Below are 144,179 nucleotides of genomic sequence, written 5' to 3' on the forward strand. Positions count from 1 at the left end.
TTGCATATGTGTAATTTCATAGTTTTGATGTCTTCACTATAATTCTGCTATGTAGAAAATAGTAAAAAATAAAGAGAAACCTTTGAATGAGTAGGTGTGTCCAATCTTTTGACTGGTACTGTATACCAAATTAGATCACATTCACATTGTCGCTTAACACAAATAAATAGGCCTATTTTAGGATATGAATAGATAGCTTAACCTATAAATGCATGACGTTACTGCCTCGTTTCCTCTGGCCAGAGGGGATCAGAGTGCATAGGCTTCTTTAGGCTACCTGCAGCTGTGGTTGTAATCAGTAGGCTACACAAGTTGACAAGTCATGACAAAAGTCAGTCTAAAGAACTATACTTTGAGCCTCTTCTCAACGCTTTTGTGTCAATATTTTTATTACACCGAATCAAAGGTGTTGAGACAAATGCAAGCTCCCCACACGTTTGCCGAAGGCCCTGCTGTGCTAATCTCAACGTGGATAGATGGAAATCACAACATAATGCTACAAATGAAGAAACATATCATATATGTACGGTGCATTCAGAAAGTATGCAGACCCCTTGACTTTTTACACATTTTGTTACGTTACATCCTTATTCTAAAATTGATTAAATTGTTTTGTTTCCTCATCAATCTACACACAATACATAATGACAAAGTAAAAACTGTTTTTTAGAAATATCACATTTACATAAGTATTCAGACCCTTTACGCAGTACTTTATTGAGGCACCTTCATGTAGCGATTACAGCCTCGAGTCTTCTTGGGTATGACGCTACAAGCTTGGCACACCTGTACTTGAGGAGTTTATCCTATTCTTCTCTGCAGATCCTCTCAAGCTCTGTCAGGTTGGATGGGGAGCATTGCTGCACTGTGGGGACCAACTCCATATTAATGCCCTTGATTTTGGAATGAGATGTCCGTCAAGCAAGTGTCCACATACTAATATATATATTAGTACTAATAGTACATACTATATATATATATATATATATTAGTATGTGGACACTTGCTCTGTGCAGGCCAGTCAAGTTCTTTCACACCGATCTCGACAAACCATTATCAAGCTGAAACAGAATAGGGCCTTCCCCAAACTATTGCCTCAAAGTTGGAAGAACAGAATCATCCTAGAATGTCATTCATTGTATGCTATAGCATTAAGATTTCCCTTCAGTGGAACTAAGGGGCCAAACTCTGAAAAATTGCCCCAGACCATCATTCATCCTCTAACAAACTTTACAGTTGGCACTATGCATTCTGGCAGGTAACGTTCTTCCGGCATCCGCCAAACCCAGATTCCTCTGTCAGACTGCCAGATGGTGAAGCGTGATTCATCACTCCAGAGAACGAGTTTCCACTGCCCCAGAGTCCAATGACGGCGAGCTTTACACCATTCCAGCCGACACTTGGCAATGCAACGGATTTGTAAATGTGATCTTAGGCTTGTGTGTGGCTGCTCAGCCATGGAAACCCAAATACGTTGAGTGTTGCAACTGAGGACAGATGATCTTCAGCACTCAGCGGTCCCATTCTGTGAGCTTGTTTGGCATATCACTTCACGGCGAGCCATTGTTGCTCCTAGACGTTTCCACTTCACAATAACAGCACTTACAGTTGACCAGGGCAGCTCGAACAGGGCATACATTTGACGAACTGACTTGTTGGAAAGGTGGCATCCTATGATGGTGCCACGTTGAAAGTCCCTTAGTCCCTTGTATTTTTTTTTTCAGGGGGTGCTGCACAACCCTCAGCACCTCTACTTCCCACAGCTATGCCAGTAGCTATTTGAAACAGCAACACTATTAAAGTCATTCTAACCACTTTCAGTCCTAAGCCTATTGTGGTTGGAGATATGCACAGCTTCATTCAACTTGTTTCGGTCGTAGCCTAGACCTTAGACAACTTTCAGACAAGCATTCGGTTTAAGAAACATTGTCAGCACTTAGTGTACATGGTCCGCTAATTATTATAAATTTTGCGGTAATTAAAAGTATTATATTACTCACTTTACCAACGTATCTACCAGTTGTTACAATGTTTCCAGCAGGGGTTTAATATCTCCCTGTTTGTTATTCTGAGAATATAAATGTATGAGCTCTTCATTATTTCTGCTTTGAGGTATGCACAATTTGTTCTATGCTGATTCAGCTAGGAATGTCATGCCATGGCTATGAGTGTAATAGGTCTACTGTGATGTCTTTCGTGTCACGATTTCAAAATTGTATTTTCTTTTTTTTTAATATTACCTTTACAGTGGGCAAAAAAGTATTTAGTCAGCCACCAATTGTGCAAGTTCTCCCACTTAAAAAGATGAGAGAGGCCTGTAATTTTCATTATAGGTATACTTCAACTATGACAGACAAAATGAGGAAAACAAATCCAGAAAATCACATTGTAGGATTTTTAATGAATTTATTTGCGAATTATGATGGAAAATAAGTATTTGGTCACCTACAAACAAGCAAGATTTCTAGCTCTCACAGACCTGTAACTTCTTCTTTAAGAGGCTCCTCTGTCCTCCACTCGTTACCTGTATTAATGGCACCTGTTTGAACTTGTTATCAGTATAAAAGACACCTGCCCACAACCTCAAACAGTCACACTCCAAACTCCACTATGCCCAAGACCAAAGAGCTGTCAAAGGACACCAGAAACAAAATTGTAGACCTGCACCAGACTGGGAAGACTGAATCTGCAATAGGTAAGCAGCTTGGTTTGAAGAAATCAACTGTGGGAGCAATTATTAGGAAATGGAAGACATATAAGACCACTGATAATCTCCCTCGATCTGGGGCTCCACGCAAGATCTCACCCCGTGGTGTCAAAATGATCACAAGAACGGTGTGCAAAAATCCCAGAACCACACGGGGGGACCTAGTGAATGACCTGCAGAGAGCTGGGACCAAAGTAACAAAGCCTACCATCAGTAACACACTACGCCGCCAGGGACTCAAATCCTGCATTGCCAGACGTGTCCCCCTGCTTAAGCCAGTACATGTCCAGGCCAGTCTGAAGTTTGCTAGAGAGCATTTGGATGATCCAGAAGAAGATTGGGAGAATGTCATATGGTCAGATGAAACCAAACCAACGAAGGAGTGGCTTCGTAAGAAGCATTTCAAGGTCCTGGAGTGGCCTAGCCAGTCTCCAGATCTCAACCACATAGAAAATCTTTGGAGGGAGTTGAAAGTCCGTGTCGCCCAGCAACAGCCGCAAAACATCACTGCTCTAGAGGAGATCTGTATGGAGGAATGGGCCAAAATAACAGCAACAGTGTGTAAAAACATTGTGAAGACTTACAAAAAACGTTTGACCTCTGTCATTGCCAAAAAGGGGTATATAACAAAGTATTGAGATAAACTTTTGTTATTGACCAAATACTTATTTTCCACCATAATTTGTAAATAAATTCATTAAAAATCCTACAATGTGTCACGTTCTGACCATCGTTCTTGTGTATTTTCCTTGTTTTAGTGTTGGTCAGGACGTGAGCTAGTTGGGCATTCTATGTTGTGTGTCTGGTTTGTCTATTTCTATGTTTGGCCTGATATGGTTCTCAATCAGAGGCAGGTGTTAGTCATTGTCTCTGATTGGGAACCATATTTAAGTAGCCTGTTTTGTGTTGGGTTTTGTGGGTGATTGTCTCCTGTGTCAGTGTTTGTACCACACGGGACTGTTTCGGGTTTTCATGTTTCTTGTTTTGTAGTCTATTTCATGTATAGTTTCGTTATTAAAAGAACCATGAATTATAACCACGCTGCGTCTTGGTCCGATCCCTGCTACACCTCTTCTTCAGAGGAAGAGGAGGAAGAGAACCGTTACAGAACCACCCACCACAACAGGACCAAGCGGCGTGGTAATGGGCAACAGCAAAAGCAGCAGCAGGAGAAGCAACAGAGGCAGCAGCAGCAGGAGCAGCAGCAGCAGCAGTGGGAGAGGCTGCACTGTTTGGAGAAATGGACTTGGGAGGAGATTCTAGATGGGAAAGCAGGGGAATATTGCCGCCCCAAAGCAGAGCTGGAGGCAGAAAAAGCAGAGAGGCGGCATTATGAGGAGCTAGCACGGCAGAGGGGATGGAAGCCCGAGAGTCAGCCCCAAAAATGTATTGGGGTGGCACACAGGAAGTGTGGCAAAGCCAGGTAGGAGACCTGCGGCAACTTCCTGTGCTTACCGGGAGGCGAGAGAGACCTGGCAGGCACTGTGTTATGCTGTGGAGCGCACGGTGTCCCCAGTGCGGGTGCATAGCCCGGTGAGGTACATACCAGCTCCGCGTATCGGCCGGGCTAGAGTGGGCATCGAGCCAAGTGCCATGAAGCCGGCTCTACGCATCTGGTCTCCAGTGCGTCTCCTTGTGCTGGCTTACATGGCACCAGCCTTGCGCATGGTGTCCCCGGTTCGCCTGCATAGCCCAGTGCGGGCTATTCCACCTCGCCGCACTAGCAGGGCGACCGGGAGCATTCAACCAGGTAAGGTTGGGCAGGCTCGGTGCTCAAGAGCTCCAGTGCGCCTGCACGGTCCGGTCTATCCGGTACCACCTCCACGCACCATCCCTCCTGTGGCAGCCCCCCGCACCAGGCTGTCTCTCCGTCTCATCCCTACAGTGCTGCCAGAGCCTTCCTCCTCTCCAGCGCAGCCGGATTCTCCCGCCTGTCCGGCGCTGCCAGAGCTCCCCCCCCCTCAGTCCAGAGGCGCCAGAGCTCCTCAGTCCAGCGCTGCCAGAGCCTTCCTCTCCAGCGTTGCCGGAGCTTCCCGTCTGCCCAGCGCCATCAGTCGCCAGTCTGCCCAGCGCCGCCTGAGCCACCCGTCTGCCCAGCGCCGCCTGAGCTGCCGTCTGCCCGGAGCCGCCAGTGCCGCCAGACTGCCCGGAGCCGCCAGTGCCGCCAGACTGCCCGGAGCCGCCAGTGCCGCCAGTCTGCCCGGAGCCGCCAGTGCCGCCAGTCTGCCCGGAGCCGCCAGTGCCGCCAGTCTGCCCGGAGCCGCCAGTGCCGCCAGTCTGCCCGGAGGCGCCAGTGCCGCCAGTCTGCCCGGAGCCGCCAGTGCCCCAGTCTGCCCGGAGCCGCCAGTGCCGCCAGTCAGCCAGGAGCCGCCAGTGTCGCCAGTCAGCCAGAGCCGCCAGTCTGCCAGGATCCGTCAGATCCGCCATTCAGCCAGGATCCGCCAGTCAGGCAGGATCTGCCAGAACTGCCAGTCTGCCAGAACTGCCAGTCAGCCAGGATCTGCCAGAGCCGCCAGTCAGCCAGGATCCGCCAGTCAGCCAGGATCTGCCAGAGCTGCCAGTCAGCCAGGATCTGCCGGAACCACCAGTCATCCAGGATATGCCGGAACCACCAGTCAGCCAGGATCTGCCGGAGCCATCAACCTGCCTGAGCTTCCTCTCAGTCCCAAGCTCCTATTCAGTCCCGAGCTCCCCCTCAGTCCCGAGCTCCCCCTCAGTCCCGAGCTCCCCCTCAGTCCCGAGCTCCCCCTCAGTCCCGAGCTGCCCCTCAGTCCGGAGCTGCCCCTCAGTCCGGAGCTGCTCCTCAGTCCAGTGGGGCCCGTTGTTAGGGTTCCTAGGCCAAGGTCAGCGGCGAGGGTCGCCACTCAAAGGACGCTAAGGAGGTGGACTAAGACAATTATGGAGTGGGGTCCACGTCCAGCGCCAGAGCCGCCACCGCGGACAGATGCCCACCCAGACCCTCCCCTATAGGTTTAGTGTGTGCGGTCGGAGTCCATCGTTCTTGTGTGTTTTCCTTGTTTTAGTGTTGGTCAGGACGTGAGCTGGGTGGGCATTCTATGTTGTGTGTCTGGTTTGTCTATTTCTATGTTTGGCCTGATATGGTTCTCAATCAGAGGCAGGTGTTAGTCATTGTCTCTGATTGGGAACCATATTTAGGTAGCCTGTTTTGTGTTGGGTTTTGTGGGTGGTTGTCTCCTGTGTCAGTGTTTGTACCACACGGGACTGTTTCGGGTTTTCATGTTTCTTGTTTTGTAGTCTATTTCATGTATAGTTTCGTTATTAAAAGAACCATGAATTATAACCACGCTGCGTCTTGGTCCGATCCCTGCTACACCTCTTCTTCAGAGGTAGAAGAGAACCGTTACACAATGTGGTTTTCTGGAGAAAAAATAATCTAATTTTGCCTGTCATAGTTGAAGTGTACCTATGATGAAAATTACAGGCCTCTCTCATCTTTTTAAGTGGGAGAACTTGCACAATTGGTGGCTGACTAAATACTTTTTTTGCCCCACTGTAACTCTGCATTGTTGTAAAAGTACCCAGCATTTCACTGTTAGTCGACACCTGTTGTCTCTGAAGCATGTGTCAAACACAATTTGATTTCATTGGATTTTTGAGCGATGCACGTAACATCACCCCTCTTGAGAAGTGAGTCAGTATGACCGAATCCAGGTACAAGGGTTGACAACCGGTAAGCCTATTTATGACCGCCTGTTTCAGACCTTAGGGTGAGAGTTAGGAGGTAGACAGCAAGTTTTGTACAAATATTTTCTGGATCCATTTGTGTATATTCAATTTGACTGCTAAACACAGATCAACTGGCTTTAAATAAAACACCTGACTTCTCCTGAAAGACTTGTCCAGCGCCTACATGCCACCTCCCTTGGCCGTAAGACACCCATGTCAGCTACTTTACCACAGCTCCCAACATTTCTATGCCGTTAAAAAGCTAATACTAAAATGGTATCCGCTTACAGTTTTATTAACTAATCGCAACGTTATGTACTACCATAAGCTACAGCTGTAGGTTTTCCTTTCATTTGGTTGTATTTCCCTACAGCCTGATTAAACAATGGCTCAACCATTGCAGCATAGGCCGTAGTACAGTGGGCTGTTAAGGTTAGTAAGGGTAATAATGAAGGGAAGCTAACCTGTAATTGGAAGCAAAACTGTTTCGCATTGTAACTATTTCACTTTATTCACCCTGAAAGTTTTTATTTTCATTTGATGTACATTTATTTTGAAGATGAGTTTAGTCTCCATCTCCCTTGATTGTCCTCGGTTCCCAGGGAGGGCTTTACTTCCATCCGCCTCTTTTGATTGGACGAAGATTTCTAAACCTAGTGTAACCATTCGTGCTGTTCTCTTGCACTGTTTGGGTCTGGAAACGTGCGACAGATGCGAAACTGCTTCCATCTGGTATCGCAAGGAAGTGGAAAAGGGGGGTGATTCTACTTAGGCGCCCTCGGCAAGACATCCTGCTTGCATTGCTACTAAGATCTGCGAGCTTCATTTCGTTTCACTAGAAAGCTGGAGAGGACGTGCGTTCCTAAACGGCTGCACCGGATTGTTCGTTGGGGATGCTACGGGTTTATTCCTTTTCTCTTGATACTATACTCGCCCTAGGCGTCTAGTTCCACTGTCTTCACAAACGGTCCACGGTATTTCTCTTATCCAGCGGAACTCACTGGAGGAGAGGCGCTTGGACCAGGAGTGATAACGCAAAGACGGGTCGAGTTGGATGTTCATAGCCATAAAGAAGTGGTCATAGTCTGGAGCTGCTAATGGGACAAGCAGTGGACTGACAACATTGAGTCTGGTTTCACTCCAAGCAAGGTAAGGGATTTAGCCCATAGTTTTCGTCCTATCCATGTATTTTAGTACAGTTGTGTTGTGCAATTTCTGGAGTGATTTCAACTGGAAATTGTGATAGTCCTGCGATTGGACCGGAATTGCTTTTCCAAATTATAAAACCTACCCCTCAGATGCGACATGTTTTATACATTTAATACGTAATCTGAGTGGACTGTGTCCATTATATGTCCAGCACTTTAAATGCAGTAAATTAGGGTTATTTTGGGGGGTATTTTGATTCTCATCAGGACTGTAAACAAAGCCTATATCGAATTATCTCATGTCGTTCACTTTTTCATACATCCTCCGTTTCTAATCGGTAACCTGTCGGTCCAATGACACATGGACTATTCACGGCTAGTTTGACACGGGTAGGCTGTACTACATATTTGCGCCCCACCAATCCATTTTCAAGTTTTTGTGACGAATAGCGTACACGGTAACTTTCTCTGGAAGTGTAGGGTATACGGGCATACATTTCCTATCAAGAGTTTGTAGTTAAATAGCTAATTGACCTGAATTGGATGGATGGCCAAATATAATTTATATTCTATTTATTTTAATGCGGGACGATATTACACTTTCTCTCCTGCCTTCATTCATAATACGGTTTTTGTTTTTCGTAATTTATTATATTATATTTTAGAGTCAGTTTAATTTCTTAAATTGTGTATTTTTTGTATTTATTGGCATTTGATAGCAGTCGTTTGAATCTTTAGTTTAGCCTACTTCTGAGTAACAGTTTTAGTGATAACAGGTTGGTGTATCATTTACAGCTGAATACAAACTGAATGGGGCAAAAACAATTTTCCCCTTGTTGCGTCTCTAACCAAGGCGATGTAGCCTAGTGCACATTTTGGGCTAAACTACTCAGCAATTCATGTGAAATGTGAATTTCAGAATTCACAGGCATTGTAAAATGTTTTCAATATGTTTTATTCATAGGTAGAAGGTAGTCTAAAGAAATCAGCGTTTGTAGCTGGTCCATTGCATCGACTGTATGTATTCACAGAACCCTCAGTATTCATGTCCACAGCTCAAGATTGCTGCTTTCAAGATGAAAATAATCTCCCCTCCACCCGCTACCCCTCTATATCCCCACCGCACTGTTGCTCAGCGAAATGTATGCTCTGCTTCCCTTCATGTGCTCCTGTAGGAACCATACTCATTTAACGTTCTCCTTATTGAACATGCTTTTACTGATATTATTGATCTGTGTTATGCCCTAACAAGGCATTGAAAAGAAAGAATGCACATCATAGGGTTTATAATTGAATTAATTGTACTTAATGGTGGTTTTAACCCTCAAATAAATTCCCAAAGCTTAATTTGTTGAAACAATAATGAATTAATTTAAAAAGAAAGTGTAATAATGCTTGATGGTGAAATCTTTTGAGTAGCACAACCAGAAGTGAATGAGTCACATCAGAGGAGGCTTAGCTCCAATCACAACTCTGAGGCATTGGTGTGTGACTTGACTGCTGAAAATAGTTGACACATACATAGATCAAAGAATCGCATTGATTGCTTCATCGCTTATTCTATAGCCTATTTCAAATTCACTAAAACATTTTAAAATCAGTTTAAGATTTTTATTTAAAAAAAAAAATCAGAATCATAGTTAGCCTACCTGTTAACTGTACAATTCTCTGAATGATCGATTTAGTTTCTGACTGACCAGACTTAAATAGTTGAATGACAAAACCGAATGGACCTCGATAACTACAGGTACAGGCAACAGTCTTGAAACCTCCAGAGGAAGAAAATAAATGTTTTCAAGGAATCAATAGAGGGTGCTGTTGTTCTGTGGACAGCTGGCCCGGTTTGCTTACAGTACCTCGGCACGAGTCTCTGAGGGCCACTCAAAAAGATGGAGCGCCACCACCGGTGTTGCCCATGGTCCCAGGGGACGGTGAATTCAATCTAACAGAGGCTCTGGCTAATGCTGTGGCACTTTGTCAGGATTAACATCTTTCAGTGGCTTCTGTTACCTTCGGTGTCACGTTACCACCTTGGAGTTCTGGGGAGGGGAGAAAAATGGGGCACCGGTTTCCTGCTCTGCTCCACGCTGTGCTATTCCAATTCCACATTACTGTGGGTCGATAGAGGAGGAAACTCCATCATTTTCAACGAATAAAGGCATTTGTTATTTTGACTGCCAACTGGAGCTTTTCAATGAGTTATTTTTCTACTTCGGAAAAAAAAAGGAAAGACTCAAAAGTTTGCCCTTTTTAAAATGTAGACTCCATGCACAGCCATCAGCTAAATGGAAATAAACAGCTCTCAGTTTGCTGACCTTGAGCTGAAAGAAATATTTGAATATTGTCATATATTTTGGCAGTAAAGCACAAAGTCTTGTTTGGCCTTGTGTCTTTTAGTATGGATTCTAATCATAAGGTAGTCTACAAATTACTTTACTTGACAATATGGCAATTTTTAAACACATAGTACCTGGATAATTATTAGTGGATGTCACCTAGACCTTGGACCTCCTGGGGGTGCATGGCAGCCTAATTAAGACGTCAAGTTATCTGAATATGCGACCCCTTTTCTTACCCCTGCTTCCCTGTTACTGTCCAATAGTATGCTGATATGGGACGTCTGTGTCCCTCCATCAGAAGCTAGTAGGGTGACAGATTGGATTGAATCATATTCCTCATGCCGTGGGACCTAGATTAGGGTACCCCACCATTTCACAATCCAAGACAGAAGATATTTGGTGTCTACTGCTTGGTCACTACTGGGCTTCTTTTCATTCCCTGTGCGTTTATGTCGTTTACATGTCGTTCAGGTCATGTGACAGACATTAAGGTCAGGCGACGTGGCTTTTAGGCAGTCATGATATGCCCACGCCATCTATCGCACAGGCAATGGGACATGAAAGCAAGGTATTACAGCATTGCTGGTTGAACATTATCCTTGGCCTTTTTTTAGATGGACATTTACGGTGACTTTGAGGGTGAATTAAGATAGTAATACAATAACCACCAGGTCTCATTTAACGAAGCATTCTGGACAAAGAATAATCTTGAATAGTGTTTATATCTATTTTCATAAACTAATTACAGCATCGATAGTGGGTGGACATATTAGAGATTTAATAAACAGTTACAGAATTATGCAGTACTAATATTGCTTGACACTGATGAAAGTAGGACCGTGGCTAAGTTTATTCAAAGCTGTCCTTGTTGTTGCACTCCGCATATTGCTGGGTAAATCGCTATGTGGGCGCACAGAACACTGTCACTTACCCTCAAGAGCATCATTGATAATGATTTCATGTTCAAGCGATATTAGCATGACTTATTTCTACTTATGTACATACTTGTTGTGTTGCTGAATAAGACAATCATAACACATGTAGGAATGTCCAAGTAAATTACATAAATAAGTAAATTACATAAATAAGAAAAACAGGAGCACTTGGGCTGGTAAACTTGACCCTGAGTGTGCAAAGATACTTACTACAAGACCAGAACACCATGTTCCTTCCATGCCACCTTTAGTGTACAACATTGTAACCTGAAAGGACTCTTCGTAAGGCCATATCAAGTATTTAGTTTCTATCTTCACCCTTAAGTGCAAGGCTATGTGTGAGTCAATGTCTATTTCAAGGATGTCAACATGGAGGCCACCTTCTCCTTGGGGTGCCTTGTCATGACAGTAACTTGTGTAGAAATATGTTTTGCTTTCTAACATTGTATTTTAATGCAATGCTTCTGATTAACATACCAGAGGAGTCCTAATTAAGCAATAAGGCCCGAGGAGGTGTGGTATATGGCCAATATATCACGGCTAAGCGCTGTTCTTACCCACGACACAACGCAGAGTACCTGGACACAGCCCTTAGCCGTGGTATATTGGCCATATATCACAAGCCCCGAGGAGCCTTATTGCTATTATAAACTGGTTACCAAATCAAATCACATTTTATTGGTCACATACACATGGTTAGCAGATGTTAATGCGAGTGTAGCGAAATGCTTGTGCTTCTAGATCCGACTACGCAGTAAAATCTAACATGTAATCTAACAAATTCACAACAACTACCTTATATACACAAGTACACACACGTAAAGGGATGAATAATAATATGTACAAATAAATATATGGATGAGCGATGGCGTGCGGCATAGGCAAGATGCAGTAGATAGTGTAGAATACAGTATATACATATGAGATGAGTCATGTAGGATATGTACACATTATCACATAAACAAGTGATACCTCTATGTAAACATTATTACAGTGACGTCATTTAAAGTGACCACTGATACCTTTATTAAGTCCGTAATTAGATCATTTACTGCTCTAACGTAATTAGAGCAGTACAACTAAACTTTTTTTGTCATACCAGCCAATCAGAATTCAGGGCTCAAACCACCCAGTTTATAATACTCTCTGGAGCTTGTGTATAGAAGGGTAGCTTTGAAAGTGCACAGGGATATGTCACGCCTTATTGCTGGTGATCAACTCTGAAGCTGTGCACAAGCTGTGTGTATGATATGAGCATCAGCATCTATGTGAGTGTGGATATGTGGACACATGCTCAAACTGTGTCCATATGCGTGTCAAAAGCACAAGCTTTAACATACTGAAGGCCAACATGCCAAATGCTGCATGTAAGCTTAACTGATTATGGGGTTGATTTAGGTAGGGCCTCATTTACAGTACCAGTGTTGCAGTCTGAATTATCCACTCATTAAAACAGGCCTCTCAGGAACATTCTAATGCCTTTATTAACCTTCCTGTTTCCTGGAGGGGACATGTTGGCTGAACTGGATTGGATGTCTGGCAGCAGCATGCACAGTCTTTCTCTGATGTACCATTCACACTTTGATCAAATGGCGTGTTATCACATTGCTTTTCTTTAAGCTTGATGCTTGTCATATGATGTTATAACAAATTTCCCCTCATAACTTCTGTGTCTATACATTTTTGGATCACGTGCACTTGGGAAAAGGGGGTAAAAGTCACACAAAATGATACAATTCCATAATTGTTTGAGAATGGCAAGTGTTGTACTGTACATTTGCTCTGAGTATCTTTTGTCAACTGGAAGGCTTTTTGTCACGAGAGGGTTTGGCTGAATTTCACCCTGACTTTCGAAAACCGAATGACAGACTTTCCTATTACATTTACATTCTAGTCATTTAGAAGACTCTTTTATCCAGAGCGACTTACGGTTAGTGCATTCATCTTAATAGACAATGGTGGAGACAGTATCTATCTTTAACATCCTTGGCAGGCTAAGGCTACTAATGTATAACTCTGTAATCAGCTTGTGCTGCACAATATATCTGCATTCTTTCAACATTCTTTGACACTTCGTCTATCTTCCCTCTTTCATGTAAGGACACAATTCATGTGGATTCAGGGCAGGCTCTTTGTTGTGTAAGAATGCGCCTGCTCATGGAGAAACTGTCATGGGATATACAGTGCATTCGGAAAGTATTCAGACCCCTTGACTTTTTCCAAGATTTGTTACGTTACAGCCTTATTCTAAAATGGATTCAATTGTTGTTTCCCTCATGAATCTACTACACACAATACCCCCATAAAGACGAAGGAAAAACAGGTTTTAAGAAATGTTTGAATTATTATAAAAATAATTTAATAAATGAAATATCACATTTACATAAGTATTCAGACCCTTAACTCAGCACTTTGTTGAAACACCTTTGGCAGTGATTACAGCCTCGAGTCTTAGGTATGACGCTACAAGGTTGGCACACCTGTGTTTGAGGAGTTTCTCCCATTCTTCTCCGCAGATCCTTTCAAGCTCTGTCAGGTTTGATGGGTAGCGTCGCTGCACAGCAGGCAACATCCACACTGAGCTAAAGGGTAGAGCTGCCGCTTTCAAGGAGCGGGACTCTAACCCAGAAGCTTATAAGAAATCCCACTATGCCCTCCGACGAACCATCAAACAGGCAAAGCATCAATACAGGACTAAGATCGAATTGTACTACACCGGCTCGGTTGCACGTCGGATGTGGCAGGGCTTTCAAACTATTACAGACTACAAAGGGTAGTACAGCCGAGAGCTGCCCAGTGACACGAGCCTACCAGACGAGCAAAATTACTTCTATGCTCGCTTCGAGGCAAGTAACACTGAAACATGCATGACAGCATCAGCTGTTCCGGACGACTGCGTGTTCACGCTCTCCACAGCCGATGTGAGTAAGACCTATACACAGGTCAACATTCACAAGGCTGCAGGGCCAGATGGATTACCAGGACGTGTACTGTGAGTGTGCGCTGACCAATGTCTTCACTGACATTTTCAACTTCTCCCTGTCTCAGTCTGTAATACCAACATGTTTCAAGCATACCACCATAGTCCCTCTGCCCAAGAACACTAAGGTAACCTGCCTAAATGACTACCGACCCGTAGCACTCACGTCTGTAGACATGAAGTGCTTTGAAAAGCTGGTCATGGCTCACATTATCCCAGAAACCCTAGACCCACTCCAATTTTCATACAGCCCCAACAGATCCACAGATGATGCAATCTCTATTGCACTCCACTCCTGGACAAAAGGAACACCTACGTATGTGAGAATACTATTCATTGACTACAGCTCAGTGTTCCACACCATAGTGCCCTCAAAGCTCATCACTAAGCTAAGGACCCTGGGACTAAACACCTCCCTCTGCAACTGGATGCTGGACTTCCTGACGGGCCGCCCCCAGGTGGTAAGGGTAGGTAACAACACATCCGCCATGCTGATCCTCAACATGGGGTCCCTTTGCAGATGACACAACAGTGGTGGGCCTGATCACCGACCACGATGAGACCGCCTATAGGGAGGAGGTCAGAGACCTGACCATGTGGTGCAAGTACCACAACCTCTCCCTCAATGTGATCAAGATAAAGGAGATGATTGTGGACTACAGAAAAATAAGGAACAAGCACACCTCCATTCTCATCGACGGAGCTATAGTAGGGCAGGTTGAGAGCTTCAAGTTCCTTGGTGTTCACATCACCATCAAACTAACATGGTCCAAACACACCAAGACAGTCATGAAGAGGGCATGAAAAAACCTATTCCCCCTCAGGAGACTGAAAATATTTGGCATGGGTCCTCAGATCCTCAAAAGGTTCTACAGCTGCACCATTGAGAGCATCCTGACAGGTTTGATAATTGCCTGATATGGAAACTGCTTGGCCTCCGACCGCAAGGCTCTACAGAGGATAGTGCGTATGGCCAAGTACATCACCGGGGCCAAGCTTCCATGACCTCTATACCAGGCGTTGTCAAAGACTCCAGCCACCCTAGTCATAGACTGTTCTCTCTGCTACCACGTGGCAAGTGGTACCGGAGCGCCAAGTCTAGATCCAAGAGGTTTCTAAACAGCTTCTACCCCCAAGCCATAAGACTCCTGAACATCTAATCAAATGGCTACCCCAGACTATTTGCATTGCCCCCCCCTTTATTAATAACTCTGTTATTATCTATGCATAGTCACCTTAATAACTCGACCTACATGTACATATTACCTCAATTGCCTCGTCTAACCGGTTCCCCTGTACCGGTACCCCCTTTAAATATACCCTCACTATTGTTATTTTACTGCTGCTCTTTAATGATTTGTTACTTTTATTTCTTCGTTTTTTCTGGTATTTCTCTTAAAAATGCATTGTTGGTTAAGAGCTTTTAAGTAAGCATTTTAACTGTACGTTCCACACATGTTGTATTCCCTTGCATTGGTCATGTGACAAACACATTTTGATTTGATTGATGTTCAGGTCTATCCAGAGATGTTTGATTGGATTCAAGTCTGTGCTCTGGCTGGGCTGCTCAAGGACTTTCAGAGACTTGTCACGAAGCCACTCTTGCATTGTCTTGGCTGTGTGTTTGGCATTCAGGCCAAGGAGATCAATCTTGGTTTCATCAGACCAGAGATTCTTGTTTCTCTAAAAGTCCTTTAAGTGCCATTTAGCAAACTCCAAGCGGGCTGTCATGTAAGTTTGCACAATTTGGGGAATATTCAGAGGTGGAAACTTTCTGTGGGAATTAACGGGAACATACTGGAATTAATGGGAATGTATGGGAATTAACGGAAATATATGCAAATTAATATTAATACCATTTAAATGTAGACGTTTTTTGCATTGGATATATTTACCATATCATATGGAGACAGAAACCTAAACCTTATCAAAAGTAGACATAAAATAGACATAAAAGTAGACATAATTGCAAATTATTAAATACTTCCAATGGAAAAATATATATTTTTAGTTGAACTTTAATGAAATTAGTTGACTCTTCACATGGGATGATTTCACTGAACAACAAAAGAAAGGGAATATTGAATGATCCCCAACAATCCTTCGCATCTCCCAAAAACATTTTCTGTAAAATGATAGTGTAGAAACTAAAGCTTCCTCTCAGGCTTCCATGTCTTCTCCCTGGACCTCCTCAATGTCCACCTCTTGAACATCAGACTCTGAGGCCTCATCACTGTCACTTCCAACTTTGTTGAGGATGGCTCGTTGTCAGGCTCAATTAGCCTCAAATTTGCCATGGATGGCAACCAATTTTTCAACCCTTGTATTGGTCAGCCTGTTGCGTGCTTTGGTGTGCTGTGTGTTCCCAAACAAGGACCAGTTGCACTCTGAGGCGGCTGATGTTGGTGGGAGTTGGAGGTTGATGGAGGTAAAAGGGGAAAGAGCCTCAGATCCACAAAGTCCCTTCCACCAGGTGGCTGATGAGATATGTTGGCATGACTGCCATATCCCATCTCCATCTCAAAGCCCTTGCTTGGAAGTGTATTTCGCCAGACTGCCAAGAACCTTGGCCTCATCCAGGCCAAGGTGGCGAGACACGGTAGTGATGACAACATAGGCCTTGTTGATCTCTGCACCAGACAGGATGCCCTTGTCAGCATACTTGGGGTCCAACATGCACACTGCGGCGTGTATGGGCTTCAGGCAGAAGTCTTCACACTTTTTGATGTATTTCAGAACTGCGGTTTCCTCTGCTTGGCGCAACAGTGAAGTCGGCAAGGCAGTACAGATTTATTCTCTTACATCTGCAAGCAGAGTCTGAACATCAGACAGGATGGCATTGTCTCCCTCAATCCGTGCAATGGCTACTGCTATAGGTTTCAGTAGTTTCAGGCGGCTTACCACTCTCTCCCAAAATACATCATCCAGGAGGATCCTCTTGATGGGGCTGTCCATATTGGCAGACTGTGATATGGCCATTTCTTGGAGAGACTACTTCCCCTCCAGAAGACTGTCAAACATGATGACAACACCACCCCAACGGGTGTGGTGCTCTTATTCTTCTCATTTTGCTTGGTGAGGTAGATTGCTGCTATTACTTGATGACCCTTCACATACGTAACCATTTCCTTGGCTCTCTTGTAGAGTGTATACATTGTTTTCAGTGCCATGATGTCCTTGAGGAGCAGATTCAATGCATGAGCAGCACAGTCAATGGGTGTGATGTGAGGGTAGGACTCCTCCACTTTAGACCAAGCAGCCTTCATGTTCACAGCATTGTCTGTCACCAGTGCAAATACCTTCAGTAGTCCAAGGTCATTGATGACTGCCTTCAGATCATCTGCAATGTAGAGACTGGTGTGTCTGTTGCCCATTGTGTCTCTGCTCTTGTAGAATATTGGTTGAGGGGTGGAGATGTAGTTAAGTGTTCCTTGCCCACAAACATTTGACCACCCATCAGAGATGATTGCAATACAGTCTGCTTTCTCTATGATTTGCTTGACCTTTACTTGAACTCTGTTGAACTATGCATCCAGCAAATGAGTAGATAAAGCATGTCTGGTTGGAGGGGTGTATGTTGGGTGAAGAACATTCAGAAATCTCTTCCAATACACATTGCCTGTGTGCATCAGAGGTAAACCAGTTGCATGCACAGCTCAAGCAAGACATTCATCAGCATTTCTCTGACTACATTCCCCCATTGAGTCAAAAAAAACTTCTGATTCCAGGAGGAACATGAGCTGTTGCTATCGATTAGGTGTCTGATTCATGATTTTCACATCTAATAGAAGTAGAGGGACTTTTGTCAGATGTTGCTTCTTGTGAGCACTGAGGAACTTTATTTACTTGGCCAGATGATTCTGCATCTTTTTTGCATTCTTCACATATGATTTGGCACAGTATTTGGAAATGTACACAGCTTTTCCTTCTACATTAGCTGCAGTGAAATGTCTCCACAGATCATATAGTGCCTGTGGCATTTTCCAGTAAAGATTAGAAAAAAATGAGTAAAAAAATAAATAATCCATGTACAGATAAATAGTTAAGCAGTTAGATTAAACAAGTCCTTTGTAAGATAAATGTTTTAAAATGAAACACGAATGGAAACAGGTGAATTAACACTCCTCAGTTAGCAGGCTCAAGCAAGCTAAAACCCACATGGAAGCAAAAACTAATTTGCAGAAATTGTTATCAAGTTAGAAATGATTTAAATGCACTTTGCTGTAGGACTACTATTTACTAGTTAAGAAAAAAATAATGTATGTCCTATAAAATATATTCACCCCACCCAGTATTGTAATCTAAACTTACCAGAAAGCATGTAGTCCTTGGCTCAGACAGTGTAGTAGTGTGGGCTCAATAGCATCTCATTAGTGTGCAAGATCTCGAGAATCAGCTGGAAGAGTGCACTGCACATGTGATGGAAGAATGCGCTGTGTATGCAGAGGGTTGCAATTCCATTGAATTGGGGATAGTTTAACCAAAATATGCCACAAGACCAGAATTGCCTTATGTGTATCCCACAAAAAAGGTTCACTGTTATAAGCTAACTTTTTTGATGAATGTAAGTAAAATTCCCCAAATTCCCAGGCTTAACTTTGTAACTCCACTGTCATGTGTGTTTACTGAGGAATTGCTTCCATCTGGCCACTCTACCTTATAGGCCTGATTGGTGTAGTGCTGCAGAGATGGTTGTATTTCTGGAAGGTTCTCCCATCTCTGAAACTCTGGAGCTCTATCAGTGTCCATCCCCCAATTACTCAGTTTGGGAGGGTGGCCAGCTCTAGTCTTGGTGGTTCCAAACTTCTTACATTTAAGAATGATGGAGGCCACTGTGTTCTCTGGGACCTTCAATACTGCAGAAATGTTTTGGTACCCTTCCATAGATCTGTGCCTTGACACAATCTTGTCTCGGAGCTCGATGGACAATTCCTTCGACATCATGGCTTGGTTTTTGCTCTTACAGTGGGGCAAAAAAAGTATTTAGTCAGCCACCAATTGTGCAAGTTCTCCCATTTAAAAAGATAAGAGGGCTGTAATTTTCATCATAGGTACACTTCAACTATGACAGACAAAATGAGAAAAAAAATCCAGAAAATCACATTGTAGGATTTTTAATGAATTTATTTGCAAATTATGGTGGAAAATAAGTATTTGGTCACCTACAAACAAGCAAGATTTCTGGCTCTCACAGACCTGTAACTTCTTCTTTAAGAGGCTCCTCTGTCCTCCACTCGTTACCTGTATTAATGGCACCTGTTTGAACTTGTTATCAGTATAAAAGACACCTGTCCACAACCAAACAGTCACACTCCAAACTCCACTATGGCCAAGACCAAAGAGCTGTCAATGGACACCAGAAACTAAATTGTAGACCTGCACCAGGCTGGGAAGACTGAATCTGCAATAGGTAAGCAGCTTGGTTTGAAGAAATCAACTGTGGGAGCAATTATTAGGAAATGGAAGACATACAAGACCTCTAATCTCCCTCGATCTGGGGCTCCACGCAAGATCTCACCCCGTGGGGTCAAAATGATCACAAGAACGGTGATCAAAAATCCCAGAACCACACGGGGGGACCTAGTGAATGACCTGCAGAGAGCTGGGACCAAATTAACAAAGCCTACCATCAGTAACACACTACGCCGCCAGGGACTCAAATCCTGCAGTGCCAGACGTGTCCCCCTGCTTAAGCCAGTACATGTCCAGGCCCGTCTGAAGTTTGCTAGAGAGCATTTGGATGATCCAGAAGAAGACTGGGAGAATGTCATATGGTCAGATGAAACCAAAATATAACTTTTTGGTAAAAATTCAACTTGTCGTGTTTGGAGGACAAAGAATGCTGAGTTGCATCCAAAGAACACCATACCTACTGTGAAGCATGGCGGTGGAAACATCATGCTTTGGGGCTGTTTTTCTGCAAAGGTACCAGGACGACTGATCCGTGTAAAGGAAAGAATGAATTGGGCCATGTATCGTGAGATTTTGAGTGAAAACCTCCTTCCATCAGCAAGGGCATTGAAGATGAAACGTGGCTGGGTCTTTCAGCATGACAATGATCCCAAACACACTGCCCGGGCAACGAAGGAGTGGCTTCGTAAGAAGCATTTCAAGGTCCTGGAGTGGTCTAGCCAGTCTCCAGATCTCAACCCCATAGAAAATCTTTGGAGGGAGTTGAAAGTCTGTGTTGCCCAGCAACAGCCCCAAAACATCACTGCTCTAGAGGAGATCTGCATGGAGGAATGGGCCAAAGTACCAGCAACAGTGTGTGAAAACCTTGTGAAGACTTACAGAAAACGTTTGACCTCTGTCATTGCCAACAAATGTTATATAACAAAGTACTGAGATAAACTTTTGTTATTGACCAAATACTTATTTTCCACCATAATTTGCAAATAAATTCATAAAAAATCCTACAATGTGATTTTCTGGATTTTTTTTCCCTCATTTTGTCTGTCATAGTTGAAGTTTACCTACTAAATTAGGGCCTCTCTCATCTTTTTAAGTGGGAGAACTTGCACAATTGGTGGCTGACTAAATACTTTTTTGCCCCACTGTACATCCACTGTCACCTGTGGGACCCTATATAAACATGTGTGTGCCTTTCCAAATCATCTCCAGTCAATTTAAATTACAGTAGGTGGACTCAAATCAAGTTGTAGAAACATCTCAAGGATTATCAATGGAAACAGGTTGCACCTGAGCTCAATTTTGAGTCTCATAGCAAAGGGGTTGAATACTTCTGTATATAAGGAATTTCTGTTTTTGGTTTTTTCATGTGCAATAAAATCTAAAAGCCTTTTTCATTATGGGGTATTGTGTGCAGATTGATGAGGATTTTTTTATTGAATCAATTTTAGAATAGGCTGTAACGTAACAAAATGTGGAAAAGGGGAAGCAGTCTGAATACTTTCCGAATGCACTGTATGTACATATCTGTACCACAGCTGAAGTCACTACCACTATTTTTTGTCTTCCAAGAAAAAGACAATAGGCATTGACAATATTCTCTGATATATTATGCTTGCATCCCACCACTAGTCCATGAATAAAAAATGTAAGGTATGAATGTACGCAATATGTCCTGTATTTTCAGTTCAAACTTGATTCCTAAATCGATTTTCTCATGGCATAATCGAAAGACACTGCTTTGATAAGACCCATGGACAAGCTGACCTTTTAAAATAAAAAAACAGTCCATAAGGGATTTAGCTTCAATATACTGTATGGTAATATGGCTGAGTTCTCTCCCAGGCCTTAGGATACCTTCTTAGCCCTACTTTCCTGAGAGCAGAGGTGACTAGCATAGCTTTTCCATTTCAAAGATTATAAAAGTGTATATGCTGTTTGTTGGGTATAGTCGGTTTGTTTTTCACTGACAACTGACAGTCACTGCATGGTGCTTTTCTGCACTGTTGCTCCAATTCATCAGCAGACGTGTCGTGCATAATTGTGCTAGGACTTTGCACTTGACATCTAATGCCATTGTACTGTAGGTTAAATAAGTAAGGGCGCTGAGGGGAGCGAGGGAAGGGCCAAATAAAGGAGGTAGCTGAACAATGGCACTTTTGACATTTTTAATAAGATACTATTGCACAGAGCATTCCATTCATTCAGCACAGCTATGCAGTATGTCATTACGATGTTGGTTTACTATGGAAAGGCTGACAGCTAAAACTCTACAGAAAGTACTGTTGCATTGACCTAAGACCGAAGTATAAATGCAGACCCCTGGTTGAAAACAATAATCTTAAGGATCTCAGAGGTGCACCTTGTAATCAACCTCAACACTTACTTTCCTTTTTAGCCTTGTAAGGGGTGGAGGAGGAATTGATTAGCAATGACAGGCTCCATTACACCCACTCTACATCTGCAATAACCCTAATTGTTGGTTGCCCCTACACCAGCCCAGTCAACTACAGAAAGCACCTAAACAAAAAGAGCTCAAAGGGGAAAGTGGTTCTGTTTAAAAGGAACCACTAAGATGGAACACACAGTCACTAACTGTGCAGCCCATCCTCCCCCGTGCTCTAATGCTAAGATAACATCTTTTTGATTTATAAATCACCCGTAGTCTGCAATCAGAGTGCTAAGTGCACCGGGTTCATTCAGTATTTGCTGGCATATGGTGACACATTTGCATAATCAGCTAATGCATACTCTAGCTTTCTTCCTTTTATCCTTTGCTGTGCCTATTGGCAGTGTGAGATTCAGGGCAATTAAACTTTGCAGAGATGTGCACTCATCGTTATATGGTCTAATTATAAATCTTGGAGGATTATGAAAGAATGAATGAAACCGAACTGAGAATCACAACCTGCTTGTTGTTCAAATTTTTGTTGATGTGTAGCTATTCGAAAGTTGTGTCTGTAGATATGAAAAGAGACCATGTTAATCATGGATGCATATTGCATCTTTGAATGTGTATCAGTTGCTTCAGCAGCCTGTGAAATTAGCTGAATTTAGCAAAGTAACAGAGAATGGCAGGTGGAAATAACTGTTTCACAGTGTCTGTTTTTTTTGCATTCGTATGTAATTTTGAATGAGATGCTGGCTTATATTTGGAAAAGTCCTCCCATACTGTCTGAAAACATTTTGAAAAGGGTCTTATTTTCACCAACTTTCTGGGCTACTCCATGGGAGGTACTGTAGCTAGGATTAATAATGTGTTTCTCTGGGGAAAGCAGGGTTTTGAGAGTAACATTGGAAATGCAATACAACGTATGAAATTGGATTGGAAGCTTGATAGATTGAGACTGTAAGAGGCAACACATATTTCAATAGGCCTTTTCATTTTCACTGTCCTTATTTTCTTCATTGTGTCTGTTTATTAGGTACACCCATTGTACAGGGTCGGACCCCCCTTTGCCTCCAGAACTGGCATTCCACAAGGTGTCCCAATGTTCCGCAGGGATGTTGGTCCATGCTGACGTGATGGCATCACGCAGTGGCTGCAGATTTAATGGCGGTACATTCATGCTGCAAACAGCCCGTTCCATCTCATCCCAAAGATGCTCTATGGGGTTGAGGTCTGTGTCCTGCGCAGGCCACTCAAGTAAACTGAACTCACTGTCATGTTCCAGGCAATGTTTTTCCACTCCTCAATTGCCCAGTGTTGGTGATTGCGTGCCCACTGGAGCCTCTTCTTCTTGTTTTAAAGCTGATAGGAGTGGAACGTGGTGTGGTCGTCAGCTGCAGTAGTTCATCCGTGACAAGGACCGACGAGTTGTGCTTTTCGAGATGCCCTTCTGCACACCACTGTGCTGTTATTTGTCTGTTTGTAGCCCGCTTGCACGATTCTTGCCATTCTACTACTACCTCTCATCAACGAGCTGTTTTCGCCCACTGGATTGCCTCTAATTGGACGTTTTTAATTTGTCGCACCATTCTCTGTAAATCCTAGACACTGTCTTGCATGAAAAACCCAGGAGGGCGGTTGTTTCTGAGATACTGGATCCTTGCACGCCTGGCACCGACGATCATACCACTCTCAAAGACATTTAGGTCACTCGTTTTGCCCATTCTAATTTTCAATCGAAGAGTAACTGAATGCCTCGATGCCTGTCTGCTTGCTCTATACTGTATAGCAAGCCACAGCCACGTGACTCACTGTCTGTAGGGGAGATCCATTTTTGTGAATGGGTTGGTGTACCTAATAAACTCTCAGATGAGTGTATATTGTGGAGGTGCTGCTTGTAATAAAGTGAAGGCCAAAAGCTGTGTCCGTCGTGTTCTCCCCTCAGAGTAGGGACTGTAAATGTCACACTATCTGTAATAAAGGATTGTGAAACTTCTCCCTATTTATCTCAGGCTGCCTGGCCTTTCTTAGTGTTGTCCACCTGCTACCTCACTACCTCTACCTCTCTGCAAACTTCAGTCAGAATTCTAGAGATTTCTTCATAACTGTTAGTTTAAAACCTTTCTTCTGAGAATAATGTACAGTTTTGAGATTATATTGTAGGTAATTGGCAATCTTTCAATGGTCTTTGTTTCTTGGGATGAGTTTTACAGCAGGGCAGACATTATTACTTACATGGGTTAAGTGTTTGACATTGTGGGTGGCCCAGGGGTAGGTGTCCTTTAAAGGGATACTTTGGGATTTTGGCCGTCTACTTCCCCAGAGTCAAATAAACTCCGGGATACCATTTTTATTTCTCTGCATCCAGTATGAAGGAAGTTAGAGATACTGTAGTTTTGCGAGCAAATACTAACTAGGATTAGCACAAAGACTGGAAGTCTATGGTATCTACTAGCTTGCTTGCAGTTACCATAGACTTCCAGTCATTGCTCTAGTTAGCAACTTCCTTCAAACTGCACGCAGAAACATAAAAATGGTTCATCTTACTCTGGGGAAGTACAGAACCAGTCAAAAGTTTGGACACACCTACCCATTCAAGTGTTTTTCTTTATTTGTTACTCTTTTCTACATTGTAGAATAATAGTGAAGAAACCAAAACTAGGAAATAACACACATCATGTAGTAACCAAAAAGTGTTAAAATATATTTTATATTCTTCAAAGTAGCCAACATTTGTCCTGATGACAGCTTTGGACACTCTTGGCATTCTCTCATCCAACTTCACCTGGAATGCTTTTCCAACAGTCTTGAAGGAGTTCCCACACATGCTGAGCACTTGTTGGCTGCTTTTCCTTCACTCTTCATCTCAGGCCTCCCCCTCCTCTCAGAGCTCAGCAGCAGCTCTAGCAGCCTCTTCTGTCTGAGCTGAGGCTCCTTCACTTGGTATTATCCCTCATCAGTCTGTTAGCACACCACCAGTCAGCCAGGCTCTCCTCTCAGCACCTTTCACAAATCTTTTTTGTTTTTTAGATACTGGATTTAATGTGTCTGTGTGATGTAGGCCTGTCTTCCTTGGGTAATCCAAGATCACTTTGACCAGGCGTCATCTTATCAGTCACAGCTGAAGGACAGTAAGACAAAACAGAGCCCTAAGACCTCCATGCTATAACTGGGATATATGTGGTCTTAAAAGCTTTGGAAATGTATACTAATACTTTCAATCCTGCCTTCAGACAATTCCTTGGAGCGTGAATAATCAGGGTCTGCTCCCAGTTGTCTCAATCCTTTGGTCACCCTCTGCCTCAGAAGGGGTCACAATGTCAGCAGAAGGTTACACAAAGGGATCAGCTCTACAAGTTGAAATAAAAGGCTCTATCCAGAGGCCAATTAGGAATTGTCTGGAGAATGTAATGTAGTGTTACTGATGTAAAAAAAAAAAAACTATGAAGTAAACCTTGGACTGGCTGCATATGTTCCAAGAGTGAGCATGTATTTCAGAGGAAAGGGAGTTGGTGAGACAAAGGTTTTTGAATTCATCGGAAAGTTACCACACATGTAAAGGGAAGTGCAGTCAGCACATACTGTAGCAGCTGTTAGGGCATTATACGCCTTAACATACTGGGGTGAACCAAGGAGACCAGATGAACTCATTGTCTGTTGACTCATTGAAAACCTTTTCTTGTGGTCTTTGGCATTCACAGCTTTGTTCCAGCGATCTTCTGAGCTTCAGAATTATCCATGGAACGAAATCTGTCTCATATGAATTAGGAAACTAAAATACCCCCCCCCCCCGCGGATGATCATCAGTAGTTTGTTTACTTCTTGTGGAAGAAGGATGCAGGCTATGTACTGTGGTATAATGTGGTCTTCGCTTCCATCCTGTATGCATTAAAATTGTATAGGTATACAAATTATTTTCTCCCGTTTCTCATTTTTTATTTTATTTGTCATTATAATAGGAAATGGAGTATCATTGATTTCATTCGTTTATTTCATTTTGCACATCTAACGTTCTAATTTCCTCCAGGGGAAATTGAATGGAAATGAATAGGGAAGGGGGAAGAGGCTGTATGCATGTGAATCCCATTGCGATGGAACATCTGGTGGCCCACTCAAATGGTTTCTCTGCTTTTGACGTGCAGATTCTAACCACACAAACCAGTCAAACACAGTGACACACAAAGCCTAGCGGAAAAAACCTTGCCACCACATGTTTTCATACTGATGCTGTGGCACTTTTTGATCAACTTATTTTTCTGCACTCAGTCATGTGGTCTTGAAGACGGTTTTATTTCTTTTTTTAACCATTAAGACCAGCGAATCTGTGAATAATTGATTTAGTTCTGCTTCTAGTAACTTTGCTAATGGGGAATTATTTGGTCACAAAGGCATACATTTGTAAATGAGGCTGATAAACCTTTGGTGCGAAAAAGGAGTGTTTTGTCTGACACAGGAATTCTCTTGTCCACTGTTTTGGTTGTCAAGTGTTAAAGGGAAGGCAGGATGTGTACCAGGGCCACAATGGCCCTTTCATACAGGCATCTCAGATGCTGGGGTATTCAGTCCTGCCTCTTTTCACAGTGCCCTAACCTCTTTATCAGCTCGCAACAATGAAGGTTTGAGGCCCTCCTTCTCTTCTCCTGAGCCAGACCCCTTGATTCAGAACACTGGAAAGGGGACTGGTCAATACTGACTACACTCTTCCCCTGGACAGCAGCACACTCGGCACTGTCTGAAAGAGTTTGAAGTATGTTGTCACTTTCCATTTGACTCCATGGGTAGTATGGCAGACAATGCTAACATTGAAAGAGGGAAAAAAAGAGAGAAAAGAATGAAATAAAAAGTTTTCCTCTTGCATCTATTATGTATTGTTCGCTTGGGTTGTTTCAAACTGTCAGGGTAGCTTTGCATCAGTGAACCCATTCACCACTCTGGAATTGGTACCTATTAGACCCCACCAGCTCCTCCACTGTGTCTGTAGGGAAGCCATTTTGATTTCTGTCCCAGGGCTGTTTGTCAGTCTCCAATGAGATGGCTTTTCCGTGACTGGAGGCCCCTCTGGGTCATTTCTCATTCTGTGTGTTTGGAAAGTGCATTAAAGTATTTTAGGCCCCACTGATTGGTGTGAGGCCAAGTTTCAGCTAATTTCCTACCTCTGTTAACTCCCTCATATCTACGGATATCTTTATAACTGTTACTTTGAAAAAAATACTCTGAGAATAATTGAAAGTCTTGAGATTATATTGTAGGTAATTGAAAGCAGTTTGGCAATCTTTCCATGGCCTTTGATTCTTGGGATATGTTTTACAGCAGGGAAGAATTTATTACTACATGGGTTAAGTGGCTGACATTGTGGGTGGCCTAGGGGTAGGTGTCCATTAAAGGGATACTTTGGGATTTTGGCTGTCTACTTCCCCAGAGTCAGACAAACTCATGGACACCATTTTTATGTCTCTGCATCCAGTATGAAGGAAGTTAGAGGTAGTTTTGCATGCCAATGTTAACTAGCATTAGCACAATGACTGGAAGTCTATGGTATCTACTAGCATGCTTGGAGTTACCATAGACTTCCAGTCATTGCACTAACACTAGTTAGCAACTTCCTTCAAATTGCACGCAGAAACATAAAACATAGTGTCCACGAATTCGTCTTACTTATTCAAGGGTTTTTCTTTATTTGTACTATTTTCTACAATGTAGAATAGTAGTGAAGACATCAAAACTATGAAATAACACACATGGAATCATGTAGTAAGCAAAAAAGTGTTAAACAAATCAAAATATATATTCGATTTTAGATTCTTCAAAGTAGCCACCCTTTGTCTTGATGACAGCTTTGCATATGCTTTTCCAACAGTCTTGAAGGAGTTCCCACATTTGCTGAGCACTTGATAGCTGATTTTCCTTCACTCTGCGGTCCAACTCATCCCAAACCATCTCAATTTGGTTGAGGTTGGTGATTGTTGAGGCCAGGTCATCTGATGCAACACTCCATCACTCTCCTTCTTGGTCAAATAGCCCTTGCACAGCCTGGAGGTGTGTTGGGTCATTTTCCTATTGAAAACAAATGACAGTCCCACCAAGCACAAACATGGGATGGCGTATCGCTGCAGAATTCTGTGGTAGCCATGCTGCTTAATTGTGCCTTGAATTCTAAATAAATCACAGATAGTGTCACCAGCAAAACACCCCACACCATCACACCTCCTCCTCCATGCTTCACAGTGGGAACCACACATGCGGAGATCATCCGTTCACCTACTCTGCGTTTCACAAAGACACGGCGGTTGGAATCAAAAATCTCAAATTTGGACTCATCAGACCAAAGGACAGATTTCAACCGGTCTAATGTCCATTGCTCATGTTTCTTGGCCCAAGCATGTCTCTTCTTATTATTGGTGTCCTTTAGTAGTGGTGTCTTTGCAGCAATTAAACCATGAAGGCCTAATTCTTGCAGTCTCTTTTGAACAGTTGCTGTTGATATGTGTCTGATACTTGAACTCTGTGAAGCATTTATTTGGCCTGCAATTTCAGAGGCTGTTAACTCTAATGAACTTATCCTCTGCTTATTTGAGCTGTTCTTGCCATAATATAGACTTGGTCTTTTACCAAATATGGCCATCTTCTGTATACCACCCCTACCTTGTCACAACACAACTGATCAAACGCATTAAGAAGGAAATAAATTCCACAAATTAACTTGTTAGTGTGCCAAGCTGTCATCAAGGCAAAAGGTGACTACTTTGAAGAATCTCAAATATAACATATATATTGATTTGTTTAACACTTTTTTGGTTACTACATGATTCCATATGTGTTATCTCATATTTGATGTCTTCACTGTTATTCTACAATGTAGAAAATAGAAGAAATAAAGAATAACCCTGGAATGAGTAGGTGTGCCCAAACTTTTGACTGGTACTGTAGATAAAGGGCTTCATTGCCAAAATCCTGATGTATCCCTTCAAGGAAATATATTATTTTCCCATTCTAATTGAGGCAGTTGAGTATGAGCAGCACAACCAGTGGAGGACCAGGTGTGTCATGACCTGCTCAATGGGAACGACTGTGGGCTGAAAGATGTTTGTCACTCCCGCAAGGACATGGGGGCTGTAATCTCCAGCAGGGCTGTCATTAACATGACACTCAGATGGGTGTAGTAAACGAGGGCCTGATCGTAATGGAGGACAGGAGTGGGAGATGGGAAGGCATGTCTCTTGCTGTGCCTTCTACCAGAACACCAGGCCCCATACCATATTAAACCCTGTCACCCCCGACACACCCACCAATACACACAAGGGAGCAAACAGGCCCCAGTTTCTATTTTCTATAATGCAAAACGGTAGTATTTTCATGTGCTGCCCAAAATGCTCATTCCTGTTAGTACTTAGCCCTCCTTTCCCAACAATCAAACCATTCACCTTTTATTTACTTTACACTGGGAGGAAACCTACTTTTCTTTTGAAGACCAGATGCATTATTGCAGGCCTGGCAGCTGCTTCCATTTGAACTACTCTCCTTAGTTACAGGAGAGCTTTGGTTTATTCAATGGCTTCCTAAGTGATGACTATGCAGTGCACTGTAAACTTAGACTTCATCTTAGGCAATGTGTAACCTTTATTTAACCAGGCAAGTCAGTTAAGAACAAATTCTTATTTACAATGAGAGAGAGAGCCTACCCCGGCCAAACCCGGACTATGCTGGGCCAATTGTGCGCCACCCTATGGGACTTCCAATCACGGCCAGATGTGATACAGCCTGAATTCGAACTAGGGACTGTAGTGACGCCTCGTGCACTGAAATGCAGTGCCTTAGACCGCTGCGCCACTCAGGAGCCTGAAGAGTGGCTCCTTTGAGGAATCTAAAATCTAAAATATATTTTGATTTGTTTAATACTTTTTTGATTACTACATGATTCTATATGTCTTATTTTGTAGTTTTGATGTCTTCACTATTATTCTACAACGTAGAAAATAGTAAAGATAAGGAAAAACCCTTGAATGAGTAGGTGTGTCCAAACTTTTGACTGGTACTTAGGTTACAGCGCTTAGATTTCATGGATGAATATTGTATGTTGAAGTGGAACCTAATGATCTGTTTCTGTCTTCTGTCCTTTTTAAATAGGATAGATTGGCTGTATGGGCCATGATATAGGTCGAATGTGATACTCTGCCTATAATCAGCCTGAGTAGGCCTATAACTCCATTCCTATTCTATTCAGAGTTTAGAGACTTTTTATCAAATTGGAAATGAGTTGCGGATGTGGCGTACTGCATGCACAGTACGTGCTAAAAAGTATGTGACAATGAGTACATAGAATACAATTTAAGTATGTAGCACACTAGTATGGATATTCAGACACAGCCAGTGTCTTCTGTTGTTTCGAGAGAGGTGCAGCAGCCTTGGTCTCAGCACATACACCTGAATAAAGCATTTCAAAAACAATTTGCCAATGCGGCTTTGAAAGAGGGGGCGCTTGCATGCCTCACAGTTAGATTTGTGTTTGCCGGAAACGCTGACGTTTCTTGTACCCTCGTCCTTGGTGCCTTTATCTGCTCCCATCTCCTGCTCAGGGCTTGGCAGGTTTCCATAGAAATAGCTAAAGGGCACAATTTGATAAAAAATGTAAAGGCTCACCTGTTAGGCCCATAAATATGCCAGGTGTATAGTAGCTCATACTGATGGCTATATATTTTTAAATCCATGAAAAATGTGGGTGTAAATGATCAGGGGTTATGCTGAGGTGAGCACACAGATTGACTTCCTTTTCCCATTCACAAGCCACTAAACAGTACAGCACTTGGACTACCACTGGCACTTAATATGAGCAATTACATGCCTGACTAGAATTTGAGATCTCAGTTTTGGGGATTTAGTTGAGTCTCTTGGGTGTTTGTATGGGTTGATAAGTGGCCCTGTGATACTGTGTGTGGCTACATTAGGGACTGAAGCTGGAGCTGCACTTGGCAGTAAGAACAGGCAGATGTGGCCATTTATCACCCGCCGTCGCTCTGCAAGCAAAGCAGCACCTGGGGGCCTGTGCAGGAGGGTGAAAGACTGAGGTAAAGGAAGAAAGAGAGACGGGAGGAAGAGGGAGAGACAGAGAGATCGAGGGTCAGACAGGAATGTGCATGTCTGCCGAAGCCATTAGAAAGTGAAGCTGCTCGGCCTCGACTGAGATTTCTGAATGGATTTGCACAGATATGACATTGATACTAAACTGACCTAATTTTTTTCTCCTGCACCTCCCAATCCTGTCTGGCAGGCTATTCACAGGTGTTTTTCAAAAGAGCCATTGTAAAAATGCATATACTGCATCTTACTCTAACTTAGCTGATACATAAGCATACTGTACATGCATCCAGTGAGACTTGCTGGGTTCAGTTGGTATCTGGGTTTTGCGAGCCCCTGCTTTGGTAATGTGTCAAATAAAGTTGACCAGTGCCGCACAACGCCCATTTTCCCCAATGTTAGTGTTCTGAATGTAGCAACCTTAGCTGGTTAGTCCCCCTGACCCACCTTATTCTGAAATGGCTTTTCATTGACAAAGTGGAGCTGCAAGAGAAAGGAACTTGACAAAACCTATGACATAAACCATTTATAGTGAAGCTCCATCATAGCGCCCAATGTCAAATCAGCCTGAAAAGTTCATTTAGAATAAATGTTTTTAATAATAATCGCACATGGTTTAAGGGAAACAGTAACAGATTATGACTGGCCAGTGGCAGTTCTCGAAGTCCAGGGATCGACTTGAAAAAACTAAGATTGAGGAGAAAAAAAATTATGGACGGAAAGTTTAGTCACTGTGGGAGTATGGTTGAGACTGGGACTTTCCAGTATTGCTATGCAGACAGGGCACCACGTGTGTGTGTGTGTGTGTGTGTGTGTGTGTGTGTGTGTGTGTGTGTGTGTGTGTGTGTGTGTGTGTGTGTGGGTCTGGTCTGTCTGTCTGTCTGTCTGTCTGTCTGAGAGCGGCTCTGTGCTGTCTGGGTGCAAACATTTGTGCAAACATCTCTTATAAACATTTGGAATCTGTGTCTGTGCCCATAGAGGTCCTATAATTCCATTCACATTTGTGACTCATCACCAGTATATATACACCTGTTCTGAAAGGCCCCAGAGTCTGCAACACCACTAAGCAAGGGGCACCACGAAGCAAGCTGCACCATGAAGACCAAGGAGCTCTCCAAACAGGTCAGGGACAAAGTTGTGGAGAAGTACAGATCAGGGTTGGGTTATAAAAAAATATCAGAAACCTTTAACATCCCACGGATCACTATTAAACCCATTATTAAAAAATGGAAAGAATATGGCACCACAACAAACCTGCCAAGAGAGGGCCACCCACCAAAACTCATGGACCAGGCAAGGAGGGCATTAATCAGAGAGTTAACAAGAGACCAAAGATAACCCTGAAGGAGCAAAGCTTCACAGCGGAGATTGGAGTATCTGTCCATAGGACCAAGCCGTACACTCCACAGAGCTGTGATTAAGAGTGGCCAGAAAAAAAGAGTGGCCAGAAAAAAGCCATTGCTTAAAGAAACAAATTAGCAAACACGTTTGGTGTTTGCCAAAAGGCATGTGGGGGACTCCCCAACCACATGGAAGAAGGTACTCTGGTCAGATGAGACTAAAATTGAGCTTTTTGGACATCAAGGAAAACGCTATGTCTGGCGCAAAACCAACACCTCTCATCACCCGAGAACACCATCCCCATAGTGAAGCATGGTGGTGGCAGCATCTTGCTGTGGGGATGTTTTTTATCAGCAGGGACTGGGAAACTGGTCAGAATTTAAGGAATGGTCGATGGCGCTAAATACAGGGAAATTCTTGAGGGAATCCTGTTTCAGTCTTCCAAAGATTTGAGACTGGGACAGAGGTTCACCTTCCAGCAGTACAATGACTCTAATGATACTGCTAAAGCAACACTCAAGTTGTTTAAGGGAAACATTTAAATGTCTTGGAATGGCCTAGTCAAAGCCCAGACCTCAGTCCAATTGAGAATCTGTGGTATGACTTAGAGATTGCTGTAGACCAGCGGAACCCATCCAACTTGAAGGAGCTAGAGCAGTTTTGCCTTGAAGAATGGGCAGAAATCCCAGTGGCTAGATGTGCCAAGCTTATAGAGACATACCCCAAGAGACTTGCAGCTGTAATTGCTGCAAAAGGTGGCTCTACAAAGTATTGACTTTTGGGTGTGTGGGAGGGGCGAATAGTTATGCACGCTAAAGTTTTCATTTTTTTTGTCTTATTTCTTGTGTTTCACCCCCCAAAAATATGTTGCATCTTCGAGGTAGTAGGCATGTTGTGTAAATCAAATGATGGTCTCTACCCCAACACGGGTAGAATCCGCCACTCCACCAGATACTTGCCGTAAGCTCTGGACCTGTGCATCAGATCATCACTGCTAACGCGTGGTTATTGTGGCTAACGCCCCTGCCCCGAAGCTAGCACCAGTTAGCTGAGAGCCAGGCGCATCTTCCGACTAACAAACAAAATTACTACAAATACAATTACCTCTTTCGCCATCTGGTCTGGACCTTTTGTCAACACGGCGCCCCGCCGTACCACCACGACTGGTCTGCAGACTTAACTCCATCCCCTGTGCCCTCAACCGGCCTTCGCCGGACGTCGGAGCAGACGCTTCTACTTACCCTGGCCTGCTAACTTTAAACGCTGGGTCTCCCGCGTGCTAGCGTAGTAACGACTACCCCGCGGCTTCCCTGTTCCATCTATTGCTGTTCACTGGACCTATGATCACTTGGCTACATAGCTGATGCCTACTGGACTGTTCATTAATCACGGTACTCCAGTTTGTTTATTTTTTGTTTATCTGTCGGCCCCAACTCAGGCCGTGTGTAGTTAACTGACCTTCTCTATCCATTCATCGCCATTTTACTTGTTGTTGTTGTCTTAGCTGATTAGCTGTTGTTGTCTTACCCATTGTTGCCTTAGCTAGCTCTCCCAATCAACACCTGTGTTTGCTTCATGTCACTCTCATGTCACTCTCAAATGTCAATATGCCTTGCACACTGTTGTTTAGGATAAATATTATTGTCTTAGTTTACTGCGGAGCCCCTAGTCCCACTCAACATGCCTCGGATACCTCCTTTGTCCCACCTCCCACACATGTGATGACCTTACCTAGCATAACTAGCCCGTGCAGAGATGCAACCTCTCTTGTCATCACTCAGTGCCTGGGTTTACCTCCACTGTATCCACAACCCATCATATCCCTGTCTGTACATTGTGCCCTGAATCTATTCTACCACGCCCAGAAATCTGCTCCTTTTATTCTCTGTCCCCAACGCACTAGATGGACAGTTTTGATAGCCTTTAGCCGTACCCTCATGGTGATGTGGAGGTTAACCCAGGCACTCTCATTTGTTGACTTCTGTAACAGAAAAAGCCTTGGTATCATGCATGTTAACATCAGAAGCCTCCTCCCTAAATTTGTTTTACTCACTGCTTTAGCACACTCCGCCAACCCTGATGTCCTTGCTGTGTCAGAATCCTGGCTAAGGAAGGCCACAAAATTATGAGATTACCATCCCCAACTACATCATTTTCCGTCAAGATAGAACTGCCAAAGGGAGAGGAGTTGCAATCTACTGCAGAGATAGCCTGCATAGTTCTGTAATACTTTCCAGGTCTATCTATGCCCAAAGTTCAAGCTTCTAATTTTAAAAATGAATCTCTCCAGAAATAAGTCTCTCACTGTTACCGCATGTTATAGACACCACTCAGCTCCCAGCTTTGCCCTGGACACCATATGTGAAATGATTGCACCCCATCTATCTTCAGAGTTCGTTCTGCTAGGTGACCTAAACTGGGATATGCTTAACACCCCAGCAGTCCTACAATCTAAGATATATGCCCTCAATCTCACACAAATTATCAAGGAACCCACCAGGTACAACCCTAAATCTGTAAACATGGGCACCCTCATAAATATTATCGTGACCAACTTCCCCTTCAAATACACCTCTGCTGTTTTCAACCAGGATCTCAGCGATCACTGCCTCATTACCTCCATCCGCTATGGGTCCGTGGTGAAACGACCACCCCTCATCACTGTCAAACGCTCCCTAAAACACTTCTGTGAGCAGGCCTTTCTAATCGACCTGGCCCGGGTATCCTGGAAGGATATTGACCTCATCCCGTCAGTCGAGGATACCTGGTCGTCCTTTAAAAGTAATTTCTTCACCTATCTTAAATAAGCATGCACCTTTCAAAAAATGTAGAACTAACAACAGATATAGACCTTGGTTCACTCCAGACCTGACTGCCCATGGCCAGCACAAAACATCCTGTGGCGGACTGCACTAGCATCGAATAGTCCCCGCGATATGCAACTTTTCAGGGAAATCAGGAACCAATACACGCAGTCAGTCAGGAAAGTAAAGGCTAGCTTTTTCAAACAGAAATGTGCATCCTGTAGCTCTAACTCTGACACTGTAAAGTTCATGGAGAATAAGAGCACCTCCCCCCAGCTTCCCACTGCACTGAGGATAGGTAACACTGTCACCACGATAAATCCACGATAATCGAGAATTTCAAGAAGCATTTCTCTACGGCTGGCCATGCTTTCCTCCTGGCTACCCCAACCCCGGCCAACAGCTCTGCACCCCCCGCAGTTACTTGCCCAAGCCTCCTTAGCTTCTCCTTCACCCAAATCCAGATAGCAGATGTTCTGAAAGAGCTGCAAAACCTTGAACCGTACAAATCAGCTGGGCTAGACAATCTGGACCCTCTCTTTCTAAAATTATCCACCGCCATTGTTGCAACCCCTATTACCAGTCTGTTCAACCTCTCTTTCGTATCGCCCTCTTCAAAGGGGTTGACACTCTAGACCCAAACTGTTATAGACCTATTTCCATCCTGCCCTGCCTTTCTAAAGTCTTTGAAAGCCAAGTTAAAAAAGCCAAGCTTCAATGCCATACACCACTCCTTCCGTGTGCCATCACCACTCTGGACGCTTAGAATATGTGGACATCTACAAATACCTAGGTGTCTGGCTAGACTGTAACCGCTCCTTCCAGACTCATATTAAACATCTCCAATCCGAAGTTAAGTCTATATTCGGCTTCCTATTTTGCAACAAAGCCTCCTTCACTCACACCGCCAAACATACCCTCGTAAAACTGACTACCCTACCGATCCTCGACTTCGGCGATGTCATTTACAAAATAGCTTCCAATACTTTAATCAGCAAACTGGATGCAGTCTATCACAGTGCCATCCGTTTTTTCACCAAAGCCCCTTATACCACCCACCACTTTGACCTGTATGCTCTAGTCGGCTGGCCCTCGCTACATATTCGTCACCAGAACCACTGGCTCCAGGTAATCTATAAGTCTATGCTAGGTAAAGCTCCACCTTATCTCAGCTCACTGGTCACGATAACAACACCCACGCACTCCAGCAGGTATATTTCGCTGGTCATCCCCAAAGCTAACTCCTATTTTGGCCGCCTTTCCTTCCAGTTCTCTGCTGCCAATGACTGGAACAAATTGCAAAAATCGCTGAAGCTGGAGAATTATATTTCCCTCACTAGCTTTAAACATCAGCTATCTGAACTGATCACTGCAGCTGCACATAGCCCATCTGTAAATAGCCCACCCAAACTTTTCTGCTCTTTTGCACACCAGTATCTCTACTTGCACATCATCATCTGCTCATCTATCACTCCAGTATTAATTTGCTCAACTTTAATTCCTTCCCTACTATGGCCTATTCATTGCCTTACCTTCTCACGCCATTTGCACACACTGTATATAGACTTTCTTTTTTTCTATTGTGTTACTGACTGTACGCTTGTTTATTCCATGTGTATCTCTGTGTTGTTGTTTGTGTCGCACTGCTTTGCTTTATCTTGGCCAGGTCGCAGTTGTAAATGAGAACTTGTTCTCAACTTGCTGATCTGGTTAAATAAAGGTGGAATAAAAAATAAATAAAAAATACAAACTTACAAAAAATCCACTTTAATTCCAGGTTGTAAGGCAACAAAATAGGAAAAATGCCAAAGAGGTGAATACTTTCACAAGCCACTGTACAACACGGTTGGACGCGTCTCCTGTCTGATGCCATACATGGTTGCCCTTAGTTTGATGTAATCCAGACTGGTGTTTCCTCCATCTTCTTAACTCGGGTCCTTCAGAAAGTGGAGAGCATACACATAACGTTAGCTAGCGAGCCAGCCACCTAAAGTTAGCTAGCTAACAGTATACTTTAACTTGACATTAGGTTTATGCAGTTTTACTACGCAATACATTTTTTTTAAAAGCCGTGTTTACACGATTACCTAGACATAATGATCAACTCCAATAGACAGACGAATGCTATGTGGCAGACCAATCCAAACTCATCTCGGCATGTCCGGTCCACTCATTATCTCAGCCAATCATGGCTACGATTATTTAGCTAATCCAACTAGGCTTGTGTTTTAACCATTTAACCATGTAATTTAACCATTTTATTCATATTTACAGATGGCATACAAGTTTGATATTAAGGCAAATGAAAGTTCACATGTTCGAGAAGGCATTTCTGCCAAAAAGCACATTTTGATAAAGTAATAGTTTCCTGAATCGGGTCACATTTCTGTTCACACATGCCTTAGCATATAGGGCATTCATTCAGACTTAGGAAATTACGCCTTTCTTACGCAAACCTATCCTCCGCACTTCTCAGTAGTTGGTATTCAGACTTAACTTATGAAGGTGCATAACAGGCTTTGCAGGTATGGTTCCCTTGCACGCACTGAATAAATGTAATTCAACTGCTTAAAACCCTTCCTCTTGCAGATTTTCTCATGGAGTTTTCAATCAATAGGGTTTTCAGTACATTTATTTCAAGCCATCCCTTTAAATATTGTGTACACTTAAGTTTGAATATTGTTGACAAACTCACAAGAATATATCGAGAGAACGGTTTCAGAATATTAGGGATCAATGTAAGAAAGCCATCTAAATATTTGTCTCTGTTTCAGCACCTGTTGGTATATTTGAAAATACTCTGATTCTATAGATTATTTAGGGTTAGGAAAGTATTTATGGTGGTTTGATTAATTCTGAACATTGCCACATTTAGTTATTTAACCCATTGTGATGTTGGAAGATTAGTGTTCATAGAATTACAATAGGGAGAATAGTGTAGGATATACCCTTGTCTATTGCCCGCACTAACTACGGAACTGTGTGATGACACAGCCAAGCATTGCTCCACGTGTCGGGTTCAAACTGTTACGGCTTGGTCTGCGATCCGATTTAATTAGCACACTTTTCTGTTTTTACATGATCAAACGTTACTAATGATCCTCTGTAACAACCACATGGCTGTGACATCGTTTACAGAGGAAGCAGATGAAAGTAAACGAAAGAACGTAATTAAATGGAATGATAATGTAGGCCCTACCAACTGAAGGGAACTAATAGTCAATTGGCAGTTGAATCTGTTGTTAGGCCAATTCCAGCAAGTTAAAAGGCTATGAAATTTAAATTCTGCATAATGGAATTTCATTAAGTTTATTATGGGAAGTTGATATATTGATATGCTTAAGTTTATCTGTACATATGACTGGTTTCACATTTGTCTGTAGGGTATATTAAAACAAACATACCTGTACAATATATTTATGCAAATCCCTTATCCGAACAGATGACTCAATTGCTCTTTTTTCCCCCACTTGGAACCGGTAGGTTTGCTCGGCCTTATTCATGGTTTCCTTACACGTAAAGGTGGTGGAATTACTAGGAAATGAAGTCAAGGTCAGAATACAGCGTATCTGTAAACACACCTCTGCCACACCGTAATTTATTAGATCTCCACACGATCAAAATGAATAGCAGGTGAATAGCACGCTATTCCCATGCTTAAGTTCATGGTCAGAATTTGCATTGAGACAAAAGTGCATAGAAAGGGAATTACGATATGTTCCATTTATGCCCGCTTAACTCGGGTCGGAATCAGGCCCATAATTTACAGGTACAGTAACTGCCAAAAGGGAAACGCTGGCATAAAGTGACTTAAAGCGACACCATTCTTCCCCAAGAAATTCCATTATTTGGTGTTTTGTTGATGGTGGTGGAAAACGCTGTCTCAGGCGCCACTTCAGAATCTCCCATAAGTGTTCATTTGGGTTGAGATCTAGCGGCATATGGCATACGGTTTACATAATTTTCATGCTCATCAAAACCCTGTGGATGGGGCGTTATTATCCTGTCGGGGCATCGCCATGGTAGCCAAAATCATGGCCTGCCCAGCATTTTTATACATGACCCTAATCGCGATGGGATGTTAATTGATTATTAACTCAGGAACCACACCTGTGTGTATATAATTTGCATCCCTCATTTGCACAAGTGTTGCCATTATTTACTTGTAGGTATAAAATAATGAAGATCAAACGTAAATGAGGGTATACACAGCTGGCATATATATTGTACTAGTAATAATACAAACGTGTCCCCTCACTAAAGCAATTATGACATTTTCCAGATAGGTAATGAATTGTGTTTACTTCAGAAGTTATCCAATTTAACTTACCCTATTGTGTTGCAAGAAAAAGTTCATACGCAACCATTAAGCATCTGAAGCTGGAGAGCAGGGCACGTTGAATGGAAATGATTGAATGATGCATTATTTAAATAGTGAGGAGTCGAGCTGGCTGGCTCAAACCATTTTCATTATGATATGAATTATTTCACATTGTAGTCTGTGCAATAATCAAGGGCCATGGTGAAAGAGTGAGCGATAGCGAGGGAGAATGTATGCGAGCGAGTTATTGAGACTGAAAAGGAAGAGAGAGGGGACAGAAAGTGAGGGAGGTCGAGTCTGAAAGCGAGGAGCTTATTTCACACTGGATCTAGCTCACCGGAACTAATCAGCCATGATAGAGTTGTAGGCAGAACGCACAGAAATCCTCATAACGTTGAAAATGACAGATTTAGTCATTACTGGCAGAGCGGAGCATACAGTGGGAAACCTGCATCTCCTGGTCCCCTCAGTGAGTGGGCGTGTGTGAGGGGAGGAGAGCAGCCAAGATTGATGAATGGGCCCCAACTGGGTCCGATTTTGCAGCGTAGAGGCTGGCACAGAGGGAGAGAGAAAGGGAGAGAGAAAGGGAGAGAGAGAGGGAGAGAAGGAGGTGGGGGAGGGAGGGGTGGTTGGAGGAGAGAGTCCTTTAGCATCCTTGCCACTGCTGCAGCCAAGTTCGTCCGCACCAATGACTCTTAACACCTGTAAATAAGCCCCTGCCAAAGACTGATTTATCAAATGATTCAAGGTTATCGATTTCTCCCACCCATGTAACAAAGTTTGCGGGGAGTTTTCACTGTGCGGGCAAATTGTGAACGTCCAATCGGAGGGAATGAATCAGTGGCATAGAGAGTGAGCCAAGCTAGGTTTAGTATTCACCAAAGTAGGCCTGAGCCTCTTTTAATTTGGCAAGCGACAGCGGGTGTATGTCAACACCTCCCATCTCACCTCTGGCCAGTGTGCTGTGCTGTGAAGTAATGGCTGTTTAAATGGAGAAGGCGACTCTAATAGAAGAGCATTTATTTTCCGGAGCTTCTCCCACTCTGACTCATGTCACTTGATATTCATTGGAGGCTGTCTCAGCGCGGCTAGCTCAGGGCTTACTCTTATCAAGATAACCATTCAGTGGCACAGCTCTTTTGACTACTCCAGGAAATAAAAAAGAAATACTATAGGTTACTTACCAATGACAACAAAAAAAGCAAAGAAGAGAAATTGCACTTCCTTATCATTAGAAGAGGAAGATGCCTTATCCTTTAGGACTGATAGTTCCAGCCTGGCATTAGAAACAGGCTCCTTACAAGTGGAGAGAATGGTGGAAATATTCATTCAAATCATGCAATATTGACTATTGAAATGGTGTAAGGCGAAGTTCAGGAATTTAGAGTATGGCCGATTACCCAAGGGCTTATCTCATTAAATGCAGTTGCTTTATCTTAAATAGGGCGAGTTCTTCAAACGTCCTCCACTACACTAATGATCTATTATGTATTGCATGGCTATTCAATTCTATGCTATTTTTATCAGAAGGAATCTCCTCCCCTGAGAGAGCTGCAGTATCATAAACGAACAAATACCAATGTTTAAATAGCATTTGTTCATTTTCACAGCATATACTTTACTCCTATGCAGTTTGAAGATGTATGGAGATAGATTGATGCAATCTAATATCTGGCATTGCAAGTCCTATTAGTCAGTACTGGTGAGAGACTAAATCATTTGCTTTGAGTTGCGAAGTCAAGTAGTATGGTTTATAAACTGAAAGACGGACTGAAATTATTTGATGTTTATTTTTCCCTCCTGGCTGAAACATAGATTTTGAATCTGACACCCATGCTGCTGAGGCTAAATGTACGTTAAAAGCATATTGAATTTCCCTCAATTGCAGGTTTTTCTACACAGGTAATACGATGCGGTGGCAGCATCTCCTTCAGAATGAATCACCAGTCAAGGAGGCAAAGTGGAGGGATTTAATTTGGGCACAAGTAGGGTGAGCGTCAGCAGAGGAGGTCAGCGACCTCTATCTGGATAAATAAAGGACGGTCGTTTGGTGGCAAAAGCTCATAATCGGGCAAATACATATTCAACAGCTTATCCATAAACATCATCCACAAGAGGTGAGCACTGCTCTGAATATCAACATACAGGGGAAAAGATTCAGGCTCGGGGAATGAGCGTTTTTTCCCCCTTAACTGTCCAGGCCTAGTTTATGTCCCCCCTCCTCCCTACTCCCACTCCAACCTCTCTCTACTCCAAATGTATTAGCTGTGCAATTCCACTCTGGCTCTCCTGCTGTCGTTACACACACAGACTCGTTCACCTTGGCAAGGTAATCTTCTCTTCAACCATGGAAAAATGCAGAGTATCTTTGATAAGGAATGGGGAAGGTTGAATAAATGGCACTGAAACTCATTACGAGGGTGTGCTCCTATTGTATAATTCATACAAAATGCAAAATGAAAAGCTGCCGGGGTGTTGCTAAAGACTAGGTGATTCATCTCCCTTTCCCTCCATCTCACATATTTCATGTTTTGAAAGGACAGGTAAAAGAAAACATAGCTGCTGAAAAGAGTGACAGTAAAGTTGACTTGAATAATGTAATTTGTCGTTATCGACAGCTCAATGGATGAGTCAAATAGGTGGCTCTGAAAGGAAGAGTGGGTGAATGATGCTTGTCAAAGCTGACGTTCCGATTGGCTTTTCTCTCCAATGACCTTATGTTTGTTCCCTGGCTAGGATGACATGTTTTCTGCTGGGGACTGGTATTAAGCCGATCCGCTCTGAATACTTGGATTTCATCCAAGCCTGTTTTTGAGCCACCATATTCTTCGTCCAGCGATGTGTAATAGAAAATGTAAACGGTCGTTTATTTTTTTGGGGTTGTTGTCCTTGGTTCACTAAATCAATGTGTCATGGATAAAGCTGGTCTCTTCTGAGGAGATTTCCTCTGATTCCGTTCAATTACCTTTTGCACTTGCTGTGTATGGTGGCACGTGAGGTTTGTGGTTACTTAGTCATTCAGTTTGTTCTCCCACGTTTCATTTGAAGTGTGTGTGTGGTGGGGGGGGGATCAAGCCCATACAGAGCTGTCAGTCACATCGCCCGTGCACACATCTCCAGGGGATTGCAGAAGGTTTGCAGAGTGTTTCTTTAAGGTGATTTATCTTTGTGTTACTTTGCATTTATATTGACTTTGGCAATCTGTTATTTTTCTATATATCTATATTTTATGTCCACGTGTACATTTTGCTTGCAGAACACATCATGTGGGCTGGTGTTCTTGTAAAGCACGTGTCAAACTCAATACACACAAGGCTGAGTGACTGCGGGTTTTCGCTTCTCCTTTCGTACTTGAGGAATTAAGGTCACTAATTAGTAGGGAACTCCCCTCACCTGGTTGTCTAGGTCTTAATTGAAAGGAATAAACAAAAAGCAGCGCACCCTAGGCCCTCCACGGAATGAGTTGGACAAAGCAATAAGTTGCAAAATATCTGCTTATGTTCAAAAAGACATCATTAGTCTTTTCTATGAGCTTCTCTTACAGTGGTTTTACCAAAGGAACTGTTTTGAATATGATATTGTGAAAAATGTGAGAAGTTGGAGGACATTTCAGAATAGCCTATGATTTATGTGAGTAATCCAGGAATGTGTCCTCAATCAGCCTGACTAACCGATGTCTGTATGTAGCATCGCTACTGTATATAGCCTGTCTTTTAACTGTTGATTTATTTCTTTACCTACCTATTGTTCACCTAATACCTTTTTTTGCACTATTGGTTAGAGCCTGTAAGTAATATACCAGTTGTATTCGGCGCACGTGACAAATAAACTTTGATTTGATTTGAGATATGCTCAGTGGTGATGTGTGTGCGCGTGTGTGTGACTAGAATGACTAACATCAAATGTAGGGGAAGTGGGAAACGGTTATCTGGGGTAAATACTGGCCTTAGTGCCCCAGGAGGAAGTTGTGTCCTTCATGCAGCTCTGCCTGGCATTGTTTGACACAGTCATCTTAATTAGACTTGCAGAACAGATGAACCCAGTCTTGCTGGCATTTTTCCATGTCATTTTGGCCCTGTTCAGCTATGTTGGTCGTGTGTGTGTAATTGACTTCGAAACATTGGCATCGTTGCCACCTGTCAATTCCACACAGCTGTGGCCTGCAAAATCCTCCCGAAAGCTGGTATAATTCTAGCTGCTTATGCTTTGCCTGAACGCCCTCTCATTGATTCTGCTCATGCAGCCATGCATCATCGGGAAGAGCAGAGTAGAGTATAGGTTGGGTCCACAAGCACTGCTCCTGTTCTCACAGTATCAGAGTTTAGGTTGAATACCAAGGCCTGAAAGAATGCTGCTGCTGCATAATTCTAGGGACATAGCTCTCAATTTAATTTGTGTGCCCTCTATGTTCTACAGTAGCAGTCACCTATAACAGATCTGACCAAAAGCAAACCTTATTTGAAGAATATCTTGTTCCTTCTTATAATTGCTCTGTCAGCCTTATAGACTGCTAGTTTGCTAGTAATCCCTATCTCACAGTAGAGGATTTGTAGAATCGCAGACCAGGATGAGTAGACATCAGGTCGTCTCAGTGGCAAAAAACAGAGACATACACCTACGATCACTGTGTAGTGTGAATGTTTTTCCAAAGGAGCCTATACCACACCATCCGTGAACATCTGGTTGTGGCTTTGTGTTGTCAGAGTGAATCAGCGATCAGAGATTCACTAGCAATAGTATTCTTATGTTGAAGAGGATCAGCACGATGATGTGCTGATCACCGTGTGTAACGGCTTTCTTCCTGGGAAGGAGAGGCGGACCAAAACGCAGCGTGGTTAGAGTTCATGTTATTTTAATAAGGTAACTCAACATGAACAGAATACAAAACCATAAACGCAGCAAAACCGAAACAGTCCTAACTGGTGCAGAAAACACAAAGACAGGAAACAATCACTCACAAAATACCCAAAGAATATGGCTGCCTAAATATGGTTCCCAATCAGAGACAACGATAGACAGCTGCCTCTAATTGAGAACCAATCTAGGCAACCATAGACATACAATTTACCTAGAAAGGAACAGCCCCATAAACATACAAAACTACCTAGAAAGGAAACAGACCCATAAACATACAAAACTACCTAGAAAGGAAACAGCCCGATAAAAATACAAAACTACCTAGAAAGGCGACAGCCCCATAAACATACAAAACCCCTAGACAAGTCTAAGCACATAAATCCCCCATGTCACACCCTGACCTAATCAAAATAATAAAGAAAAGAAAGATAACTAAGGCCAGGGCGTGACACCGTGATGGAAGTATTCACACCCCTCGACTTTTTCCCCATTTTGTTGTGTTACGGCCTGAATTTAAAATGGTACACACAATACCCCGTAATGTCAAAGTGGTAATTGGTACAAATGAAAATTCGTACAAATTCATTAAAAGGAAAAGCTAGTCAATAAATATTCAACCCCTTTCTTATGGCAAGCCTAAATAAGTTTGTGAGTAAAAATGTCACATTACCTTTCATGGACTCACTCTGTGTGTAATAATAGTGTTTAACATTATTTTTTAAATACTACCTCATCTCTGTAATTACAGAGTTGAACGGAATGATAGGAGAAAACTGAGGATGGATCAACAACATTGTAGTTACTCCACAATACTAACCTATTTGACAGTGAATAGAATGAAGCCTGTACAGAATAAACATATTCCAAATCATGCATCCTGTTTGCAATAAGGCACTAAAGCAAAACTGCAAAAAATGTGGTAACTTAATTTAATGTCTTGAATACGAATCGTTATGTTTGGGGCAAAACCAAGACAACACATTACTGAGTACCACTCTTCATATTTTCAAGCATGGTGGTGGCTGCATCATGTTATGGGCAAGGACTAGGGAGTTTTTTACGACAAAAATAAATGGAATAGAGCTAAGCACAGAAAAATCCTAGAGGAATACCTGATTCAGTCTGCTTTCCAACAGACACTGGGAGACAGATTCACGTTTTCATGCAGGGCAATGACCTAAAACACAAGGCCAAATATACACTGGAGTTGCTTACCTAGACGACTTTGAATGTTTCTGAGACCTAGTTACAGTTTTGACTTAAATCTGCTTGAAAATCTATGGCAAGACTTGAAAATGGCTGTCTAGCAATGATCAACAACCAACTTGACAGAGCCTGAAGAATTGGTACCAGTGCTTGTAGGCAGATCATTGTCATCTCAAAGATTGACTGAGATGTGAAAGATAACTTTGACATTTTTTAAACATAAAAAAAAAAAAGTTTCTCAGATGGAGGTGCTTAGCTGATAGAATTGTGCTGTATTTCAGTGTGGAAGCTTTCCTGTGGTCTCTAAACACCTCCCTCTGCAACTGGATCCTGGACTTCCTGACAGGCCGCCCCCAGGTGGTGAGGGTAGGTAGCAACACATCTGCCACACTGATCCTCAACACTGGAACTCCCCAGGGGTGCGTGCTCAGTCCCCTCCTGTACTCCCTGTTCACCCACGACTGTCCACCCTCAACGTAACCAAGACTAAGGAGATGATTGTGGACTACAGGAAAAGGAGGACCGAGCACGCCCCCATTCCCATCGACGGGGCTGTAGTGGAGCAGGTTGAGAACTTAAAGTTCCTTGGTGTCCACATCAACAACAATCTAGAATGGTCCAAACACACCAAGACAGTAGTTTTTTATTTTTCCTTTATTTAACTAGGCAAGTCAGTTAAGCACAAATTCTTATTTTTAATTACAGCCTAGGAACAGTGGGTTAACTGCCTGTTCAGGGGCAGAACGACAGATTTGTACCTTGTCAGCTTGGGGATTTGAACTTGCAATCTTCCGGTTACTAGCCCAACACTCTAACCACTAGGCTAGTGAAGAGGGCACGACAAAGCCTATTCCCCCTCAGGAAACTAAAAAGATTTGGCATTGGTCCTGAGATCCTCAAAAGGTTACACAGCTGCAACATTGAGAGCATCCACCTGGTTGTATCACTGCCTGGTACGGCAATTGCTCGGCCTCTGACCGCAAGGCACTACAGAAGGGTAGTGCGTACGTCCCAGTACATCACTGGGGCTAAGCTGCCTGCCATCTAGGACCTCTACACCAGGTGGTGTCAGAGGAAGGCCCTAAAAAATTGTCAAAGATCCCAGCCATGCCAGTCATAGACTGTTCTCTCTACTAGCGCATGGCAAGTGGTACTGGAGTGCCAAGTCTATGACAAAAAGACTTCTCAACAGTTTTTACCCCCAAGCCATAATCAAATGGCTACCCGGACTATTTGCATTGTGTCCACCCCAAACCCTCTTTTACGCTGCTGCTACTCTCTGTTTATCATATATGCATAGTCACTTTAACTATACATTCATGTACATACTACCTCAATTGGGCTGACCAACCAGTGCTCCCGCACATTGGCTAACATGGCTATCTGCATTGTGTCCCGCCACCCACCACCCGCCAACCCCTCTCTTACTTTGCTGCTACTCTCTGCTCATCATATATGCATAGTCACTTTAACCATATCTACATGTACATACTACCTCAATCAGCCTGACTATCCGGTGTCTGTATGTAGCCTCGCTACTTTTATAGCCTCGCTACTCTATATAGCCTGTCTTTTTTTACTGTTGTTTTATTTCTTTACTTACCTATTGTTCACCTAATACCTTTTTTGCACTATTGGTTAGAGCCTGTTGTATTCGGCGTACGTGACAAATAAACTTTGATTTGATTTGATGAGCGTGAATGTCCATGGGCATGCTACGGTGCACCTAAGAGATTCCATGGTGTCTGATTGATGTTGTCTGTAAGGCTGATGATGTTCCCATCAAGGGGAAATGAAACCCGTTATGGATTTGATAGGTCTGTGTGTCATTGTGTGGAAATAGTCTGACTTTGCAGCGTTTTAAAAGACGGAGCGAGGAATTATGACTGCTGTAGGGGGAAGTCAGTGTTGTGTAACAGTTCCTTGCGATGAAAATAAAAGAGAGATATACTCAAATCCTTTCCATATGTCCTTGCAGCTTAATGCAATTTATTTCATTGGTACAATAAGAATTCCTCCCTCACTGCTGTCATAAATAGTATATGCCAGTTTTACAGAATTACAGTGGGAAAAAAGGCAAGTATGTGAAGGGGAGATTTTTTAATCTGACTAATAAAATGAAGTGTAAGAATGTATAAACAAGACTTTCTGGTATTCAACCTGATATAATGTAATGTCGACTGTTGGAGCATTCAGTTACTGTACACTCAATCACAGGACAACTTTTATTAAACAGCTTCATTTTGTGTATTTTAGAGAGAAGCCGTTCATGATAACTCATTACGGAGAATCAAAACCTAGAGGGTTTCATCGGTAACAGAATGACGCTGAGGCTCTGCTTTTTCACTTTAAAAGTATGCCAAACAAAACCCATTGCTTGCATATTTTTATTTTTTTAAAGCATACAGCTCTTTGCACAATAACTATTTTTTATAATTTCCATAGAACATTTTACAAAAATAGATTTACTCGAACAGTGCAGATGCAATGTTTGGCAACAGAATGGCGGTAAAATCTTCATCCGTTTTGTACGTGACTATGTTTTCTTAATTAAGTAGCTTCTCCAAATTAAGATTCAAAGATGTCTGCAGAAAGAATGGGGCGTCAGCTATGATAGGATACCTTGAGTTTGAAAAAAAATCTATTTTGGTTATCGAACTACAGTAAGTGAAGTGGATTAACACCCGGTAACAGAATGGCGGTAAGAGAATTTCATCACGGGTCCCTGATCTGTACTATACAGAAATTAACAATTGTGAATGTTCATATCTTCATGGTGATGCATCCTGAAAGGTACACAAAGGTAGAACATTTGTACTGTATATCCTCCTTGCATGTTTGGGTATTATTCTTTGCTCCACCCCCCAAACAAGTCCACAGAGAGAGAGGTTGTCCAGACTGTTTTCACACTCTTGCTTTGACCACCATGTGACATAACGATAAAATGAATCATTTATAAGCTGAACACAACAGTATGCCACTGGAAGGGAGGACAGTAGCAGGTGACCCAACTGTTGTTTGTGACTACTATGAATTCCCGTTGTAGCCAATTCACTTGCAGTCGTTCTGTTACACTTTTTTCTGGTAACAGAATCACTAAATGAATCATAGAAAGGGACGTTTTCAGCTTTCAGAAATTGTGTACAGATCCTTGCGACCTTGGGGCCGTGCATTGTCACAGCCGTATATATCCCCCCCCCCCAAGCAGACACATCGATGGCTCTGAACAAACTTTATTTGACTCTTTGCAAACTGGAATCCATTTATCCGGAGGCTGCATTCATTGTAGCTGGGGATTTTAACAAGGCTAATCTGAAAACAAGACTCCCTAAATTTTATCAGCATATCGATTGCGCAACCAGGGGTGGAAAAACCTTGGATCATTGTTACTCTAACTTCCGCGACGCATATAAGGCCCTGCCCCGCCCTCCTTTCGGAAAAGCTGACCACGACTCCATTTTGTTGATCCCTGCCTACAGACAGAAACTAAAACAAGAGGCTCCCACGCTGAGGTCTGTCCAACGCTGGTCCGACCAAGCTGACTCCACACTCCAAGACTGCTTCCATCACGTGGACTGGGACATGTTTCGTATTGCGTCAGATAACAATATTGACGAATACGCTGATTCGGTGTGCGAGTTCATTAGAACGTGCGTTGAAGATGTCGTTCCCGTAGCAACGATTAAAACATTCCCTAACCAGAAACCGTGGATTGATGGCAGCATTCGCGTGAAACTGAAAGCGCGAACCACTGCTTTTAATCAGGGCAAGGTGACTGGTAACATGACCGAATACAAACAGTGCAGCTATTCCCTCCGCAAGGCTATCAAACAAGCTAAGCGGCAGTACAGAGACAAAGTAGAATCTCAATTCAACGGCTCAGACACAAGAGGCATGTGGCAGGGTCTACAGTCAATCACGGACTACAAGAAGAAATCCAGCCCAGTCACGGACCAGGATGTCCTGCTCCCAGGCAGACTAAATAACTTTTTTGCCCGCTTTGAGGACAATACAGTGCCAATGACACGGCCTGCAACGAAAACATGCGGACTCTCCTTCACTGCAGCCGAGGTGAGTAAGACATTTAAACTTGTCAACCCTCGCAAGGCTGCAGGCCCAGACGGCATACCCAGCCGCGCCCTCAGAGCATGCGCAGACCAGCTGGCCGGTGTGTTTACGGACATATTCAATCAATCCTTATACCAGTCTGCTGTTCCCACATGCTTCAAGAGGGCCACCATTGTTCCTGTTCCCAAGAAAGCTAAGGTAACTGAGCTAAACGACTACCGCCCCGTAGCACTCACTTCTGTCATCATGATGTGCTTTGAGACTAGTTAAGGATCATATCACCTCCACCCTACCTGTCACCCTAGACCCACTCCAATTTGCTTAACGCCCCAATAGGTCCACAGACGATGAAATCACCATCACACTGCACACTGCCCTAACCCATCTGGACAAGAGGAATACCTATGTGAGAATGCTGTTCATCGACTACAGCTCGGCATTCAACACCATAGTACCCTCCAAGCTCGTCATCAAGCTCGAGACCCTGGGTCTCGACCCCGCCCTGTGCAACTGGGTACTGGACTTCCTGACGGGCCGCCCCCCCAGGTGGTGAAGGTAGGCAACAACATCTCCACCCCGCTGATCCTCAACACTGGGGCCCCACAAGGGTGCGTTCTGAGCCCTCTCCTGTACTCCCTGTTCACCCACGACTGCGTGGCCACGCACGCCTCCAACTCAATCATCAAGTTTGCGGACGACACAACAGTGGTAGGCTTGATTACCAACAACGACGAGACGGCCTACTGGGAGGAGGTGAGGGCCCTCGGAGTGTGGTGTCAGGAAAATAACCTCACACTCAACGTCAACAAAACTAAGGAGATGATTGTGGACTTCAGAGAACCGCAGAGGGAACACCCCCCTATCCACATCGATGGAACAGTAGTGGAGAGGGTAGCAAGTTTTAAGTTCCTCGGCATACACATCACAGACAAACTGAATTGGTCCACTCACACAGACAGCATCGTGAAGAAGGCGCAGCAGCGCGGCAACTGCTCCGCCCACAACCGTAAGGCTCTCCAGAGGGTAGTGAGGTCTGCACAACGCATCACCGGGGGCAAACTACCTGCCCTCCAGGACACCTACACCACCCGATGTCACAGGAAGGCCATAAAGATCATCAAGGACATCAACCACCCGAGCCACTGCCTGTTCACCCCGCTATCATCCAGAAGGCGAGGTCAGTACAGGTGCATCAAAGCTGGGACCGAGAGACTGAAAAGCAGCTTCTATCTCAAGGCCATCAGACTGTTAAACAGCCACCACTAACATTGAGTGGCTGCTGCCAACACTGACACTGACTCAACTCCAGCCACTTTAATAATGGGAATTGGTGGGAAATATATCACTAGCCACTTTAAACAATGCTACCTTATATAATGTTACTTACCCTACATTATTCATCTCATATGCATACGTATATACTGTACTCTATATCATCGACTGCATCCTTATGTAATACATGTACCACTAGCCACTTTAATTAGGCCACTTTGTTTACATACTCACCTCATGTATATGCTGTACTCGATACCATCTACTGTATCCTGCCTATGCTGCTCTGTACCATCACTCATTCATATATCCTTATGTACATATTCTTTATCCCCTTACACTGTGTATAAGACAGTAGTTTTGGAATTGTTAGTTAGATTACTTGTTGGTTATTACTGCATTGTCGGAACTAGAAGCACAAGCATTTCGCTACACTCGCATTAACATCTGCTAACCATGTGTATGTGACAAATAAAATATGATTTGATTTGATGGTGGCAGATGCTTCTAAATCTGCGTTGCTTGCTGCTTGGGGTTTTAGGCTGGGTATCTGTATAGCACTTTGTGACATCGGCTGATGTAAAAAAAAGGGCTTTATAAATAAATGTGATTGATTGATTATAAATACATTTGATTGAATGGCACGACAATGGGCCCCATGACCTCGTTACGGTATCGCTGTGCATTCGAATTGCCGTCGATGAAAATGCAATTGTGTTCGTTGTCCGTAGCTTAAGCCTGCCCATACCATAACTCTACCGCCACCATGGGGCACTCTGTTCACAACGTTGACATCAGCAAACTGCTCGCCCACACAACGAAATACACGTGGTCTGCAGTTGTGAGGATGGTTGGACGTACTGCTAAATTCTCTAAAATGACGTTGGAGGCAGCTTATGGTAGAGAAATGAACATTCAATTGTCTGACAACAGCTCTGGTGGACATTCCTGCAGTCAGCGTGCCAATTGCACGCTCCCTCAAAGCATTAGTCATCTGTGGCATTGTGTTGTGTGACAAAACTGCACATTTTAGACTGGCCTTTTATTGGCCCCAGCACAAGGTGCACCTGTGAAATGATCATGCTGTTTAATCAGCTTCTTGATATGCCACACCTGTCAGGTGGATAGATTATCTTGGCAAAGGAAACATTTTCACTAACAGGGATGTAAACTAATTTGTGCAGAACATTTGAGATAAATAAAATGAAATAACAATTTCTGGGATCTTTTATTTTCGCTTATGAGGATCAACACTTGTTGCATTTTATATTTTTGTTCAGTGTATATATTCCTTAATAAATAAAAAAAATAGACTCTTAGCTTTCATTTGACACCAAATTGTATGTGCTCCTGTGAACTTTACATGTTAGTCCTCATGGGGCTTTTTGGAAATGCCCATGTCTAAAAAAGAGTGAGTGATTTGACCTTATTAAAATAAACAGCTTTGTGGATTCTCTGCAGTGCTGTACCATGTTTGAGGGTCCACTTATTAATTTTCCAGATTTGTTATGGACATCATGACCATTTCATGGGGTTGGTTGACTGATGCTATGTGATTCTCCTGTCATATGGAATCCATAAATAGAAAGCATGTCAGCCACAGAATAAACATTGTTTGATTATAACTGACTTGTATTATGTGGAAATATGTGGAAACTGTGCTTTATAACATCCCTTGGTGCTTTGAAATCAAAAAGCGTGTAAATTGTCTGTGACACCCACTACTCAGATAGCTGTATAGAATTATTCAAAGTCACTTTTTCCACACTGAATAGAATCAGAGGAGACATGTTGCCTCCCACCCCCTCTGTGAGCAACACTAATTTAAGAAACACATGTATTATATTTTTTTAAATATATTTATTTAAAATAATGTATGATTTAGAAATATTTATCTCCGTGAGATGTGGTTATTGTGATTGTGTCCCTGGGTGACCTTATGGCAGAGAGTACCCGAGTCTCTAATCCTAGAAAAGTCTTGCAATGTGAGAAAAAGACAGGCTGTTTTAACTACAAGGCAAGGCAGTAGGGTGTCAACATCTCCGGCAGACGGCCTCCCCCTCTTAGCTCTACACCCTGACCCCTGTCTTAAAGCCAGATCCATCAGAGATATAGGGGCTTTTATTTCAGCCTTAACTCCTTTGAATATGCAGATTATTTCCATTCTTCGCAGACACATTTAACTGAAGGGTGGAGCATCAGCTCTGTGCACATCCCAGACAGGGATAAAAGCACTTAGCGTCAGGGTTTTCAGCTGCAGATTACCGGTTTACCCATAGCCCTGCTACACAATGACTAGATGTATTGTCTTGTTGCCATGCTAGGAGACTGATTTTCTTTTAGTTTTTAGTTTGTCACTATAAGTAGATAAACAGCCTCCCTCTGTCTGAAGACCTGGTTCTGACTGGCGTTGCTAAATCCACCTCCTTGTTTGTGGAGGATTTGCTGGGATCTTTCCTGTGCCACTGCTGTGTTTTATACCCCCTAACACTATTGATTGTTACCAGGAGGTTTGAACAAATGTAGGGTGGAAAAGTGACAAATCAATAATGGTACAGTTTAAAGTAGCAGCCAGATATTTATTTCTACAATGCTACAATTCATTCTGAGTTTCTGTATTTCTTGGCACGTAGGGCATTGCAATACTTGCAACAATCCATCATCTACATCCAAGCCTGACAGCAAGGTCAAACGGTGAAACTATGCCTCGATACTCTGATCGACTGGGCATCAAGGCCACCTGGAAAAATTGGAATTGTGTCTGGGTGCCCAAATCAAACCCAAATGTCCCACAAATGTTTGCCAGGCTCCAGTGACACAGCTCAAAGCAATATTGATGCTGTCCCAGTGCAAAGGGAAAAAAAGATGAACTCACTTCCTGTGGGATTACCATGGTTTTTAAATCCCAAAGGAATCAAACTCAGAGATACAGAAAACAAATGTAAGCCCTGGAGGATTAACAATCTAAATTCTCTACTTGCAAGAATGAAAAAGAGGATTTCCCTTCTTCCTTTGATACCTGTCATATTAATAATTTATTAATTTCTGCAATTTATGGGATAAAGCATAGCTCTGTGCATCAGAGCCTAGACAGCTCCGGTCAAAGTGAGCCATGGCTACATGTATTTTTTGTCTCCTTTGTGCGGTACCTGAAATGGCGGATTGTGTGTAGGCCTGTTTTCCCCCCTCCTTCCTTTCCCTGCAGAAAAAAAGAGCACTTTATATAAAGGGAAAAGGATAAAGCCATGGCCAAGATACAGATACAGTAATGCTGCATTAAATGTTGGATTAAACCCAGAGAATACCTAGCCTAGAACTCTGAAGCTCTGGGAGACAGACCTGATGATAACGCTATATCGCCTTCCACCTCACAACACTGCCAAAGGTCACTGCTGTCACAGGCTGCAGAGACATGATATTTTTTTTCTCCCATGGCCAACTCCTTTCGAGACAGGGGTTAAGGGTGCATACAGATCATCGTCATTGCTGTGTTATCAATGTGTCCATTCATGCTTTGGGTTTTTGTAGCACACTGTACTGTGTAATATACAGTATTCACTTTTCCTCCATGTGTCGTATTCAAAAGCAGAGCATGTTTGTTGATTTAGGCCCAGGACATTGTGCTGATCCTGAGATGATGAGAGGACCTTGTCCATTATTGGTCTATGTGTTATAGTTTAAATACCCCGTTTTCATACCACTGCTCTGAACTGACACAATTATCTTTTGAGGACCTTGATGGAGTTGAACATCTCTGTCAATATCTCATTTTAAATGAGCAGATTTCCTGCCGGTGCTCAATCTTCACAGGATCTTTAGAGACAGGTCACAACACACCATCGTTCATTTTCTCTCCAATTAGTCCACACAATCATGTGCTATGAGAGGAGAGGGTGATGGGTAATTTCCTCACTGGTGACTCCCACCGGCTTGAGTTGGATATAATTGACTTTGGAATGTGACTCATTAACATGTGTCTGTGGGATAGATGATCTATGGGGTTTTTATTCACAAATAGACATATCAGTCCCGGACGTAAAGTATATTGCTAATTAATGGTGGCTGGGCTGAACCGCCAAGACCCGGTAAGATTGATAACAAGTGGGATCACATTTCCTGTCTTCTATCTTCCTTCCCTTGTTTATTTCCCCTGTTGGCCACTCTGTTGTGTCTAAGAGTTATTATCCTCTTGCGTTGCTCATTTTTAATCACTTTCACTGAATCAGAAGAAAGGACTAAGCCTGTCAACTGTTGTTGCCACGCTAATGTTTCTTAAGGCAGATATGGTCAGTTTAGTCAGCAGTGTACGGTTGTAGTAGGACTTGAACAGCAGTCCCATCTCTGTTTAGACAGGTGTGGTTGTGCATTGGGGGTGAAACATCGATACAGTAACATATCGCAATATTATTTTAATATGATATTATATCAATATTTGACTCCCAAGTATGGATTTGTAAAATAAATAAAAAAGGTAGAGTTAGCTAAAGCTAGTCGGCTGTACATGCGCCAAAACTCTGGCTTGTTCTCCATCTTCTTTTTAAGTAGTGAGCCAACATCTTTTCAGAACTTTTATTTACCTGACTGATCAAAACTCGTTTTCTCATGCTCTCGCTTGTCTCTCTGCAGCAGACATCGAATCGCAATACATATAGAATTGTGAGAATCGCAATACATATCGTATCGGCACCTAATAATATCATATTCTGAGGTCCTTGGCAAGTCCCAGCCCTAATTGTTATGGGTTTTTAATGGTATAACATCCGGTAAATAGCCTATACATTTGACGCCAAAATTCATGTTATTTGTGAATATTTGTGAACCGTCAAGTGTACATTTTTCTTCAGAATGATGACATGAAGAATCCCATCCATAATGTACTCGTAAATGACCACCCGGTACAGCCAGAAGAGGACTGGCTCCTATCAATGTTTCTTCCTAGGTTCTTGACTTCTAGGGAGTTTTTCCTAGATGCTTCGACATCTGCATTGCTTGCTCTTTGGGATTTTAGGCTGAGTATCTGTAAAGCACTTTCCCACTGGGCACAGACTTCAGTTCAACGTCTAGTTTGGATTTGCATTTGGTTGAGTTGTCAACTAAAGTGAATTCAATGTGAAATCAACATGTCATTGGATTTAGGTAAAACGTTGGTTGAGAAAAAATACGAAATTCCCCTTGTTGATGACTTTTTTCAAATCCGATCAGTTTTCCACATTAATTCAACATCCTCACAAAGATTTGTTTTGGTTGAAATGACTTGGAAACAACGTTGATTCAACCAGTTTGTGTCCAGTGGGTTGTGACAACTGCTGATGTAAAAAGACAACAAGGTCAGTGTATTTTATGGGTCAACTGAGCTCTGATCTGGACACTAGTGGTATGCATTCAATTTGAAATCTCTTTCTGTGAATTGACATTGTTGTCTTCATCATCGATAAGGGGAACTGTGAAGCACTGAAGTGGTCCCTGACATTCTGTGTGCTTTCCCTTTGATTTCTCTTTGCTCATCTTGTTCACTTTGCTCTCTCTGTCTCTCTCTTCCTTTCCCTCTCTCGCTCATCACCTTGACGTCCTCTGTGTTTGTTTAACAACCATGGAGACTGTTTCAGGTCTGCTGCTCTTGCCCATGAAAGAAATCAGTTCAGTGGCTATGAAATTGTGAGTTTAGTAATGTTTTTTTTTCTCTTTTCGCTACTGCAAAGGCAGATTACCAGCCGGTGGTAGCTAGATGGTTTGTAAGATTCTCTATGGGTTTTACTGATACAATCTGCTGATACATAACCCACAGTGTAGACTATCTTCTATATCATTATTCAACCTGGCAGATCCATTACCACTGACGAGTTACTTCCTTTTAGCAATGGCTAAAATGACTTATAATGCCGGCTATGACATTAAAACCATACTTTTGATTTCATGGATGGTCAGTCCTTGCATCCATAGCTCTGTCAATGCATTTGATTGGTTGCATTTTTCGAGCCCCTGTCCCTCAGCTTTTTCCCGAAACAAAGTGGTAGGGAGATGCTTTGTTGTTGTTTCAAACGCGGATTACCTCTTTAATGCGAGATGAGCTTTTCTATCATTATAGAAAATCAAAATAGGAAAGCTGTCAATCAATTTGTTCAGCAAGGGAATACATTTCACAGAAGATAATCTTAAAAAAAGAAAAAATCAGATTAGTGAAGTTCAAGTATGACAATTTTTTAAAAGTTAAGTCTGTTCATACAGCCTGTCTGTTGAAAAGGTCATCTCCCTCCAAAAATATTTTCGTATTTTTTCCCTTCTGTGTACCCTCCCCTCCGTGTATTTTTGGTCTCCATTTTCCTTCTGGGCATTTCAACGCAGAATTAACTAACAAAACCCACAGACACTCTATTGCAGTGCCTCACTTTGCTCCTTCCTCCTCGTGTGTCATCCTCCACCCATAATGGTTGGGATCTGGGTCTGTTTGTCTCCTGTCCCCTATCCCTTTTCCCTTTGCCTCAAATCAATTCCAGACACTGCAGTTTCCTGCTCCCTAGATCAGGCTGGCTGGACTGGGCCATCTGAAACTCCAGCTACTCCTTCATTTCCAGGAATAGGAGAAGGCTGGGGAGTTTGGGGCTTTGGAAGCCGACTGTTCCACTGTTCCACAGTTTGAGTGTAGCTGTAAAAATACATTATGCTGGCAATTCCTCTTTTTGTGACTAAAATACTAGCATCTCGTTGCTAGACGAAAGGGAAAAGACTGGATTTAAAAAAAAATAAACCTCACATGTTTTAATAGATTGAATAGCTGAAGAGATGCAGATGCAGTCTTCAATTATTTTTGTTCTTCTTTTTCATTAACATTCTTGGATACATAGCAATTAGACTTGCATAACAACCGAAGACATAATTATTATGTTATGGATGTGACACAAAAAGAGAATCCCTGGTTCTTACTAATTGGAGGCACCACTATAGCATACATTGCCTCCTGATGTCTGCTGGCTGTCAGTAGTAGAGATCCTTTGTAAAGGTTTGGAGTACATGCCATTTGGTTTCACATTCAGTGGAAAGATGTCAGATCGGTGCTTGCAATCACAGTCCATTTTTGCTATTCCCGATTCAAAAGACTTGCTTCTCTTTTGTTTCTTTAACTGTATTCTCGGCTGTTTAGAAATGATATTTTTTTAGCCGAACAGTTCTTCAGCATTTTCTTAATGACACAAACTCTTTGGTTAATGGTATTGTTGTACAATTGCAACATGAATTCAGTTCTGCTGACTGCAGTAAGTGTTAATGAACCAGATGCGTAGCTTCTGTTTGCATCTTACAATTTTTTGTCATTTGCAAAGAGAGTCTTTCTCTGAATTTGTTAATTTTGAGTTGAAGATACATGTAATAAATGACTCTGTAACGGCGTTCGTCTGTAGGAGGAAGAGAAGCGGACCAAAGCGCAGCGTGGTGGTTATTCATGTTTTAATAAATCGCTACACATGAACAAACTAACAAAAACAAGAAATGTGAAAACGCAAAACAGTCCTATCCTGTGACACCAAACACAGTGACAGGAACAATCACCCACAAACACACAGTGAAACCCAGGCTACCTAAGTATGATTCTCAATCAGAGACAACTAATGACACCTGCCTCTGATTGAGAACCATACTAGGCCGAAAACATAGAAATGCCCCAAAACATAGAAAAACAAACATAGACTGCCCACCCAACTCACGCCCTGACCATACTAAATAAATACAAAACAACAGAAATAGAGGTCAGAACGTGACAGTACCCCCCCCCCAAAGGTGCGGACTCCGGCCGCAAAACCTTGACCTATAGGGGAGGGTCTGGGTGGGCGTCTGTCCGCGGTGGCGGCTCTGGCGCGGGACGCGGACCCCACTTCACCATTGTCTTAGTCCGCCTTATTGTCCGCCTCCCTGGCTTACTCACCATGACCACCCCTCTCAATGACCCCACTGGACAGAGGGGCTGCTCGGGACAGAGGGGCAGCTCGGGACAGAGGTGAAGCAGCTGCTCGGGACAGAGGGACAACTGCTCGGGACAGAGGGACAACTGCTCGGGACAGAGGGACAGCTGCTCGGGACAGAGGGACAGCTGCTCGGGACAGAGGGACAGCTGCTCGGGACAGAGGGACAGCTGCTCGGGCGGCCCCTGGCTGACTGACGGCACTGGCGGCCCTTGGCTGACTGGCGGCACTGGCGGCCCTTGGCTGACTGGCGGCACTGGCGGCCCCTGGCTGACTGGCGGCACTGGCGGCCCCTGGCTGACTGGCGGCACTGGCGGCCCCTGGCTGACTGGCGGCACTGGCGGCCCCTGGCTGACGGGCGGCACTGGCGGCCCCTGGCTGACGGGCGGCACTGGCGGCCCCTGGCTGACTGGCGGCACTGGCGGCCCCTGGCTGACGGGCGGCACTGGCGGCCCCTGGCTGACGGGCGGCACTGGCGGCCCCTGGCAGACGGGCGGCACTGGCGGCGCTGGGCAGACGGGCGGCACTGGCGGCGCTGGGCAGACGGGCGGCGTTGGCGGCGCTGGGCAGACGGGCGGCGCTGGCGGCGCTGGGCAGACGGGCGGCACTGGCGGCGCTGGGCAGACGGGCGGCGCTGGCGGCGCTGGGCAGACGGGAAGCTCAGATGGCGCTGGACAGACGGGAAGCTCAGATGGCGCTGGGCAGACGGGAAGCTCAGATGGCGCTGGGCAGACGGGAAGCTCAGATGGCGCTGGGCAGACGGGAAGCTCAGATGGCGCTGGGCAGACGGGAAGCTCAGATGGCGCTGGGCAGACGGGAAGCTCAGATGGCGCTGGGCAGACGGGAAGCTCAGATGGCGCCGGACAGGCGGGAGGCTCCGGCAGTGCTGGACAGGCGAGGCGCACTGTAGGCCTGATGCGTGGTGCTGGCACTGGTGGTACTGGGCCGAGGACACGCACAGGAAGCCTTGTGCGGGGAGCTGCTACCGGAGGGCTGGGGTGTGGAGGTGGTGACGGATAGACCGGGCCGTGAAGGCGTACTGGAGATCTTGAGGGCAGGGCTGGCACCAACCGCCCTGGCTGGATCTTCACCCTAGCCCGGCAGATGTGGGGAGCTGGGATGTAGCGCACTGGGCTAAGCACGCGTACTGGGGACACCGTGCGCACAACTGCATAACACGGTGCCTGACCAGCACCACGCCCGCCACAGTTAGCACTGCTAGGAGCACTGTAGTGCTGAGATGGCACAGGACGTGCAAGGCTAGGGAGATGCACAGGAGGCCTGGTGCGTGAGGCTGGCACAGTCTTCACCAGACCCCTCGCACGCACCTCAGGATGAGTATGGAGAGCTGACCCCGGTGCCATTAAATCCCTGACACGCTCCGTCGGGCGAATGTCGTGCCTCATGCACCAAACCAGCAAGTCCCTCATATCACTCTCCTCCAATTTCCCCATTAACTCCTTCACAGTCTCTGCTTCGCTCACCTCCAACACCAGCTCTGGTTCTGAGCTCCTCCTTGGCTCCTCACGATAAACGGGGGGAGTTGGCTCAGGTCTGACTCCTGACTCTGCCACACTCCCCCTGTGCCCCCCCCAAGAAATTTTTGGGGGTGACTCTCGGGCTTCCATCCGCTCTGCCGTGCTAGTTCCTCATAATGCCGCCTCTCTGCTTTTGCTGCCTCCAGCTCGGCCTTGGGGCGGCAATATTCTCCTGGCTCTGCCCAGGGTCCTTTCCCGTCTAGAATCTCCTCCCAAGTCCATCTCTCCAAGTAGTGCAGCCTCTCCCACTGCTGCTTCTGCTGCTGCTGCTGTTGCTCCTCCTGCTGCTGCCTTTGCTGCTGCTGCTGTTGCTCCTGCTGCACCAGTCGCTTCTCCTGCTGCTGCTGTTGCTGCAGCCTCTGTTTACCACGCCGCTTGGTCCTTGGTAGGTGGGTGATTCTGTAACGGCGTTCGTCTGTAGGAGGAAGAGAAGCGGACCAAAGCGCAGCGTGGTGGTTATTCATGTTTTAATAAATCGCTACACATGAACAAACTAACAAAAACAAGAAATGTGAAAACGCAAAACAGTCCTATCCTGTGACACCAAACACAGTGACAGGAACAATCACCCACAAACACACAGTGAAACCCAGGCTACCTAAGTATGATTCTCAATCAGAGACAACTAATGACACCTGCCTCTGATTGAGAACCATACTAGGCCGAAAACATAGAAATGCCCCAAAACATAGAAAAACAAACATAGACTGCCCACCCAACTCACGCCCTGACCATACTAAATAAATACAAAACAACAGAAATAGAGGTCAGAACGTGACAGACAGAGGTTGGCGATACTGGTATGACTAACTTACCTTTAGAGATTCCTAGATTGGTCTATTGTTAATGCTGTATGTGTTCATATACAAAATACTGTGTGTACTCATGTCCTCTGAGTGAGGATGCCTAGTGATACGGATTACTAGTCTATGAACAAGCTGATGTGGGTACTTGTAGTTCATAATTCCCCCTTAACGTTTTGTAGTGGGTTAAGAGAGATCAGATACCCCCTACTCCACCAGATGCACACATGAACACACATAGTCAGAAGCTGGTGTGAAGTGGAACAATCATGTGTGTCTCGCTGAACCGTATCCTTCCCTTTGTGGTTTGTCTGTGACTGCCCTTTGTTCAGGCTGTGTATGGACTGCACTGTCTCAGCTGTAGCTTCTTCTCGTACTCTCCGTCTCGCTTTCCTTCCAGTTTGAGTGACAGGTGCATCCTACCTTCACACTGCCCTATCAAAACCCTTCCCACCCACACTCCTGTAGCCAGGTATGCAGAAGAGGCATTGTGGTTGACCTGTGCAGGGCTTCTAACCTTCAGATATGTCAAGGTAACTTAACCTGAGTGCTGAGCCTTGTTTGCCACAGTAAAATGATACTCAGTTATAAACCTTTCAACTCCAAGGGCATGCACTGCCTTCCTGAGCACACCAGAGAGGAAAGAAGCCTAGGGCTGAGCTGAAATATCATCACTTTGAGTGCAGCTCCTCCGTGATACATACCTCCTCCGCCATTTCCATCTCCATCCCACAGCCAGCCGTCTCGGTAACGAGACTCCTACCATCGCTTCAAGCTCAGCTGCATCCTCTGCATCCTCTCCCTCGCTCTTTTTTCGGTTGCTTTCCCTTACCCGCATAGTGCAAATGACTGGCTGCTATCCATGGAATCAGTCGTTTTCCATGGCTCTTTGACATCCCTCTGAGCAACCGCATCGACAGCAACATGAACAACAGCATGCAAAGCCTGTAGCAGCAGTAACAGTATCTTCTGTACATGCACTCTTCCTTCACCTGTAGCTGTGGCGGCAAATTGTGGATGATGGCATTAGCATATTATTCATGACTCTGTCTGCTCAGAGAGAAGGAAAAAAAAGCGGGTGCATCACTCTCCTGTTAGAATACTAATGACCTCTTTGGCTCTGAAGTGCAGAAAGCCAGACTGGGGTATTTTGTTTGTGAAACACCTATACCGATTAGTCTGTGTAATTGAATGGCAATTAAGAGTCAGGTTACGCCCTGGGAGCACAATCGTTTGTTTCTTTTCTCTATTTTGTCGCTTTTAAAAGCCACAGGAAGCAGCCCACAGTAACCAGAAACCAAAGACCACTTTTCCTCCTTGCAGTGTGGCTTCAAAGCCTCTTTCCATGCAGTCGTATTGAGTAGAAAATCGTTTTTACTCCCAGTTGTTTATCCTCTCTTATGTCTTCTTTTAAAGAGTTAAGTCTGTCAACGCCATGCATGCTATATCTTTGCAGATATTCTAGCAGGTCTTTGTTGTGAGGCATTGATTTACAGAAGCCGTATCGTATACAAAAGGTAAACACAGTATATTCAAAGTCCCTGAACAATGTTAATAAACTTGTCAGCAGGGCCGGCACCAGGTATATGCGACACAAGTGGTCACTTTGGGCCCCCGGCCGCTAGGGACTCAGTCGGCGTCTCAACTTACTGTTGAACACAAAAGGTGCAATTTTTTCGAAATGTGATTGTGCTTCAGCAGTTTTTCTCTTGTTATGTCAGTCACTGACAGTCACTAAATTAGCATGTGAGCTAACAATGTTTAGCTTGGTAAATTAGTCTAGCCATCTAACTAAACTTGTAGTTATCATGTCCGAATAGGGCCCAGGCATGCAGGGCAGGTTCCCAGGGGCCCTGACTGCCAGGGGGCCCCCACTGATTTTGTTAGTCACTCTCACTCAGCTGTTATTAACATGGCATACGTTTTGGCAAAAATGTTCTCTAAACTGCATGACAAAGTGTTTGCTCCCCCCATAGCAAAATGGGTAGAAATACAAAGTGTTTGCTCCCCGTCATGACAAAATGGGTAGAAATACAAAGTGTTTGCTCCCCGTCATGACAAAATGTGTAGAATTGCAAAGTGTTTGCTCCCCGTCATGACAAAATGGGTAGAAATACAAAGTGTTTGCTCCCCGTCATGACAAAATGTGTAGAATTGCAAAGTGTTTGCTCCCCGTCATGACAAAATGTGGAGAATTGCAAAGTGTTTGCTCCCCCCCATGGCAAAATGTGTTGAATTGCAAAGTGTTTGCTCCCCCCATAGCAAAATTGGTAGAATTGCAGAAAGCTTGCTTTAAAACAAACAAAATTCTCTCTCTAAAACGAGTGAGAGAATAGCAGAGAACCTCCTGATCTCAGAGTCCTCTGTGGTAGTAGTGTTGGAGCAATTACCTATCAGAGTGAGAAGCCGCATGGTGGAGCTCTGTGGACTACACAAGACTACAGACCCGATCACTTGACCCTGATCGGCTTCTTACAACGCTGTGAGAATGAGGTGGCGACGGTGGTGTTATTTCTCTATTTTTTTTTTTATCCAAACAAAAGATTTATATGTGTGCAAGGGGTAAAATTCAGAGAAAGCCCGATTCCTAGGAATAGAACCACCACTCAGGTGGATACAGGGGTCATGCTCCAAAATACAGCATTGTTAAAGGAAAACATTCGGCGCCTATGGTGTAATATACAGACTGCAGTTTTTCCATGAAAGTGCCGTATTACAGAACATGTGGAGGGCTTAGAAGGGTGGTTTATTTTCATTATGATATGGTCTGTCGAGCAATCTGCCGTGATAATATGGCCATTTTGCCTTGAGTGAAAACATGGTATTATCAGTATAGCCTGTACAGTACCATGCTTGTATCTTGAAAGGAGACATAGACTACTTTTAGAGGTATAATTTATTGGAAATTGAATGAAAATACATTCAGCTATGTATTTAATGATCTTTGTTATCGTTGTAATTGTAAATGATTTTATTCCATGTAGATTAGGTCATCATACGGAGAAATCATTCAATATCACATTCAAGCGGTGCGAAGGTATGTCACACATGCCATTCTTAGAGCAGAAATACCTCCACTCTTTTACATCCCCTCAAGCTGCACAGTCAACCAAGCACTAAAGCCTCCTCCACTGCTCCAGTAAGTGCATCAAAGCTGGTCAGGAAATGGGAAGGCCAGGATGCAGGCGGCACGTGGAGAATTCATTCCAAAGATGCTGCATCCCTCGCAGCAACCCCATTTGTAACGCTAGACTGTCGTCTCTACCTCTCTCCCTCTCTCTCTGTATTTCTCTCTTTCCCTCTATCCCTCACTCTTTCTTTTTTCTCTTTCTTTCTCTGTCACTCTCTCTCTCTCTCTCGCAAAAAAAACACTCCAACTGGAGTTTTCAGACTCAATCACGGACACTCTTACTGACAGTTGTAGCTGCTTCGTGGGATGTATTGTTGTCTCTACCTCCTTGCCCTTTGTCCTGTTGTCTGTGCATAATAATGTTTGTAGCATATTTTGTGCTGCTGCCATGTTGTGTTGCTGCGATGTTGTTGTCCTGTTGTGTCGCTACCATGCTGTCTTGTCATGTGTTGCTGCCATGCTGCGTTGTTGTCTTAGGTCTCTCTTTATGTAGTGTTGTGGTGTCTGCCATGGAAATTCCCACCAAATGAGAGAGACTCTGACATTCAATAAACATATTTTCTTTATTAGATGAGAATTGCAGTATGGAGGGGATCACATAAAGTGCAATGTTAAAAGCCCAATGAAGAAGAGTTGGGTCTCAGTTTCTATAAGGAAATTACAGCCCCCATTTTGGGTGGTGTGACAAACAAACAGAGCAATAGCCGTGAGGATGTACTGGTTGGTGACCTTAAAGGACTACGGCACTGAGAAACTGAGGTTGGCCTGAGGTGAGTTTTTTTGTTGTTGTCAAGATATGTCGCGCCATTTCTCAATGCTTATTGTCTCCACACTGTTTCTAAAAGAAGCCAAAAACCATTTGTCCTGCTCGTCTGTTACAGCTTAGTTCAGTCTACTGCTAAAAAGGGAATAACAGCACTTTGTGAGTCCAGAACCATGGTTCAGACACACAGACAAAGGGGAAGTGTTCTAGCAGAGGGAGCACATCTTATCAGTACATCACGTGACTTTAGTTAAATGCATAGACACACTGAATAAACTTTATTTTATTATTTTGCCACCAAAGGCCTCTCTTTTGTCATGATGTGTGTTTTGACCCATATTTTTATTTTTAATCCCAGGCCTCCTGGGATTAAACAATAACGTGTTCTAAACTGACTTGCCCAGTTAAATAAAGGATCAATAAAATAATGAAATAAACATTTCCCGTGCCCAGACAGCATAGGCGACTCATTGTATAACAACAACACACAATAAATAAGCTGTTTGCACACACTATTCACACAAATCAGTACATGGGCACACAATAGACATACTTTGTGCACCCCCCCCCCCCCCCCCACACACACACACACATACACACACCATACGGTCATAAACACTTGTGAAAACAGACGGGTGGAGCCTCCAGGGTTGTGGAAGACAGGGGCATATATCACATCTACTCAGACATGAATCACCCTTATTGCTTTAGACCGACTTCATCTTGTACGTGCGACTGGACCTTACAGAATTAAACTGGCACTAGAGAATACGAGAGAGCCAGAGAGAGAGAGGGAGGGAGAGAGAGGGAGCTTCTCTTTACTTTTCTTGTACAATGTTAATGGTCAGTCACGCAAGACAAAGCTGAGCCCCTCTGCACGGGGAGGTTCAGATTTGAGCACAGTTCCATACTCTGTCTGCTGTTTTTTTTTTTTTTTACGATCGCTCCAATAACCATTGGGGAGCGATTGCATTCCCTACTTAAAAAATTATCATAATAATTGTACAAGGAAGAACACATCTCCCAGCTATAAAAACCAAATCCCAACCCCCACATGCACCTTCAGTGGCTGAAGAAATGCTTTACTTATTTAGGACATCATTTAGGTTCTCATCATAACCCTAATGAGGCCCTGCATTGAAAGAACCAATAACATTTGATTTGTATTCACTGCTTAATGATATTTCCTTTGAGGACTATGCTTACTGGTTAGAGTTCAATTATGTAAGAGCCCCACTGAGCTTATAAGTGCTTTTTGGGGTTCCCCTCAATCAAATGGTGTGGGATCGTATGCCTTTTAGAGTCTATTGATGTGTCGGTACTCAATATTAAACATCGGCATGGAACTAACATAATTCTTCAACTTTGACCTTGTGTTCAATTTAAAATAGTAATGTCGGCAGAGCAGTAACACATGTGCTGTTACAGCGCCACAATGAGATATTGAAGACACTTGGTGTCAAAAAGACTGCGCTGAAAGAGAGGGAGGATTTATCTGCCCGGTGCCTCTCTCCTGATCTTCACTTTTCATGGCTGTGACTGTGTGAAGTTACTGGCTGCTTTTAGCGGAGACTTGGAGAAAGACTAGAGGGATTGTTTTAATTGTCCCTCACTGTCAGGTCACTCCATTTCTCCTCAGACATCCCCTCTCCACCACTGTCCATGGCTGGGCTAGAACAGTGGAAATAGAGCTGGATTCACTCACTACGATTAAGGCCATGGATATTTGTATCTGGCCATTTCATTTCTTCTGAAGCACAAGCAATTTTTTTCCCCTTTATCCGATAATTATTTTCTCCAAGTCTCAGTAACACTTTTGCACTTACAAGCAGCTGTGGCATTATCTTACCCCTCATTAAGTAACATGAAATGTAACCATTTATTTATTCAAGAGGAACATGAAACACTTCCACTTATATTGCGCAGGTTCGCGTTTTTCCTCATGAGTCTTGTTCTGGAGGCAACTCTGCAGAATGGTCACTAGCCTGCATAGCCACGAAGTCATAACACCTGATAAACCCAACCTTAATGTCACGTACGCTCCCTCTCCGGCCTCTAGGTCATCAGGCTGCTGATTATCCCTCACACCTGTCACTATCGTCAAGCGCACCAGCGCCTCGTGACACTCACCTGGACTCCATCACCTCCTTGATTATCTTCCCTATATCTGTCACTCCCCTTGGTTCTTTCCTCAGGTGTTATTGACTCTGTTTCATGTCGGTGCTTTGTGTTTGTTTTATTTAATAAAACACTCACTCCCTGTACTTGCTTCCCGACTCTCAGCGCATTCGTTACACTTAACCTTAAATTAAGAAAAGCACATTTTTTTTCAGAAATGTTTACAACATAGCCAATTTTCACTTTGCAGCTTGTCCATCTTGCGGCAATTGCTCAGTTCTGCCTCTAGGGCAATACCCATGACAGTAAACCTGCATATATTAGTGTCTACAGCTATGGCCTATCCGCCCCTTTACAATATTTACAAGGTGCTATAGAGTGTTGATATACGCTGAGTAGACAAACATTAAGAACGCTGTGATCCCTTATTGATGTCACTTCTTAAATCCACTTCAATCAGTGTAGATGAAGGTGGAGGAGACAGGTTAAACAAGTATTTGTAAGCCTTGAGACAACTGAGACATGGATTGTGTATGTATTATATTCAGAGAGTGAATGGGCAAAACAAAAGGTAGGTGCCAGGCGCCCCGGTTTGTGTCAAGAACTGGAACACTGCTGGGTTTTTCATGCTCAACTGTTTCCCATTTGTATCAAGAATGGTCCACCACAAAAAGGACATCCTGCCTACTTGACACAACTGTGGGAAGCATTGTAGTCAACATGGCCAGCATCCCTGTGAAATGCTTTTGACACCTTGTAGAGCAGATACCCCGATGAATTGAGGCTGTTCTGAGTGCAAAAGAGGGATGGGGATGGGGGGGTGCAACTCAATATTAGGAAGGTGTTTCTGATGTTTGGTGTATTCAGTGTATTTTTCCATATTCACAAACTCTCCGATGTCTCTCACACCATTCCACAGTAGTGCTGCATTGAAGCATTTAGCTGTCTAGCCATCCACTGGAATACTTAATATATGACTCACAATCACTGTATTACAGTAATAGATGAGACATTTTGCATCGCTGTTGAGTCACTTGCCATCAATGACTGACTTTGGACCAGACTACTTATTCAGCACATCCACAGTCTTAGCCAAGACGGATGAATGCCTGTGATTCCCGAGGCATTTAAATGGGAAACACTTCCCCTGAGATGATGGGGTATCGGAGGCAATAAAACCACTCCTACACACACAGTTGGCTGACATTTTTGGTGGCCAGTCAATAATTTAAAAAAAAAGCATAGAATGTCTTCTTCTTCTGGAGTAGCTGCCAATTTACAACCCGAGACACTGGGAAGCATGAAGCGTTATCAGGCGTTCATTACGGGGACTGACAGTGGAGAGGTCCAACTGAGTTAGGGTGCCCATTTCCCTACTTCACTGGTGGATGTGCTTTATTTGGACCTTATTTATGAGCTCTGCCACACAAGCTGGAGATTTGTTCTGTTTTTTTTCTCTTCTCTCCCTCTCTCTCTTCCCTGCTGGGCCGTGCGTTTCACCGTAAGCAGTGTGTTAAAGCATTATTGTTGTGGTTGGGCTCCCAGCTAGCATCGTTGCTGAGGCTGAAGGTTCTTAGTGGCTCAGTGGATAGGAAAATCTCCCGCAGGTCCATTTGTTCCCCTGTCCATCCATGAGCAGCCAAGCAGGAAGTGATGAGAGCCAATCATGGGACTGACAACAACACAGCATCTGGTTAATTGTCGGATGTGTAACATAACCTATTGGCATGTGATTAGGCCTGATTTGTTTGCAGGACTGTGCAAATCGACTATTAGACTATTCTGTTTTTAGCTCCGCTGTCGCTTTGTTGACCATCAGTGCATGGTCAGTGAATGAAAATGAAGTGATGCATTTTGTACCAAATTAGAATTTTGAAGGAGACTATTTCCCTTTCGCTCTACTCACCTAATGAAATACTACAAGGGACAAAACATAGGCAACACTTCAATCTGAGAACACCAGTGGCTTGATGTCTAATTAAATAAGAGCAAATGAGTTTACAACCTCTGTCACTTAATTAGAGCAAGATACAGAGGCACAAAATGAATTAATATGTCGAGATTTAGAGAGGAGTCAATTAAAACTTTGGTTGGAGTGTGGGCTGACGATAACTACTCTTGTACAGAACTGTTTTGTCCCCTGTGACCGACTCTGTGCATTTTCGTTTCATTTCAGGGCCTACGTCGGGAGGAGAAGAAGGAGGAAGAGAGAGAAGAAGAAGGGGGTTGTGATGAGTAACTGCATAAAGCAAAACCAAAGGATCCGGTGAGGCTTAGGGTCCAAGTCCCCAGGCTAGTGAGTGAGTGGAGTGAAGCCACCATCCAGGAAGGACCTCAGAGGAAGGTTTTCCCAGGATTATCTCTGGATTGTGCCTCTCAGGGGACACAGGCACACGTGCAGCAAGGCCCAAAGGAAGGCGGAGTAGCACTGGTCAGCTGGCAGCAGGATGTGGGAGGGACTGGGACTGCAGGTGTTCCTGATGTGCCTGGGCGCCGTGCTGTGCAGCGCTGTGGCCGCCTCGGCACCCCTGGAGCACAGCCACCGCCGCCGCCTCTCCCTACACAGGCACCGGGAGAGGACAGGCAAGGAGGGACAGGTCCTACACCGCTCCAAGAGAGGCTGGGTCTGGAACCAGTTCTTTGTCATTGAGGAGTACACAGGGCCAGACCCAGTGTTAGTGGGCAGGGTAAGGTCACCGTTTTAAATTCTTCATCATCACCTTCCTACCTCTCCTCTCTTTTCTCTCCCATTCTTTCCCCCTCTCTATCTGTTGATCTCTGAATTAAAGTCACAGGGGGTTTTCATTACCAGTGCAGACCTTGCAATATCCTCAATTTGTTACACAAAGCAATCAGTGGCCCACTTGATTAAAGATTATAAATTAGATTTCCTTTTTAATATCAAAGCATCCCCCAAAGACATTGACATCTGGGAAACAGGCAATTTTAGGGGTCCACAGAAATGACGATTACAAATGGGGACCTAAATTTGCCTCTAATTCCGGCAGTGACAGAGATGGTACCTTGTTATTATTGGATTGGGATATCAATCATGACATCAATCAACAACAAAAACAACATGCATGCAGGACAGGTTTCTATGAACAATATTTCATAGAATATAATGAAAAGTTGGTAGATATTGCAAAATAAATTGAAATGCAATTCATATATGCATTTGTGGGAATATAGTTATGCATGTTTTGAATTGCAGAAATTAACCAATCAACTAAGTGACTAACTGTCTGATAATGTGACAGACCACTAATTGTAATGTTGCTGTGTTGCACCTAATGTTTATCATCAGAGTAAATATAGATTGATTCTCTATGTTGAAACATATTGGTTTCAAGGCAGTTTTCTCTAAGCTATGCATTTAAATGTAATCACATTTACATGATTGCCTGGGCTGAATGTGCCTCTCATTATCCATGTTCCTCCTAGTGATCACACTACATGTTGGAAGGTAGTATTTTTAAAATGGTTTTTAACACATTTTTTCCAAAGTAATTTTGCTGACATTTTTGTTTCTATTTGTTTCCAGCTCCACTCAGACGTTGATGCTGGGGATGGCAATTGCAAGTACATTCTCTCAGGGGAGGGTGCAGGCACCATTTTTGTCATTGATGACAAGACAGGCAACATCCATGCCACCAAGACCCTGGACAGGGAAGAGCAGGCCCAGTACACCCTCACAGCCCAGGCTGTGGACAGGGCCACCAACAAGCCTCTGGAGCCTCCGTCTGAGTTCATAGTCAAGGTCCAGGACATCAATGACAACCCACCTGAGTTCCTACATGGGCCATACTACGCCAGGGTGCCTGAAATGTCCAACGTTGGTGAGTCTGGCTGGGGACTGGACCGTGAAGGATTCTCTACCCTCTGTCTAATTCTCCCTTCCTCAGACTGTTTGCCAGTGAACAGCTTGTTTCCCATGCATTATTCAAAATTACTGTAATCTGACCGGGGGAGGCAAAGTTGGAAGCGTTGCTGTTGTTGTTGCGGCTTTGCAATTTCCTTCTTCCTTGTGAATGTTTTTTTTTGCGTGAGTGTGTGTGTGTGGGGGGATCACACCATGTAATACAACATCCTTAATGCTGGCCTGTCAGAGTAACAATCTATTTCCCTGCGATTCCACCAGCTGACAACCCAAATGGTGCTTCTGGGGCTCAGACTCGGCAGTCTAGACCAGCCCAGCTTCAAATATGTTCAGAAACCACTGTGATGGCAAATTAATTTCAAATACTGGCGAAACAGCTAGGCTTTGTGTGAATCCCAAAACCATGAGCACTTAAGGACATTATAACCATGGGAGGGATGCTGACTGCACCACATTTTCAGTTAAGAATAAGCCATTTCTAGAAAGGCAAACACTTCCAGCATCAGGTATATAGCAGGAATTTCATTTTAGAAACATAGTATTGGCTCAAGCTAAATGCCATAATGATTTTCTTATTGCAGGTATTATGTTGGGTAAATGGTGTTGAAAATAATAACACCTGCTGTTCTTGTGTCGTCCAGGTACCTCAGTGATGCAGGTAACAGCCACAGATGCTGATGATCCCACCTATGGGAATAGTGCCAGACTGGTGTACAGCATTCTCCAGGGCCAGCCCTACTTCTCAGTGGAACCACAAACAGGTACCCAACCTCTCTGTCCCACCTTGTTTCATATATATATATATATACATATGTATATATATATTTATACATATATATATATATATATATATACATATATATACATATATATACATATATAAACATATGTATATATATATTTATACATATATATATATATATATATATATATATATATATTTATACATATATATATATATATATATATATATATATTTATACATATACATATATATATATTTATACATATATATATATATATATATATAATATATATATATATATGTAAGTGGCTTGCGAATGTATTCACCCCCTTGGCATTTTTTCCTATTTTGTTGCCTTACAACCTGGAATTAAAATAGATCTTGGGAGGGGTTTGTATCATTTGATTAACACAACATGTCTACTACTTTGAAGATGCCAAATATTCGGTATTGTGAAACAAACAAGAAATAAGACAAAAAACAGAAAACTTGACACCTTTTGCAGCAATTACAGCTGCAAGTATCTTGGGGTATGTCTCTATAAGCTTGGCACATCTAGCCACTGGGATTTTTGCCCATTCCTCAAGGCAAAACTGCTCCAGCTCCTTCAAGTTGGATGGGTTCCGCTGGTGTACAGCAATCTTTAAGTCATACCACAGATTCTCAATTGTATTGAGGTCTGGGCTTTGACTAGGCCATTCCAAGACATTTCAATATTTCCCCTTAAAGCACTTGAGTGTTGCTTTAGTTTAGGGTCATTGTTCTGCTGGAAGGGGAACCTCTGTCCCAGTCTCAAATCTTTGGAAGACTGAAACAGGTTTCCCTCAGCAATTTCCCTGTATTTAGCGACATCCATCATTCCTTCAGTTCTGACCAGTTCCCTAGTCCCTTCTGATGAAAAACATTCCCACAGCATGATGCTGCCACCACCATGCTTCACTGTGGTGTTGGATTTGTGTTGGGATGGTGTTCCAGGGGTGATGAGAGGTGTTGAGTTTGCACCAGACATAGCGTTTTTCTTGATGTCCAAAATGCTAAATTTTTGTCTCATCTGACCACAGTACCTTCTTCCATATGTTTGGGAGTCTCCCACATGCCTTTTGGTGAACACCAAACGTGTTTGCTTATTTTTTATTTAACCTCTAGCGACGAGCAATCCCGTATCCGGGAGCGTAATCATAGCCTCAAGCTCATTACCATAACGCAACGTTTCCTATTGATGAAAATCGCAAATGAAATAAATATATTGTTTATTTGTTAACAACACTGTCATCTCAGATTTTCAAAATATGCTTTTCAACCAAAGCTACACAAGCATTTGTGTAAGAGTATTGATAGCCTAGCATAGCATTAAGCCTAGCATTCAGCAGGCAACATTTTCACAAAAACAAGAAAAAGCATTCAAATAAAATAATTTACCTTTGAAGAACTTCGGATGTTTTCAATGACGAGACTCTTAGTTAGATAGCAAATGTTCATTTTTTCCAAAAATATTATTTGTGTAAACGAAATAGCTCCGTTTTGTTCATCACGTTTGGCTAAGAAAAATACCGGAAAATGCAGTCACTTACAACGCCAAACTTTTTTCCAAAATTAGCTCCATAATATTGACAGAAACATGGCAAACGTTGTTTAGAATCAATCCTCAATGTGTTTTTCACATATCTATTCGATAATCTATCAGTGGTGGCAGTTGGCTTCTCATCAGAAGCAAACGGAAAAATACTGCAGCTGGAGATTATGCAATAATTGCAACGGAGGACACCAAGCGACCACCTGGTAGATGTAGTCTCTTATGGTCAATCTTCCAATGATATGCCTACAAATAGGTCACAATGCTGTAGACACCTTGGGGAAAACGTGGAAAACGTAAGCTGACTCCTAGCTCCTTCACAGCCATATAAGGAGTCATTGGAATGAGGCGGTTTCAAAAAATGCTGCACTTCCTGATTGGATTTTTATCTGGGTTTCGCCTGTAACATCAGTTCTGTGGCACTCACAGACAATATCTTTGCAGTTTTGGAAACGTCAGAGTGTTTTCTTTCCAAAGCTGTCAATTATATGCATAGTCGAGCATCTTTTCGTGACAAAATATCTTGTTTAAAACGGGAACGTTTTTCATCCAAAAATTAAAAGAGCGCCCCCTATATCGAAGAAGTTAAGCAATGTCTTTTTTCTGGCACTCTTCCATAAAGGCCAGCTCTGTGGCGTGTATGGCTTAAAGTGGTCCTATGGACAGATACTCCAATCTCCGCTGTGGAGCTTTGCAGCTCCTTCAGGATTATCTTTCGTCCCTTTGTTGCCTCTCTGATTAATACCCTTCTTGCCTGGTCCATGAGTTTTGGTGGGCTGCCCTCTCTTGGCAGGTTTGTTGTGGTGCCATATTCTTTAAAACATTTTATAATGGATTTAATGGTGCTCCTTGGGATGTTCAACATTTCTGATATTTCTTTATAACCCAACCCTGATCTGTACTTCTCCACAACTTTATTCCTGACCTGTTTGGAGAGCTCCTGGGTCTTCATGGTGCCACTTGCTGGGTGGTGCCCCTTGCTTAATTGTGTTGCAGACTCTGGGATATTTCAGAACAGGTGTATATATACTGAGATCATGTGACAGATTGTGACAGATTATGTGACTTCTGAAGGTAATTGGTTGCACCAGATCTTATTTGGTATATTGTAATTACTTCGCCACCATGGCCTATTTTTTGCCTTACCTCCCTTATCTTTCCTCATTTGCACATACTGTATATAGTATTTTTCTACTCTATTATTGACTGTGTTTGTTTATTCCATGTGTATCTGTGTGTCGTTGTATGTGTCGAACTGCTTTGCTTTATCTTGGCCAGGTGACAGTTGTAAATGAGAACTTGTTCTCAACTAGCCTACCTGTTTAAATAAAGGTGAAATAAAAATAAATACAATTTAGGGGCTTCATAGCAAAGGCGGTGAATACACCACTTTTTCTTTTTTCTTTTGTTGTTGTTGAAAAAATTAGTTTTTTTTTACTTCACCAATTTGGACTATTTTGTGTATGTCCATTACATGAAATCAATTTAAATGACAGGTTGTAATGCAACAAAATAGGAAAAACGCCAGGGGGATGAATACTTTTGAAGGCACTATATATATATATATATATATATATATTGTATGTCTTGAATCAAAACTGTTATGTATTTAAATGTATCTTATGATAATCTGTCAATTCTCACATTTTGTATACGTGCCAAGTGAGTGTTGAGGATTAGTCCTGTCGTGCTTTGGGATTTCTCCAAGGCAAAGTCTGAGTGTACCTGTCCTTTGCCAAACAGAATTAACTCACGGCCAGATTAGGCAAGCAATATCCTGGTTGAACTCTAAGCATCCTGGGAGCCAAAGTACCCCCAGCCAAACAGGGAGATCTCAGAGCGAGAGAGAGATCGGAGAGAGAAAATCCTGCTAATAAACCAAAGCTGGATATTTCACTGGATCCTGTCCAATGCTCACATTTATAATTTGTTTTTGGCTTATCTGCATTTCATGCACAGGCTCATCTAAATATCACCAGAGAACAACCATCCCCATCATATTCTCCTGTGATGTGAGAAGTGCCAGTTTCCTCACAGAAAAAATAATTAAATAAACAACTGGCTTAAAAAAACAGTTCCTCACTGCTGTTCTGAGCAGTGTTCTGCAGTTTCTATTGAAATAAGCCACTTCTTTTTCCCTTTTACATATCACAGTAATTACCCCAATATTAGAAAAGGAGCCCGATGGATGAGATAGCAATGTGATCTCACGTGTCAGTGATGACCAATCATGCCCTGCTCCTCCCAGTAGGCCTTGCGTAGTAGTAGGCTGCTGAAAGTTCACAGGCAGGTCCCTCTTGAATTAAAGCCATTTTCCTCCTCTCCTGTCCCCAGGGATAATCCGGACTGCTCTGCCCAACATGGACAGGGAAGCTCGGCAGGAATATGACGTCGTCATCCAAGCAAAGGACATGGGGGGACACATGGGGGGATTGTCAGGGACAACAGAAGTTAAAATCACCTTGACGGACGTCAACGACAACCCACCCAAGTTCCCTCAGAGTAAGTGAAGAGTCATGTCTTTCACTTTTTCTATGTTTTTTTAAATTTATTTTCTGTTTTCTAAAGCTAACTTAGTCCCTGAGATGGTCTTTCTTCCCGTCGTCACTGTCCCTCTCTGCTGAGGTAAGAGCAGTATCATCCACGGGGGACAGGTCTGCTTTAAGCCAGTCTAGCGCTCTCTGAGCTCCTCAAGCCTCAACACTTCAAAATATGGATGGCTGATGGCCCCAGAGGCCATGCAACACGCAGTTTGTATAGGGTATAGATGTTAAAGGGGGGATATTAAAACTTAATTATTAAACAGTTTCATTGCGCTCATAGGAGCTGTGATGACAGCAAGTATCTTAAGCGTGATAAAGAGTTGTGAAATATTAACAGTGTTAATGTCAGTATTTCTGTTCGACGGAGAGGGGGAATGGAGGGGAATTCTTGTAGCTGTAAACCGCGAGCTAAACACAGATTTACGTCTCATATAGTAGAAATGGTCCACATCAATTTCCCCCTACTTCTTGAGAGCAGAGCCTGAAGATTTGTCCCAGAGAGCTCCCAATCTTTCCCCTACTATCAGCACTGAGGCTCGGATGTATCCCTGCTAACAGCAGCTCTTGGATGGAAAATTAGCTACATATTTGGGGTAAACTAGTCCTGGGTGGGGTGAGAAACTTCTAAAACTGAGTCAGTGGGCTGACTCAACCACGTGCAATAATGTCAACTCTTTCCCAGATGATGAAAACTGGAACATTGTTCAATAAGTAATGACCTACTTTTTGAGATGACATTCACATCAGTATTGTCACGTTTCAACCTCTGATATTATGTTAATATTTATTTCCAGCTCTCATGGTCAGAGCCAGTTTTAGACTGGGTGGATTCAGTAACTTTCTCATGAAAAGATCCCTTATGTTTTTTATGTAGTCTGATTGAAGTAGCAGCCCTTTATATGATTAGGCCTTTTTTTTAAAGGCTCCTTCCCATGTCGGCGTTATTTTTAAATGCAGCTGAAGTGTTTTGGCTCTGAACATTTCAATAGGAGGAGCAGACAGGGCGGAGAGGGCACATGGCCCTACTGCTCTGCCTCGGCCATGGGCAGGTGTATGCACCCCTGTAGACACACACACTCACACACATGCAAATACAAACACAAAACACTGTCTGCTCATGGGCTGTGGCCCTCAGGTGCTGGCCAGCTGAATCTCCACAGGTATCTCTTGTGTTCCATTTATATCTCTCTCTCTCTCTCGCTCTAATCTCTTTAATTAGGTGTAAATGCAGAACAGGTAAAGATACAATGTCTTTCAAAGATGGACCACACCATTAATTCATTTCAACAGTAAAACGCTGTAGAATGAACAGTAAAATACCATAAATGTGTTTTTTACAGAATTAAAAGCAAATGGAAACACTAGGATTTAGAACACCAGCTAACAGTAACTGTAAATCGCCATATTGGTATTGTTGCATCATCAGTAGGAGAGTTTAGGAATTTGTGAATTTACTGAGACCGCGACCTCAGCATATATTAATGAGCATAATTTGCTGGTGTCAAACCATATATGAAAACATTATACACGTTTTGAAAGATGAGAAACAGCCCTTTCAACTGATATGACATGTGATATTACCACGTCAATCAACTGGCAATCAGTCAAGAAAAAAACACCTGTGAAAATGTGTATCTTAAATGCTTTTTTCCCCCTCAAACAACTGCCATTGAGCATATTTAGTGTTCTTTATTTTGTAAGGATTGATAATCTGAAATCGGAATAATACCTTTTACAGTGAATGAGTTACAGCCTTTTTAGTGAACAGTGGTATTTTTCTAGAATTCTATGGAATGTTCCATGACCAGACACTTTCTTATCTGGATAGTATTTTAAACACATACAGTGAGCTCCAAAGGTATTGGGACAGTGAAAATGCTTTTGTTGTTTTGACTCTGTACTCCAGCACTTTGTATTTTGACTGGTCCACTGTGACAAAGCTCTTAAAAGAAAAGGCTTATACCAAACAAATGTCAATCATAATAAGTGTTATGAACAAAACATTTCCCCTGTCTCAATACTTTTGGAGCTCACTGTATATGCACCAAAATATATTACAAAGGGCATTTAGTCTTACATTTGATAAGGAAAGACATACACAAGTGATATAATATTAATTTAAAAAAAACGTTATTGAAGGAATACGGTTAGGGGAATACATTGTCTCAATCAAACCTGAAAACAAAGTGCAAGTTACATCATGCTATCAACACCATAACAGTAGTTGAAATTTTACAACTTCAACTTCTTCTAACATACATTACACAAGCCTATAGCCGAATACAGGAAGAGTCAAAATTAAAGGCATGCAAGAGAAGGGAATCGACCAGTGACAATCTGAGCTACTGGGTGAAGACTAGGAGCCTCTTTACTAGTACCTAGCTATGTATAGTCAGTGCATGTATCTAGCTACAGTTGAAGTCGGAAGTTTACATAAACTTAGGTTGGAATCATTAAGACTCGTTTTTCAACCACTCCACCAATTTCTTGTTAACAAACTAAAGTTTTGGCAAGTCAGTTAGGACATCTACTTTGTGCATGACACAAGTCATTTTACCAACAATTGGTTACAGACAGATTATTTCACTTATAACAATTCCAGTGGGACAGAAGTTTACATACACTAAGTTGACTGTGCCTTCAAACAGCATGGAAAACTCCAGAAAGGTACACCTCCAATTGACTCAAATGATGTCAATTAGTCTATCAGAAGCTTCTAAAGCCATGACATCATTTGAGTCAATTGGAGGTGTACCTGTGGATGTATTTCAAGGCCTACCTTCAAACTCAGTGCCATTTTTATTGACTTAATGGGAAAATCAAAAGAAATCAGCCAAGACGACCTCAGAAAAAAAAATGTGTAGACCTCCACAAGTCTGGTTCATCCTTGGGAGCAATTTCCAAACGTCTGAAGGTACCACGTTCATCTGTACAAACAATAGTACGCAAGTATAAACACCATGGGACCATGCAGCCATCATACTGCTCAGGAAGGAGATGTGTTCTGTCTCCTAGAGATGAACGTACTTTGGTGCGAAAAGTGCAAATCAATTCCAGAACAACAGCAAGGGACCTTGTGAAGATGCTGGAGGAAACAGGTGCAAAAGTATCTATATCCACAGTAAAACAAGTCCTATATCGACATAACCTGAAAGGCCGCTCAGCAAGGAAGAAGCCACTGCTCCAAAACCGCCATAAAAAAGCCAGCCTAGTCAGTTTGCAACTGCACATGGGGACAAAGATCGTACTTTTTGGAGAATTATCCTTGTTAACAAACTAATTCTGGTCTGATGAAAAAAAAATAGAACTGTTTGGCCATAATAATCGTTATGTTTGGAGGAAAAAGGGGAGGCTTGCAAGCCGAAGAACACCATCCCAACCGTGAAGCACGAGGGTGGCAGCATCATGTTGTGGGGGTGCTTTGCTGCAGTAGGGACTGGTGCACTTCACAAAATAGATGGCATCATGAGGTAGAAAAGTATGTGGATATATTGAAGCAACATCTCAAGACATCAGTTAGGAAGTTAAAGTTTGGTTGCAAATGGGTCTTCCAAATGGACAATGACACCAAGCATACTTCCAAAGTTGTGGTAAAATGGCTTATGGACAACAAAGTCAAGGTATTGGAGTGGCCATCACAAAGCCCTGACAATCCTATAAAAAAAATTGTGGGCAGAACTGAAAAAGCATGTGTGAACAAGGAGGCCTACAAACCTGACTCAGTTACACCAGCTCTGTCAGGAGGAATGGGACAAAATTCACCCATCTTATTGTGGGAGGCTTGTGGAAGGCTACCCGAAACATTTGACCCAAGTTAAACAATTTAAAGGCAATGCTACCAAATACTAATTGAGTGTATGTCAACTTCTGACCCAGTGGGAATGTGATGAAAGAAATAAAAGCTGAAATAAATCATTCTCTCTACTATTATTCTGACAGTTCACATTCACTTAAAATAAAGTGGTGATCCTAACTGACCTAAGACAGGGAATTTTTACTAGGAATAAATGTCAGAGAACTGAGTTTAAATGCATTTGGCTACGATGTATGTAAACTTCGACTTCACCTGTATATACAGCTGCTCCCACAGTGACAAAGATAAGGCAGGGGCTTATTTAAAACAAGATTACATGAATGTAGTGCAACGTTGGGTGAATGGTATTCTGTACCTCGGAGTAAGTCAAACCAGGCATCGGGCGTCGACTACAAGTGTGAATGATACTTTCTTAGTTGTAACAGTTTCTATTGTTTCTCCCCACAGGTGTATACTCCATGTCAGTTTCAGAGGACAAGGTTTCGGGTGAGGAGGTGGGCCGTCTGAAGGCTAAAGATCCAGACCTGGGCGAGAATGGACTTGTGTCATATCGTTTCATCGAGGGCGATGGGATGACTGTGTTTGAGATTACCACCGACACTGACACCCGCGAGGGTGTCATCAAACTGAGAAAGGTGAAAATGGAGTGAAGGCGATTTACTATTCCACAAACATTGTGGAGGAATGAAGGGAATGTTGTGAGACAGGGTCGTCTGCATTGAATCGCCTTTTTTGCTACTGCCCTTTCACTAACGTTCTGAGGACTAAAATGCTAGCCTCAATTCTTGACATTTCTTGACACACCTGTGTGTGTCTGTGCGTGTTTGAATGTGTAAAGCTGGCTATATGCAATTTATGTGTGGTAGAGAGAGAAAGAGGGGGAGAAAGAGAGTGTGAGACTGAAGCACACACTGAGCAGTGGCGAGAGAGAGAGAGAGAGAGAGAGAGAGAGAGTGATTTTTCACCGTTCCACTCTGTGATTGCAATGACACCGCTTCAGTTTCTTATTACGAGCATTGACTTTCATGGCTGGTTCTCTGGGAGAGGAATCTCATCTAGGCAGTCCGACTGTGGGTCGGCTGCTAGCGTGGAGCTGCAGCTCTGCTGTGCTCCGGGGCTGGGATTATGCCGACATTTACCGACCTGGAGAGGTCAGCCTTGCACTGCACTGCACCGTGCCTGGGCTGCCTCTAGGTACTCACTGGCACCACTGCGCCTGGAGCTGCCTGCCATGGTTAGGCTTAGCCGGCCCTCCAGAGGGGAGAGGGAGAGAGAGGCGCTGCTTCCCTCCCTAGTCCCTACGCAGCAGCAGCAGCAGCCTAGACGGAGCATTGCCACCTGGTGGTGCTTTATTATTTAAAATCCCTCAACTGTCTTTCACAGCACAAGCTCCCTCACACTCAGATCAGCAGCAATCTCACTCACGGTCCTCTCTACTCCTCTCCAAAAATAACACAACTCCGAGAGGAAGGCCTTTGCCTTCTCAAGGGTTTACGCAAGCTGGGTAATTTTGGCAGTTCTGTGGAGTGTGAGTACCAGTGTGTGTCGTCTACGTGCTGAAAAATGGCACTGTTCTATTAATCACGGCTGCGGATTATACCAGGTAAGCCACGACAGCGGCCATTGAAATGTGGGAAACGGGCATGTAAACAACTTCCTCTATGGCCAGATGAACCCAAGTGGGATCAGACTTCGCTGCTCAGTGCATATCCCCCTCATTTCCATAACAGAGAGGTGCAACAATAAGGAGTCTTATGAACGTCGGATAATAGAAATTGTAGCTGGGGAAAGTGGAAGAATTGAATCAGGGGAAATAATGGTTTGACGCTGAGTAGAGGGGGGGGGGGGGGGGGGGGGGGGGGTTGTAATTCTTAACAGTGTTTGGCTATCTCGAATTCCAGGACCCAGTGTCCCCAAATGAGACCATTCTGTCTGCTGATTAGGCTGGGTGTGGTGTGTGCGGAGGTGGAGGAGGGGGGGGACAATACAGCGTGCCGACAACAATCAGTTTGATGCAGCCCTGCTCTTCTCAATAACATAATGCCTCCACAATACACCTCTTGGGAAATCATCACCTTTTGCTCTTCAAAACATGTTGAAAATTAAAGTTGAAATGACTGACGGAATTGCCAGAGTTTTAATCAAGTATTCTGTTTCAACTGCGGGCTACCAGGCGCAGGCTGAATGCTAAGAGGAAGTCTGGCATTATTGTGAATATTATCTATCGCTGATTAGTTTCAGCAGCAAATTATTAAGTGACAAAATAAAAGAACAGAGAGAGAGAGATAGCGAGACGGGGGAGGATTGAGAGGAGGGAGACAGAAAGAAATGGAGATGGGGGAGAAAGAGAGGAGAGAGAGAGATAAAGGGGGGGGGGGGGGGTGAGACAGAGAGCAAGGGGACCACAGCTTCAGGAGACAATGTCAGTGAGGAACATTCACCAACCTGTTAAAGGAAAGAACTGGGTCATGGCTGTTCCTATCACTGACCGCTTCATTAAAGACCTGCAAAAAAAAATACTGAAGGATGAACAAAAAAACTGAGATAGGAAAACAACTTCACATCAATCACCACACAGGCAGAGAGAGAGAGAGAGAGAGATAAAGTGTGTGTTTGTTTGTGTGTGTGCATCCTGGTGTGGCGCCCCCTCAACTCCGGTCGGTACTTTAAAGTCTCACTCTGTAATTTATGCGAGTGATGTGAGACTGGGTAATAAGAAAACATGCAGATGTGTGAAAGCAGTAGGAGGGTGTAGAGGGATAAGGGTTGTTCACACTAAATGGCCAGTAAACTATGTTTGTGCATAATTGATTTGGGAGTGTCTTTCCATTTTCTTGCAAGTAAATTAACTGGTGGTGATTTGAGGCTATGACTTAGATAAGGCATTAAACTGAAACAAGGGTCATCTTAGGTAGAAGGACTGAGCAAAGAATGTCTTGGTGTTGTCTCATGCTGACGTTGACCATAACCACTGTCTTATTTTGCAACAGCACCCTCTAGCTAGCATCTCAACTCCATACTGACATTTGATTTGACCCTCTTAGAAAAAAGGCATCCCAAATAGGTTCTTCGGCTGTCCCGGTAGGATACACATTTTTGGTTCTAGGTAGAACCCTCTTTGGTTCCAGGTAGAACCCTTTTGCAGAAGAAAGGGTTCTACATAGAACCTAAAAGGGTTCTACCTGCAACCAAAAAGGGTTCTTTCAAGGGTTCTCCTATGGGGACAACCGAAGAACCCTCTAAGGTTCTAGATAGCAGTGTACAGCTACAGTACATACTTTTTATGATGCAGTAATTGTATTATAGAAAGAATTACGTTTAGACAACCTTCTCATTTTTGTCCCAAGATATTAATGATGATATAGTTTGAATGTGTTATTGCTAAATCCACTCTGCTCCCTCTTCCCAGCCTGTGGACTTTGAGACTAAGAGGGCATACACCCTGAGAGTAGAGGCATCCAATACACACGTGGACCCCCGCTTCATCGCCTGGGGACCCTACAAAGACACAGCCACGGTTAAGGTAATGGTAGAGGACGCAGACGAGCCGCCTGCTTTCCTGGCAACTAGCTACAGCTTCGAGGTGGAGGAGAATGCCCACGATGGGACCGTGGTGGGCCGTGTACACGCTAAAGACACAGACGTGGCCAACAACCCTGTCAGGTAGGCTACTTGGAACACTCTCTGTCACGCTCTCTGTTACTCATTTGTGTTTGTTTTTAGCGCCGCTGTCAACCCTACCCAGACCCATTGTGTTATACTACATCCTTTCTGTTTTAAATTGCCAATGTTATGTTGATATGTAGATGCTTTCAGTTTCAAAGGCCTTGTCTTGTCAACATAAAATAGTGCAGGGCCCTACTCAATCAGTAAACAAAAGAAATAGCCTATATTATTTCCTGCTCTGCGGGAGCAAATATTTAAATGAACATGCCGTTTCTTTGTTGTAACTATAAACATTGTTCCATTGAATACATTCATCCAAATAATGCAAACGTGCATTCCTACAGCACAATGATAATTAGGCTTTTGATTTATCTAAGGAACCAGGCCCTAATCGAATACGTGTTTACTTATCATTACTGTTCACTGCAGGTACATGATTCCACGCTACACGGACGTGGAGCAGTTCTTCAGTGTCGGCCCGGAGGATGGCATCATCAAGACCACCAGACCGCTGGACCGGGAGACACTACCCTGGCACAACATCTCTGTCAGCGCCACTGAGATTGGTACGCCACCCTCCAATATCCACCTCAGGTTTCAAATTAGAGGGTAGCTGGAAATATCAGAGACGTCATGCCTCCCAATCCAGGAACTGTTGTGTTCCCACCCGGCTCTTATGTGGTCCTAGAGTCGCCACCCCTCAAGATGTTTTTAAGAGAAGATTACCACAAAGTGCCTTTCAAAAACTGAAATGAGTAGCTAGAGACTACTGCAAAACATCCACATCCCCCCCCAAATCAGAAATAAACATCTTTAAGTTGCTGTTCTCTGTCTGTGTGATTCTACTCCAGATGATTATGTCTGGTTTTGAAGTATATCTGTCTCAAATATTTCCATCTCTCCTATCAGGGATAATTTGATGCATCAAAAATGTTGTCTGGAACTTTAGAGATCAAGCAGTTCTGTTATATTATGCATGACACTTGTCTGACAGCATCATTTCCAAGCATTCAACAACCTACATAAATTCTTATGCAATAAATAGGTTCATACTGTGCTGTCTTCTCATTGTGTTTGCAGTGGGAGCTGGTTTTGTTTTCTAGCCAGGCAAATCCCATGTTTGTGCACTGAATCACTAACTTGTTTGTTATTCATTTGTGTCATTCTGCACAGGGGGACATCACCAAGATACAAAAGTGCGTGTCAACATCAGAGTCAAAGATATGAATGACAACGCCCCTGAGTTTGCCACACAGAACGAAATCCTTGTGTGTGAAAATGCCTCCCCTGGCAAAGTAAGTCTAATCATTCACAATGTATATTGTACTTTTCCCCAAGTCACATTTAGAAAAGACAGATCATTATGCATACTAGTAACCACCATGTGCAAAAATATATTTATATTATAGTGAATATATTGAATATGTTCAGTGTTTTGGTGAACTCGGTCTGTACTAACTCCTATGTGTGTTGTTCAACTCAGCTCATAGAGACAGTCAGTGCGGTGGACAAGGATGAGATGGCCCACCGACAGTACTTCCACTTCAGCATCGCCCCAGAGGCTGTCAACAACCACAACTTCTCCCTGAAAGACAACAGAGGTGGGTGGGCTAAAACGTTCTATTTCCATCAACGAGAAGAGCGACTTCTGTTTGGTCCAGTACTCCAGTCAGTGAGATAGAACAACTCTGGGTCTTTTTCCTTCTTTACATCACATCAGGTTTCTCTACATTTGCACTGTTTATGCATCGGAAGTGATTCAGAAGATCTTTGTAGACTGAAGTTGGATTTGAAGCTAGATCCCATAGAGCTCCCCTCTTATTAATTACCATGAGTGTCTCTCTGGCGTCCTAGCCTCTACATCGGTGAACTGCTGCGTAGGAGACTGAGCCTGTTGGATCAGTTTGCGGAGCTTGTGATTGCATTAGTTATCCCTACATCGCACTCTGTCTGATCAGCCAGGGGTGGAGAAGTGAGAGAGAGCGAGCGAGAGAGAGAGAGAGAGAGAGAGCACCTTTCCTTCTGCCTGCCGTGTTTGGGGGCCTGCCTGGCTGGTGACTCATCCCAGCTGTCCTTAAGCTCAAAGCCCTTTCCAGTCTGCCAGTCACAGTGATGGAGCGGCTGGTTAGGCGATCCTGGTCAGAAAGAGTACCTGTTACATTCCATTTCAACAGATGAGGCACAGTGGTATTTATCCCCAGAGGATGCCATCTCTCATCAGAGGAGAATTACTCATCATGGGAATAGCATTCATCAACCTTGTTGATAAACTCTCGGATTAAAGATAATGAGAAGCAAAAGTTAATCACAGAGTGTTGACTCCATAAAAATGCTTGATTAGACTTGCTTATATCCATAGAGATTGCTCAGGACCATGTGACAAAGCTATTGCAATAACTGCGACGGAGACATTCAACAGCTGCTGCGAGTAGTTCAGTCAGCATTGCCATCTTTGAACAAGCAATTACATGACACTTCTCTTAATGACATGCATCCATCAATATTTTCATTCTATAAACTTAAGCTCTTTTTTTCATCGTCAGCCATCTCTTTAGTACTCTTCCCGACCGTGCCGTGGTCACAAGCCACTTCCAAGCATATCTGCTTCTGTGATGGAGGAGAATGAATGAGGGGGAATGAATGTGTTAATTGCAGTTTAATGGGATCATTTAAAAAAATAAAAATCCCCAGATAAAGTCCTATCAAACTGTTCCAAGCAGCGCTGCAGTGACTATACAGCAGCCAGCATGGCGAGGACTGGCTCTCTACCTGTTTGATCTGCTTTCATTTTTAAATATATATTTTTTTTACCTTTATTTAACTAGGCAAGTCAGTTAATTAAGAACAAATTGTTATTTACAACGACGGTCTACAACAACATCGTAGCAACGCAACATGGTAGCAGCACAAAACATGGTACAAACATTATTGTGCACAGACAACAGCACAGAGGGCAAGAAAGTAGAGACAACAATGCATCATGCAAAGCCACCACAACTGTCAGTAAGAGTGTCTTTGAATGAAGAGATTGAGATAAAACTGTCCAGTTTGAGCGTTTGTTGCAGCTCGTTCCAGTCGCCAGCTGCAGCAAACTGAAAAGAGGAGCGACCCAGGGATGTGTGTGCTTTGGGAACCTTGAACAGAATGTGCATGTCAGAAAGGGTGTTGTATGTGGAGGATGAGGGGTGCAGTAGATATCTCACATAGGGGGGAGTGAGGCCTAAGAGGGTTTTAAAAATAAGCATCAACCAGTGGGTCTTACGACGGGGATACAGAGATGACCAGTTTATAGAGGAGTATAGAGTGCAGTGATGTGTCCTACAAGGAGCATTGGTGGCAAATCTGATGGCCGAATGGTAAAGAACATCTAGCCGCTCAAGAGCACCCTTACCTGCCGATCTATAAATGATGTCTCTGTAATCTAGCGTAGGTAGGATGGTCATCTGAATCAGGGTTAGTTTGGCACCTGGGGTGAAAGAGCAGCAATTACGATAGAGGAAACTAAGTCTAGATTTAACTTTAGCCTAGAGCTTTGATATTTGCTGAGAGAAGGACGGTGCACCGTCTAGCCATACTCCCAAGTACTTGTATGAGGTGACTACCTCAAGCTCTAAACCCACAGAGGTAGTAGTAACACCTGTGGGAAGAAGGGCATTCTTCTTCCCAAACCAGATTACCTTTGTTTTGGAGGTGTCCAGAACAAGGTTAAGGGTAGAGAAAGCCTGTTGGACACTAAGAAAGCTTTGTTTGTAGAGCATTTAACACAACATCCGGGGGGGGGAGTCAAAATGAGTGCTTTTCAACAGTATTTTCAAAAAACCCACAATATGAGCAGAACAGATTACAGCCACTCTGATTTGTTGGGTTTATCTGGAGCCAAAAGCCTCCTTTCAAATGAACAGCTTTCCAATCGACATTTATCAATGGATTTTCTCTGGATTTTCAGAGTTTGCGGTGTCTGTCTGAGACAGCGGGGGCTATTTAGTTTTTTCTTGCACACTAAAAACTGCAGATGTATGAACACTTAATAAGTATCATTTTATGAAGAAAATGTTCCTTGAAAGCGGCTTCTTATGACGTGCTTCTTTCAGCCATGTTACCTTGTTCATATAGGATATTTAAGTTCTCATGGCTTTAGACTGTGTTCTTCTTTAACCCTTAGGAGATACTCTACCAAGGCAATGATAACCTATGAGGTCGACCTATAATGAATAGCGCAGGATTCATAGAGCCCTTTCACCCTTCTGTTCTGTATGCACAATAGTTTTTGTCATGAGAAACCTTTTCTGAAAAAGCTATAGTGGGCTGAGGACACCGCTGTGAGAGAGGGAGGGAAAATGACTAAGCCACAAGCACCTAAATGAACTCACTCCATCTCTGTTCTGAGTGCGACCTTGCACGGAGTCAGGAGAGTGCACTTGGCATGCTTCCACCCTCACCCAGCCCCAAGTAAAACCAATACAGCTACCTCCACTAGAGCTTTGATTGCACTTCTAAAAGCTAATAAATGTTCACAATATTACAATAATGTAATATCTGGAAAATCACAGCTCATTGCTTCTCCTCCCCGCAGCTATACGTCTGCCTTATGAACTCGTTGGCTAAGTAAAACTCTTCGGTTATAACTATGATCGTGTTAAGCAGTTTGTACAGTCTGTACCTGGAATACAGTGGCTTGCAAAAGTATTCACACCCCTTGGCATTTTTCCTATTTTGTTGCCTTACAACCTGGAATTAAAATTAATATTTTTGGGGGGGGTTTGTATCATTTGATTTACACAACATGTCTACCACTTTGAAGATGCAAAATATGTTTTATCGTGAAACAAACAACAAATTAGAAAACTTGAGCGTGCATAATTATTCACCCCCTTAAAGTCAATACTTTGTAGAGCCACCTTTTGTAACAATTACAGCTGCAAGTCTCTTGGGGTATGTCTCTATAAGATGTCGTCGTCCCCCCCCCCCCCCCCCCCCCCCCCCCCTCAGGGGAGCCATTTTGAAGGACCCTCTTTACTCTGTACTTATTCTACTTCTGCTCCCCTCTTGTTCACCACAGACAGCACAGCCAGCATATATGTGACCCGGAGGGGCTTCAGCCGGATGACCCAGGATGTCTACTTCCTTCCCATTGAGATCAACGACAACGGCATCCCTCCCATGAGCAGCACCAACACGCTGACCATTCGAGTGTGCAGCTGTGACAGTAAGGACACCATCCTGTCCTGCAACGTGGAGCCTTACATCCTGCCTGCAGGCCTCAGCACCGGAGCTCTCATCGCCATACTCGCCTGTATCGTCATTCTCCTGGGTGAGCATCAGCGCCAAATAAAACATCAACTTGCATTCAATCTGTTGTTGATCTAATATTTAACTCATGTTTGATATTTTATACCATCTTGAGTGGTGCTTATCCTTAATGTTTTCAGAATACTGTTAAGTATTTATGGGCAGATGCTTGACAGAGTATTAATAGTGTGCGTTTTGATTATGTACACAGGCTCAATTGATTATTTAACTTGCAATTAACACTGTTTAAAAATGTTGACAGATTCATACCACCTGTAATTCAACATACTGTATATTTTTGCACTTCTAATCCAAATTATGTGCAGCTCTGATTTATTTTCCACATCTATCAAAGCGTGGCTAATTAGGGAATTTGATATGCTAAAGGTATGTAAGAGCTAGAGGTTCTGCATGATTGGCTGATTTGATATGTTTCTCATGGCAGCGATCGTGGTGCTGTTTGTGGCACTGCGTCGTCAGAAGAAGGAGCCACTCATCGTCTTCGAGGAGGAAGACATCCGTGAGAACATCATCACCTATGATGATGAAGGCGGTGGAGAGGAGGACACAGAGGCCTTCGACATTGCTACACTACAGAACCCTGACGGTGCCAACGGCTTCCTACCCCGTAAGGACATCAAGCCTGAGCTCCAGTACCCGATGAGGCCTGGCGGGCACCCCGTGGCCAACACTGTGGACGTGGATGATTTCATCAAGACCCGCATTAACGACGCGGACAGCGACCCCACGGCCCCTCCCTATGACTCCATCCAGATCTATGGCTATGAGGGCCGGGGCTCCATCGCTGGATCCCTCAGCTCCCTGGAATCGGTGACCACAGATTCAGACCTAGACTACGACTACCTCCAAAGCTGGGGCCCGCGCTTCAAGAAGCTGGCCGACCTTTACGGCACCAAAGACTCCGCCGATGACAACTCTTAACGTTCACCCATTTCCCCCGACCATCTCCTTGCGCCCTTTCTCCAACCCTCCACTGACTGTGTGGTGCTTGAAGTTTACTATAAGTATACCACAAGCATTTTTATTTATAGTAAACTTTGTTATTTGTACATGTAAAGTATACTTGCAGTATACTAGATACCTGTTGGGGATGTTTGGTAAGGAAGGACAGATGGTATTGAGGAGTTGGAGACAAGAGCGAGAGAGAAAGGAAGATAAAAAACTGAAAAACTAAACAAAAATTTAAAAAATCACCTCTGTGGGATGTACTGGTGTGTATGAAAAATGAAGACATGCTTAATGTTTGTGGTGAGAGATCAAATAACACTTGGTATTTCACTTTTTTAGTCATTTTGTAGGTTACTACGGTTTGGGGTTGGAATGTGGGTCACAGAGAGACATGTAATTGTTGATACTGTGAATGAGCTCACAAAGGAGAAGAGAAAATTGTTGCCTTATATCAATGAAAAACCTATGAGAAAACAGTAACAGCAAACTGAGACTGGTCGCTCCTGTAGCACCTCCCTCTTCCTGAGGAAGATGGATTCAACAAAAACAGAGACAGAGTTTTTTCACAAATCCAGAGAAAGATCCCCCCCCTTTCAGCCCAATCTCACCAATGATCAATCACAAGGAAAGACCTGTGAGCTCAAAAATCGCCTTAAGTAATGGACTTTCTTGCATCACAGTGCATTTTTTGCAACTTGAAAAGTATATCCTAAAGCAAGCTGAAGTCCATATAACGTATGTACAGTACAATGTGCAAATATGTCTCTTGAGGATCAAACTTGCGCCTATTGGTTCTTGTAAATCTTTTTTATTTTTTAATTATGTTATGATTACTATGATTTTTTATTTTTTTCTCTTCATTTTTTATTTTATTTGTTTGGCGTATGTTTTTCTCCCTCGTTGAGAAAATAGCAATCTGTCCTGTCGTAGTGAATAATGCCTAATTTCTATGTCGAATTTATGGTACCTATTTGTAAAATGTTCTTATTTTAGTACACATGCAGATATCAGTGTTTCAACATGTAAGAAAATGTTACAGCATCACCCTTATATTTTATGAACATTGTACTGTTGCTTTATTATGTGCTTCTATCTAAGAAGCGAAAAACTTTGAAATAAATGCTTTTTATAAAATGATTGACGTAAATAAATCTGTAAGAGCAAAAGAGCAATCTGTTCTTTCCCTAGAGGTGATCCATGTTATGATATTGAACAGTGTCTACTCGATGATGCTGGGAGGACTTAAAGCAATAAAGGAGGTCAATATACAGTAGCAAACTGTGACACAGAACAACCAGTGACACCATGAACATGCACACACATTCACACACACTACACACACTGCCCACACACACACTGCACATCATTTACAGAGCTTTTCACTGGTATGGACCCAGCAGTCAGTGTTCACATTAACCATTTCCTGAGATGAACGTATCTCTCCCAGGGTTGCTCCAGAGCGAACTTATTCAACCTCTCCAAGGGATGCTTCCCAGCTAAAGGTCAATGTGCACTTTAACACTAAAAAAAAGCCAGACCTGGATGGACCCCACTTTGAGACATTTTGACAGCAACATTCTAACAGTCTAATAAGTACATTTCATATACAGTGCCTTCAGAAAGTATTCACACCCTTTGACTTTTTCCACATTTTGTTGTGTTACAGTCTAAATTTAAACTGTATTACATTTAGATTACTTGTCACTGGCCTACACACAATACCCCATAATGTCAAAGTGGAATTATGTTTTTTGAAATGTTTACAAATTGATTAAAAATGAAAAAGCTGAAATGTCTTGAGTCAATAAGTATTCATGTCTTGAGTCAATAAGTATTGAACCCCTTTGTTATGGCAAGCCTAAATAAGTTTAGGGTTTAAAAAAAATGTTTTTAATCACATAATGAGTGATGGACTCACTCTGTGTGCAATAGTGTTTAACATGTTTTTTTTTTAATGACTACACTCATATCTGTACCTCACACATACAAGTACATGTAAGGTCCCTCAGTTGAGCAGTGAATTTCAAACACAGGTCCAACCACAAAGACCAAGGAGGTTTTCCAATGCCTCGCAAAGAAGGGTGTCTATCGGTAGAAAAAAGCAGACACTGAATATCCCTTTGAGCATGGTGAAGTTATTCATTACACTTTGGGTGGTGTATCAATACACCAGGTCACTAAAATGTTTAATGGTAGCGATAGGTCAAAACTAAGGTTGTATCAACAACATTGTAGTTACTCCACAATAATAATCTAATTGACAGAGTGAAAAGAAGGAAGTCTATACAGAATAAAAATATTCCAAAACAGGCATCCTGTTTACAAGGCACGAAAATAAAACTGCAAAAAATGTGGCAAAGAAATTAACTTCATGTCCTGAAAACAACGTGTTATGTTTGGGGCAAATCCAACTCAACACATCACTGAGTACCACTCTTCATATTTTCAAGCATGGGTGTGGCTGCATCATGTTATGGGTATGCTTGTCAACGGCAAGGATGAGTTTTTTTATGATAAAAATAAATGGAAAAGGCGGCCTCCCGGGTGGCGCAGTGGTTAAGGGCGCTGTACTGCAGCGCCAGCATCAGAGTCCCTGGGTTCGCGCCCAGGCTCTGTCGTAACCGGCCGCGACCGGGAGGTCCGTGGGGCGACGCACAATTGGCCTAGCGTCGTCCGGGTTAGGGAGGGATTGGTCTCATCGCGCACCAGCGACTCCTGTGGCGGGCCGGGCGCAGTGTGCGCTAGCCAAGGTTGCCAGGGGCACGGTGTAGCCTCCGGCTGGCTTCCGGGTTGGATGCGCGCTGTGTTAAGAAGCAGCTGGTTGGGTTGTGTATCGGAGGACGCATGACATTCAGCCTTCGTCTCTCCCGAGCCCGTACGGGAGTTGTAGCAATGAGACAAGATAGTAGCTACTACAACAATTGGATACCACGAAATTGGGGAGAAAAAGAAAATAATAATAATAATAATAAAAAATGGAAAAGAGCTAAGCAAAGGCAAAATCCCAGAGGAAAACCTGGTTCTGTCTGCTTTCCAACAGAAACTGGGAGACAAATTAACCTTTCAGCAGGAAAATAACCTAAAACACAAGGCCAAATATACACTGGAGTTGCTTACCAAGACGACATAGAATGTCTCTGAGTGGCCTAGTTACAGTTCTGACTTAAATCGTCTTGAAAATCTATGGCAAGACTTGAAAATGGCTGTCTAGCATTGTGCAACAACCAACTTGAAAGAGCTTAAAGAATTTTAAAAATAATAATCTGCAAATATTGTAATGTCCAGGTGTGCAAAGCTCTTAGAAACAAATCAAAGGAGTTTCTAACACGTATTAACATGTATTAACTCAGGAGGTTAAAAACATATTAAATCAAAATATATTAGTGTTATATTTTTTTATATTTCTTTTACAAATGTTATAATTTTTGGTAGATTGTTGACAAAAAAAAGTACAATTAAATAAACGTTTATCCCAATTTGTAACACAACAAAATGTGTAAAAAGTCAAGGGGTGTGAATACTTTCTGAAAGCACTGTGTAACACAAATAATAATTTGTTTCTTTTGTTTGGGGTAACATTAGAATACACTTTTTTTTCAAAGAACACTAGCAATTTCATTACCATGTGTGGAGCATATGGAACAGCGGTTATTCTTGGAAATTATATTTTGCTTTGATTAATACTGTTTGAGGTCGGTTCGGTTTCGGTTAGATTATATTACAAAAATTGATTTTGGTTCAGATAATTATTTTTAAACATTAAATGCATTATGAAATAATGACATTAAAATGTTTTTAGAGCTTTTTATTGGAAATTCCAAAGCCAAAAATAGTGAACAAATATTCCATAGTCTCCTTAGGTATACATCCACATTAGGTATACATCAATAAAAATACACATTTTCAGTGTTTATGTTAGTTATTTTTTAGATGATTACTTATTATTTTTCATTCCTTTAGTCATCCTATTTAGCTAGGCTAGTCTGCTTAAGCATGCTGTAGAGTTGTCAGACAAAATCATTTGACTTGTTATGGTCATTGTAGTTCATTACTTTGTTCCATCGCTGAACTACAGTACCAGTAAAAAGTTTGGACACACCAAATAATTAATTTGTGGAATTTCTTTCCTTGTCAATGCATTTGAGCCAATCAGTTGTGTTGTGACAAGATAGGTGTGGTATACAGAAGATAGCCCTATTTGGTAAAAGACCAAGTCCATATTATGGCAAGAACAGCTCAAATAAGGAAAGAGAAATGACAGTCCATCATTACTTTAAGGCATGAAGGTTAGTCAATCCTGTCAAGAACTTTGAAAACATTTCAAGAGCGGTCACAAAAACCATCAAGCGCTATGATGAAACTGGCTCTCATGAGGACCGCCACAGGAAAGGAAGACTCAGAGTTACCTCTGCTGCAGAGGATAAGTTAGATTTACCAGCCCAAATAAATGCTTCAAAGAGTTCAAATAACAGACACATCTCAACATCAACTGTTCAGAGGAGACTGCGTGAATCAGGCCTTCATGGTTGAATTGCTGCAAATAAACCACTACTAAATGACTCCCAATAAGAAAAAGAGATTTGCTTGTGCCAAGAAACACGAGCAATGGAAATTATACCGGTGGAAAAGTTTACATGGGTCTGATGAATCCAAATGTGAGATATTTGGTTCCAACCGCCGTGTCGTTGTGAGACGCAGAGTTGGTGAACGGATGATCTCTGCATGTGTGGTACCCACCGTGAAGCATGGAGCAGGAGGTATGATGGTGGGGGGTGCATTGCTGGTGATACTGTCTGTGATTTATTTAGAATTCAAGGAACACCTAGCTAGCAGGGTTATCACAGCATTCTGCAGCAATACCCCATCCCATGTAGATTGTTCTTAGTGGGACTATCATTTGTTTTTCAATGGGACAATGACCCAAAACACACCTCCAGGCTGTGTAAGGGCTATTTGACCAAGAAGGAGAGTGATGGAGTGCTGAATCAGATGACCTGGCCTCCACAATCACCTGACCTCAACCCAATTGAGATGGTTTTTGATTTGTTTAACACTTTTTGGTTTACTACCTGATTCCATGTGTTATTTCATAGTGTTGATGTCTTCACTATTAGTCTACAATGTATAAAATAGTAAAAATAAAGAAAAACTCTTGAATGAGTAGGTGTGTCCAAACGTTTGACTGGTACTGTATGTGTCTTGAATAGATTTATTTAGGAAAGGTCAAGGACGGAGGGTGCATGACTTAAAAAATGGCAGAGGTACTTCCATTTTAAATTCATATGCAGTCAAAATGACTGCCTCTGCATATGTAGTGTTAAAAAACAATGGCAAAGAGAGGGAATAAAATGTTACTTCCCTCCACCTGAATGAGGCTTTCAACCAATTTCCCCTGGGAGGTAACTGGAGGTAAACAGAAACTCAACCTCCTCTAAAACCCCCGACCCCTCCCCTACGTGAGTCTCATTCTCCTACTCCTCCCCTACCTGAGTCTGGCGGGAGCCTGGGAATCAGCCTCTGATGGAGGGGCAACACACTGAGAAGCACTCAGTTACTCTAACAGGGACCTTGCTAAAGTGAGTGAGAAAAGCGCTGTGTGAGCCTTTTGACCTTGGAATTACTGTAGTTTTAAACTCTAAGGTGTGTACTTCAATATCATGATTGTTTGGGATAAATATATATATTTCCCCAGTGTTATCATTGCCATTTGGCTTTGCATTATAATCTTAAAGCTACAATCAAATCAAATCAAATGTATTTATATAGCCCTTCGTACATCAGCTGATATCGCAAAGTGCTGTACAGAAACCCAGCCTAAAACCCCAAACAGCAAGCAATGCAGGTGTAGAAGCATGGTGGCTAGGAAAAACTCCCTCGAAAGACCAAAACCTAGGAAGAAACCTAGAGAGGCACCAGGCTATGTGGGGTGGCCAGTCCTCTTCTGGTTGTGCCGGGTGGAGATTATAAAGAACATGGCCAAGATGTTCAAATGTTCATAAATGACCAGCATGGTCCAATAATAATAATCACAGGCAGAACAGTTGAAACTGGAGCAGCAGCACGGCCAGGTGGACTGGGGACAGCAAGAAGTCATCATGCCAGGTAGTCCTGAGGCATGGTCCTCCGAGAGAGAGAAAGAAAGAGAGAATTAGAGAAAGCATACTTAAATTCACACAGGACACTGGATAGGACAGGAGAAGTACTCCAGATATAACAAACTGACCCTAGCCTGACAATATGTAACCTGAGTTATATAACTGTCATTCTCTTTGACGACAGGTCTAAGAAGCTGTAGATTTGTTCTATGCGCGCTATTTCTATGCTTTCGTTTTTGTGCGTTTTACTTTTGCTTTCGTACACCAGCTTAAAATACAATATTTATGGTTATGGAAAATATATTTCACAGCGGTTTAAATGGTACAATGATTCTCTACACAATGACTGCTTGTTTTGTCACATAGACTGAATTCAGGCAAACCATTGGCAGAGAGATATCTGCATATTGCAACTTTAAGTGTGCAAGATTACCTTTGACCCATTTCCTTTTTAGAGCAAAAACAAGGCCAGCATATCAAGCTGTATCAAGAATGAAGACAGCAGCAGAGCAAATTTAATCAGGGTGTTATTGCTTTTTTCATGTTTGCTTTAAGCCTTAACCACAGTCATCTTGTCAGAGTGGATGATAACATGAGAGTAATCTCAAATGTACAAGCGGCATGAGACCGCATCCCTGGTTAACTGATCGGCAATATCTTCAATGATATTACAATTTGTGTACTTCTGGCCCTCGGATGAATGTCAATCACTTTCTTGTGTTTATTATCCTTATAATGTGTTAGCCTTTCACGAAAGAGACTGATTAACCCTTGTTTTTTTAAATGCAGATGACAGTGTGTCCTCAGTGTTTCAGGACGTCAACCCTGTTTAAATCCGAAGAGTAACGTCCCATATCTGATCAGGATGCAATGCTGTTGGACCTGAGAAATAACATGTTTGGAAGAAAGACTACAGGTCAGCATGCTGTGCCAAGGTTACCTGACATTACAACTACTGTTAAGCATAATATGAACGTATATGTCTGGATAAATATAGATATCACCATGGGGCCCGTAAGCTTCATTTGATGTATGAGAGAGAGGTGTATGAATCAGGTGTCAGAGTGTATGGATGTGAGGAGGGCAGAGTAGGCAGCTGGTCTTACTCACCGTTACCTGTGACAGGTCTGTGGGTGGCCCTGCCAACAGTCTGCCACCTCTCCCATCTCTCTAGGCTGAGGAGAGCCCCTAGCCGAACTCTCTTTCCATTAGCCAAGCCACTGAGGTGATTATCCTGCAACCTCAAGGCCCCGGAGGGCCTCTCTAATTCCTCTCTCAGGGATTGGGCGGCAGGCTTTGACCTCCCTCACTCCTCCACAAGCCAGAGAGGGAGGAGATGATGCACTCCAGCAGGCTGCAGGGTTGTCTCTTATCTCTGGAATCCATAAAAAAGTGTCAGATTCTTCCTCAGGAACCATGAATCAATAGTTCCTTTCTGACACTGGTGCTGCAGACATTAAGTGTTGGTCCCAAACACCACCTGAGGCTGGAGGAATGGGAAAGAAAGGGAGTTTGGAAATTAGCCATCTCTGACACATTCAATTATCTTGTTTTGTGGCTACACTTGTTGTTTGTGGGGTGTGCGTGCATGCCTCTGCGTGTGTAAATTCTCAATTGAAAGCAGTGGAGGTGAATGTGAAAACACCCCTCTTTGTCAGTACAGTATGTCATTGTATGTTTGAAACATCCAAATGTGTGTCAAGAAACACGGAGTTTGGGGAATTAGAGACAACTTCTAACTCTGTACTGCAGGGGTCAGGGGTCAGCCCTCTGTGCAGTCCCATAATTGACCTTTTATATCCAGTCATATGTGGGAGATGAGGGCGAGGGACGCCTTGTTTTGCAGACTACAAATGCAACCTGTTTGTCTCATCTTTATAGTTGTCCCTGGCCGCAGATCAGAGTAATAAATTATGCACAACCAACATGACAGCAACATGAAATCTGACCAAGGCAAATGACTCAGTCTGTGTGTAATTGCTCACAGATAATTATGCATTGTACCGTAGCTGAGTAACCTCAGACTTGGAACATAACACTGACTGTCAGCTGATTGTTTTTTTTTGTCTCTCTTTATTAATTTCTTCTCTATGTTGATTTGGTGTTCCATGCCATTACATGGTGCCACAATCACATGTTTTTTTGTGTCTGAAACCCCTCTGTACATTCAGCGGAATACTTTTCAACATAATACCTCGCAGTTAGACGGGAGGGGGACATGGCTGCCGACTAGTGCAGCAAATGACTTTAACTTTAAGCAACCACAACAGACTAGAGAACGGAAGCTGGCAAATATTTGATAAAAGTGTATAAATATGACATGTATACATGAGATTCTCAATTGGTTTTGCTCAACTCCTCTTGTCCTCTTCTCCTTTTGAAAAAGGTTGAAGGTAATCGACGAGAGGAGGCGAAGGAGAGGAAATGTGGAAACCAACGCTCTTGTATGAAATGATTCTCTCCTTCTCCACATCAGGCACATTTACAAAATATATCTGTAAAGTGTTTAAAAGAAATGTAGCTGGTTGTGCCAGATTTTAAATATAAAATGGAAGTAGAGTATCGTTTTTAAATGTGTGCATGGTTTTCTCTCTCTCCTACATTATGGTAACCATTTATCTATTTCTGGGTCTTGTAGGAGACCACAATGGAGGAGTCGAGGAGAGGAAGGTTGTGGCTAGTTAGAGTCGGGTCGGGGAGAACTGTAGCATTTTAGCTAGCTCTAACCCTTTTCCTAATTCTCCTAACCTGATACGTTAATTCTCCTAACCTGATACGTTAATTCTCCTAACCTGATACGTTAATTCTCCTAACCTAATACCCAAATTCTCCTAACCTAATACCCAAATTCTCCTAACCTTCTGCTTCAGTTCTTCTAACATGCTACGCAATGCCACTTCTACCTTTAACTGTACACCATATAACTAAAACTTTTAACCAATTGAGAATTTCCCAAAGATATTAAAGCTCACATGCAGTCTTTTTAATTGTATTTTTTCAATCATCAATGTATGCATAATAAATCACTGTGTGTGTTTATTTCATGAAAGTAACTAAAACTATTTATGATCATTTATTTCTTCCAGCCTCCCTTTGCCATTGAAATGCTCAGCCTGATGGGTGTGGGCAAGTTGATACAAATGTTAATATATTTACGTGCACAGCCCTGATTGGCAGACAGGATCCTCTAGAGTCGAGACTCCAGAGAGCCTACCCTGCTTATCCTTTAAAGTAGGAGGATATATATGCAAAAAAAAAAAGATGACTGTTCATTGGTCAGAATACTCAGATCAGATTGTGATGTCATGCTGTGGGCCAAAAAATTCCAGCCCACTTGAAAAGGCAGAAATTCCAGGCGTTTTCTTTTTTTTCTAAAGAAAAGCTCTTACACTAAAATGGCATTATCATAATTTTCACAATGTCAGAGTGTAATTTTGACCTCAAGGTGTGGAAATGTCATAAATAAACAGGAAATCACATTTGACTGCCCTGACCCTTTAAAAAGGCCAGCACTTCAACCCTCTCTGTTGAATAAAATTACATTCAAACTTACGCTACCGGTTGTCTGTGCGGTTGGTCCTTCAGTGGCTCGAAATGTGAGACAAAATATCTTCAGGGAAGTATTATTTACCTGACTTTTTAGAGCGCCGATGCCGTTTAAATTTATATCACCAGGTACAAGCGCAAAACCATGTGAACACCTGCAATGCTTTGGTTAGTATGCATGCATCGCGTGCATGCACTTCCGTTTTGGGCACGTGCCTTAGGTCATGAGCAAACACATCTTGATTGCCACACACAGAGATCTGTGTTTTGAAGTCAGTTTAATAATAATAATTTTGACCCACTGACAGACCACGGACAGACAATTGGCAACGTAGGTTCAAATATTTTATTGAACATTCGTTTCAGACAAGGGACGTTTAGGTTAAGGTGTGTTGCTATGCTTAATGCTTTGCACACCAACGGCATTGTATTTTGGTACACCAGAATTACATTAATTTCCAATGAATGGCTGGATTTATCGAACGTATGCGTTAAACTGTATACGTAGACGGCTTGACAGAAATGTTAGCAGAAGGGAAATGTTGAACTTTTGTTGCCTACATATCCAGATGATGTTGCGTAGTATTTTGCGCAGTGACGCTGTCGTCAAAGCTTTAATACAATTTATGCACCACACCGAATGCACTGCAACGCAATGCTGCAAGGCAAACGCAGCGTTTCATTGGAGAGGAATGTAATTCTGGTGTACCAAAATGCAATGACTCTCGGTGTGATCGAAGCATTAGGCCTACTGTGCTGTTAGCTTCCAACTATGCTAGCCCTCTTCTGCATGTGACATGTCATACTGTATGAATGCGGTTGTCACATTGAGGATAACAGTTTTTGACAAATGTAGCATTTAGCTAAGCCTAACCCTATCCCTTTTCTTAACCTCAACAACATTCTCCTAACCTGCTACTTTAATTATCCTAATCTGCTGCATTAATAACCCCTTACCTGTGGCGTTAGTTCTCCCGACCTGCTACATAAAGTCGCTTCTGTCCGTAGATGGGTTATGCTACTGTATAGCTAAAATGTTCCAGTTGTCTACAAACAATCAGTATCACTGTAGGAAGATTAATTGCTTATTTAAATTTTCTTAAATTTTCTTTCTTACCAGTAATAGCACCCTCCAACCAAAATAGTTAAGTAATGTCCCTTCTTCTGCCACTTGTTAAACAATTGTCAAACAAATAAACTCAATGAATACCTTTTTGCAAGTGATGATTTAATTACCACAATTTCAGCTTCTAAACATGCAGATTGACTTTAAAGTATGCCATCACTTTTCTGGTCTACAACAGCTGACGTGAATGTGTCGGTCTTCACCTCAAAATGTCGAACTTTGTTGTGTTCTGTAAAAGTTACTGCAGGAAATGTGGGAGGAAAAATAAATAAAAGCTGGACATGCCTGGTGATTTATGGGACGTCAGAGGAAACTAGCAATAGCTTAGCTTCCATAATTCACACCAGGATCCTAACAAAGTTTCAGGGTCATATTACTTTTCTGATCCATGCCCTTCCCCAAATAGGAAATGGGAATAAATCCATATTTTGCTTCAGTTTGTCTCCTTTCCCAGTTTCATACCAAACACCTGGGACTCTTGAAAGAGCAGATAGTGTTCATGCCGGCATTGCTGCCTTAATCCTACTGACTTTTTTATAAAATACAAACTATTCAAAGTACATTTCAGTCATTTAGCAGCCACTCTTATCCAGAGCGACTTGCAAGACCAATTAGGTTTACGTGCCTGGTCCAAGGGCGCATTGATACGTTTTTCACCTAGTCAGCTGAGGGATTGGAACAAGCGACCTTCGCAGTTACTGGCCCAGCGCTCTTAACCACTAGGCAGACCAGCTGCCCTAATCTAATTAAATATTCAGAATAAATTTGTTAACTGTTGTGCTATTTTCAGTTACCTACCTAGCTTAGTTTTTAAGGTAAAAAATGGGATCAAACTATGCACTGCATGAAGTCATTGATTATCTCCACTTGTTTCCATCACAGTTATTGTTTACTGCCCCGTGGGCCTTTAGAATACATGGATATTGGTATTACTAAAAAAGAACACTTGGGGCATCAGAAAGTTGGAAAAGTAGCTCTTGATATTGTTATTAAAGTCAAATTTGTCTTGCAATGTGTTGGCGAGTTTGTCTGACATATTTTAAGTACTTTCTGCTCAGCTCCATGTAAGCATGCACATTTGGAACTAGCAGGTACGGCCATTATATGTGGCAGCAAGTGACAAGGGAGCATGTAAGTAGGCCAACCTAATACCTAGTATGTGAGATTAGTAAAAAATAAAAAAGCTTCAGACAATTATTTTAGTACCTACACAGGAGAGCCTGTAAGAAAACAATTAGGATTCTTTTGCCACTTTGATTAACATTTTACTTCTATTTTTTTTGTCTCTCAGGCTTAACTCACTAGAGGTATAGCTAATTAAAACATATATATTTTCAACTCTTAATAAGTAGGTTCATTGTGCATGCTGATGTAGTGGGGCTTGTTCCATATGTCTGATTTCACTAGATTAGGGTGTATTAGCTAAAGGCATTGTTGTACGTTTATGATACAGGTGTACACAACCAGATGTTTTGGCGTTAACTCTAGAGTTTCATTACACTCTATCTCATTAAAAAATAAATATAACTTTGTGATTAATTCCTCATGGTAGACCCAACATACTGTACCTTTTTCCTTAACAGTGCCTTACAGTAGACTCTACCTGTCTATAGAAAAGTAATGCCATTACGGCAATAGAAAAAAAAAACATACTCTAACGTAATAGAAAATTACGTTTGTAAATGTGCTCTGAAATGTGAGATAATTTAAATTGTACCTTGGCATTGGTGAGTATTTGTTTCTGATTAGCTTGAAGGGCATTCTAGAGCGTGCACTATTTCCCAAAAATGAGCTGCTTTTGAAAGCAAACGTCAAATTGAAAACATTATTGGCATTGTTAAATTAGATTTTCATAATGGCATGCTAGGACTGATGGTTTGATTAGCTAAACTATCAAGTCTGTTTGTTTGGTTACCATAGCACCTACTGTAGCTATCTAGTAAACTTGCTAGCTAGCTACTTCAGTGGATGTTCAATTACAGTGTTTTCAACAGTGTGTTCAATTACAGCCATGGTATAAAAGGTATAATCAACTCGGGGCTATATGCGTTCTCTGGAAAACAATGCACCGCGTTGTGGAACACACCTTCACATCGTTCATTGTTTCCCATAGAACTCATAGCCCCTCATTGATTATCTCTTATTATACAACAGGTGGGTCTAATCCTGAATGCTGATTGGTTAAAACCACATTCCAGCCGGCGTCTATTCCACAAGTTACCACCAGCTAAATCTATGTTGTTAAAATGCCTATTTACTCTGTTCCATCTCACTGCGCAATCCACTGTCTCATCAGCCCAACCAGCTAATTTATAAACTTGATCTGCACTATAAAAGCATCTAGACATGATCTCACATTTCTTTTAGACTAGCATTTCGTTTTTCAACAGCGGAGATTTGTATAAACCTTACTGAACGTTTCTCAGCCAGTCGAAATCATGAATCAGCGGGCATCATTTTTATGGATAAATACAACAACAAAAAATTCCATTGAAAATGGAATATGTTTAATATGTTTAACAGAAAGGTAAGATAACTTATTTTAAACCACTAGATATCTTCATTTGCATATTATTGCTGTGGACTTGACTCTCTAAAGTGGAGGCTAACACTCCCAATTGTAACCTAATTTCTCTATGGCCGTTTAAAAATTGCCACTCATAATTAGGTTAATTAAAACGAGTTCTATTATTTCCTTCAACTTTAAGACAGATACAGCATACTCCTTTTTCAATTAAATCAAAGGTTTGTGGTTCAACGACAGGCAGGCAATATGATACATTATCTGTACCTGTCTATGTGTGTGAAACTAAAATAACCCAACCGTAGCTTTAGCTGTGGGTGTCGGACACCAGCATCTCTATCCTGTCCTGTTACAGCGGTGTCGCATTTTCATGAACAATGCAGTCTTTGTTCGAATATATCACAATTGTATCGTTACCCCTCTCATGCACACACTCTATCGTTGGTGCATGATCATCCAGGTAGGCAACGAACTAAACGTTTGGACAAAGCCATCATGGTGGTCATCTTTGACTCTTACACTTTTCTAGAAAGCAATCGACTAGAACCGTCTGTGAGAGGCCACTACAGCCTACAGGTTACCATGAGGATGTGTTGACAATGAAGAGAGGGGAAATCAGACCCCACTGTCAGAGCTACTGTTTACTCAAGTGCTCAAGCACGCGACGCAGTCAGGAAGTACTCTTATCCACAACGACATCTAATCACACCCTGGGGTAGTGGTGGTGGTGGTGCAGAGAGAGTACAGGCAGCTCAGTAGACCGGATCGGATCGCTCACTGTCATCCAATCAAAATGGTCTGAAATCCTCTCCCAATCCATTAAGGAAGTAGTGGTGCATACTCCTTTTTAGTTAAAGAGTAAGACTAATCACGTCAAGTAAGTCGTAGTCACGTCTGTCAAAGGGACTCTCTCCAGTCCTTATAGAGTATTGTCAACTCAAAGGGTTGCTTGGGATTGTTGTGAAGCGGTGCTCAAAAGCAGAGTGGGTAGATGCAGATGGAAAAAAAATGTGTGCAGATCATGAAAAAATGGTGAACTATAGTTCACTTAAACCGATCTCTCCAGTAAGTTTCAGGCACTTTGTTGCCTTTTCTATATCTTAACCAGCCCCTTAGCTTTCTGTATGTAGCCTATGCACTCTACAGAATGTGGCTTAACAACAGTGTACCAGTAAAGTGGTTGAAGAGGAGGTATGGGTGAGAAGGGTCAGTGTTTGGGGTCCCAGGCTGCACCGTTCAGTCCCAGAGCAGAAAACCGTAGCTTTTTTTAATTCTACTACAGTGCATGAGTAGGTCTTCTATCAATAAGGAACAATAATCATATGTGGAAAATTCCCTTGAAGGTTTGATTCGGAAACAAATAAATTCATATCATCATTCTTCTGAGGGTAAATATTGTCGGTATGTGTAGGAGTATACAATAGTGATTAATTAAAATCACTTTTATGAGATGTTTTCGTTAACCAGGACAAGGCGGATTGATTTACAGAGTGTATTGTATAATGTAGATGAATTACTTTACTTCCTGAAATTGTAGTGTGTATAACCTGATGGGGATATGGAGCGACACATCTAGCATAGACGATCCAGGTGGGAATTGTGATTCAGAATAGGAGCCCATGCCCTGGTCAAAGCTATCCCACAGGTGATACAGTAACTCATTGTGGGGCATCGGGGTGAAGTAAGCCACCATCTGTATGGATTGCCATTGGCACCAAGTTGTCACAGCTCTGGCTAGGGTGAAACTCATCAGAGGCCTGGCACCCAATTTGGGTACAGATAAAGGCTCCTCTACAGATGTGTTCCCAATCAATAACTGGATTATTACAAAATCCACCTAACTGTGACCTGAATATAAATGACTCATATCAGACCTGTTCCTTAGACACTATTCTAGACTATCGAAAGGAACAGATGCAAACCTTACCCTTGTGTCAAATTGGGGGGGGGGGGGGAATGCCAATCTGCTATATTTAATCACAACTATGACACGACTACTTCAACCATTGTTCTTAACTAAACATCTCAACAACACTGGATATATATTAATATGTACTGTACTGTAACACGTCATCACTTATTTATCTATACTGGCAAAACAATAGACACGATTGGTCATGTTCACAACTGTACTGCGTGCACCTTGATGACTGATGTTGCTACGCAACACCAGCTAGGCCATGTTGATCATGGAAATCTACAAGCATGAAAAGACATGTTAGTGATCTTAATCATTTAGTTCCTCAGCTGAATATCCTTTGTATAAACAGCCCCTTGTTAGCAGATGTGGATTTGGCTCCATTTCTGGTTAATCAGATGTATTATCTAAAGCTGAGATAAGAGACTAGACCTTATCAGTTGGTATTTGCCAGTGGCCGTCTTGGTAATACAGCTTGAAACCTGGAGCAGCTGTGTATCTAGAGGCGGCAATATATATTAACTCTAGGATTTGGAGATCCAGTAACACAGTATACCAGGTTTCCTCTTCATCATTTATTTTGTTCACATCTATTTAATCATGCTAAGCCCACCCTTGTGGATAACAACAAAGATGTCAGATATAGTTAGAAAGAGGGACTTATGTGGGGAAGGACGTCAGAGTGGGGCCACACAACAGTGATTCATTGTGAAGAGTCAAAGCTCCCTTTCACTGAAAGAAAGTCCTCGACCTTCACTACAGGCAGTTAGTGGTAATCACCAGGGTTTTTCACCCTCCTCATGGTGAGTTACATCTGCATTCAGGTTCCACCCCTCTACCTTAATGCAATGTCTCAGACAAATGGACTGAAGTAATTTATTATATGGTCATGCTCCACAAGTTTAATTAGAACGTTTACAATCCACTCGGTCTCGTCATAGAATTATGACGCGTTGTTCAAACTAATGAGATAGTCTGCCATCTACTCAAACATGATATGCAAATATTGTTTTTGGTGCAGTCGAATAGAAGCCCTTTAACATGTCAAGTGTGTGTAGTTTTCAGAATGATTGCCGATATTCAGTCGTGTGATGTTGTTGTCTTGCTTTGAAGAAACAAAAGTGATCAAGGTGGATTCATGTGGAACCTCGTAGCCATTTGCCATCCTCTGGAACATCTGTGATGACTGGGTCATCACCTCCACAATTAAACAATACATAAGATGGATATGATTGTGTTATATACCTTATCTTGATGTACAAGAAACTGTATGCTTCTCAAAACAATTACTTGTTTTGTGAGATGAACTCATCTGTGACTGACACGGTATCAGTTTGAGAGGCGAAAGCAGAACGGAAGCATCTGTGCTATTTGCATTTAATTCAATTGCACTCCCAAAATGATAAATATATTGTGTGGACCATATACAGTACAACAAAAATTGCTATCAAGTTTTTAACCTCTTAAATTTAGAATTTATAACAGTGAGAGGCGTTCAGATGTATTCTAACATAAACATGGCTGGTTCAACTACTTTGTCAGATAAAAGCACTTGAGGGGTTGAACACTTCAAAATCCTCCTTTGAATACCAGTGAATAAAGGATTCATAGACAGAGTGCATTCACAAAGTCCTTACTGTACCATGGAATGCAAGGACACAGTGTTCCCTAGGTGAATGGGTTGTGCTTGAACAATTCCCTTTGTTGTTTTTCTCCACCCACGACAAGCATTTGCAACGAAACACGTTCATCTTCAATTGAAAAAGGACCATAGTTTGCATTCAACACGACTTCTCCTTCCTCAACAAATCTCTTTCTCCTTCCTCTAGCTTGCTGTTCATAGTTTATTCTCTGCCCATTTTGCACTAATATTTGTGTCTTGCCAATTATCGGTGCCCAAATAGATTTGAGCACCCTATTTCATACATGGGTTAAACAAAATGATTCATGTCCAGGGTAGATAATCAATCTCTTCCAAATTTCATCAGTTTCTTTGTAGTAAAAAATACATTTTAAAGGTTAAGGCTGCACTTATTCGGTATAATTCATTACACGGCTGACTCGGGGTCATTTACTGAACAACAAAACAGAGCATGGAGGCAATGTTGTCACAAATTAAACAGTTTACGAATTGTGGATTAATGTCCATAACATGATGCTACGCTATTCAAATTCACTCTAACAAGCATTCTTTGTCAATTCTAGTTTTCTCGACATGCATTTACATTGATTACAGTTCCAATTAGAATGTGAAATGCTACAGATTTTTTTGAAAAATACATTTTGAAGATGCGACAGTATCCAACTCAAATATGATAACCTCAGGAATAACCTTTTGTCCTCAACAAGCCCCAAGAAAACTTGGAGAATTGTGATACATTTTCTATAAATATCCCAATGTACTAGTGTAGCCATCGTGGTAATCCACTATATGCAAAGCCCTAGTGATTATTCCTCCACAGTCCTTCCATTATTATTCTTGTCTAGTCTGCACTGAAATTAAACTGGTGTCTCTACAATGAGCTTAGGTGGAATTACATTTGCAAACAAAAACGAGATACTGTATTAGAAATGTATTTGAAAAATCTGTGCTTCGATGTTCTCACAAAATAATGCATTGGGGTCCTAATCACACTTTGGTGACGTGTGGGTCACATTCCACATTCATAGCTGAGGTCTACGACCTCTTGGAGAGCTACTGGGTGTTCACACTTTTGGTGCAACCCTACTCCAACTGGCCTTATGGTACTAATCAGCTGAATCAGGACAACAATCCCCAATTTACAGTATCAGACAAACACATTTTATTTCTGTCCTTTTAATACTCTTTCCCCATTGCAGAATTGAATTGAAACTATGGAGATGATCTTTGACTTTGTGACTAGCAAAGGAACAATTGAGTTTGCTGGTGATTTAAAAAAATGTATTCTTTATTTAACTAGGCAAGTCAGTTATAAACAAATTCTTATTTACAATGACGGCCAAACCCGGACGATGGTGGGCCAATTGTGGGACTCTCAATCACGGCCAGTTGTGATACAGCCTGGATTTGAACCAGGGTGTCTGTAGTCAAGCACTGAGATGCAGTGTCTTAGACCGCTGCACCACTCGGGAGCCCCAAGTGACTAGCACCAGCAATTCATTTATAACCATTAGTTGAACTAAATCCAGACATCATAAATAGCATGCAAAATTAAAATACAGCATGATTGATTTCAGGCTACCTCGTCTGACCCAGGTGCTAATGGCTTAAACAAAGCTGTTGTGGGACATGATGAAATTAGTCTCCTTTGTAGAAAGCAATTTTCAACACTGAGCATTTCCATACTTTCCATTGTCTGACAGTCTTTCCTCACCCCCTACATGTCAAATAAAAAGCTGTTATCCCTTTCCCCAGGGGGGTAAGGTTCAGCGATCTTACAGTATGAGACAGCAATGGAGATTTTACACATTTCTGTTGAAATTGAAAAGAAGCCGTGCTATTGCTGTGCTATTGCTGTGCTATAGTGTTTCCAATCTGGGTGTATAATCTAGCCGCTTCTGGTGATCAAACTACCTCAGTGGAACTTTGAAGGGACTTGGGTTGTAGGCATTGACCGATCCAACATCTTTTGAGGCAAAAAGAAAAGGTTTAGCTTCACAATGCCAGGTTCAAACAAAGTGCCCACCAGCCCATTGAGCTAATCTGTGTTCATTGATGTGATAGGGGGAGTATTGTGACACACCCTTCTTATTTCACCACCACCCATCTTCTGAATATGAACAGCGTTTCCCATTTCAAGGGTCTACGACCTCATTTCTTCACTAATGCTGCTATATGTCCTTTGCTCTCAGGGTTAAAATGATTTGTACACAGAGGCATTAGCTAGCAAGGTTCTTTCATCCCCCATTGTATTGGAACTCAGCCATCTATTCCTAATTAGTTGGGTCTTTGTACATCCCTTTGAAATGCTAGTCAGATGGCAAATCCTTACATAATAAGAAAGTGGAGACAAAAAAAGCAGAGATTTAGGAATAAGAACAGGTTTCTGATAGTATTCACACCCAAATAATCAGAAATGTTTCGGAGAGATCTGTGATGGAGTAAATGCTTGGGCAGCTGGGGGACTCCATAGTGCCATTGAACACCATTTGTATCCGTGAGAAGTTAACTTGTATGACTAACTTTCATTATAAACTACACCCGAATCCATCTATGAAATGGTTTCCAATCTGATTAGGCTAAGGAACTATCGCTTGTGATAAAGCATCATGGTTTCATTTCCCTCATCTAAATGCTCTGCAAAATGTAGGTCGCATATTTTTTACATTTATTTCACCTTTATTTAACCAGGTAGGCTAGTTGAGAACAAGTTCTCATTTGCAACTGCGACCTGGCCAAGATAAAGCGTAGCAATTCGACACATACAACAACACAGAGTTGCACATGGAATAAACAAAACATATAGTCAATAATACAGTAGAACAAAATAAAACAAAAAGTCTATATACAGTGAGTGCAAATGAGGTAAGTTAAGGAAATAAATAGGCCATGGTGGCGAAGTAATTACAATATAGCAATTAAACACTGGAATGGTAGATCGGCAGAAGATGAATGTGCAGGTAGAGATACTGGGGTGCAAAGGAGCAAAATAAATAAATACCAGTATGGGGATGAGGTAGGTAGATAGATGGGCTGTTTACAGATAGGCTAAGTACAGGTGCAGTGATCTGTAAAACGCTCTGACAGCTGGTGCTTAAAGCTAGTGAGGGAGATGTGAGTATCCAAATGTGCAACTATGCTATTTTAGTCCTGCACGTTACTGATTCATAAAACCCTCTCAAAAAACAATGATTAGGCTAAACAGTTCATAAACTATTCAACAATCTTTGTACCCTTTACAAAACCTTTAAGGGGTATACCATACAAAGATGTGCCTTAAAGTAGAGTTACATTTTGAGCCTTTTGCTGAGGAGCCTTTATTGACCTATTTTCAGGTCATATAGTGTGGATTCTTTTGATAAATGAAGGATCGGGCAAATGTTTTATGGTGAAAGCTTTAAAACGTCCCCAAATCATAGTCTCTGTTGTAGCATTAAGACAGAGTGCATGACTTTGTGAAAAGAATGGTCAGATTTATTTATGGACACTTGCATTCTGAAGAAGGGGAGCTCAATCACAGTGAAAAGGTGTTGAGAGCCAGACGGAAGAGTAAGAATTTTTCTGGATGACATTCACCAAGAGTATAAGTGGATGATGGCCCACCTCGTCTATTGAGTTATGATCATTTAGACAGCGAAGACAGAAAAACTGAAATGTAAGAACATGTTTTTTTGCTCGGCTTTGGCTTTAGGTGCGTAGGACATAGAGCTAGATATTGTCGTTGAACATCCCCTTCAAAAACCAAACATTTAAAAAGACTTTTCCAACACAAGCTCGTGTTTATTTTTCTGTTAACCTTCTGGTGTATTTGGAAGAGAGGTGGTCACTGGAGAGCTGAGAATAGCTGATCTGAAGAGCACTTATTCATATCTGCTACATTTTGCATTCAGTTCAAGAGTGGTTTAGAAGCAATTTTTCATGGCAGTCAAATTTGAATAATAACTGTCCCTGGTGAAAACATATAATTACCACAACCTTGTGGACCAACAAAAGGGTAAACTACTTATCCTCAACCTTTCAATGGAACATCGTATGACTTCAAAACTTCCTCAGTTCAGTGCAATTGAATGATTTTAAATGATTTAATGAGAGTGAAATATTAGACTTGCTCAAGCTATTGGTTATGTACTTCGGACATCAAGCTCTGAAGAGAGGGAAAGAGAACTTGAAAAACCCAGCATTAAATAAAACGTTTTACCACAGCTCATGCTAATATTGAAGCTATTTTATGGAATCTTCTTGACTGTATAATGACTTGGGTGTTCATAAATGGAATAGCTCATCTTTTTCAAATTACAACTTGTTCTTCATCTTCATTGTCAGTGTGAATAGGTTTGTTTCACTGTTTAGCAGATCCTAGAATGTCATGTGATGTGTGCTGCTCAGCAGCAAGTATTTACAGTAAGGTTTCTGTTTGAGATGTGTGTGATTTTTAAAAACAGCACTGTGGAGGATAATGGAGATATCTGATTCATTTACCTTCAAAGCCCCCACATAAAAAAATGTGTGTGTTTGTTGCAAATATGCGCCTTTGATTTTAGTAATTAATTACTGCATCCAAGACAGCAAAGGGAGAAAACAACACTATTGATCTTCAAGTGAGGAAAAAGCAGCCTTTATGATTCATAAATGTCTAGAATGGTTCTGTTCTATAATCATACTGTAGCTGTGACACATGAAGGAACATACAATTCTGAACTGAAAAGATTTGTTTCCTGTTATCTGCTGAGCATCAAAAAAGCTAAACAAGTTAGAACAAGTTAGACAAATATATATACCAGCCCCCACTCTCTCAGTAGCCAATCAGTGACCACTGGGAAATGTCTTCCTCTCTAGGGAAAAGGAAAGGAAAGGGGGGATACCTAGTCAGTTGTACAACTGAATGCATTCAAATGAAATGTGTCTTCCGCATTTAACCAAACTCCTCTGAATCAGAGGGGGCTGCTTTAATCGTCATCCACGTCATTGGTGCACGGGTAGGGAGGAATACCGGTTGATCAAAATGGTAACACGCAGATTATTACATAGTAACTGAACATTGTGAAGTCCCCACGGATCAGATCCCACCTGAATAAGGCATATCCCTTGTTTGGTTATAAATGAACCTATTAAAACTTGCGGATGATTAGTAAATCTTAAACCCATTGGGTCATACAGCTGCATAAGACAAAGACATATTTACACCAGTAGTAGTGTGTGTGTGTGTATATATATATATATATATATATATATATATATCCCAATTTGGGTGGAGTCTCCTCCTTCTCTCTAAACATTACATCTTTATTACTAGGCAGGATGTTAAGTGATACGGGCAACAAACTGTTCCTTCTCCTTAAGGTTACCTGACCTCCACCCCCTTCCTCACTACTCCACAGCTCTCCACCATTATCAGAGACTGCAATCATGTGATTGCCTCTCCTCTACTCAGCACCTCCCAAAAGCCCCCTGGCTCCTACCCAACCTTCCTTGACCCCACAATATACATTCTTCCTACAGATACCCATGAACTTCTTCTAAACAAGACTATGGCACTCCTCATGTCTCTAGTATAACTGATGAGGAACAATATTTCAAGGTTAGAAATCCAAACCCATCCCCCTGATGTGTGGCCTGTGCCAGAAGAACCATTCTAGATCCCTTTTGCTGAACTGTAACATTCCCTTACTCTTGAGTTCCAGTGTGTTTTGGCCAGTATGTACAGGTAACTGACAAAACATAGGGTCACCACAACAGCTTCAATGTGCCTCGCATAGATTCGACAAGTGTCTGGAACTCTGTTGGAGGGATGCGACGCCATTCTTCCATGAGACATTCCATCATTTGGTGTTTTGTTGATGGTGGTGTAAAACGCTGTCTCAGGCGGCGGTCCAGTATCTCACATAAGTGTTCAATTGGGATTAGAACTAGTGACTGAGATGCGCGCATGTGCACACACACACACACACCCTTACGCTTTAAACTCACAATGCTTCTTTGTGTCCCCTCTTTCAAAGTCACTGAGATCTCTTCTAGCCATGGTAGCCAAATAATGGGAAACTGGTCATTTCTGTACATTTCTGTACCCCTAAGCATAATGAAATGTTAATTGCTTAATTAACTTAGGAACCACACCTGTGTGGAAAACTTGCTTTCAATATACTTTGTATCCCTTATTTACTCAAGTGTTTCCTTTATTTTTGGCAGATACCTGTTGATGGGGTGCCTAAGAAGCAGTTGTGTCAACTAAGATGTCATGGAGTTCGGTTAAATCTGTCCCTACCGCAGTAGCCTATATTTTGCAGTATATGTTGCAACCCTTGGTTTCCTCTGGCCTCAACTCCTTTGAATCACACTGAGCAGGTGCACCATGTAGAAAGTATGTGTGGCAGTCTGAGTACGGGAAGACATACATTCAGAGACATACATGGATGAATAAATCACTTTGCACATCTATTGCCACCTTTCTCCATCCCAGCCCTCTCATTCCTCAGCGAAACGCTAATAGCAGATGACTCACGACCCCATTGTGCATTATTTTACTGAGCTGCCTTTTTCTTTTAGAGTGAAAGTCCCTTTAAGAACCATTGAATGGAAACTTTAGAAAATGGACAGCCTTTCACGCCGATTACACCAAAATACCACTGCCATTCGTATGAGATTTCCGTTTCAGACGTACAGTACATCAAATGGTAGAAAATATAGACTTGCAGAAGGAGCAATGATTGAAATTCTTAGAGCATTCAACATCCAACTATGTCTACAGTTCCAAAGTTATTGCTTGGAGGGAAAGAGCTTTAATGCTAGCTGAAACTCACACACCAAAGCACAGTGTAACACGTTTCATAGCTCAGGAGATTTGGCTCATACTCAAATATTGCATGTAACTTTTCCCATAGCTACTTTTCCTCTTCGGAGTGAAACTGTATGATTTTAGTGGTTAAAATACTAATTATACCAGCAACAACAACCAATAGTATATGGAACAACTTTGATATGCAACTAAAAAGTTGACCCAGTAACATACAGATAGATGTAGGATCTTAATGTGACCCCTTTTTTGTTACTGAGAATTTTCCTGCCCAGCAGAAAATGCAAACTTGTAGTGTATTCAAAGTTTAAGAAGGCTTCTAAAGTTTGTCATTTCCATTTAAAATATCCGACTTGATTTGCCCGAACGAAAAATGTATCAACCCTTACAAAATAATTCACATTTCCTGTTGCTGCTGAATTATTTTCCTGCTGTAGCAAACTGGCTCAAATTAAGATCCTACATCTGTAGGCTCCATGGCACTTTGAGATATCTTAATGTAACACCATTGATGACTGATAGACTTTCTTTCTCACATCAGAAAATAAATGAAGGTGGAAATATTTCACTCTTGTATTACATCTTCGCAATTCAAATAAGCATGAGAAAGATTATGGATTTTTAGATTGCTCATTGACCCCATTACCTTTGCACACCTTTAATGCAATTTTGGCAGAACAAAGTAATGGATCTTGGGATCGATCAATCTTTTTGAAGTGTGTACGGGCCATACTAGAGAAATGTATCCACATAACATATAATAAGGCAAAGCAAAAAGGCTCATGTTTCAAACACACTTGATGTTCATGGTACACTTACTTTTATATGCTATATTATTATACCCACGTTACATTATAAACATGGATACGTTTCCTACAATTTCTGCATGTTGGATGTTTGGCTCTGTAAAAATGGCATACAACCTGGTAGATGTGCTCCTTCATCTTCGGAGACCTCAAAGCCCATTTGAGTAAAAGCTGGGTCCTGACAACCCAGTCCTATCCTGGGGCCTCATTTATAAAACGGACTTACGATCAATTTTGATATTAAAGTATGACTTACGCAGAAAACCACGTATAAGTAGTTATTTATTAAACCTTACTTTGAAATGGAAATGTTCTTATCTCTACACAAAGTGTAGACTTGACGTAGGTGATTTTCCCGCTGCCTATGTATGGCTATTCTTTTTTTAAGGTCAGACCATTTCTTTTTTTACATCAGCCACAGTTCTGTATTGCTGCCCCACCTCGTTCACTGCAGCGGTGACACACTCCCGAGCTCCCCGTTTGGCTTCGTTTGTCAACCCACTATTTAGTCCACTGTATAATACGTGTTGCCTGTCTTCAATCTCCTCTCCCATTGCCTTGATCTCGTATTCCAAAAAGTTTGCTTTTCTCTTTTGGTCCATGGCTATTCCTGACTAAATCCTCATTTGGGGTGGCACGTTCAGGTGCCGTCAATTTTAAGTTCATTTGGGATTTATAGATTTGTAAGTTACAAATGGGCTTCTTCGAACCTGGTTAAGCAAGGTTTTTTATGCTCAGTATCTTTTATGAATCGGAAATGAACACACCGTCGGAAATTATCTTACGACTAAGTTCCGGTATAAATCTAATATATATTTTTTTATAAATGAGGCTCCCGTAACCTTGGTTTCTCATCTCAACAGCACAATGCCTTGCAGCAATGCTGGTGATGTTGAATGACTCCTGACACTTTAAACATGCATGCACTGTAGAAGGATGAGACCTGTTTTCCCAATCAAACTTTATTTGTTACATGCGTCGAATACACCAAGTGTAGACCTTACCGCTTACTTACAAGCCCTTAACCAATAGTGCAGCTCAAAAAATATTTACCAAATAAAATAAGAATAGTTTTTTTTTTTAAACACAATAGCAAGGCTATATACAAGGGGTACCAGTACCGAGTCAGTGTTAGTTGAGGAATTTGAGCATGTAGGTCAATGTAATAGTCCGGTGGCCATTTGATTAATTGTTCAGCAGTCTTATGGCTTGGGGGTAGAAGCTGTTAAGGAGCCTTTTGGTCCCAAACTTGGCGCTTGGCCCCAGTGACGCTTTACGGTCAGATGCAGAGCCGTTGCCATACCAGGCGGTGATGCTACCGGTCAGGATGCTCTCAATGGTACAGCTGTATAACTTTTTGAGGATCTGGGGACCCATGCCACATCTTTTCAGTCTCCTGAGGGGGGGGAAATGTTTTGTCTTGCCCTCTTCACGACTGTCTTGGTGTGTTTACAGCATGATAGTTTGTTGGTGATGTGGGCACCAAGGAACTTGGATCCCTCGACCCGCTCCACTACAGCCCCGTTGATGTTAAAGGGGGCCTGTTTGGCCCGCCTTTGCTGTAGTCCACAATCAGCTCATATGTCTTGCTCACGTAGAGGTTGTTGTCCTGGCACCACACTGACAGTTCTCTGACCTCTTCCCTATAGGCTGTCTCTTCGTTGTTGGTGATCAGGCCTACCACTGTTGTGTCGTCAGCAAACGTAATGATAGTGTTGGAGTCGTGTTTGACCACGCAGTCTTGGGTGAACTGGTACTACAGGAGGGTACTAAGTACACACCCCTGAGAGGGGCCCCTGTGTTGAGGATCAGTGTGGCAGACATGTTGTTGCCTACCCTTACCACCTGGGGGCAGCCCATCAGGAAGTCCAGGATCCAGTTGCAATGGGAGGTGTTAAGTCCCAGGGTCCTTAGCTTAGTGATGAGCTTCATGGGCACTATGGTGTTGAAAGCTGAGCTGTCATCAATGAACAGCATTCTCACATAGGTGTTCCTTTTGTCCAGGTGGGAAAGGGCTGTGTGAAGTGCGATTGAGATTGCATCATCTGTGGCTCTGTTGGGGCGGTATGTGAATTGGAGTGGGCCTAGGATATCCGGAAGGCCTCTCTTTGGTGTCAGATGAACAAGAATAGACTGATGAGTTTCGGAAGAAAGTTATTTGTTTCTGGCCATTTTGAGCCTGTAATTGAACTTACAAATGCTGACGCTCCAGATACTGAACTAGTCTAAAGGCCAGTTTTATTGTTTCTTTAATCAACACAACAGTTTTCAGCTGTGCTAACATAATTGCAGAATTATTTTCTAATGATCAATTAGCCTTTTAAAATGATAAACTTTAATTAGCTAACAAAATGTGCCATTGGAACACAGGAGTGATGGTTGCTGATAATAGGCCTCTGTACACCTATGTAGATAATCCATTAAAAATCAGCCGTTTCCAGCTACAATAGTCATTTACAACATTATCAATGTCTACACAGTATTTATGATGAATTTGATGTTCTTTTAATGGACCAAAACTGTGCTTTTCTAAGTGACCCCAAACTTTTGAACAGTAGTGTACTGTATGTATATCTATATGGGATTGCAAAAGTAATGTGAAATGTACTCATGACTGACGACATAAGCTTTGTGTTTGCTTGCTAGCCAGCTAATCTAACTGCAGGCTAACTAGGAGGAGCATTGCATCATTGGAGATGACACGCGGCCTCGGAATTGTAGTTTACAAAAGACCAGGGCTCTCCAACCCTGTTCTTGAAAGCTACCCTCCTGTAGGTTTTCACTCCAACCCTAGTTGTAACTAACCTCATTCAGCTAATCAACTAGCTAATTATTAAAATCATGTGCACTTAATTTGGGTTGGAGTGAAAACCTACAGGACGGTAGCTCTCCGGGGACACGGTTGAGCAGAGCCCTGCTGTAGACAAGGATTCGTGCAGTATGACTAACAAAAAAGATAAAACATTAAAATGTGTATCAAATCTTCCTGGAGTGCAAATATACTAACAATACAATAACTGTTTTAAAGTGATGAAATTGTCCTTTAAGAATGACTCCTCAGCTCCAGGACCTTTCGCTGGGTTGGGTGTCCGCTTTATTAAACAGGCATTTTAAACAAGCACAAACTCTGGAGCTGTCTGGCTCTGATTACTCCCCAAACTGGCCAGGGACCTCATTAGTGGAGCCCTCCCTATAATTGATAAGTTTACACAGGAAAGCCGGAGAGCCCCAAGAACTCTGAACTTCATTAGCTTTAGCTCCGAAGGGGATCTCCCCTCTACTCTCCATTTCGTTTTGCTCCCAACAGAAGCACTGGCATTATACTCAACCCTCTATGAATACAACAAACAGACTATTTTTAAGATGCTAATCATCATTTTACGCTCGTATGTGTATAGAGGTTGTGAAATTGGGTTTAACTAGGAGTTGAGACGGCCCAGTAATAGACTGTATAGGATCCATTTTAGAGAGGCAGAGACAGAGATGCAATGGTACAGTTGCACCTTTCATTGGTATTCATTGTGGTAGTGTGTCCACACAACATTTGTCACCTGCCTTCTGGTTAGTCAGGGACACCCCAGTAATTCCTGTGGTGTAATTACTAGGACCCCAACTCTATAATGGATTTTTTACAAGAAAATGTGACATTTAGAACTAGAGTGCCAAGTGAATGGCAGCTAAATTGGCAAGATCTTAGTGGAGAAAATAACTTGATCAAAAGTCAAAGTGTCGGAGGTTGTGAAAATGATCAGGCTTAAAGGAACATTTTATATGAATAAACACAGTATCAATAAGTATGAATCCTTTTTGTAACACAAGCTGGCAATTAGCTCCTCAAAAAGCAAATATCTGAGCCTGGGGAATAGCAGGGTAACACTCCAGCCAGAAAAGCACTAGTGTTATTACTCAATGTTTTAAATCCTCTCACTATATGGCTCAGAACTGTATGTGTTAAGGCAGGAAGTCAAAAACTCAAGTAAACATTATCGCATAATCTCTGACCATAAGAGGCTTTTCAAAAACACATGCTCATTTCAGGATAATCTTACTGCTGGTAGTTATTTTCCTGAAAAACAAAATGCCACTCAGGAGTTCTTTATCCTCCAACCCATTGACTCAAGTGGATAGTGAGTACTGTATCTGATTGTAAAAGCATCAATCCTCCTTACCAGCACTCCGTACTCTTATCCTCTTCTTACAAAACAATAAACCACATTTATTGATGAGCATGTGGAACTCGTCGTCTGACAAATATAAATACCGCATCTTCTCTCTCCTGGCAGGTTTTTCTAAGGATATTTCCAGTAAGGCATAAAATGATCTATTGACAGGGGGATGGCAGGGGTAAGGAAAACCCTTAGGTAACGTACTTAAGTTGTGTCCTGTTCTGTTTGACCAATTGTTTAGGTTAACATCCAGTGTCTCTCAAGAATGTGTCAATTATTTTGACTATGTTTCCCTTAATCATGATGAAAGGAACCCATATGAAGCTACAGACGAGCAGAGTGAAGAGAAGGAGAAAGTCAGCCTAAATCACCATCAAACATCAAGAATCCTCTCTTCCTCAACACCCAGAATGATAAATCGTCCACTTGAGACTAACAGAGGTTATGTCAAGGGTAGAAGACTTATATGTCACACAATATTGGGTCAAATGGGGGTGGAGATAGACACAATAGGCTCAATTTTAAATGGGATATGTACAGCCTGTGCTGTCATACACTTGGGCCTGTGACCAGTTTCAGACACCACTTTTGGCAAGATTGCTTGAGTTCAAAGGTTGTTTTCTAAGGGATCAGTCCACTAGGTTGGCCAGTCTGGACCATAACCTCTCCTGTCATGTGTAATTAAGTTAAAGCAATGTGATGAGTCTCCTTGGGGGCCATGGGTATGACCCCATTATTGAGAAGTGAGAGCATGACCCTGAGTCTGCATGGTCTGGTGAGGGACTTCACCACCTGTCCCTGTCATGGTATAGATGGATTACTGATACTTGAGGTAGGGTCTTCAACATTTATATTCAAAACACAATTATGGCTGATCTCGAGATTTTGAGTTTTGTTGATTAGGGATTAGATCAAAAAGCCATTTGAGACATTACATAGAGACTAATGTACTGTAAGCAGTGCACCCACGAACAAAGCCACAACCAAACAACAGAGGGAATACAAGAAGGGATGACTCAGAATTGTGTCTATCCCTGGCTTAAAACTCATATCCATATCATGTATTAACGATTTGCGTCAGTGTACATGGCTGCCCAGTACACTGAGGCAAATTCATGTAGGCGAGATTCGTTCCAGAATATTGCACACTGCTAGTTGAGGCTGCTAAATTGATACTGTGTTCAGCCATATGGTGCAGAGAGAAACTCAGCTGCTGTCCCTATTACCAGAGAGGGTATAACAGTTGCAGATATCACACCTTCCCTGGCAAAGAAAAAACTGATTGGAATGCACTCAATGCACCCACAAGGATGAGGTCCTTTATTCAAACATCTGCCATGAGCTGGAAAGAGATGAGTTTTTCTGGGAATTTATATTTGTCTATCATTTTCATGTGGCAATCAGAATACCATGTAATGGTGCATTTTAACCTAATCTGTGGGAAATTCCTGGTTTAACTTCAATTCTAACACAATGATGCAATGTTTGAATCAAATGTGAACGTGTCTCCTTGAAATTCTCCGAAAGAATGTGACACGCCCCCCCCCCGCCATCTCTGAGTAATAGGCAGAGATAATAAGGTCTCAATTATTCATATTCTCTTTATGTTCTTTAAAGAATTGTCAGAGAAGTGTTATGTCTTCATCTAATTAGTTGGTGAATCAGAGTGGGAGTAGGAAAATCAAATGAGATGAGGAGAGCGAGATGAGACAAAAATAGGTTATGCCTTGGAGCATCGTAACTACTCGTCTAACGGATTATTTTGCTGTTTTTCAGCCAATAGAAGTTGACATGCGTACTTTTAGGAGTAGGCATATATGACACACTTGACTTATTTCAAGTCTTCCTGTGAATTGGATTAATAATCTGTGAACATTTTTATCCAAATATTGATTTGTTGTCACTTCTCTTTAACAACCTTTCAGATACTGTCTTTGTCCTCTGAGGAACAAGGGGGTCGAGGTGGGCCTGAAACAGTGCTAACAGGTGGGAGTACGGTATTCGGATCACAAATGGAGGTGGGTGAACACATTTTCACCATGCTAGGGGCCTATGAGACATGTTACCATGTGAGCCCTCTAGACATCAGCTTGGTTTTTGCATATTCCATTCACTCATAAATAACAAAGTCCTGCTGTCAACCGAAGTCTGTGAGAAAACACATGCCATGGCATCTCATACACACATAGACGTAATATCCATGTCTGTTGAAAATGTAGGGCACTGACAAGTGTATGAGTCTATGTCGTTTTATGGAGTTGGCAATGGAAATTCATTATGATAGAAGATAATAAGTCTGGTGGACACATGGGTTGGTTGTCACAGTGCATATAACTTAGGAAAACTTTGTTTCGTATACTCTTTATTAGAGATCATCCATGTTGTCCTGTCAGTGTCAAACTTTGAGACATGGAGCATTTTTCATAGCTGTTTAATAATGATCAAACGTGATACTAAGTCGTTGAACGAGATACTCAATTGTTTTGAACGAGATACTTAGAGATAATAAGTCATTCAAATAAAATAATTCTAAACAGTCAGTTTTTTTTTTTTGCCTTGGGCTTCAGGGCTTCCGTAGATCTTAGACCATTCCTCCATGTAGAATATTGCTCGATCCTTGATACCCTTCATCTGCGCTCACGGACTGCCCTCTTCAATTCAAACCACAGGTTTTCAATGGGGTGCATGTCGGGACACTGAGATGGCCATTGCAAATTGTTGATTTTGTGGTCAATTAACCATTTCTTTCTGCATTTTGATGTGTGCTTGGGGTTATTGTCTTGCTGGAAGATCCACTTGTGGCCAAGTTTCAGCCTCCTGGCAAAACAGCCCATAACATCAAAGACAAATTTCACAGTAGGTTTGGTTTAGTTAATTATATCCCCATTAGCTTTTTTCACAAAACAGCAGTTACAGTTCCTTGCAAAAGTATTCATCCCCCTTGGTGTTTTTACTATTTTGTTGCATTACAACCTGTAATTTAAATGGATTTTTATTTGGATTTCATGTAATGGACATACACAATATAGTCAAAATTGGTGAAGTGAAATGAAAAAAATTACTTGTTTCAAAAAATTCAAAAAAAATTAAAATAGAAAAGTGGTGCGTGCATATGTAAAAATAAGTTAACAAACATACTTTTTAAAAAGGCTTTAGATTTATGGCAGCATAATACAACATATTATTATAGAATAATATGTGATCATTGCTACAATATCTTTATCATCACTATTATCCTTTGCTATGAAGCCACTAAATAAGATCTGGTGCAATCAATTACGTTCAGAAGTCTCATAATTAGTTAAACAAAGTCCACCTGTCTGCAATCTAAGTGTCACATGGTCTCAGTATATATACACCTGTTCTGAAAGAGTCCCAGAGTCTGCAACACCACTAAGCAAGGGTCACCACCAAGCAAGCGGCACCATGAAGACCAAGGAGCTCTCCAAACAAGTCAGGGACAAAGTTGTGGAGAAGTAGAGTTCAGGGTTCGGTTCTAAAACAATATCCGAAACTTTGAACATCCCACGGAGCACCATTAAATCCATTATTAAAACTGAAAAGAACATGGCACCACAACAAACCTGCCAAGAGAGCGCCGCCCACCAAAACTCACGGACCAGGAAAGGAGGGCATTAATCAGAGAGGCAACAAAGACACCAAAGATTATCCTGAAGGAGCTGCAAAGCTCCACAGCAGAGATTGGAGTATCTGTCCATAGGACCAGTTTCATCTGTACACTCCACAGAGCTGGGCTTTATGGAAAAGTGGAGAGAAAAAAGTAATTGCTTAAAGAAATAAATAAGCAAACACGTTTGGTGTTAGCCAAAAGGCATGTTGGAGACTCAGAAAACATATTGAAGAAGGTACTCTGGTCAGATGAGACTAAAAATTAGCTTTTTGGCCATCAAAGAAAATGTCTGGCGCAAACCCAACACAAACCCAACACTGCTCAAACCCAACACATCTCATCACCTTGAGAACACCATCCCAGGGATGTTTTCAGCAGGGACTGGGGAACTGGTCAGAATTGAAGGAATGATGGATGCTGCTAAATACAGGGAAATTCTTGAGGGAAACCTGTTTCAGTCTTCTATAGATTTGAGGTTGAGGAAGGTTCACCTTCCAGCAATGACCCTAAGCATACTACTAAAGCAACAGTTGAGTGGTGTAAGTGGAGATCGAAGGGAGTTCCATGTGATCATGGCTCTGTATAATACTGTGCTTTGTCGTGCGTTGGTTTTGGACTTGGGGACTGTGAAGAGACCCCTGGTGGCATGTCTTCTGGGGTATGTATGGGTGTCTGAGCTGTATATTATTTGATTATGCAGACAGTCTGGAGTTTTATCACAGTAATATTTCTCATAGAAAACACTATAGAAGAGAAGCAGTTAATCTCTCGTCAATCTTCAACTAGGAAAGACTGGCATGCATGCTGTTGATGTTAGTAATGTATGTGTAGTTAAGGGCAAGTCGTGCTGCTCTGTTTTGAGCCAGTTGTAGATTTGCTAGGTTTTCTTTGCCGCACTTGACCATATTACAGGACAGTAATCAAGATGGGATAAGATCAGAGCCTGAACAACTAGTACAGTTAATTTCTGTGTAAAAAAAAATGCAGAACACCTTTTTATAACCGACATACCCCGACTCATCTTCACAACAACTTTGTCAAAATGACTTGGTAATTGACCATCTAATGTCATACCTAGAAGTTTAGCTTCCTCTACTGGCTCAATGGTCACACCCTTTTATGTACAACTCCAGTTGAGGTTTAGGTCCGAGAGAATGTTTTGAATCAATTACAATGCTTTTAGTTTTAGATGTATTTAAGACACGTTTAATATTCATCACCCATTCTGATAGACTGTAACCCCGTATTTAGAATTTCAGTGACCTCACTAACGTTGGTTGCTGATATGTAGTGTGGAATCATCTGTTTAGTTACAAAATGTCTCAATTTACAGTATGACAACAAATCAGCTGAGAAACCTGATTTGTTTGCCACCTCTCCTGCATCATTTCTTTGAGCAAACACTTTTTCAGTTCATCAGTCCATGGGGCTCTAACAGTTCTCACTGTTAATTTCTTGACAGGTCCATGCTTGTCAACAATTGGCATGAATCATTTTACTAATACTTCCAGTGCTGCGGTTTTGATTCACTTCTTCATGCACTCCAGACCAACATAAATTACAAGGCGAGACCCAGATGCAGACACAGGAGGCAGATGGTTAGTGTCTTTTGTTGTTTATTTAATCCAAAAGGAGTAGGCAAGAGAATGGTTGTGGAAAGGCAAAAAGGTCAAAACCAGATTCTGAGTCCAAGAAGTAAAGAGTGGCAGACAGGCTTGAGTTTTAGGGCAGGCAGAAGGGTCAGCCAGGTGGGTACGGAGTCCATAGAAACCAGGCAAGGGTCAAAACCTGGAAGACTAGAAAAAGAGAATAGAAAACAGGAGCACGGGAAAACACGCTAGTTGACTTGAAAACATACAAGACAAACTGGCACAGAGAGACAGGGATAAATACACTGGGGAAAATAAGCGACACCTGGAGGAGGTGGAGGCAATCTCAAGAACAGGTGAAACAGATCAGGGCGTGACAAATGTTTTACATCTTCAACAAATTACTTTAGGCCCAACCTTTGGCTTTTCTTGTTATTGCCACATCATCCAATGGGAACTGATATTACTTTGGAGCAAAGCTCTGCAGCATTAATGAAGATATGATCAATAAAAGTGGATGTCACAAATCCATCACTATTGGTACGCACTCTAGTTGGTTGTGTGATAACCTGGGTCATATTACAGGCATTAGTCACAGTTAGAAGCTTCCTCTTGAGAGGACAGCTAGTTGCTAACAAGTCAATGTTCAAGTCAAGCACAAAAATAAACCTCTCTGTTACTGTACTTCAGTATTTTAGAAATAGATTACTACTTCCCCAGAGTCAGATGAACTCATGGACACCATTTTTATGTCTCTATGTCCAGTATGAACTAGCGTTAGCACAATGCCTGGAAGTCTATGCTATCTACAAGCATGCTGGTAGTTACCATAGACGTCATTGCGCTAAAGCTAGTTAGCAATTGTGCTGACACCTTCAAACTGCACGCAGGGACATTACAATGGTATCCACAAGTTAATTTAACTCTGGTGAAATAGATAAAGGGCTTCATTGCCAAAATCCTGAAACATTTCTTCAATATCACACACTTTCAAACATTTCACACATATTATCCAAATATTGACTCTTAGCACTTGGTGGCCTATAGCAACATCCCAAAAGAACAGGCTTTAGATGAGGCAGATGAACTTCCAACCACAGCACACATTTGACACGAGATCCTCTTTAAGCTTACATGAATATTGGGCTGCAGGTGGTTAGTGGTTAGAGTGTTTTGGTTACTGGATCGAATCCCAGAGCTGACAAGGTAAAAAATATGTCGATCTGCCTCTGAACAAGTTAACCCACTGTTCCCCGGTAGGCCGTCATTATAAATAAGAACTTTTTAACTGACTTGCCTTGTTAAAAAATAAATTGTAAATAATATATATATATGGCTCTTGACATATACAGCGCAACCTCCTCCATAGGCATTTCTGTCTTTTCTGTAGATGTTATATCCTTGTATTGCTACTGCTGCGTCATCAAAGGAATTATCTAAGTGAGTAATGGGGGTTATTTTCTGCTTATGCATCCTTATTGTGACGCCAAATCCACCACTGGTGTGCGTAGCCATGAGTTTCATGTCATCTGACCATGGCACCGGTTCCAATCCAAGGGCCAATGCCATTCAGCAAAGTCCGGGCGTTTACATTTGCTGGATGACGTGAAAATAGAGCTCTTTGGCCATGCACACCAGTGGGGGGGTTTGGCGTTTTGAATAAGAATGCATAAGCAGAAAAAAAACATATCTACTGTAATATTTGGTGGTGGATCTTTGATGTCATGGGGCTACTTTGCGACCACTGGTCCTGGGGCCCTTGTTAGGGCTAGGGTCCCTTTGTCAGAATGTTCCGCCTGACTGACGTGCCCAAAGTAAACTGCCTGTTACTCGGGCCCAGAAGCCAGGATATGCATATAATTGGTGCCATCGGGTGGGAAACACTTTGAAGTTTCTAAAACTGTTGAAATAATGTCTGAGACTATAACAGAATTGATATGGCAGGCAAAAATCCGAAGAACATCCAACCAGAATTATAATTGTTTCTATGCATGTCTGTCACCCAGATTGCAATTCCAATGGTTTCCACTAGATGGCAACAGCCTTTATTCAAAAACTAACAAGTATTTGGAGTTTTTGTTAGGTTACCACCTGAAGCAAATCAGTCTTTGTGCGCACACTTACGAATTTCCCTTTCCTATTGAACATACTATTTTCCATGTGAAATATTAGAGTTTATTTACATTTTAGAGTACCTGAGGATTAAATAGAAACATCGTTTGACTTGTTTGGATGAAGTTTAGCGGTAGCTTTTTGGACTCCTTTGTCTGCATGTTGAACGAGTGGATTGCTGAAATCAATGGCACCAACTAAACAGACGTTTTGGGATATACAGAAGGGTTTATCGAACAAAACAATCATTCATGTTGTAGATGGGACCCTTGGGATTGCAAACAGAGGAAGATCTTCAAAGGTAAGTGATTTATTTTATCGCTATTTGTGATTTTGTGAAGCCTGTGCTGCCTGTGCCTGTGCTGTTGGGCACTGTCCTCAGACAATCGCATGGTATGCTTTCGCCGTAAACCTTTTTTGATTAGATTAACAAGAAGTTAAGCTTTTAAATGATATAAGAGACTTGTATGTTCATGAATGTTTAATATTATGAATATTTATTTGAATTGCGTGCCCTCCAATTTCACTGGATGTTAGGTCAACAGCATCATGTACTTTACCCAGTACCACGACATTTTAGCCTGGTTGCCTCTGCCAGGGGGTTGAAACTTGGCCGCAAGTGAATATTCCAACAAGACAATAAAGAAAAAAGCCACAAAGAAAGGTTTAATACATTGCAAAATGTTGATTTTGGGGTTGTCATCTCACTCCCTGGACTTATTGAAAACCTGTGGTTGAAGAGCTAAGACAAATTCTGCATGGAGGAATGGTCTAAGAACCCTCCCAATATGTTCTCCAATCTCATAAAACATTTTAGAAAAAGGCTCAGTGCCATTATCGCAACGAAAGGTATTGCAAACAGAGGTGCCAATAATTTTGACCCCTATCTTTTTGAGAGAAAAAAAATATTACTTGTTAAACAAAATCTCTTTCTCTGAGAAATGTTTTTTTTTTTTTGAGCATACAATATAGCTTAGATTTAGCATTTATAGTTTTTGCTCATCTTTGTCAAGGAAGACAACCATTTTGAACCTGACTGTATGTTGCTAGAACTGTCCCACTGGGCAAAAACTAGTTGAATCAACATTGTTTCCATGTCATTTCAACCCCCCAAAATGTATATGATGATGTTGAATCAATGTGGAAAACTGATTGAGATTTGCAACAAGTCCTCAACGTAAGGGAATTACGTATTTTTTTTCACCCAACTTTTACCCTAAATCCAATGACGTTAACTTTCTGGTTGATTTCACGTTGTCCGGTTAATTGACACCTCAAAAAAATGTACACAAAAACTTTTGAATGACGTCTGTGCCCAGTTGGGTGGTACCGCTCCTCACGTTGCAGTCCTCAGTGTCTCCTTTCTCTGGAAGTTTGACAATCAGGCCATGCAACCAATCTGTGAGCGTCTTCTCTGCTCTTCAGATCCCTTTGAAGAGTGGGAGATGATCAGGATGGCAGTGTTTGCCGTGAGCAGTTCTTCAGCAATGTTGTCGGGTTCGATATTTTCATTTTTTTGTACTTTTATGGCTTTCTTGATTTCTGAAGAGCTTGGCAAGAGCCTAGGTGAGTTTCTTGGGGCTTCTTTGTAAAATGTACTGTATTTCTAAAACGTCCAAACCTGTCGTAGAACTTAGTCTTTGAGAGGTTCTCCACTGTCTTGTTCTTGGCAGATTTTGATGGTTGTAAGGGCTTTCAACAAGTACCCGTGTCTTTCTGTAGCCTGGGTGGAATTATTACCCCAAGAGGTTCTGTGTGGAAGACAGGGAATGTATTTACTTCAGCCAAGCAACAAGACACATTTCTCTAATAATCTAATCATAATCTTCATTAATCTCTTCTCATTCTTAAATACTTTGGCCAATTGGCCAATATGCTGTGAAATGGTCTCAGAATGTATCCCATTTTGTAGTTTTAAGATGGTTGTTTGGGTGCCCACAGAGTGCCGAAGATTGCCTATCCATCAATGTTGGGAACAAATATTTGTATTTTCTCAAGCTGTCTGAAATCCACACTCATTGGAATTAACCACGGTGTCAGCACTGGTATCTCCATCATTGTTCATTAGGGCCACATTGTGAAGAGAAAGAGAATATATCGTGGTCCCTTTGTCAGGCCTTCCCCACGATTGCCAGGCCTCTCATTCCAACGGGGTGCAGAACCTTTCCTCCATGATTAATGAAGTGGCAGCTCAAGGTTGTTTAATTGATAGCTTGTCCACTATTTCCTTCTCCTTTTCAAAAGTTCAATTATACTGACACAAAGCAATCCATCATTTAAATGAAGTTGACTGCAGAGGTAAATTAAATGTGCCAATTTAAATTAAGACTTTGCAATCTTTGGAAATAGGATCAGGCTGTTGCAAGGCACAAGAACATGGCTGATTTGAAAACTCTTTTTCCTATATTATACGACTGAAATTGTATAACATTAACGGTGACCATGGTATGAACCCACCCGTCCTTACAATTTGATGTAAACAGTCCGAGTGAACTTGTAGTGTGGTGTTCTTTGATTGAGTCGGTGCCAATGTGTCAACGATGCCCCCATTTCTAACCCAAGCAACATATATCTGGGATTGATTTATACTTAAAATGCTCTTGCTGTCACTTTGATTCCACTAATTGGTATTCATAGCTATATGAAAGGAGGAGGAGAGGTAGTGCTGGCAGGCAGGTAATGGAGTGAACTTTCTCATTTTTCTTATGTCTCTACAACATGTTGTAATTACCTGACAATCACAAGGGAAATAGCTCAAGCTACCTCAACCACCCAGCAGAGAACATTTTGTCACAGCCTCAAATAAGGGACTGTCAGCTTCTGACTTACTGAGCGTTAACTTGATACTGTACATTTGTGGAATAATTGGATATACAGTCAGGTCCATAGTTCTTGGCACCCTTAATCAAGATGAGCAAAAAAAGTCTGTGTAAAATAAATAATACAATTACTGTGCTATATTGTGTGCTAATTTTTACTAATAATATTGCTCAGAGAAATAGATTTTGTTTAACAGGCAATACAAACAAATCTGGAAAAAAAGACAGAAAAATTATTGCCAACCCTGTTTTCAGTAGTCTAGCTCCCGGCCCTTGCGAGGATAACAACACCGGTCAGATGACATGAAAATAGAGCTCTTTGGCCACACACACCAGTGGTGAGTTTGGTGTTCAAAAAACAGAAGCATATGCAGAAAAGTACATCAAAGTATCTACGGTAAAATATGGTGGTGGGTCTTTGACGTTATAGTGCTACTTTGCTTCCACTGGTCCTGTGGCCCTTGTTAAGGTCAACGGCATTGTGAACTTTACCAAGTGGCAAGACATTTTAGCCAAAAACCTGGTTGCCTCTGATCTTCCAGGAATACAATAACCACAAGCAACAATACAATAACCCTCACCACACATCCAAAATCCACAACAAATGGTTAATTGACCACAAATTCAAAAAAAATTAATGGCCATCTGTCTCCAGACTTGAACCCCATTGAAAACCAGTCATTTGAATTGAAGAGAGAAATTCAGAAACACAGACAAAGGATATTATGGATCTTGAAATATTGTGTATGGAGGAATGGTCGAAGATCTCTCCCAATGTGTTCTCCAATCTCAATAAACATTTTAGAAAAAGGCTGTGTTATCCTCGCAAGAGTAGCAGTACTGAAAACAAGGGTGCCAATAATTATGGACCTGACTGTGTAATGTTTGTGCATGCAATAGTTTAGCAGAGTATAAATGACCATGCTGATGGTTTTGATACAAAGCAATAAACTATAACTATGTTTATCCACCCACAGTGGTAGCCTAGCGATTAAGCGTTGGGCCAATGACCAAAGGGTTGCTGGTTTGCATCCCTGAGATGGCAAATTGGAAAAAATCTGTAGTTCTGCACTTGAGCAAGGCAGAGATGAACAACGACTAATCCTTAGGTGCCATGGACGTCCATTAAGGCAGTCACCCGAGCCCCTCTGATTCAGAGGTGTTGGGTTAACTGTGGAAGACACATTTCGGTTGAATGTGTTCTGTTGTGCAACTGACTAGGTATCCCATTTCCCTGCTAATGAAGTTTTAGTTCTAAGTATTTAGCATACCTCAGAACTGAAACATGTCATTACATGCCAAACATGTTTTTTTTTATCCATAATATGTAACAAATCAATTTGCAAGTGTGATGTTTGCTGTGCCTGCAGGGAAGTTTTGTCTTCCTCAAATTAACCTGTCAGACTACACCTTCTGAGCATTCCATGCATATTGAATTAGTTCCTATTAAACAAAGTAAAGTATTGTTGACAACGGTATATTGTATCCTGTCTTTCATGTGCAAAGCATAGCGTAGCAATTTTCATTAAAAATAATACAAAAATCAATAAAACAAGAGATACCCAGACAGACAAGGCACATGTGTATATTACACTACCTAATATAAACTTGGAACATGTTCAACCATTCAGGTTCTATCCCAGGTATAGATATATATAATTGACTTGGACCTTAGGGTTTGCAGATAATGAGACAACCAAATAAGGGTTACAGTTCACAAGCCCCACAATACATAAATGGCTACTTATCCATATAATTGTACATAATGATACAATTCTGTCTTTGGGACAGTGGTTCGCAAAACCTCCTCAGCTCAGACAGCAGAACAGGGCCATCTGTTAAGTGTAATCAAGGAAGCATGCGCATAGGCTAACCGTTGCATAGCATGTATAACATACACAATTAAGATTCGCAATGAAAGATCTGTTCATGAAAAAATACATTAAATATGAAAAGGATCAGTTGATGCTAAATGGAAAAGCCGAAAAGCGATTAATCCAGACTTCCCCTCCCTTTCTCAGACAGACGTCTAGCAGGACACTTCAAATTAGTATTTGTATGAACATGCAAGGAACAATCTCACCCAATTTGCACCATCAGCACTTTGTATCATGACATGCCTGCTAAATTGCTCAAAAGCTGTATGTTTTCATAAGATTACTGACCATGATTAGACATGATTATTGGAGAGAATTTATTTTAAGAAAAGTGTATTTGCCATGAAAACAGTCAAATGGCAAAATATACTGTATGTTTAAATACAACTGTTTTCTGCATATAGCAAATTGTCATGGGAGTTTAAGCCAATCTGCATAATTAATTAAACATCAAAGGGAGTGTGAAACAGGTAGCTGATGTTACAACAGCCCTAGATAACATGAACGATGTTGAGACACCATTACCCAGCTAATGAGCCCAGATACAGGCAGGTTTACGGGGAGAGGAGAACGACAGCACAGCTGAGATATACCCATTTCAGAGTAATCCTGTGTGGCTACGACTGGCAGCTGCCCTGGTGCTCGACATGTGGGTAGATGCAGAGAGGCAAGAGCAAGTGATTATGCAAATGAGCAGCCCCTCTTGCTGAAAGATTAAACAGGCCACTGATTGCTTTTAGAGAATCTTCACCGACGCAGAGACAGCTGCTTTTTTGCTCCTGTCTGGCTGTAACCCTCCAACACCTCTCCTTTTTATTCCAGCGCCAACAGCGTGCACAACTTATTTTCATCCACTCCTTCTGCATCTTAATATAGCAGCCACAGCGAACAGATTCTTCATCAGACATGCTTCGAATATGAGGGGTCGCTGTTCTTGATCAAACAGGTTGATGTGCTTTTTGGCAGTATGTCAAGCTCACCAAAAAAAGACAGCATGAAGGAGCTCTGTAAAAGCTGTTGCATTGCTATTGCCCTCAGTAGATATATTTTTCAAGTGGGGAAAAGAGCCAAAACGCATCTTGATAGCATTTTATTTTTCTCTCTACTAAGAAGCAATCAATCATTTTTATTTATTCTGTAAGGGACAGCAGTTTCCAGCAGATGTCTTAAGAGCATGTCGATATTCCTTTCTGGCTAAATGTCATGCTTGAGTTAATGCTTGATATTCTGCTTGTGCATGTTCTAGTTTACTAAACACATTTCTTTGTGGTAATTTATTTCTCGGGATAATCTAGAATGGGATTATATGCTTTTCTGTTCATTCTAGACTAGAATCCGAATTCCACTTTGGACCTGCCTGGGTTGATTGACTACAGTGGTTAAGTGGAGAAACCAAGTAAAGCTGTGTAACCTTCCTATTCAGTATCATCAAACTACCTTCATAAGATGTTTTATGAAATCCAATGCTGGGTTGAAGAGGCAATCTATTTGACGTTCCCCATATACATAAATAGTGTCGTTGGATCTAACTCATGTTTAATACATCAGGATAGACAAGACAAAATGCTAATAGGAATGGTGCTGTCAGCCGATAATGAAATACAAACACTATGAATGGCTCTATGTACATAGTAGACATATTATCCAGTGGACTGGTGCCAAGTTCAGGGGCAAGCTAATGGCAGCTGTCAGTCATGTGTCACACGTTAATGACAATTTGTAAACTTATTATGTTGGATATTTCAGTAACTACAACATATTATACGTATTCGTATCTATCAATGTTGTATTCCTTCAAATTTCATTCAAGCAACAGTTTTTGTTACATTATTTGGTGGCATACCAGGCCTACTTGAAATGTGGAAAACCATATAAAGTAATTGAGTTTGTAAGAATTTGAAATGAAGATGTTCTTTGTCATGAATTCATGAAGCCTTTCTGTACTTCCTCTCTTAATACTGTATGTTAATTGGATACAGTGGCATGTAATTCTCGGAAATAGCTGGGGGTTGTCTGGTATTCTTTCCCCTCCCTTCGTTATCTGTTAAAAACAGTCAGAAAACAAATCTTCCATATGAAATGTCACATTAATGGCATGAACAGACTGAAGAAGATGAATATTGGCTTTTGTGCAATTCACCCAAGGACAGCCATGAACACAACACCATGCACAAATGTTTTCTCATGGGATCGTGCAGAATTTCAGTGCTTACTGGAGAGTCACTTTATGATTACACTTAATCAGAGTCTCAGTATTGTTGAAATCCCAATTGCCCCAGACAAAATTAATTGTAATTATCAAGCCCCTGAACCTCTGTAATGAAATATAAATGGTGGAATCTATTGTGGAAGAGGTGAGCTGATTTTAATACATGTTAATTCCGTAATGAATAAACATACAGTTGAAGTTGGAAGCTTACATACACCTTAGACAAATACAGTTTTTCACAATTCCTGAAATTTAATCAGAGTAAAAATTCCCTGCTTTAGGTCAGTTAGGATCACCATTTTATTTTAAGAATGTGAAATGTCCGAATAATAGTAGAGAGAATGATTTATTTCAGGTTTTATTTCTTTCATCACGTTTAGTGGGTCAGAAGTTTACATACACTCAATTAGTATTTGGTAGCATTGCCTTGAAATTGTTTAACTTGGGTCAAACGTTTCGGGTAGCCTTCCACAAGCTTCCCACAATAAGTTGGGTGAATTTTGTCCCATTCCTCCTGACAGAGCTGGTGTAACTGAGTCAGGTTTGTAGGCCTCCTTGTTCACACATGCTTTTTCAGTTCTGCCCACACATTTTCTATAGGATTGAGGTCAGGGCTTTGTGATGGCCACTCCAAAACCTTGACTTTTTTGTCCTTAAGCTATTTGGCCACAACTGTGAAAGTATGCTTGGGGTCATTGTCCATTTGGAAGACCCATTGGCGACAAAGCTTTAACTTCCTGACTGATGTCTTGAGATGTTGCTTCAATATATCCACATAATTCTCCTCCCTCATGATGCCATCTATTTTGTGAAGTGCACCAGTCGCTGCTTCATGGTTGGGATGGTGTTCTTCGGCTTGCAAGCCTCCCCGTTTTTCCTACAAACATAATGATGGTCATTATGGCCAAACAGTTCTATTGTTGTTTCATCAGACTAGATGAGACTTTTCTCCAAAAAGTACGATCTTTGTCCCTATGTGCAGTTGCAAAGCATAGTCTGGCTTTTTAATGGCGGTTTTGGACCAGTGGCTTCTTCCTTGCTGAGCGGCCTTTCAGGACTTGTTTTACTGTGGATATAGATACTTTTGTACCTATTTCCTCCAGCATCTTCACAAGGTCCTTTGCTGTTGTTCTGGGATTGACTTGCACTTTTCGCACCAAAGTATGTTCATCTCTAGGAGACAGAGCGCATCTCCTTCCTGAGCGGTTTGACGGCTGCGTTGTCCCATGGTGTTTATACTTGCGTACTATTGTTTGTACAGATGAACGTGGTACCTTCAGGCGTTTGGAAATTGCTCCCAAGGATGAACCAGACTTGTGGAGGTCTATAATTTTTTTTCTTGGTCTTGGCTGTTTTCTTTTGTTTTTCCCATGATGTCAAGCAAAGAGCAAAGAGGCACTGAGTTTGAAGGTATGCCTTGAAATACATCCACAGGTACACCACCAATTGACTCAAATTATGTCAATTAGCCTATCAGAAGCTTCTCACGCCATGACATCATTTTCTGGAATTTTCCATGCTGTTAAAAGGCACAGGCAACTTAGTGTATGTAAACCTCTGACCCACTGGAATTGTGATGCAGTGAAATAATCTGTCTGTAAACAATTGTTGGAAAAATTACTTGTGGCATGTATAGAGTAGATGTCTTAAGTGACTTGCCAAAACTATAGTTTGTTAACAAGAAATTTGTGGAGTGGTTGAACAAGTTTTAATGATTCCAACCTAAGTGTGTGTAAACTTCTTGCAGTAGCAAAGTTAGTACTTCACTTATCACAGTGTATTAGGTATTCATTAAGAATTGTGGAATATAACCATTGGCTATGAAATTAACACTGTTGGCCTGTATGTTGTTTTGTGCAAGGTATGATCAGGAATAGGCTAAATATCTAGAATCGGCCTGCCAAACTGAAAAATTGTCTGGTTATAGGGAACATTACATCAAAAGTCGTTTTTTTGAAAGTGGTATCATTGAAACATCTTTGAATTAGTTTATTTTTTCTTAGCAATGTGCATGCAACACGAAATTAACAGTTTGTCTTACACATCCCATCATGTCAAAGTCCTCCAGCTATTCTTAGCCAATATAGCTATAGCAGCCCTCTCATAGGCCTGCACGCCAGGATAATGCTAGCCATGCTCCATTTATGTGCTATAATAAACTGGTAGATTGATTACACATAAGCATTCAGTAAATTCAAGCATTCATCCAAATGGACTGTCAAATCTACTGTAAACACAGTGTTACATTTTATTATACTGTTGGCATGACAATGAATTACAGTTAGCTAGGGAGATGTCAGTCTGGGTTTCCTCTGCAGTATTGATTTAAATGTGAGAACATATGGCTCGAAGATGATAATGCTATAATTAGGGGTTTTCAATTAACTCTGCAACTATTGACTTTTTTCACAACTCTCACCAGTTTGACGCCAAAACATTGACAACAAATACAGTACATATTGACATAGTAAATTAAATAAAAGTGTGTGAAAAAAAAAAATAATCATGCTCAAACCCTCATTTAAACACCAATGGTATTCACTAAGCTGATGGTTAATATTTAGGTTAATGTTATACAGCTTTGTCATTTAATGTTTTTTTAAAAATGATTTACTATATTCGACATGTGATACGGCCACACAGAGGGCCAGAGATAATTACAGACACCTGTGATAATCTAAAGTAGCCAAATGGGCCACTAAATGACTTGTGATACATTCCATAAAATCCTTGAAAGATACCACAATTCTGGTAGTTTACTGGTAAACTTAGAAAGTGTCCGGTAATATACCTTCCCTTTACAACTATGCTAGCAGCCATATTTTCTGCTAAGAGGCAGGCAAACTGTTCAGAGCTACCTGTGATATGTTTTATGGACATGATTCAAAAACTCAATGAGAGGCAACTGTCCATGGTTGGATTGACATTCTGCTGGTTGGCAGCGATTCAAAACCAGGCGTTTTTTGGAGTTCTGTATGTTTTTTTTTGTTTTTTTTACCCTTAGAAAGTTTACACCCCTTTTTTGATTTCTACACATTTTATTATTACAAATTTGGATCTGAATGTATTTAATTGTCACTTTTTGTCAACGATCTACACAAAATACTCTGTAATGTCAAAGTAGAACAAGACTAATATATTTTTTCAGGAAACCTAAGCCTCTGCTAAAGCCTCTGCTTTGCTTCATCCCATTTCTTTTCATCCGTTAAAACTCCCCAGTCTTTGCTGATGTCAAGCGTACCCATACCATGGTGGAGCCACCACCATGCTTGAAAATAAGGAGGCAGTTACTCAGTGAGGCTTGCATTTAGGCCAAAAAGAGTATTCCTTTGCTGTGTTTTTTTCCCCTCAGTATTACTTTAGTGCCCTGTTGCACACATGCATGTTTTGGAATATTTTAATTCTGTATATTTGTATTCTTCTTATCACTCTGTCATTCAGGTAATTATTGTGGAGTCACTACAATGTTGTTGATCCGTCCTCACTTTTCTCCCATCACAGCCATTGAACTCTGTAACTGTTTTAAAATCACCAGTGGCCACATGGTCCCATCTCTAAGCAGTTTCCTTCCTGTCCTGCAGCTCCGTTCAGAAGGACGACTGCATCTTTGATGTTTCTGGTTGGTTTAATACATCATCCACAGCATAATTACTAACTTGACCATGCTTAAAGTATATTCAATGTCTGATTTGTTATTGTTACCCATCTACCAATCACCTCCCTTCTTTATGAGGCTTTCGAAAAGCTCCCTGGTCATTGTAAGTGAATCTGTGCATGAAATTCAATACTTGTATGAGGGACCTTAAAGATGTTGTATGTATGGGGGACAGAGGAAGTGGTGGCCATTCAAAATTCACATCAACCCTTATTATTTAACACAGTCCATATAATTTATGTGATTTGCTAAGCCAAATTTCACTTCTGAACTAATTTAGGCTTGCTATAACAAAGGGGGTTAATACTTATGAACGGACTATATTTTATTTATTACATTTTTGAATTAATTAGTACAAATTTGTAGAATTTTATTTTCACTTTGAGAGTATTTCTTTGTAGATCAATGGGAAAAAAAAAAAAAATTAAATCTATTTCAATCCCACTTTAACTCAACAAAATGCGGGGGGAAAAAGTTGAAGGTTGTGTACAAATTCTATAAGGCACTGTAACCCCTAACCTTAACCACTCAGTAGCATGCCTGAACTAAACCTTACACTGACCAGATAATGCTTACATTTGTCAATGTTTACATAATGTTTTTTTCTATATCAAGTTGGTACATGGACAGAGGTGGTGTAGGAATAACATTGTCACCATTCCATTCTGGTCTTAAAATCTTCTGGAATCTCAAATTTTTTCCCCCTTAATTTTTCAATGCATTTTCATGTTCTATTGAAAGCTTTTGTCAATAAAAGTTAGCCTTAGCTAATATGATTCCCATACATTTGCTGAGTGCTAGCTTTATGGGGGCTGGTTGAGGCCTTCAATACCGCAGGCCTCTGGATAGCAATATTTTTGTTCTGTTGACAACCTCTTAAGCATATAGATAGTAGATGAGCCATGATTTATGGTAAACATTATTTAACAGTGCCAAGGCAGTTTTTTTGTTTCAGTGTGAGTTTCATAGGAAAACCCTAATTTGGACACGTCAAAGTCATGCTCTTTATACGTAACATGTCTGTCATGGCACTCATGATTGTCCAGTGCAGCAGACCATGCAATGTTTTGTACGCCTAAAATACTTAAGTTCAACTTTCATGTTTCTGCCCTCAAAAGTACTTCAACAGATGTCCTGTCAGACAAGATATTTCAGCAGTCTTCCAAGCTGAAAGCACAAGGCTAAATGCTTTGGTTGAAATATTCTCTATTTACACTCTGTTGTCAATTAAATGCATTGGTAGATATCTGCTCCAGGGCCCAGGCTGCTCAACTTCTACATTGGAGAATGCAAATTCAAGAGCTCTCTTTGGTTGTCATTAGATATGCAACTGCCATTGTCCAATTCCTAGATGTCATACTGACACCTAGTGTTATGGCAGATAAATTACAGCCTTCCTCAAGGTCACCACTAATCAGGGATTTTGAACAGCATCAGATGAGAGACAGCTAGAGATTCAAAGACGTTTAGAATGATTGTTTATTGGGTAGAGTTAACAATTCAGTATTTTAAATAAAATGTGATTAATGGAAAGGTCTCCATCACTACAGTCTCTGCCATGTAAAATGACTTAATGTCATTATTAAAGGTACTTTCTGGGAACATTTAAGAATGATGATGAATAATGATGAATAATAGTAATCATGCAATCCTGTACTGTATTCTGGGAGTTTGTGTCTCTCCCCAGTGTGAGTGAAGCAGTGTTTTAGTTGAACAGGTCTGAGATCAGCGATTTTAATGAGAATGAATGAGTCACATATCTCTACTGCTAATGAAGTCCCGGTCTACTGTGTCTAAAGCATGTCGGTCGAATGAGTTTGGCATTAAAACTCCCAGGCTTTAATTCTCTTGTAAATTTCAACCAAATATTGGTATCACTGTGCTTCGACGTTTACCCTATAAAGTGTTATTTACCTTGTTTATAGATGATTTCTAGTACTGAACAGTTTGAAGTTTTGAAGTAATTTGGGAAAATTGTATTGCTACAGTAATAAGGAGTTTGGGGGCGGGGGAGGGGTGATATCCTCAATTAGGTTGACCCTCAATTTACAGCATAAACATTAAGAAATAAATCACTTTGGATATGATTAAATTGCAGATACACCCAATGATTTGAGGCCAAGGAGCTTTTTTGTTGAATACACTTCTGAAATGGATATCTGTGAATGAATACTTTATAATGGGGAATATGGCACATAACACTGGTCAATGTTGTCCTTGCTTAGTTGAAGTAACTAATGACAACTTTTTACTAATGGAAATAGATGCCTGAACCAACCCCATCATTCAAAACATTATGAGTGTATCATTTAAGTGTGCCATTTTCCATTATGCCAATGTTAATTATATTTGTCCTCTATTAACATCTAATATGATGTATCAAGCTTGAGAAAAACATTACACCCACTTAAATGCCTTCAGTGACATTTAAGGTTTTAACAATATTTGTATCCAAATTCTAATACAGAATTAGGATGCCAATAATTTGATTCATGAGCATGAGCCTCAGATTGGCAGCAGCTGAATTACAGGATGCAAATGATTTGCAATATTTAATTGAAACTAGAGCAAACTCAAATCCGACAACCATTGCTAAATCATTACCTTTTATTATGATTTGTTATGTATTTGCTTGGAACACTAGCTTTTGCATTTAGATGGTATTACTAACTTTGGAATTTGCCATTTTCTCCACTAATATGTTTGGCAATAAATAAGATGTGACAGAAGCATCAAACAGACAAACCACATTCTAAATACAAGCATGCAACCCTCTGCTGGCTTCTGCAACAACACCTCTCCATATAACACTGTTTGGAACATTAATCTTCACTTCATTTCAGGTGGTTCCTGACTTCTCATCTTTTCATCTTATCCATGATTTCTCTTGGACAGCCAAGCGTTCTCTAAGCTGATGTGTTCCAAACTAGTTCTGTTGAGTTGTGTTGTGGCCCTCTCAAGGTAAGACCAGTTGGGTAGATATTGCCCCCTGTTTTTTTTGCTGCCAGAGGTCTTTGTTGCCCATTATGTCTAGCTTTTTGATGTGTGAAATATTCCAGAGGCACCATTTGACGTATCAGTGGACATTATATAGGGTTGAAGTGGTGACATCTTGTTTCGGAAACAAGATACGCTACATTGTGTTGAAGGTTCTCAGGCTGTTTTTGAGGGAAAGTTTTGGTTGTATTTCAGATAAAGTTTGGATTTTTTTGTTGTTGACGAAGCTTGGTCTTCTCCTTGATCCTATTCTGTTGTCATTTCAGATTTTAGGAAACAGTGTGGCACATGCAGGTTCTTAGAAACCTGAGCTTGATGCACTGAAACCCTTCTGAAACCCTTCTTATAGCCTGGTGGAGCACAGAGCTCAAGGCAACATGTAGTGATCTCAGGCCACCATCAGATGGCAGTGTTGATGCACCTTGGTTCTTTGAGTAGGAATAGTCAAGCAGCTTTGATAAATTACTGTGCTATTGCTTTATGTACAGTAGGCAAATGGAAATATATATTCAGATGCTTTTCTGCATATTTTCTAAGTACAATCAAACTCTAAATAAGATGCTGTACTGTATGTGCCCCAGGAACAAGGACATAAATAATAAGACTAGAATAGCCAGAGAGATAAATAACCTTAACAAGTTACTCTCTTCTACCAAGGCCTGTTCAGACAGCACTGTCAACTAGTAAGGTCTGAATGTGAGTCTGGAGCTAGTATGTTTTGCCCTATGCAAATACATTTCAACTGTGGGAACTCTGGTGTAACCATGTGACCAGAGGTCAAATAGATTTTGGAGCAAAACGCTGCACAGTTCCACAGTTGCTCCTCGCCAGCTGTGATGCTTTGTGGGAGGCACAAGGGTGTTTTTGCTTCACCCAATATTTATGGACTGGAACAGAAACAGACGTAGCTACTGCAAGTTATAGTCTGAAGTGATTTATAGTCAGTGTGATTATCCAAAGTCCTCTCATATATTGATTGTACCAAAATACAGTTGGAGGGTGTACTGTACGAATGGTGTAGAGGTACAGAGGGGAGATTTTCTCATTCTAAGGCAGAACATTAGAAAATGAAAAATGTCAGCCATTTTGAACTGACATGTTGAAAGGTCCATCTTAATAGACAGGGCAAAGTCATAAAGCATCACTTTAGACCAATGATTGGGGTTTGCACTTAAGGACAAGGCATTCCGTCAGCGGGACACCTGTCAACAACTTCCAGTGAAATTGGAGGGCGTGCAATTCAAATAAATAATCATAAAAATGATGGATATTAAACATCTAGGTACGTACAAGTGTCTTATATCGGTTAAAAGCTGAAATTATTGTTAATCTAACTGCATTGTCCGATTTACAATAGGCTTTACAGCGAAAGCATGCCATGCGATTGTTTGAGGACGGCGCCCCACATCAAAATATTTTTCAACCAGCACAGGCTTTGTAAAATCACAAATAGCGATTTAAATATTCACTTAATTTTTGAAAATCTTTCTCTGATTTGCAATCCAAAGGGTCCCAGCTACAGCTACAACATACATGGTCGTTTTGTTAGATAAAATCCTTCTTTAAAGGATCAAAATACGTTTCTATTTAATCCCCAGGTACCCTAAAATGTAATTAAACTATAATATTTCATACGGAAAGAAGTATGTTCAATAGAAAAGCAAAATAAGCAAGTGCGTGTCCTCTTCGTTGCGCGCGCACAGACTGATTTCCAACTCTGACTCCCAGTACCAAAACTCTAAATTCTTCCTCGTTTGGGAAGAAACAAGCCTGAAACCTTGAACAAAGACTCAGGTACCCTGTTGACATCGAGTGGAAGCCATAGGAATTGCAATCTGGGAGCTGGAATTGCATACGACCCATAGCTTTCCATTAAATTTTCCCCCACCATATCAATTGTGTTAGTCTCATACATTATTTTAACATTTCTACAAACTTCAGCATTTTTTCTATCCAATGGTACCAATTATATGCATATCCTGGCTTCTGGGCCTGAGTAACAGGCAGTTTACTTTGGGCACGTCAGTCAGACAGGAAGTGGAGAAAAATAGACCCTAGCCTGAAGAAGTCAATTAAGCCCATGCAACCCTGTAGTGAGAGACAGCTCCACTCCATCTTGTGTTTGTTCCTTGCTGTGTGTTGTCAGAGAGAATCCATCTGAGTGTGCCTTAACCAGACCAGGTGATGTACAGACAAACTACCATGGATGGTGCCGCATGCATATACTAAAAGTCTGATACAATGAATGAGGATTTGCTTCAGATCAATAACAAACCAATTTAACAATCCAAATAATTAATAACTTCGTTACTGATGAGATTGATCAGAATGCAGTGCCAACATTCCAATGCTATGATTCTAGATGCTTTTGAGTAGAGCGAATCAATGCCTGGCTACAACAGACGTATGAATTGTACATTGTATGTACTACATTTGCACAGAACCTGTTTTTATGCATGAATCTTGCTCAAGTCCCTATTAATTTGCATTATTATTCATTATGCATCTGAACACTAGTCCCAACATTTACAAAATGTTCAGTACATCTACGATCACATCTACTACCCCCTTGCCTCATACAGATCATTTTCATTTTCCTTAATTCCCTCAAAAACCCTGCTCCTCATTGTTTTCATCCACTTAAAGCTGATAATGAAATGTAGACACTGGCAACACGAGCGATTAATCAGAGCAGATGTGTATCTAGGTGAGTTCCAGAGCCAGGTCTCTGGAGCACAGCCATGAGGCTCGCTCCGCTTAGTCTGGCTTCAGGAAAAACTTTGAGTGAGAGGAGCCTGAGAGCAAAGCAGTGCTTCTCACCCACCGCTGTCACCAACACACGCGCCAGGCTCATTACAATTAATTAGCCGCCGCCAAAAGGTCCTCACACTTCAAAAGCCATCACATCTCATCTCACCCAATGCAATAAGCCACTGCCAGGCTGTCACGTTTGCTGGCCTGGTAAATCCAGGAAGACACTGGCGCACCTTTTGCAACCTCCATTGAAAAATAGATTTGGTCTGGTGTGTTCTCATTGACTTTGCTTGCCTCTAATACTAATACCTTCTAATACAGGCTAAAACTAAATGTGTAGGCCTAGCCCTAGACAAGGGTGGTCTCACCGATGACGAGGAGACAGCCTATATGGAGGAGGTCAGAGACCTGGCAGTGTGGTGCCAGGACAGCAACCTTTTCCTCAACGTCAGCAAGACAAAGGAGCTGATCGTGGACTACAGGAAACAGCGGGCCGAGCACGCCCCCCTTCACATTGACTGGGCTGTAGTGGAGTGGTTCGAGAGCTTCAAGATTTTCGGTGTCCACATCACTAAGGATATATCCTGGTCCACACACATCAACACAGTCGTGAAGAGGGCACGACAAAGCCTCTTTACCCCCAGGAGGTTGAAAAGATTTGGCATGGGCACTCAGATCCTCAAAAAATTATACAGCTGCACCATTGAGAGCATCCTAACTGGCTTCATCACTGCTTGGTATGGCAACTGCCTATCATCCGACTGCAAGGCGCTACAGAGGGTAATGCGTACCGCCCAGTAAATCACTGGGGCCGAGCTCCCTGCCATCCAGGACCTTTATACGAGGTGATGTTTGAGTAAGGCCCTAAAAATTGTCAAAGACTCCAACCACCGAAGTCATAGACAGTTCTCTCTGCTACCACACGGCAAGTGTTACCGATGCACCAAGTCTGAAACTAACAGGACCCTGACCCTGAACAGCTTACCCCAAGCAAAAAGACTGCTAAAGAGTTAGTTAAATATTTAACAAAATAGCTACCCGGACAATCTGCATTGACACTTTTTGCACAAAAGTGTTTGACTCATCACATACGCTGCTGTAACTGTTTATTATCTGTCACTTTATTCCTAGTTATATGTACATATCTACCTCAATTACCCCTGCACATCGACTCGGTACTGGCACCCAATGTGTATAGCCAAGTTATTGTTACTCATTGTGTATTTGTTATTACTTTTATTATTACGTGTTATTACTTTTCTATTATTTCTCTATTTCTTTCTCTCCATTGTTAAGACTGGCCTGTAAGTACGCATTTCATTATTAGTCTTCACCTGTTGTTTACAACACATGTGACAAATAACATTGTATTTTATTTGATAGTTATTTAACCCCTGTAAGTCTAGGCCATGGGGGTTCATACATACTATGGATCATTTAGCTATTCAATTTGTATTTTATTTTAGAACCCCTTTAGGTATCATTAAAATATATATATTTGATAAAATATAGAATTTAGCCTTCACTACTATAGCCCATAGAAACACATTGAATAACACGTTCATAAATGTGACTCACCACCTGGATTCGGTCTTATGTGGCAGAATTTTCATTCGTTTTTATACATTGGAAAAAAGTAGAGACTCAGAGCTACAAAATGGTATATCATGGTATATCATACACAGCATTTTTGAGGAACAACAGGAAAGTAATTCTACTTTGAAAGTAAACTCACTTTTGAGAAAAGGGCCTTTGAATGTTTTGGTACCTACGGGAGAGTTCTCCTTTGTCTACACCCATTCAGCATTGTTCACACCCTTTTAAGCCAGCCCCACTCATCTCTTTAAGGATTCACATGTAAGATCATGTGCTAAAGACTAAAAGTGGTAGTAGCCTACAATATGGAAAAATTCCAGGTGAACAAAAGTGTCCAGATAAAAATATTGTATAAATATTAGATGACGTTTACCCAGATACACTTGTCTAAATTGATGGGTCATCTGAAAGAAATGCTATAACCCCCAGCCACATCCAGTGGTGGAAAAGTACTAAATTGTCATACTTGAGAAGTATAAATCATTTCAAATTCCTTATATTAATCCAGCCGGCACAATTGTATATTTAAAAAAAAATGATGGATAGCCAGGGGCATAATGTACTTAAGTATCAAAAGTAAAAAATAAACCATTTCAACTTCCTTATATTAAGCAAACCAGACGGCCCAATTGTATTATTTTTTATTGATGGATAGCCAGGGGCTCACTCCAACACTCAGTCGTAATTTACAAATGAATCATTTGTGTTTAGTGAGTCTGCCAGATCAGAGGCAGTAGGGATGACCAGGGATGTTCTCGTGATATATGTGTGAATTGGACCATTTTCCTGTCCTGCTGAGCAATCGAAATGCAACGACTACTTTTGGGTGTCACGGGAAATGTATGGAAGTACACTATTTAGTTTACGACTGTAGTGAAGTAAAAGTTGCCAAAAATATAAATGGTAAAGACACCACAAGACTACTACTTAAGTAGTATTTTAAAGTATTTTTACTTAAGTACTTTACACCACTGCCCGAATGCCTTCACACCAGTAAATGAGCATACTT

General features: G+C 41.9%; 1 protein-coding gene across 1 annotated transcript; it reads left to right on the forward strand.

Annotated features, from left to right (window-relative positions):
• Window positions 1-7,155: 7,155 nt before the first annotated feature.
• LOC139384368 (cadherin-11-like) lies at window positions 7,156-91,110 on the forward strand. Its single transcript, XM_071129085.1, has 12 exons — window positions 7,156-7,543; window positions 69,016-69,526; window positions 70,384-70,678; window positions 71,361-71,480; window positions 75,372-75,539; window positions 79,842-80,029; window positions 82,804-83,057; window positions 83,490-83,626; window positions 84,234-84,355; window positions 84,544-84,661; window positions 88,120-88,371; window positions 88,795-91,110. Exons 2-12 carry the CDS (start codon window positions 69,287-69,289, stop codon window positions 89,289-89,291), a joined length of 2,391 nt encoding a protein of 796 aa, XP_070985186.1. The 5' UTR covers window positions 7,156-7,543; window positions 69,016-69,286; the 3' UTR covers window positions 89,292-91,110.
• The last annotated feature ends 53,069 nt before the right edge of the window (window positions 91,111-144,179 follow it).

Source organism: Oncorhynchus clarkii, chromosome 26 (genome assembly GCF_045791955.1).
Source record: "Oncorhynchus clarkii lewisi isolate Uvic-CL-2024 chromosome 26, UVic_Ocla_1.0, whole genome shotgun sequence".
Taxonomy (NCBI): domain Eukaryota; kingdom Metazoa; phylum Chordata; class Actinopteri; order Salmoniformes; family Salmonidae; genus Oncorhynchus; species Oncorhynchus clarkii.

Bases quoted from the DNA above. Each gene is read 5' to 3' on its own strand.
- LOC139384368 (XM_071129085.1), top strand. From the start codon at position 69,287: ATGTGGGAGGGACTGGGACTGCAGGTGTTCCTGATGTGCCTGGGCGCC. The intron at 69,527-70,383 runs GTAAGGTCACCG...ATTTGTTTCCAG, and splicing joins ACCCAGTGTTAGTGGGCAGG to CTCCACTCAGACGTTGATGC. The intron at 83,058-83,489 runs GTAGGCTACTTG...TGTTCACTGCAG, and splicing joins GTGGCCAACAACCCTGTCAG to GTACATGATTCCACGCTACA.